The 112,547-nt window shown below is 42.8% G+C and overlaps 2 protein-coding genes across 2 annotated transcripts; both read right to left on the bottom strand.

Annotated features, from left to right (window-relative positions):
* Window positions 1–34,716: 34,716 nt before the first annotated feature.
* On the bottom strand, window positions 34,717–83,589 carry LOC311118704 (gamma-aminobutyric acid receptor subunit gamma-3-like; the record flags this gene model as incomplete). The annotated part of the gene is made up of 9 exons (XM_084193492.1): window positions 34,717–35,028; window positions 35,851–36,059; window positions 41,202–41,354; window positions 43,710–43,847; window positions 59,868–59,950; window positions 61,898–62,118; window positions 72,519–72,586; window positions 82,802–82,953; window positions 83,537–83,589. 9 exons carry the CDS (start codon window positions 83,587–83,589, stop codon window positions 34,717–34,719), a joined length of 1,389 nt encoding a protein of 462 aa, XP_084049618.1.
* A 4,627-nt stretch (window positions 83,590–88,216) lies between these two features.
* Window positions 88,217–106,262, bottom strand: LOC311118705 (gamma-aminobutyric acid receptor subunit alpha-5-like; the record flags this gene model as incomplete). The annotated part of the gene is made up of 6 exons (XM_084193493.1): window positions 88,217–88,522; window positions 88,816–89,027; window positions 91,158–91,305; window positions 94,394–94,542; window positions 102,925–103,007; window positions 106,108–106,262. The coding sequence occupies 6 exons, from the start codon at window positions 106,260–106,262 to the stop codon at window positions 88,217–88,219; spliced, it is 1,053 nt and encodes a 350-aa protein (XP_084049619.1).
* Window positions 106,263–112,547: the final 6,285 nt, after the last annotated feature.

Raw genomic sequence — 112,547 nt, forward strand, 5'->3', positions numbered from 1 at the left:
GTCTTCATGGTGTCGCTTGCTTGGTGGTGCCCCTTGCTTAGTGGTGTTGCAGACTCTGGGGCCTTTCAGAACAGGTGTATATATACTGAGATCATGTGACAATTAGATTGCACACAGGTGGACTTTATTTAACTAATTATGTGACTTCTGAAGGTAATTGGTTGCACCAGATCTTATTTAGGGGCTTCATAGCAAAGGGGGTGAATACATATGCACGCACCACTTTTCCGTAATTTATTTTTTTGAATCTTTTGAAACAAGTTATTTTTTCATTTCACTTCACCAATTTGGACTATTTTGTGTATGTCCATTACATTAAATCAAATAAAATTCCATAAAAATTACAGGTTGTAATGCAACACAATAGGATAAACGGCATAAATGTACATACTGTATTACCTCAATTACCTACAACTACCTCGTACCCCTGCACATTGACTCAGTACTAGTACTTCTTGTATATAGCCTCGTTATTGTTATTTTATTGTGTTACTATATCCTTTTTTTGTTATTTGCCAATTTATTTATTTTGTCTTACTTTTTAACTCTGCATTGTTGGGAAAAGGCACATAAGTAAGCATTTCATGGTAAAGTCTACACCTGTTGTATATTCGGCGGTGGAAAGTGGCCGAGCTACAGCGGTGTTTGTCAGACCATGAGACATCCCGAAAATCAGTCTTCTCACAAAAACATCTGTAGCGTCTGAACCGTTTGAGCTTCAAAGTAATATGATGGTGTTCTCCGTTGTGCTCTACGACCCCCACAAGTGTCACGGGACTCGTCTGAAGGTAACCCATACAAACAAATGGAAGTATGGAGGTAGTTTTGTGGCTACAAAAATAAGGGGTCAAATATGTGTCCAAAAAAACAAAAATATCTCCTAGATATAGTCAATCTATCAATTAAATGTATTTATAAAGCCCTTTTTACATCAGCAGATGTCACGAAGTGCTTATACAGAAACCCAGCCTAAAACCCAAAACAGCAAGCAATGGAGATGTAGAAGCACAGAGGCCAGGAAAGACTTCCTAGAAAGGCAGGAACCTAGGAAGAAACCTTGAGAGGAACCAGGCTCTGAGAGGTGGCCAGTCCTCTTCTGGCTGTGCACGGTGGAGATTATAAGAGTACATGGTCATTTAGCCCAGATCGTTCTTCAAGATGTAGACCATTTAGGGTTTCCAATCTCTCCAAATAATGTAGTGATTGATGGTGTCAAAAGCGGCGCTAAGGTTTAGGAGCACGAGGACAGATGCAGAGCCTTGGTCTGACGCCATTAAAAGGTAATTTACCACCTTCACGAGTGCAGTCTCAGTACTATGATTGGGTCTGAAACCAGACTGGAGCATTTCGTATACATTATTAGTCTTCAGGAAGGCAGTGAGTAGTTTTTTTTGTTTTTTTATAGGAATGGGAGATTCGATACAGGCCGGTTTTGTTTTCAGGAGAGGCTTTATTACTACCACTTTTAGTGAGTTTGGTACACATCCAGAGGATAAGGAGCCTTTTATTATGTTCCACATAGGAGGGCCAAGCACAGTAAGTAGCTCTTTTAATAGTTTAGTTGGAATAGGCTCCAGTAGGCAGCTAGAAGGTTTATGTCTTGTTTTGTACGCTTTGTACAAAATAATAAAATGCAGGACGACAGGATATTTATAAACGTAGCTCTTTATTAACTAGCTATAACTTGCATGTCCATGTGTCTCTGGCCATGATCATCTTAGAATGACCTCACCACCTGGGTGGTCTTAACCAATCATTGCACAGTATGATGCATCCAATTACAATTCAGTATGGTGACACATATGAATATTACATCCCCCTTCTTTTAAAAAAAAGAAAAAATATGTGGAACAATAAAGCGTTTCTTTTGAATATATGCTCTGTAGTTTGAACTCGAGGTAAGTAACCATTTAAACTGCACCAACTGCATCAACATAACAGACAAACAATGATTCAGCATATTGTTATTTTTAGAACAAATATTTCTCAGCAACTCAGCTTTTCACTGTAGCAATGACATCTCAACATATCAAACAAATACAATACCAAAGCATTTCAAGTTAACTTTCAATAACAAGTTTACAGTCTGGAAACTCTTTTAGGGCAGCGATCCGCCTACACCCTTTGACATTTCACAGGTCTAGGACAGCTCTAGGCTTGACCTCTCTTCCTGACCTTGTGTGATATGAAGCTGAGCATGCTTCTGTGTCAGTCAACAGTTCTTGTGGTGTTGCAGGTAAGTATGGTGTATGTTGTGTTGTGTCTGTGTTTAGTCCATCCCGTTCTCTTTCAGGGGAACAGTTCATCTCGTCAGTGTGTTGTTCTTTTGTGTTCAGTAGGTGACGACGATTGCGGCGGTACACCGCTCCTTCTGCGGTGCGAACGTGATATGAACGTTCAGTGTCAGCTGGTTGGATGACGACTGCTGGCTTCCAGTAGCCATGCTCCTGGATTCTAACTGACTCTCCGTCGTTCAGTGGTGGCAGTGGTCTGGCTGACCTGTCGTAGTATCGCTTTTGCTGTTGCTGTCTCTGTGCACGTTTTGCATGCACTTCCTTGTAGCTGACGACCTCAGGTTGCAGCTGCTGGTTGGTGCTGGGGAGGATTGAGCGAAGTCTGCGGCTCATCAACAGCTGGGCTGGTGATTTGAAGTTGTCAACTGGAGTGTTGCGGTATTCAAGGAGACTGAGGTAGGGGTCTCTCTTGTCTGCTTTTGCTTTGTCCATGAGTGATTTAGCGATCTGCACAGATTTTTCAGCAAGGCCATTACTTTGAGGGTAATGTGGGCTTGTGGTGACGTGTGTGAACTCCCATGCTTTTGTGAAGGATTCAAACTCATTTGATTTGTAACAGGGCCCATTGTCAGATATTAAAGTCTCTACAATGCCATGCCTGGCAAAGGCTGCTTTCAGCTTGTGTATCACAGCTGCAGATGTGGTGCTGTGAAGCTTGTCGAGTTCGAAGTATCTGCTGTAGTAGTCCACTGTTATAATGTAGTCCTCGTTGTTCCACGTGAACAGATCGGTTGCCACGACCTGCCAGGGTCGGTCTGGGATACGGTGAGGTAACATTGGCTCTTTGGTGTTCGAGGGGCGTCGTTCAAGACAGGTGGGGCATTTACCAACCATGTCCTCTATTTGTTTGCACATTCCGGGCCAAAACAAAATGTCCCGTGCTCTCTGTTTGCACTTTTCCATGCCCATGTGTCCAGCATGGATCTTTGTCAAAATCTCTTCTCTGAGACTGGTAGGAATGATGATTTTCTCTCCTTTGAAAATGATTCCGTTGATCTGTGATAGTTCGTCACGATGGTTCCAGAACTCTGAGACGCTCTGAGGGCATTTTCTCCTCTCCTCAGGCCATCCTGACTGTATGACTTTCCTCAGCTGTGTGAGTTGTGTGTCTTTTTCTGTTTCTGCTCGGATCTCCTTCAGTTTTGTGTCACTAACTGGTAAGTTGCTGTACACAGTGTGCACCTGCATGTCCATGCCTTCACTGAGGCTGCTGTCCTTGTAGGTAAGAAACTTCCTGGAGAGTGTGTCTGCGACAGGGATGTCTTTGCCTGGACGGTGAGTGATTGTGAAGTCGTATTTTTGTAGTTGAAGGATCATTCTCTGTAGCCTTGGCGGGGCTGCGGCTAACGGTTTCCTCATGATTGACTCGAGGGGCTTGTGGTCTGATTCCACAATGACTTGTCGTCCATAGACATACTGATGGAAACGCTTACATCCGAACAGAATGGCGTACAGCTCCTTTTCGATTTGAGCGTAGTTGATTTCACAGTCTGTGAGAGATTTGGAAGCGTAGCCGATGGGTTTTCCTTCTTGCAGTAGCACTGCCCCTAGTCCATACTTTGACGCGTCCACCTGGAGTCTGAGCTCTTTGTTGGGGTCGTAGTAGGCAAGGATTGGTCCTGGTTCTCTCGTGATCAAGTCTTTCACTTTCTGGAAAGCGATGTCGTGTTGGTTGTCCCAGAGGAACTCACTGGACTGCTTTAGCAGCTGACGCAGGGGTGCATTAGCATTGGAGAGGCTGGGTGCGAACTTGGCTAAGTAGTTGACCATGCCAAGCACTGTTTCCAGCTCTGCGCGGTTCTTTGGTGGCTCCATTTCCTTTATGGCTGAGATCTTCTGCGGATCTGGCTTGATTCCATTCGCTGTGAGAAGATGTCCGAAGTAGCTGACCTCTGTAGCGCCGACTGTGCTCTTCTCGGGGTTGAGCCGGACTCCTCTCTCGCGGGACCTTTGCAGCATCGCGTTGAGGTTTCTGTCGTGTTCCTCTTTGGTTCGACCATAGACAAGGATGTCGTCCACAATTGCCACGACTCCGTCGAGGCCTTCGTACACCTCGTCGATCTTTCGCTGAAACTCGTCTTGGGCTGAGATAATCCCAAAAGGCAGGCGACGGAACCTGTAGCGTCCAAACGGTGTGTTGAACGTTGTGAGCTTAGATGACTCTTCTGTGAGCTTGATAGCCCAGTAGCCTGATCTGGCGTCCATGACACTGAAGTAGCGTGCACCCGCTAGCTTGTGTGTGATGCCATCTAGCGTCGGTAAGGGGTAATGGGGGCGTTTGATAGCCTTGTTCAAGTCTCTTGGGTCGAGACATACTCTGAGCTTGCCTGTGCGTGGTTTCTCCACCACCACTAACGCGTTGACCCAATCCGTCGGTTCTGTAACCTTGGTGACGATGTCAGATTGCTCCATGCTCTCCAACTCTTTCTTCAGACGGGCGCGGAGAGCAAGTGGAATCTTTCTCGGTGGGTAGACCACAGGGGTTGCGTCTGGGTCAAGGTGAATGGTACATTCTCCTGGGAATAGTCCTATTCCTGTAAAAACATCAGCAAACTCCTCCATGACATTCTCTATCTCTACTGGTGCTGTCACTGATAAAACTAGCTTGATAAGGTCCATGTCTAAACATGCTTTAAGACCTAGCACTGCAGGTGCTCGAGTGTCAACAACGTAAAAGTCCAACATCATGTCCCTTTCCTTGTATTTGCATTTGAGAGTGCATGTGCCTTTTACTGGGAGCTGTTCACCACCATAACTAGTCAGTCTGCGCGTGGTGGGCTGTAGCTCACACTCAGATGTCAAGCTTCTGTACTTACTCAGAGGAATAATGTTTACTTGTGCACCAGTGTCTAGTTTGAATTTTAGCTCTGTGCCTTGTCTTCCTATCTCAATGTCAGCAAAGGCTTGCTCTGTCTCTGATATCTGACTTTTCTGTGTCACTGAATCAATAAACAGTTCATCAGCATTTGACTCTTTGATTGACATTTCATCTTCACTCACTGTATGTACTGTTTTTCCACGGTAAACTCTGCACACTTTTGCAAAGTGATTCCATTTTCCACATTTAGTACACTGTTTGCCTTTAGCTGGGCAATTCCCCTGTTCGCCATGCACTTTGTATCCACAATATCCACATGTTTTGGGGCGTCTGGAGTCTGTGTCGCTCTGTTTTGGAGTTCTGTCTGTCTCCGTTCTGAAACATGCTCTCTGGGCACTGGAGGTGTGCTTTGATGTCTGCCTGACTGCGTGCACTGCTTGTTCACGTGATGCGCTCGTGCTGCCGCCTGAAATGGTTTTCATCTGAACCTGTGCTAGCTCGTGAGATCTGGCTATGTCGATAGCTTTGTCCAGCGTTAACTCTGATCCAACATTCAAAAGTTTCTCTCTCACTCGCGGTGATTGTATTCCAAATACAATACGGTCCCTGACCATCTCATCCTTGTTTGCATAATCACAGTCTTTCACAAGCAGACGCAGCTCAGTGACAAACTGTTCAAACGATTCACTAGCGCCTTGTACTTTCTCATGGAATTTGTACCTAGCGAAAATTGTATTGGTCTTTGGCAAAACATATGCTTCAAAACGATCGTAGTATGTTTTCAGTACCTTTGATTCAGCCTCGGTAAGTGTCCATGTGTTGTAAATGTCTCTCCCTTTTTCACCGATCCAGAGGAGCAGGTAGCTGCACTTTTCCTCTTCTCCTCTTTCCTTCAGAGGACCCGTGAACATCAGCTCCACATGCTGTTTGAACTTACGCCATGCATCGGGTAGATTTGTAGACCCCCAATCCATTCGAGGTGAAGGAACTCCAGCAAAATCCATCTTTTAGTCCTTTTACTCTGACACCATGTCTTGTTTTGTACGCTTTGTACAAAATAATAAAATGCAGGACGACAGGATATTTATAAACGTAGCTCTTTATTAACTAGCTATAACTTGCATGTCCATGTGTCTCTGGCCATGATCATCTTAGAATGACCTCACCACCTGGGTGGTCTTAACCAATCATTGCACAGTATGATGCATCCAATTACAATTCAGTATGGTGACACATATGAATATTACAGTTTAGAGGCCATGATTTTTGTGAATGTGTCGAGTGATACACGATTTAAAAACTTGAGTGTCTCCATTGATCCTAGGTCCTTGCAGTTCTGTGCAGACTCAGAAAACGGACTTTTGGAAAAATACGCAGATTCAAAGAGGAGACCGTAATTTGCTTTCTAATGATCAGGATCTTTTTGTCGAAGAAATTCATGAATTCCACATTGCTGAAGTGAAGGCCATCCTCACATGGGGAATGCTGCTTTTTAGTTAGCTTTGCGACAGTATAAAAAATATTATCCTCAATCAGGTTGGAAAAGTAGGCTGATTGAGCAGCAGTGAGGGGCTCTTTGATATTGCATGGTACTGTCTTTTCAAGCTAGTTGGAAGACTTCCAGTCTGTGGACTTATCCACATGAATATTGAAGTCACCATAAAATGTAATATTATCTGCTATGAGTACGAGGTCCGATAAGAATTCAGGGAACTCAGTGAGGAACGCTGCATACGGCCCAGGAGGCCTGTAAATAGTAGCTTTAAAAAGTGATTGAGTTGGCTGCATAGATTTCATGACTAGAAGCTCAAAAGACGAAAACATGTTAGCAACACCTCCGCCTTTGCGGGATGCGCTTGGGATATGGTCGCTAGTGTAACCAGGAGGAGAGGCCTCATTTAACACAGTAAATTCATCAGGCTTGAGCAATGTTTTGGTCAGGCCAATCACATCAAGGTTATGATCAGTGATTAGTTCATTGACTATGACTGCCTTGGAAGTGAGGGATCTAACATTAAGTAGTCCTGTTTTGAGATGTGAGATATTATCACAATCTCTTTCAATAATGACAGGAATGTAGGAGGTCTATATTCCAATGAGATTGCTAAGGCGAACACTGCCATGTTTAGTTTTTCCCAACCTAGATCGAGGCACAGACATGGTCTCAATGGGGAAAGCTGTGCTGACTACACTCACTGTGCTAGAGGCAGACTCCACCAAGCTGGCAGGCTGGCTAACATCCTGCTTCCTGGCCTGCACCCTGTCTCATTGTGGAGCTAGAGGAGTTAGAGCCCTGTCTATGTTGAGAGATGAGAGCACCCCTCCAGCTTGGATGGAGTCCGTCACTCCTCAGCAGGCCAGGCTTGGCCCTGTTTGTGGGGAAGTTCCAGAAAGAGGGCCAGTTATCTACAAATTCTATCTTTTGGCAGGGCAGTAAACAGTTTTCAACAAGCGATTGAGTTGTGCGAGTGCTGTAGAGCTCATCACTCCCCCTAACTGGGAGGTGGCCAGAGACAATTACTCGATGCCAACACATCTTTCTAGCTAAGTTACATGCTGAAGTTATGTTGCACTTGGTGACCTCTGACTCTTTGATGTGGATAACAATATCCCTATACTATCTACACTCGCCAGTTTTAGCCTCAGCCAGCACCAGTTATAGGACAGACACTTCAAAACCTTATTCCTTATGATGTATTTTTTGACTGTCTTTTTTGCCATTTATGATTGTGTTAGTCAATGTGTTTCTATAGGCTATAGTAGTAAAGGCAAAATTCAATATTTTTTGTGTTTTTGGGGATACCTAAAGGGGTCTTAAAATTCAAAATCAAATAGCTCAATGATCCATGATCCATGGTTTAACCATCTTAAAACAATTCCATATGTTAGCTTAGTACAACCCCCCCTCCCATTTGCAGGCTGTTTTAGGTTAAGGATCTATATATTTATCTGCACTGCCAAAATAATAGTTATTGGCTTACAGAATGTTTCATCTATTGTGCATTTATCTGTGCAGTGATACACCACTGTTGTCCGCTTTAAAACGAGTTTCCATCTCATTGCTGATTTTGTCCTTCTCTACACACATCTTTCTTGTAGCTGTCCTCCATCACTTTAATTTTCTCCTCCCTCTCTTTGATAGACTCCCTCATACTCTCCATTGTTCTTAGGTTGTCCTCACATAACAGTTTTAGCTCCTGGTTGCTTTCCTCTGCCTGCTGGTACATTGTGAGAAGGAGCTCGCTTTCGTACCCTACAACCATCTCCTCAATCTTCTCCAGCAGCTCAGCCACCTGTTGGCTGTTCACTGGGTTTTCATTCTCCATGACGTGGTATCTGTTCCCACTTTTCTCCACCAGCCACCGGAGGGCACCCTAGTTCTCGATGTGCTCCTCAGGGGTGACCTCTGAAGCAGTCCCACATGGTGAACAGTACCAGGGTGCGGGTTCACGTCCCTAGGCCCAGTACCAGGTGTTGCTCCAATTCTCGCCTGTCACTCTCTGTGAAGGTCACGTCACCCGGGACCACGGGGAGGAGGGTGTGAGGTTCTGAACGCTGCGTACCACCTCCTGCTTCATCCACTCAGACGTGTCCTGCACGGAGCGCCAGTCCCAGCCCAGAGTATCGACCACGGTCACCCGCCGCCCACCCACTTGGCACGCCTTGGTCAAACGTACAAATTCCACCCTGCCAAGAATGGTGTTGCCTGTCAAACTTTTCCCAGTATATTTTCCCCCTAGGAGCAAAATCCTTAGCTCTGTCAGTCTGTGGGATGCTTAAATGAGTGAGACAGAGAGACAAAATATCTCACCCAAAACTAACCAAAATACAGTGGTTTGTTATGGATCAAATATAAATATGTACTGTATTTTTGGTTGAAATGACAGTTTCTCACCTGAGTGAAGAAGAGCTCTAAGTGTCTCTGTCCTTTGAACCATCTTTAGTCTACCCTCTGCCCTTTTTTCAATCTCCCTCCTCTTGTGTTAAAATTTTTCAGAGGCATTCTCATTGATTTCAAAGCAGCTGCCGTCATTTCCCGACACTACCTCTTCTGTCCTTTCAAGCAGCCATCTGACCTGTGTGCCATCTTCGTCCCTGCTCACATTGTCAAACACATGGTACCTGTTATTGGATTTCTCCACCAGCTGCTTCCAGCTGACTTCTCTCTCCAAGAGCTGTTCTATCCTCGAGTCCTACTCCCTCAGAGCGTCACCCCCAGTGAACAGTACAATGGTGTATCGCCAGATACATTCGATGGGAAACTCCAGCTGCTCTTCCACCATCCACTCCTTCCCCCTGAACCTGTCCAGTGGCATGACTAGGAGGAAAACGTGTGGTCCTGGAGGACACATGGACACATTGTACGCCAACCTCTGCTTAGCGCACTCCAGGGAGTCCAGAGGGAAATAGCGTGCCACAGTGACCCTTCTCCCAAATACTTCCGCTTCTCGCCTCACACACTCCTCAGTTTGAGCTCCGATGGTGAACTCCTCTCTGCCTAGGATGGTGTTTCCTGTTGAACTCTTCCCAGAGTAGCGGCTTCCCAGGAGGACAATCCTCAGCTCTGAGAGACAAACTTGGTTCCTGACTGTAGAACAGATCTAGGATAAGTTCCTCCCCTGTCCATGTGATATTATTCATTATGATCTTAAAGGCAAAACTGATCCTAGATTAGCACTCTGAGAGGCTTTATGAATACGGGCCCAGGCATACTTTACCTTCAGCTAACATGCAGTGCATACAGTGGCTTGCGAAAGTATTCACCCCCTTGGCATTTTTCCTATTTTGTTGCCTTACAACCTGGAATTAAAATAGATTTTTGGGGGGTTTGTATCATTTGATTTACACAACATGCCTACCACTTTGAAGATGCAAAATATTTTTTCTTGTGAAACAAACAAGAAATAAGACAAAAAAACAGAAGACTTGAGTGTGCATAACTATTCAAGAATTTCCCTGTATTTAGCGCCATCCATCATTCCTTCAATTCTGACCAGTTTCCCAGTCCCTGCCGATGGAAAAACATCCCCACAGCATGATGCTGCCACCACCATGCATCACTGTGGGGATGGTGTTCTCGGGGTGATGAGAGGTGTTGGGTTTGCGCCAGACATAGCGTTTTCCTTGATGGCAAAAAAGCTCAATTTTAGTCTCATCTGACAAGAGTACCTTTTTCCATATGTTTGGGGAGTCTCCCACATGCCTTTTGGCAAACACCAAACGTGTTTGCTTATTATTTGTTTTTAAGCAATGGCTTTTTTCTGCCACTCTTCCGTAAAGTCCAGCTCTGTGGAGTGTACGGCTTAAAGTGGTCCTATGGACAGATACTCCAATCTCCGCTGTGGAGCTTTGCAGCTCCTTCAGGGTCTCTTTGTTGCCTCTCTGATTAATGCCCTCCTTGCTTGTTCTGTGAGTTTTGGTGGGCGGCCCTCTCTTGGCAGGTTTGTTGTGGTGCCATATTCTTTCAATTTTTTTATAATGGATTTAAATGGTGCTCCGTGGGATGTTCAAAGTTTCTGATTATTTTTTTATAACCCAACTCTGATCTGTACTTCTCCACAACTTTGTCCCTGACCTGTTTGTAGAGCTCCTTGGTCTTCATGGTGCCGCTTGCTTGATGGTGCCCCTTGCTTAGTGGTGTTGCAGACTCTGGGGTCTTTCAGAACAGGTGTATATATATACTGAGATCATGTGACAGATCATGTGACACTTAGATTGCACACAGGTGGACTTTATTTAACTAATTATATGACTTCTGAAGGTAATTGGTTGCACCAGATCTTATTTAGGGGCTTCATAGCAAAGGGGGTGAATACATATGCACGCACCACTTTTCCGTTATTTATTTAGTAGAATTCTTTGAAACAAGTTATTTTTTTCATTTTACTTCACCAATTTGGACAATTTTGTGTATGTCCATTACATGAAATCCAAATAAAAATAAATTTAAATTACAGGTTGTAATGCAACAAAATAGGAAAAACGCCAAGGGGGATGAATAATTTTGCAAGGCACTGTACATCTGAAAAATCACATTTTCTTACTGGCAAGAAAAAGCCATATACTGTACTGTAACTACCCTGCCAAATAGGACTATTAACACTGTTAATGTGACATTAGGTCTACTTGGAATTTCATTGTTGAAATGTTGTAGGCACATTATACAACCCAAACAAACTTTGCTTAGAATGCCCAATCCTCCCCGCCCTCCTGACCAACACGTTCAATGCTTCCTTCAGTACTTCCCACTTGGTAAACAGTTCGACCACATCATAAAAAAACACTGGTACATCTTGAGCACTGATCCACAACTAGAAAATACATCGAACATGTTAAGATTCCCAGGAGGGGCAGACATACTGATAATCTATTATTGAGAAGAGATTTGTATTGGATTCACCATTTGTGTACCATGTCTCCTAGAGGTCTGAACAAAGAGTTTGATATCAGACCATTTCTTACATGAATATGTCACTTTACTTTGTTTTGTCTTGCCTTCCAGGTTACCCACTTGGTCATTTTGTAAATATATATTATTTTCTGGAACCACTACATGTACCCATCTCATTGTTATGAAATTATTATTAGACACAATCCTTACGTTGCAAGAGCCATGCTCTACTAACTGAGCCAAACAGGAGCACTGATGATGATGCTGATGATGATGATCTACTCGCTTAAATCACAATTTCTTTGTCAGCTGTTTGTCCATTACAGCATTTACAACATGTAAAATCTGTACACAATTGTAGAGGATTCATTTACTGTTACCTTAATCTCAATCTAATAAATGTTCTGTGTGAAAAGTGATGTAATTCCAGGCATTTGATTTCCCTTGAATCTCATTATGATTTTTATCTCTGTTGGAGAGGCAAAGAACTCTTAATTTCTCTGTTACTTGTGCCTGAAAATAATTACAGACAGTCTCTACAGTCTGTTTCTATGTCTCTAAATGTTATGGTTGTTCTAAATTATTCCCCTTTGTCTTTTATACAATAGACCAGATGTGCAATATGATGACACTCTTTTTTGTAAAAAGAAATTGTAATATAAAATGCTCCAAATTTAATTGACGTCAGTTGGCTAGTTGAACTATTCAGGATATTCACTCCCCCCCCAAAATGTCAGGAGATTAGTTTGATATAATCCCTCAACTTCACGTTTTAAGCCCTTTATCATTTGATATCTCATTTTTTAGTGACGGCGTATTTGGACCTGTGCCTAAAAGCATTAACAATACAATACAACAATCCTTCACTCTCCTGGGGTCCGTAGGCTGCTGTTGTCTATGATCTCTAAATCACATATTCCACACAGCTCATACCCTTATGCATCACCGATCATGAATATTTATGAGTTGTACTTTTTCTTTTGAGTACCTCCGTTTAAAGAGGAGTAATGGGTACATCAACACAAAAGTGTTTTCTGTTAAATCCTTCTGCCATTTGACTGTACCACATAAGTATGATTTGACTCAATTTAAAATGCACTGGCTATAAGAGTGGAACAGTAGTGATGGAATATAATTCATATCTGGCAGTCACACAGATTTGGTGTAGATTTTGTATAGAATTGTGAACTGATGGTTGTTGTGTTGAAAGCCTCAAACAAGTGCCTATGCCACCATTATCCTTAGAGGAAGTACACAAAAATAGCCCTTTATTTTTGGACTTTGTTTACACTGATGTGAAAGGCTTGGGAGGCATGGGGGCCTGGCTGGGGTTGAGGTCATTTCCGATCTTTCTTTTTAATCACGTCAAATGAGAACAGAGAACAGATGATTCCTCTGCTGGTGTGGCACAGAGTGACCCAAGCCAGACTGTGAACTTGGGTTGGCAGATGGGGCACTGCATGCTTCTGTCTCGCTCAGATCACTCCATCCATCTGCACAGGCAGAATATATCTGATTTTAAAAAGGGAACCCACATTCACAGCTGTGTCGTGTTCAGTTGGGAGCTACTAGCTGAACTTGACCAATAAGAACATCATTTTCTTTTTCGGTTGCAAAAGGTTTTACTGTGGTGTGCCCAATTGAACACAACCCTGACTTACAACTTCAGAGCTGTAGAAGGACTACAGTATCTGGCCACCTAGTGGAGCCAAAGCCCTCAGTTGAGAATCCCCTACTAAACTGATGGGTCCTTGTATGAGACAGCCAGGCCTCGTACCCCACATAGGGAACAGTGGTCAGGTGCTTTGTCTGCAAGCTGGCAGAACACTTTGTTATTTTGCAGAATAATAGGACAGCTGTTGGTGTATTAGTTGGATGACACTTTCATTCATTAGGGTTAAATTGAAACAATAGGAATCACAAATGTGCCCAATCATTGCTTTTCACAAGGGAACTGAAGACAAAGAACATTCTGTAATAAAAAACAACCCAAAGGTATGCCTATCCTGATGATAGTTGGGATTAAATATAATTTTCCCTTTCTTAGATTACGCCATTCTTTTTTATTTTTTTGGATCAGCTTAATATTGCAGATAGATTGTATCTTCTATCAATGTAATTGTCTGCATCACTTCCAATCCCCCATGTTTTTTTTTTATATATATACTCCCCTTTATTACTTTTCAACCCCACCATCCTTTCCCTACTTGGAGTAAATTAGTGAACAACAATGCCCAGGCCTCTACTTCCGGTCTATACTTACTATCTACACCTTATGGACAGAGTTAATTTTACAATAATTCTATTATACGCCATTCTTAAAGTTGTAGCATCTATATTAGTGCTGGTTCCAGCTGTTGCATTGCAGCAGCAAACAAATCATTTTAAAGCATTTGTTCATAGAGCCCCACAGTGGAGGTGTCATAATACCCATACAACCTAGCAGTCAAACAGGGAATTGGTTATAATCGTTTTTCCACCATTCATTTTTCCAATAGGGGATTTAGAAACACTTAAAATAAGGACGTTTTGAAAACCATGTAAATATCTCTCGGACAAGGTGACTTTTATCAATATATTTTGCTCTAATTACTCTCAGATTCGAAAATTCGAATTAGCATCAAAGTAGACATCATGCAAAACTGACCCTGAGCCTGCCTGCCGTCCTGTACCTGCCTGATTCTGACCTGATTACGAACCTCTGCCTGTCCTGACCCCGAGCCTGCCTGCCGTCCTGTACCTGCCTGACTCTGACCTGATTACAAACCTCTGCCTGCCCTGACCCCGAGCCTGCCTGCCTTCCTGTACCTGCCTGACTCTGACCTGATTACGAACCTCTGCCTGCCCTGACCCCAAGCCTGCCTGCCGTCCTGTACCTGCCTGACTCTGACCTGATTACCAACCTCTGCCTGTCCTCGACCTGCCCTTTGCCTGCCCTTTGCCTGCCCTGTGTTCTAATAAATTATTATTGAGAACTGTACTATCTGCCTCCTGTGTCTGCATCTGGGTCATATCCTGAGTCGTGATAGTCTCATCCAGATCATCATGGTATATGTAGTTCTTTATGGTAGGCACGCAGCTAATTAGCAAAACAGTTTTGGGGGGTAAATACAGGCAAATATATTGATAAAAGTCACCTTGTCCTAGAGAGATTTACACGGTTTTCAAACGTCACGCCAGGGTAAGCCTACACGAAACACAGTCCTTATTTTAAGTGTTTCTAAAAATCCCCTATGGGAAAAATGAATGGTGGAAAAATGATTGGAACCATTTCCCTGTTTGACCTCTAGGTTTTATGGGTATTATGACTCATACTGTGGTACTCTATAGCCTTTTCTAATGTTATGCTCATGTTCTCCCTGTGTCTATCAGCCTCAAGCCGCTGATACTGTAGTTTAGTAGTAACAGGCGCTAAAGAATCCTTTCAATTAAAACATGCATCATTGGGATGTGGGATTATTTGGCCCTGATTTAGCCTGCTGGGGTTTCATCAGAGTGTGCTCTGCTCAGGGATTAAGCACATAGAACCTGCTTAATCTTGGCCACAGATTACAGTGTTCTCCTAAGGCCTGCCCTGCCTGCCGAGGCTACCCACAAACCCACCCACATGGATGACTGACAGATGATAATGCTCCAATGGGAAATTTGTGCTTAGAGTCCCCTGTAGCTCAGTTGGTAGAGCATGGCGCTTGCAACGCCAGGGTTGTGGGTTCGTTTCCCATGGGGGGCCAGTATGAAAATGTATGGACTCACTAACTGTAAGTTGCTCTGGACAAGAGCGTCTGCTAAATGACTAAAATGTAAATATAATTTACCTCACTTCAGACATGTCCACTCGCCTCATCCCTTGACTGGAATGCACTTACAATACATGCATAGGGTGAAGTGTGCATGGATGGATGGATGTTCATAAGGTTTAAATCAGAAAAGTATTCAAAGGATGCTGTGGTAGTAATACAGTGTACTGTACATAGCCTGCGTTCCATTAACTCACTACTTAGAGATGTTATGGGTTGAGTGGATTGGTTTAAACGGTGACCTGCTAGTTCCATTGCATGAATCTACTGCTTATCTAACAATGTTTGGCTACCGCGCGGTTCACACGTGGTGTGTGGTGATTTCTGATTTCCTACCTCAACAGCCCTGTGTCGCACGGCTCGAGTGCCATGGATAACATGAATTGAGTCACGTTTTTCCCAAACAATCTTATCAAGACAAGGGTTTTACCCACCATCCTGGTCGTTTATTAATCAGGAGTGCTGTGCAGACGTGCACTCCCACCGTGCACGCTAGTGTGTGTACACGCCCCCTGGACATAATCTGGCCAAATATCAGTGACAACAGCACAGCTGTTGGAGAATCCTCTCAGGATCATCGTCGGACTGGAGCGATAGAGCAGAACCGCCCGGGATTAGGAAGAGAGTATCACCCGTAGCATTGTGCGCACAGTAAATAAAGTGTGTGTGTATGCGCGTGTGTGATGGGGGATGAGTGTGTGTGCAGAGCCATATATACACTAGAAATATATGGCTCTGTCTGTGTAGCTATGTATGTGTTTGTGCATATGTGAGTGTGTCCAGAAGAGATTCCCTCAAGCCATCCCCACTTGGTTCACCATATATACATTATGGACACAGCCACTGCTGCCACATGCAATAAACAGACCATTACCTGCTACAGCAGATATTACATTTGATATATTCCTCATATTATTGATACATGTCTTGCTAATGGGGTAAAGACAGTACAGTATGATGCCGTATGTAAGTGCTTAGAGTAACATCATTCCATAATGCACACACCGATCTTCATAAACTCAGCAAAAACAGTCTTTCAAAGATAATTCGTAAAAATTCAAATAACTTCACAGATCTTCATTGTAAAGGGTTTAAACACTGTTTCCCATGCTTGTTCAATGAACCATAAACAATTAATGAACATGCACCTGTGGAACGGTCGCTAAGACACTAATAGCTTACAGACGGTAGGCAATTAAGGTCACAGTTATGAAAACTTAGGACACTAAAGAGGCCTTTCTACTGACTCTGAAAAACACCAAAGGAAAGATGCCCAGGGTCCCTGCTCATCTGCATGAATGTGCCTTAGGCATGCTGCAAGGAGGCATGAGGACTGCAGATGTGGCCAGGGCAATAAATTGCAATGTCCGTACTGTGAGACGCCTAAGACAGCGCTACAGGGAGACAGGACGGACAGCTGATCGTCCTCGGAGTGGCAGACCACGTGTAACAACACCTGCACAGGATCGGTACATCTGAACATCACACCTGCGGGACAGGTACAGGATGGCAACAACAACTGCCCGAGTTACACCAGGAACGCACAATCCCTCCATCAGTGCTCAGACTGTCCACAATAGGCTGAGAGAGGCTGGACTGAGGGCTTGTATGCCTGTTGTAAGGCAGGTCCTCACCAGACATCACCGGCAACAAAGTTGCCTATGGGCACAAACCCACCGTCGCTGGACCAGACAGGACTGGCAAAAAATGCTCTTCACTGACGAATCACGGTTTTGTCTCACCAGGGGTGTTGGTCGGATTCGCGTTTATCATCGAAGGAATGAGCGTTACACCGAGGCCTGTACTCTGGAGCGGGATCGATTAGGAGGTGGAGGGTCCGCCATGGTCTGGGGCGGTGTGTCACAGCATCATCGGGCTGAGCTTGTTGTCATTGCAGGCAATCTCAACGCTGTGCTTTACGGGGAAGACATCCCCCTCCCTCATGTTGTACCCTTCCTGCAGGCTCATCCTGACATGACCCTCCAGCATGACAATGCCACCAGCCATACTGCTCGTTCTGTGCGTGATTTCCTACAAGACAGGAATGTCAGTGTTCTGCCATGGCCAGCGAAGAGCCCAGATCTCAATTCCATTGAGCACGTCTGGGACCTGTTGGATCGGAGGGTGAGGGCTAGGGAAATTCCCCCCAGAAATGTCTTGGAACTTGCAAGTGCCTTGGTGGAAGAGTGGGGTAACATCTCACAGCAAGAACTGGCAAATCTGGTGCAGTCCATGAGAATGAGATGCACTTCAGTACTTAAAGCAGCTGGTGGCCACACCAGATACTGACTGTTACTTTTGATTTTGACCTCTCCTTTGTTCAGGGACACATTATTAAATCTCTGTTAGTCACATGTCTGTGGAACTTGTTCAGTTTATGTCTCAGTTGTTGAATCTTGTTATGTTCATACAAATATTTACACAAGTCATGTTTGCTGAAAATAAACACAGTTGACAGTGAGAGGACATTTCTTTTTTTGCTGAGTTTATTATCATTTGATAGATGGTATGACCGACAGGGGACTTCAATAGCGACGTGTTCTATAAATCCTCGCTACTGTAAGATTGGCCAACAAACCTTGACCTGTAGACCTGCAGGTAGCCCTTACTGATTTAAACCAGGCCTCTACCTCTATACGTTTTTTAACTGCTCACATCATAGAGATGAATAGATGGTGCTTCTACATCTGCATTGCTTGCTGTTTGGGGTTTTAGGCTGGGTTTCTGTATAGCACTTTATGACATCTGCTGGTGTAAAATGGGCTTTATAAATACATTTGATTGATTGATTGATTGATGGTGCACCTCCTACCTTTGCCATTGATTGCTCGGTGGCAGCATGGGCAGTACCATGGATGGCTATCTCCATATTAAATTAGTCAATTGTCTTATTTTGTGTTTCAAACAAGCATAAAGCCATCGTTGGCAATATACTGACATCATGTCATGCTAGAATGTTTTCTCTGGAGAATACATCATTGGCTGATTCCTCCTACTGACCTGGATTCAATTCTTACAAAGTATAGACAAACCCATTTGTGGATTGTTGGCCGATCACTCAGAAACCATAGCAAATCCCACCCAATTAACTCTTTGAAAATGCTGAAAGCCCTCCATGGTGTTGCCTATGCCATCACACCATCACAATCTTTTGTGGCAAGTGTGCCCTCTATCCATCTCTATGGCTCACATCTACTACAGTTGAGTGGACTAAATTTCGATAAACTACCGATCAGATTAATTATTGATTTCTCCGACGCTTCTCTGTGACCTGAGCCTAAATAAACTCAACAATGATGGTTCCTGTCATTGCCTTTATGCACTATGTGGTCAATCGTGATTTATCATCACGTTGACAGGACATAGCCAGCTTATATTGATATTTCCTCAGCGTTAGCTGTCAGGTATGTGGGGAGGGAGTGTTGTTTATTGGGGTGGTAGAGGGGAAGGCATTGTGGTGGTGTGACAACCTGGATCCTCCCTCAGACGTAAGCCAGACAAACCTTTCAAAATTAAAGCCCAATATTTAGTGAATTGAGCAGGGAAAGTTGTTGTGTTGTTAGTTGTGTCTGTTTCAGGGAGAGGTAACATATTATCTTAAGTGTATTCCTCATTTCTATTCCTCCTTTTTGGTAGAGACAGATATTCATTATGTGTTCAATTGTTTGTGCTAAGCTAGATTGTTAGAGGAGCAATGTGTTGCCTCTGTTTTAGGATGGGGGTGTGATGAAGGTACAGTGGATGGGGGTGGTGGGTAGCCACCACAGGGATATGGAGATTCTGACGGCTGGATCAAACACAAGCCTGTGTGGTTGTGATGCAATCATAGCCGAAACTGAGCAACCGTGACAACATTCAACACTGTGACTAGTATTTATCCTACTCCATCAAAATACAGTACGTGCACTCTCATTGGGTATTTATGTTACTAAACCACTAGCTGTATGCAGCATGGGAGGAACCTTCCGTAACAATTACAACAAACAGTCAGTCATTGAGAACACATGATCTTTTACAATAATGACCTAACCAAGATGGAGGAATGAACTGTGCAGCAAGCAGACAAGTGACAATGTTACAGGCAAAGCAGACAGTTCAACAACAAAAAAACTATACATATTTCAGGAAAAAGAAAAATACATATTTACAACACATCGGTGGGGTGCAACACATATCATTAAAAACATAAAGGACACAACTACAGTTAAGGCAGCGTTTCCCGAACTCGGTCCTGGGGACCCCAAGGGGTGCACGTTTTGTTTTTTGCCCTAGCACTACACAGCTGATTCAAACAATCAAAGCTTGATGATGAGTTCATTATTTGAATCAGCTGTGTCAAAACGAATCAGCAAAATCAAAACGTGCACTCAGGGGGGGCCCCAGGACCGAGTTTGGGAAACGCTGAGTTAAGGGCTAAAAGCGGTAACAGGGGATGGATAACCAGGTTGTTTAGACTGTCGACGAAACTGGAGAGATTAAGGGATCATTAAGTGATCATTGATTATGTATATATCTTACCTTATGGGTAAGATTATATTGTTTATTATAAACTGGGTGGTTCAAACCCTGAATGCTGATTGGCTGACAGCCGTAGTATATCAGACCGTATACCACGGGTATGACAAAACATGTATTTGTATTGCTCTAATTGCGTTGGTAACCAGTTTATAATAGTAATACGGCACCATGGGGGTTTGTGGTATATGGCCAATATACCACGGCTAAGGGCTGTATCCGCGTTGTGTCGTGCTTAAGAACAGCCCTTAGCCGTGGTATATTGGCCATATACCACACCCCCTCGGGCCTTATTGGTTAAATATAAACCATGTGTGAGAAGAAACACACCCTATAATGAGCCTTGTGTTAAGCTCCTCTCTCTCACTTAACCCTTAGTAGCAAATTGATCATTAGTGAGTGAAATGCCCATATCCATCGTAGTTGCAAAGATAATAGCAGTAATGTATTCACTCAATAACTTCACTCCCCCTCCCCCCAAAAACGTACTGTATTTATTTCACCCAAAAAGGTCACCCTATAACAGGGACGGCCAAGTCTCCTCCTGGAGAGCTGGTTGTGCAGGTTTTTGCCCCATCTTTACTATAATACACATGATTCACCTAATCAATGTGCTGAGGAGCTGCCGATAAGTAGAATCAGGTGTGTTATAGTAGGGCTGGAACTAGCTCCAACAGGAGTGTACTGCTCCCTAGGAGGAAGATTAGCCACCCATTCCCTTTAATACGTTTCCATGCTGTCCTCTTTTCACTCTTCACCTAAGTCTGTGTATTACTTATTCACATTTCAGCAGCACTGTGGTGGCAAAGCCTGCAATTCTCACCGGGTGGGTTCCTTCACAACAGAAGAATTGAAATGCCTCCATCATACCGAACTGTGTGTATATCCCGGTGTTCTTGTGTCAGTGAAAGGATTTGCTCATTTATCTGCCGTACAGGAACCAGCGAATAAGGTTTTCTGGGGACAGAAAACCAGGGTTGTATTCATAAGGCACCAAACGAGAAGAAGAAAAATAAAAGAAACAGGGAGGGACTACCTGAACTCGTCCAATAAGAAACAGTTATTTTTGTTTTCCATTGCAAAACGTTTTGCTACGGTGTGCACTGTTGAACACGACACAAACCTGGTTGGCTGCCAAACACACCAAGCTTTTCGGCAACACAGCTGTGTCACCCACAAAGCAGGCAATTAACACCAGCTTCTCACCCCTTAATTATTTCTAAACCTTCTTCCATTTCCCAAAGATAGAAATGTAGAGTTGTGCACCACACACCCACTTGTTATCACAATGGCAAATGTCCAGCCTCTACTTCGAGATATTTAGCTGTAAAGAGTCATCATTAGGATTATAGTGGGTACAGTATTATACAGTACCAGTCAAAAGTTTGGACACACCTAGTTTATCTGAATTTTTACTATTTTCTACATTGTAGAATAATAGTGAAGACATCAAAACCATGAAATAACACATAGAATCATGTAGTAACCAAAAAAGGGTTAAAAAAAGCTAAATATATTTTATATTTGAGATTCTTCAAAGTAGCCACCATTTGCCTTGATACAGCTTTGCACACTCTTGGCATTCTCTCAACCAGCTTCATGAGGTAGTCACCTGGAATGCATTTCAATTAACAAGTGTGCCTTGTTATAAGTTAATTTGTCGAATTTTTTCCTTCGTGAGCCAGTCAGTGTTGTGACAAGGTAGGGGTGGTATACAGAAGATAGCCCTATTTGGTAAAATACCAAGTCCATATTATGGCAAGAACTGCTCAAATAAGCAAAGAGAAATGATAGTCCATCATTACCTGAAGACATGAAGGTCAGTCAACCCAGAGAATTTCAAGAACTTTGAAAGTTTCTTCAAGTGCAGTCGCAAAAACCATCAAGCGCTATGATGAAACTGGCTTTCATGAGGACCGCCACAGGAATGGAAGACCCAGAGTTACCTCTGCTGCAGAGGATAAGTTCATTAGAGTTACCAGCATCAGAAATTGCAGCCCAAATAAATGCTTCACAGAGTTCAAGTAACAGACACGTCTCAACATCAACTGTTCAGAGGGGGCTGTATGAATCAGGCCTTCATGGTTGAATTGCTGCAAAGAAACCACTACTAAAGGACACCAATCGGAAGAAGAGACTTGCTTGGGCCAAGAAACACAAGCAATGGACATTAGACCGGTGGAAATCTGTCCTTTGGTCTGAGTCCAAATTTGAGATTTTTGGTTCCAACCGCCGTGTCTTTGTGAGACGCATAGTAGGTGAACGGATGATCTCCGCATGTGTAGTTCCCCCATGAAGAATGTGGGAGGAGGTGTGATGGTGTGGGGGTGCTTTGCTGGTGACACTGTCTGTGATTTATTTAGAAATCAAGGCACATTTAACCAGCATGGCTACCACAGCTTTCTGCAGCGACACGTTATCCCATCTGGTTTGCGCTTAGTGGGACTATAATTTGTTTTTCAACAGGACAATGACCCAACACACCTCCAGGCTGTGTAAGGGCTATTTGAAAAAGAAGGAGAGTGATGGAGTGCTGCATCAGATGACCTGGCCTCCACAACCACCTGCCCTCAACCCAACTGAGATGGTTTGGGATGAGTTGGACCACAGAGTAAAGGAGAAGCAGCCAACAAGTGCTCAGCACATGTGGGAACTCCTTCAAGACTGTTGGAAAAGCATTCCAGGTGAAGCTGGTTGAGAGAATGCCAAGAGTGTGCAAAGTTGTCATCAAGGCAAAGGGTGGCTACTTTGAAGAATCTCAAATATAAAATACATTTTGATTTGTTTAACACTTTTTTGGTACTGTAGGTGCTTTCCTTATAGGTACGTATCATATGTAAATATGATCCCTTTGCATTAGTGTCTCTACTTTTGTGTGTGTATTTTGTGTAACTCATGAAACCACTTTTCACTTACCCCAACTACCAGGATACGTAAGTGGCTCAAGGTGATTTTGTTATGGAATTTCAAACCTTTGTGACTGATTTGGTGATTGCATATCAACCATCCAATCAAAGGAGAAAGGAAAGTGGTGACTTCTGATTAGAGTTCACACTTAACTTTATTTGTTCTACTGCTCCTGATAGCAGAAGTAGAGAACATTTCCTACTAGAAATGTACACAGAAAATCTATTGAAAATGCATTCATTGTATTTAACCCCCTATAGTCTATTGACCCCCCCCCCCCCCCCCCCCCCCCACACACAGACAGACAGACAGAGACATTAGGAACTGGTTTAGTGTGTATTAACTACAACAGTAGTAATCTGATACAATTCTGCAGTCTGCACACACACAGATAAAGTCTCATATACTGTATATAGAGATAGCTCTGTGGTTTAGAGTGGGTGAAAAGGAGGTTACAGTAACAGGCTTGGATGCTTGTGTCTTTACGGGAGATTTCCCTGCATGTGCCTCTCCAGTGGAAAATAACTATTGGATCTTGGAGTGAGAGTCCTGCACATTAAGTTTCCCTGTTGGGACAGAACTGCAGGAAAGTTACTACTAAGGCAGAGGGAACAGCCCGCCCTTGGAGCGCCAAACCTTTCAAAAGGATCATCACTTATTTAGACCGCTGAGCGTGTAGTTCACGGGGGACTACTGTCAAGTTTGGCACTGTGAATAATTGTTTCTTGCCGTCGTGAATGCAATACAGTAGTACCTCATCTGAAATGTCTCTCTCTCTACACTGACGTTTTAACCTTCTATTTTGCTTCAAATCTTAATAGTGAACTCCCTGATGACGGACATTTGGCGTTGAGGTTAGGGATGGGGGTCAATTCTTTATAAACAAGGAAGTGCTTTTCAATTAGGAAAGTTGCAATTTTGTGATTGGAATTACAGTTTACTTCCTGAATTGATCAAACTGAAATGGAATTAGCCCCAACCCTGAATGTCATTCAGAGTGTGAATGGGCAAGACAAAATATTTAAGTGCCTTTGAACGGGGTATGGTAGTAGGTGCCACGCACACCGGTTTGAGTGTGTCAAGAACTGCAACGCTGCTGGGTTTTTCATGCTCAACAGTTTCCAGTGTGTATCAAGAATGGTCCACCACCCAAAAGACATCCAGACAACTTGGCACAACTGTGGGAAGCATTGGAGTCAACATGGGCCAGCATCCCTGTGGAACGCTTCGACACCTTGTAGAGTCCATGCCTCGACGAATTGAGACTGTTCTGAAGGCAAAAGGGGGTGCACTAATGTTTTGTACACTCAGTGTATATCTGACCATAGAAACTCTTCAAACCACTCTGAATGCTAATAAACAAACATACAGTACCCAACTGGGAGTTGAATTTGATTCAATCAGTTTGGATTCAATTTTCTCACATCAAGTATGATGCACTTATTCAAACCAATTATAAACTAAGGAGGGAGTATTTTCGTCCTTGATTTGGTATTCATGAAGAAGAACACACCCAGTTCTCAGTCAAACACTTCACTGTAGGGGCTCAGAGTCTATCATACGAGTTAATTCAAAGTAAATCAAGTTTAGTGGCCTTTGTTTTCCATTTGTTTCTAAGGGGAGTTCTACCAGTCTCTATAGCCTTCTGTTCTCCGTGCCGCCCCCCATCTCTCCAAATCCGCAGGTGGTGTCTGTAATTGTCAGTGCCGCTTGGCGATTGGCTAGTCTTCGCTCCACTCGCCACGGGTGTTGGATGATTCAATTTTCACCTTCCGAAGTCTAGCTCGTGGCATTTTAGATCAAAAACACTTGGTTTGAAGAAAGTACATTGCATTGGTTGTGGCTTTGTTTATATGATAAATAAGTCACTTAGTCAGTGGGTGTATCAATTTAATCATCTGATTCCGCTAATTGGCTCTTTTAAGTCCATGAGTTTTTCAGTTTTCAAAGATCACTAATGATCTATGCTCTTTGCTAAATAATCACTTCACACAAGCATGCATGAATTACTACTATAGGTAAACAATACTGCTATGTAAGCTATGTAGATGTTTAACTGGAGTTTCAAATCTGCAGCACCACACTGCTGATCGTTTCAAATAAGTTGTTTTTTTGTCCTTAAAAAAATGTTGCTTTTATCTCAGTGAGACAAACTGGTAAAATTATAAAGAAAAAAAAGAATAATCCTGAAATATTCTGATAGTGTTGTGTTAGATAATAATGTAGAAACAGTCACAATAACCTGAAACCTTGTCCTGCTGTTCACTCTGGTGGCTGTGTGACTAGCAGACTAGCCACACAGTGGTGGAGACAAGACAACCCTTGGTTTATGTCCTATTTCTCTGCCCTATCACCACAGGGCATCTTTGGCTCCTCTCAGCTCCCATGGAAAAACATTACATAGCAGACCCAACATCTCCCAGACTAATGCATTTTTCATTTGTCATTAATATTCATTATTGTCAGCTGTACAGGAACAGGAAGCTCATCATATATCCTTCCCCTTTAATGCCCGGAGCCTGCTACCAACTGGTGTCATAGGTTATAACCTCATGTCTCAGTGTTCCGAATGAAATCTATCAAGGTTTTGGGGATATGTCAAGGATCATTTTCCTTATACAATATTCATTACTTAAAAACAGTTTTTAGGAGTTGGAGATAAACAGACATAAATGAAAATGTATATTATTGACTTTGCAATGACAAAAATCTGGTATCTCTCCACTAAGCAAGCTTTACCATCTATTTTTCCTATCTCCTATCTTCCCATCTTCCTATGTGCCCACGTTGATTCTTTACCTTATGGACTCATAGTGTAAATAGGCCGTTGGTGAGAGAAACTCATCTTTCTGAGTGTCCTGTCTTGGTCAATGTTGATAATGCTGTATACATTTACAGGGAGAGTGTAAACATTTGGAGCAATTTCCCCCCGTGTCATCCTTTCATTTCAATGTAATTTCCCATCGGCTGATTTATGCTGTTTGTCTGTAACTGAAACCGTCCCAGAGTCTCTGCTTTACGACTTTCTCACCACTGCCTCCACCACACCGACTTGAATTATTATGGACTTTATGAACAGGAGGTCATATTTTCATTCCAGATATCACTCGCAATATAATTCAAGAGTTTTATCTGTAGGAGTGAAGTAGAAAGTATTGTACTGTTTATGGGGATGTCTTTGAAAGTATAGTGACCATAAGAGCATTCTGTGACTTTTCTTTATGATCGATCCATCACTCATAGTTTTGATCTCCCAAGACAACCCTCCAAGGCAGGACCTTCAGATGGTCCTTCAAGCTACAATATAAAACACTGTCTAGGAACTGCTCTCCCATCCAATCTACCAAGTTCATTCCACACATATTTTCATAACTGCCAATTCTGTAACAGTTTTTCTCTTAATCTCTTTATTTACTCGTCCCAATCACAGATGAAGATGCAGCTGTCAGTTTGTGCATAAATTGTCATCACCATCAGTAATATAGAGCATCGCTCAGTAGAATGCAATGAATGGCAATTTTGCTGTCGCTTTTCCATGTGTGACTCTTTTCCTGAGATATTTAGAACGGTGTCCATTTTAGGACACCCTCAGCCTCAAGCCGAGTGAGGCAGAGGGTGTCCTAAAATGGACCGTAAAGGAGCTCTACTGAGAAGAAATGCGGGGCTGTATGCATTTATCTTCTCTCAAACCAATCAATATGCCACTGTAACCCAAGGCCATGCTATCGGAAAATTGCCACCGCAAATCACAATACCAGGTAGCAGGAAACTCAACAGAAACTCACTTTATCGTATAGGCGGCAAAACAACACATTACTTCTGTCTGTGCATGGTTTAATCAACATGCCATCAATACCCTCAGGCTACAGACTGAGGATTGAGGTATCTGAAATCCATCCCACTTTAGGCCGGGAATCCGTAGCAATCTACCCTTTGTGTGACCGCACCATCTTGCCTTGCTCTCTGCGACTGGTCTGGGTTCCCATCCTATTTTAGTCTTATTATAGTGTCGCTCTGGAATCTCACCAACCGAACATTTACACAGGTATATCTAAAGGACATGTCACATTTCTACCCTGGAGGGATATTGCGGAAGGTGCAATGTCAGTATTTGTACCATAAAGTGGGGAACAAATAGCCCGGTCCCAGATTTGTTTGTACTGTACTCCTATGACAATTGCTTAACAAATGTTTGGCATGACAATGACCAGGAGTTGGCAATACAGCACACACAGATCTGGGACCAGGCTAGGGAACAGATATGATGTGAAATAACTGCACTCTTATTAATGCAGTAAAAACCTGCTGTGTAGCTCTTTTTACATAATATTGGCGCTGTAAACTACAGTATAAATCAGTGTTGTAGTGACTCTGACTCAAGTTACGATTTTCATGACTCGACTCGGACTCGACCAGTGGTGACTCGGACTTGACCAGTTATCACTTTGTTGTCAGAAAATCTCTCTCTTTTGCATAATTCAACATACTAGCTACAGCAGCAAATGTTGCATAGCTGTATTATCTATTTAGCCTTATAAATATGTCATACTGTAATGAAATGTAAATCTAAAAAAATTGTTGGACAACAACTTTCAGCACTACCAAGGGACTTGTGACTCGACTCGTGACTCGAGTATAAAGGACTCGGACTTGGACTCGAACACTGGGGACTTGGGACTCGACTCGGACTCAAGGTTTAGTGACTTGACTACATCACTGGTATAAATTACTTTCAGCCGAAAACAAATCCAGTCCATTCAACATACTGTAGAGCCAGCCAAGCTTGTCTTTTGATATGTGTCGAATGAGATTTTACACAGGTGACACTCAAGGCAGCTTGATTTGAAAAACGTTGATGATTGCCACGAGACACCAAATTTTACAGGGCAGTGACAAGCAAACAAGTTGATCCTTTATGTATATAGCTAAATATCTATTTTCGGTGCTGATTCTCCTTTGAGCCCCACCACCTGGTGCTGTTGTTTTCATCCAGGCGTCAGAGGCAGATCTCTTGTGGTTTCACAGCTTTGGTAGCATCAGCAGTGCCACTAGAAAAAGGGGAAAAGGAACGAATACATGGCTGATTGGGTTATAAATAGTCTTGACGGGGGTCTCTGCCTCATAAAGGGCCTTTGAAGCACAGAGAAAAGCAGAGTAAAAGCAGTATTCAAAGTCACACAGACATGTCTTATTCTACCTACCAGATATGCTGTAACATTTTTTAAATTAAGAATACAGTAGAGTAGAGATAGACCAAAAATTATAATGTTGTTGTTCTTCCAAGTGAGATCAAGCATGAGAAGCAACAATCCATGAATGCATTTGTTTTATTTTGTTCCTTCAGTTTGAGTATGAATGTGTTCTGGGGTAAGGCTAGCACAGTGTGTCTATTGACTTGCCCATTTTAGATATCTCATTTGCAAACTGAGAGACGTGACCATATTATGAACCTGTGATGTGACACACATAAGCTGTGTGTGTTTAGCTATTTTGTCTGGTTTTATAGGTATCGCCTGTTCTTCTCCCCCTGTCCCCTCTAGGAACCAGCATGCACACAACACACACACACGCACGCACGCACGCACGCACGCACGCACGCACGCACGCACGCACACACACACACACACACATTTGTTTTACTATCAAGCAATTGAATCCCATTCCAAATGTTTTTTTCCCTAAACCTTACCCTAACCTTAACCCCAAATCCCTAATCCTAAACCTAACCCCTAAGCCTAAAATAGCCTTTTTCCTTGTGGGGACCGGAGACATGTCCCTACATTTCCTTGTTTTACTATACTTGTGAGGACTTCTGGTCCCCACAAGGATAGTAAAACTTTTTAAAAAACACACACACACACACTTGGAATGCCCAAATCCAGGAAAGGCCTTTGAGGAAACAGCTGGTCCAAGTGATGATATAGCCTCGGGTCTCCCAACAGATTCCAGAAAACTAACAGGGTGATAGATGCAAGGCTAATGGTTCATTCTTCATCAACACTCTCCCCATTATTGGCATATACAATTTAGAGATGATAATCCTTGTGGGCAGCTAATGTCCTTGGCGATATCAACATACTCCATTTGGCGTGGTTCTCACTAGTTTGGTGTTGGGAGAGGGGCATCTGAATGTTTGCACTGATGCATAGTTTATGTAGTAGGACAGACTATGGCTTGACCCATTGATACCACATACTTTTGTAGTAGATATCAGGCAGATACCACTGAAAACAGTACTGTAAATTGAAGTGCTACCCACAATATTGCCTTTATTGTCAGATCCACACATTGGAGCAAGGTACAATTTTTTGTCACATTTTTCAGATTTGTTTTCATAGAACCTTAGTGTCGACAGTTCAGTCTGGTCAGTCGGTGAATGTCAATGAATGTAGCTAAGCCCAAGGTCAAGATTTCACATACATTCAGTAACTAGTTGACCCACATTGGAGATTGGGGAAAAAAGGAGTCTTCCCATCGAAGCATTAACAATGAATAGTTTTTCCATGTGTGCAGCTCTGTAGTAAGCCTGGGTCAGCTATGGTCCTACATTTCAGACCTGTTGGTGAATTGCAGTGAATGGAGGCCCTAGGTCAAGAATTGGACCTAAAGTCACGTTTGTCAAGAAACAATTGGTCACAATGTTCATCAAGAAGAAGACACATTTTAGAGAAGCCAGAAGGGCCAATGAGAGCCTTTGGAAAGGTTGACCCACACACTAAGGTCAATGACACATTGACAAATGATGAGCCTCAGCCTGCACATTTTTGTGCCGTGTACACAATGTCGTGACGTGACTTGCATTAATGTGATGACTGTTATTTATAGAATCAACTAACTATGTTTAATTGTCACTTGATTAAATTAATCATGTAACAATTAACTCATTAGGAATTTAGGGCACCACGAGATAAGTTGTTTATAGAGTTACCATCTCCCGAATTAAACTCTAAAAGGTCTTTACCTATCACTATGTATAAAACAGTCAACGTATCAATCATTACCTCTTATCAGTCTCATTCTGAACGTCGCAAAAATCCATGAACCTGGTTCCACTTCGGTGAGACTCGGCTTGTCTTCGAATGGAGTGTTCGTTAGAATAGATCCTTCAGATGTACCAACGGTTGTCTGAGAGGGATTGTCCTTCCCACCTCGTGTCTTTAGTAAATGTTCTAGACTGCTTTACATGCCAACTGCAGACTGGTAATGCTACGGTCTAGAGAGTTTCTTCTTCTTGTGTAGAGATTGAGAGTTTCAGAGTTTCTCACCATTTCGAACGCATGGACTAACGTCTCACGTTTTCTGGTCTTCTGGTCTAACCATTTTAAGCAGTGTATCTTCCTGGTCTAACCATTTTAAACATGCAGTCGCCACTCTCACGTTTTCTGGTCTGTAGTGTGTCAGCCATTTTAAGCCGTGTAGCCACAGCTTCACGCTTCCTGGTCTAGTGTGAATTTCGTCACGAGGGGTTTTATACTTGAGTAGAAAAGGGGGCGTTTCATAATGTTTGTGCTCATCTGGGCATGGCCACTAACTGAGAACAAGTCAATATGGAAAACAATCATCTCATCTAGAATGCTAAAATCACATTGTTATCTTCACAAAAGTATTATTATACTTAATCATTCGTTTTATACAACAATTAGATGCAAACCTCATAACTGGGAAGTGTACACCCCCAGAGATACAGTTATGTTGTTTCACCATCTTTAATGACATCACAACATAGTAACAAATTCGACATGGTTGTTCTTTAAGTCCCCACCAACCATTTCCCACATGCTTTGTGTTAGAAATATTATGCACTTTTGGATGTTGGAGTTTTGGCGGGAAAAATCTCTGTGTTATCAAAGGGGTCCTTTCTCCCAATACTTCATGGCAAGGAAGAGAAAGTCTGTACGTAATTTATGACCAGTTGTTAAGTAATAAAACTGGCCAACTTTATTTCTGTTTTGGGGCAGTTATGCTTTAAACATTTGTGTTTTCATTATGCCATGTCAAAGTTGGAGTAAACCCAGCCTCTTTTTTTCCAACAGGCAAAGGGCCACTCAAACCACAGCTATAGTGGCCATTTGGGTATCCAGGTACACTCAGGAAACAGAAGGTTGTAAAGAGGAACCTATTTAGACCTACTGTATCTAGACAACCTAGCTACACGACTGCTTCTGAATGTCACCTATTCCATCATTTCCACAAAGTCCTGTAGGACAGTGGTTCCCAAACTGTGGGGCGCGCGAGGGGTCATCAGGGGGGGGGCGTGGAACTCAGTCCGGCTTTAAACTTACTCTTGAAAGTTGTAATAGTAGAATGCACAAGGTGCAATGTCGAAATTGGGTAGTGCATCATCAGTTCCTCTTGTCATGCTAGTCATTGCACACCTTAGAGAGCTATTTATAACTTGTCAGAAATGTCCAGATCAACTAGCCCATGTCAACTAAATTTAATTTATTTACGTTTTGTAGCCCATAGATATTGTTGTAATTTTTTTGTCATTCAAATATCACATGAATACACATTAGACATGGCAAAATGTATAGAATTGCAAGAAAATTAGCTATAAAAGTGCAAAATGTTCTTTGCACCCCATGACAAACATTTTTGAATTGGAGGAAATAAGCTTTAAACCTGCAAAATTCTCTCCACCAGCAAGAGGGGTGTGAACAGTTTGTGTCATGAACAGTGCTTGTGCCCATAGAAATAGACGTGGCGTGTGTGCACGCTGTAGGAGACACAGTAAAGATATGGAGGTGGGATTGGCTCTATACTCCAGCATTTTGGATTTGAGCTCAAATGTTTCATATGAGGCAACAGTACAGAATGTCACCTTTTATTTTCATACATATCTGTTTAACCATTTATAAAGCAGGAAAGCACTTAACACAGGGTAGACAACCCTGGTCCTGGAGTGCCGCAGGCACTTCATGTTTTTGACTTAACCGACCTGGAAGACCAGGTGTGTTGAATTTAGGCAGTCATTGAACTGATCAATTAGCTCAGTTGGTCATGTGTGGTGCCTAGTTGGAATAAAATCCTGGAGTACCTGCGGCACTCTAGGAACAGGGTTGGCTACCACTGACTTAATGTATCTAGTCCCCCCCCATGTGAAGAAGTCATAAGTATTTGGACAAATTCACTTATGGTGTAATTAAGTATGACTCAGGGCCACTTATTCCCATCTAACATGATCATGGATTGTCATAATCCTTTTGGGAGAACAGCCAGGCATATGCACAGTTTTTGTTGTGCCCTTCATTTACTGCTAATTATAATTACAAATCGGTTATATGAGCAAAAAACGATAGACCAATGTATTTATTTTTTATTGAGTGTGCCTTCAGCCCTGTTTCTGGTTTTTAAGTATGTAAATTCCTCATGTTTTTCTTGCTTTTCATGGGTTATGATTCATTGCTTGGGAACAATAAATATTTGTGATCCATATGGGTAGTCAGATTTTCTACTGAATGTATTAAAGTCACAATGGACTGGAACAAAATCTGTATGCAATGATGTATAAACTATTATTAATATGTATGTATATGGCTGTATGTCACAACGCAGGGCAGCAGAAGCATCTGTCAGAGCCTGCTGTTCCAGTAGAATCTCCCTATGTGGACTAGGAAGTCCCCAGTTAGTCTCCAGATCCAGCTTTAAAGGTCCATCGCAGCCATTTTGATCTTAATATCAAATCATTTCTGGGTGACAATTAAGTACCTTACTGTTTTCAATTAAAATGGTCAAAAAGAAACAAAAATATCTTCTTAGCAAAGGGCCATTTCTCAAGCAATAATTTTGCTAGGACTGTCTGGGAGTGGTTTGAGTAGGGAGGGGAAAACTGAAATAAACTGTTATTGGCAGAGAGGTTTCAAAATCTCTTTCTTAGTGGTCTTTTAACTAATTTACCGCATGGTGATGTCACCATTGAAGGCCAAAACTCCATCCCACTAAAGCAGGCAGAAATATCAGGCAGTCTTTTCAAACAGCTTTTACACTAAAAGGGAATTATCATTACTTTTTTTTTTACAATTTACCAGTATTATTCCAACCTCATATTGTGGAAATATATATAAAACACAGGAAAATCACATTTGTGACTGCACTGGACCTTTAACACCCTCACAACCTCCATCATCTCATACCCCTACTCACACAAACACCCCAGGATTTCCTGTCCAGGTGTCCTATGTCTCAGAAAATTGTATGCATGACTGAGTTAATTTGTTAAGTACTGTATGTGAGCATGTTTATACACAGCACAGGTTTGAAGTGGGCTATCAAATCCACGTCAGAGACAAAACCATTCCTACATTTTGAAATATATTTATATCTAAATAACTCTTCAGTGTGTATGTAAGTAAGATCATAGTTTGCAAATGATTCAAATGACCTACATATGAATGCAAGCACCTACACACACGCACCTACACACACGCACACACACACACACACACTCCAGACCTTGAGCAAAGACAGTTTTATTAATTTAAGCAATACCACAGACTGAATTCTCTAAAAAGCATTGCTGTACCTAGACAGTGGTTCTCTCAGATCTGCTGTAACAAAAGGGTGCGTTCCATAAGACTTATAAAATAGTGTTTGATTTATTGTAAATACATTATATCAAACTAAGACACTTATAAAGTGCAATTATTTGTACTGTTATACAGAGTTGAAAACCACTATTTGTTGTTGGTCTAAAGTATGATATACATTCAACTATGAAAATAGCATGAAAACATCTCTCACATACACTTTCTCTTAAAACATAGAATATAGGATACTACCATACTTCTAAGAAACACCAGTGTTACTTACAGTACAGTAAATACAACTATTTTTAACTCCAAAAACACACCTTTCACAATTCTTTGTGATGTTGTTGTCTGTTTTGGTACAACAGCTACTGTATGATATAAAATGAATTATACATGTTCTTGCTCAAGAAAATAGCAATAGTGTTGCTGGAGAGAAACCATACATTTTTTATTAGTACTGTACTGAATACTAGCACAATATATACAGTACTGTATTGGCCCAAATGCTACCCTGGCCCTCAGCCTATGGTGTATTGTAGGCCTGCTGTATGGAGATAGATTTATGTTCACATTTTGTAAATTAATTTTTTTTTTTTTAGCAGAAATCCATCTCCATACTACTTTAGTTTGAAACCTTACCATGCCTTGTCCCGTCATATGAGATCCATTTGACACGTGGATTGTCCTCAGACAATTGATTTAATTATCAAATAATCTATTAATACCCTCTGGAAAACTCTATATGTTACAAAAGAAAACTTTATTAGATACATTATTTTACAAAAGTAGTATTTTCATCTATAAATTATTATGTTATGGTGTGTTGTAAGGTATACTATGCATTTTCTTGTTGTATATCACCCTTGGTAGAAAACGTTATTCAAATGTTTATGATATAAATGTCTATTAATCTAAACTAAATCAATGTTATCAATGACCTAATACTTAAGATCCTGTTGATGGCTAAGATAAAGAATATTGAGTTTCTATATATTTCAAATGGCTTGCAATGACAATGCAACTAACTAAGAAATACAAAGCAACAATATAATAATTTCATAGTGTAGTCCACCCTAGCTTTTCATTGTTTTTTAATAAACAGTATAGCATGCGTTGAAATGATAACCTATGTAGGGAAAACTCCAAAGCTTCTAGTTGAATGTGGAACAACCTAAGTGGGAAAAACTCCAAAGCTTGTAGTCCCCTTATTGCACCTCTGTATAGGTGATAACCCCTTCCTGAAGAAGGCACTGTGGATGCTTCATTATCTCTTATCTGGCTAGCATCCTGGTGTTAGGGTCTGACAGCTGTCTATCGGTTGGCTATACTAACCCACCAACCAATTAAGTGTCAACGTGCACAAAGCTGCCACTGAGTGACTTCTTTTATCTTGTGATGTCTCCTCTTCCCATATGAGTCTTTCCATATTTGTCCAAGCGAATTCTATCAACTCCAACTGAAACTGCTAAAGGTAGAGATAAGAGACCCAGTAGACGATGTTGAACAGGAGGAACGACGTAGGGAAGAAGACTCTCGAGTAGGCGTCCAGCTCCTTAATGTCGACATGGATGCGTCCTTTCCTCCACCCTCCCCCCTTGCACTCCTCGTAACAGCAGAAGAAGCTCTGGCAGTCCTTCCCGTCCAGACACTCGTACACGTCCTCGTAGTCCTGCCAGTACGAGTAGTTGTTGTTCAACGGAACCACGGTCGTGGGGGACCCGGGCCCCATGTCTAGCATCGAGTAGGTCTGTGGGAGGGGACAGAGGAAGGCCATCTCCTTAAATGTGTAAGCGATAGAGGGAGAGAGAGAGAGAGAGTGAGGGGGGGTTAGGGCAAGAAATGTGGGGAGGGGACAGAGGAAGGAAGGCCTCATAATTAGATACTGAGATGAAGAGAGGGAGAGAGAGGCAACAGGGAGGGAGGGAGGGAGGGGGGGGGACAACAAAAGCCAGACAGGAGACAAGAAATACATGCAAGACAGATGGAAAGATGAAAAGAGACAGAGAGAAAGAGAGCTGATACGTTGTGAGTGGAGCTGTGCTGTCATGCATTAAAGCTCCGCAGCGGGCCGTGTCCTCCCACACCCAGCAGGACACTGTCACAGCCCAGGCAGGCAATGAGATAGAACCCCTCGGCTTAGTGCTCTACCTAAGCTGGGACTCACTCACTCGCTTGACAGCATTACAAGACATGACATGATGACATGACACGCTATGACACGGCATTTACCAAATACACTGTGTGACCGGTCAGCAGTGCAAGAGGATGGATATATGAAGGATGGTGGATGGACCAGACCTCAACCCTCATCGGGGGGCAACCGCCCAATTTGTTACCATGCAGGCCAGAGCCACTGACTGTACTACTATCGCAGCCCCATGCACAGAGTGACTGATGCAAGAGGGTGGAGATATGAAGGATGGACTAGACCTCCACCCACTGAGACCATAATCACTACCATGGCTAGAACTATTGACTGTGATAACACAAACAACCTCGGTCCATTTCTGTAACAGCATTACACTGCATCGAGAAAGGTTACACCATTACATCGTATGGAGGAAAGGTACACCATTACATCGTATGGAGGAAAGCTCACCAGTCTCTTCGTCTTGTTTGTCTTGTTGTAGTGGGGCTTCTGTGTCCTGTAGGCGTAGTAGTTTTGGATGGCGTACTCCATCATGGCCGCAAAGACGAACAAGAAGCACACGGTGACGAAGAGATCCATGGCCGTCACATAGGAGACTCTGGGTAGGGAGGTCCTGGCCACTGTACTAAGGGTGGTCATTGTCAACACAGTGGTGATACCTGAAAGGACAAAGTCAGTGTCATAACACAGATTTTTCACCTAGTTGGCTCAGGGATTCGAATTAGCAACCATTCGGTTACTGGCCCAATGCTCTTAACCGCTAGGCTACCTGCCACCCCTTACTAACTGTTTGATATCTCGCTTGGCAAAACTGCAGCAATAGTTTTCTGTGGCAATAGTATGAATATATTTTGCAAAGATGCTTTTAAGATATTTGATCAATTACCGACGGTAGTTTGTGTTTCTATGTAGTTCTAACTTTAGAAATAAATGGACGTTTACATCAATACATTGTCAGTGCTTAAATATACTGAACAAAAAATATAAACGCAACATGCAACAATTTCAAAGATTTTACTGAGTTACATTTCATATAATGAAATCAGTCAATTTAAATACATTAAATTGGCCCTAATCTATGGATTTCACATGACTCGGCAGAGGTGCAGCCATAGGTGGGCCTGGGAGGGCATAGGCCCACCCATTTGGCAGCCAGGCCCACCCAATGGAGAGCCACAAAAGGACTTTATTACAGACAGAAATACTCATCAGCAGTCCCCCTCAGACAATCCCGCAGGTGAAGAAGCCGGATGTGGAGGTCCTGGACTGGCGTGGTTACAAATGGTCTGCGGTTGTGAGGCCGGTTGGACGTACTGCCAAATTCTCTAAAATGACGTTGGAGGCAGCTTATGGTAGAGAAATTAACATTCAATTATATGGTGGACATTTCTGCAGTCAGCATGCTATTTGCACGCTCCCTCAAAACTTGAGACATAAATTATGTGCACATTTAAAAGTGGCCTTTTATTCTCCCCAGCACAAGGTGCACCTGTGTAATGACCATGCTGTTTAATCAGCTTCTTGATATGCCACACCTGTCAGGTGGATGGATTATCTTGGCAAAGGAGAAATGCTCACTAACATTTTGTGCACAACATTTGAGAGAAATAAGCTTTTTGTGCGTATGGAACATTTCTGGGATATTTCAGCTCATGAAACATGGGATCAACACTTTACATGTTGCATTTATATTTTTGTTCAGTGTGTATATTGAAAAGTGAGCTGAATGTACCCACTGAGATTTTGCATGTATAGACACTTTGATATAAAGTGCTGGGTGTCACGTCTCCTCCCGTTGCTCCCCTCCGGCGCTCTGATTCGCCGATCTACTGAGCCACCGGTCTGAGCGCACCACCTCGGCAACACCGGAATGGAAACCCAACGCACCCTAATCAACTCCAGCGCACCTGCACCTCATCTCATCACCACCCCTATATATCCCTGGACTGTTCAGTGTTGTGATGATTGTTAGTGTCTTGTCGCGTACTCGCTCTTTGTTGTTCTCTTGCTCAGTGTTAAGTAAACCTTTACGTTGTTGATTCCTGCGTCTGCGTCCTGCCTCTTCGTATCCTCAGTACTCGTCACAGCTGGGTGTGATACGCACACACACTCATATCCACACACACACACACACCCCCCCTATATACACACACGCAGGCAGGCATGCACGTACAGTGGGGGGAAAAAAATAATTGTCAGCCACCAATTGTGCAAGTTCTCCCACTTAAAAAGATGAGAGAGGCCTGTAATTTTCATCATAGGTACACGTCAACTATGACAGACAAAATGAGAGAAAAAATCCAGAAAATCACATTGTAGTATTTTTAATGAATTTATTTGAAAATTATGGTGGAAAATAAGTATTTGGTCAATAACAAAAGTTTCTCAATACTTTGTTATATACCCTTTGTTGGCAATGACACAGGTCAAACGTTTTCTGTAAGTCTTCACAAGGTTTTCACACACTGTTGCTGGTATTTTGGCCCATTCCTCCATGCAGATCTCCTCTAGAGCAGTGCTGTTTTGGGGCTGTCGCTGGGCAACACAGACTTTCAACTCCCTCCAAAGATTTTCTATGGGGTTGAGATCTGGAGACTGGCTAGGCCACTCCAGGACCTTGAAATGCTTCTTACGAAGCCACTCCTTCGTTGCCCGGGCGGTGTGTTTGGGATCATTGTCATGCTGAAAGACCCAGCCACGTTTCATCTTCAATGCCCTTGCTGATGGAAGGAGGTTTTCACTCAAAATCTCACGATACATGGCCCCATTCATTCTTTCCTTTACACGGATCAGTCGTCCTGGTCCCTTTGCAGAAAAACAGCCCCAAAGCATGATGTTTCCACCCCCATGCTTCACAGTAGGTATGGTGTTCTTTGGATGCAACTCAGCATTCTTTGTCCTCCAAACACGACGAGTTGAGTTTTTACCAAAAAGTTCTATTTTGGTTTCATCTGACCATATGACATTCTCCCAATCCTCTTCTGGATCATCCAAATGCACTCTAGCAAACTTCAGACGGGCCTGGACATGTACTGGCTTAAGCAGGGGGACACGTCTGGCACTGCAGGATTTGAGTCCCTGGCGGCGTAGTGTGTTACTGATGGTAGGCTTTGTTACTTTGGTCCCAGCTCTCTGCAGGTCATTCACTAGGTCCCCCCGTGTGGTTCTGGGATTTTTGCTCACCGTTCTTGTGATCATTTTGACCCCACGGGGTGAGATCTTGCGTGGAGCCCCAGATCAAGGGAGATTATCAGTGGTCTTGTATGTCTTCCATTTCCTAATAATTGCACCCACAGTTGATTTCTTCAAACCAAGCTGCTTACCTATTGCAGATTCAGTCTTCCCAGCCTGGTGCAGGTCTACAATTTTGTTTCTGGTGTCCTTTGACAGCTCTTTGGTCTTGGCCATAGTGGAGTTTGGAGTGTGACTGTTTGAGGTTGTGGACAGGTGTCTTTTATACTGATAACAAGTTCAAACAGGTGCCATTAATACAGGTAACGAGTGGAGGACAGAGGAGCCTCTTAAAGAAGAAGTTACAGGTCTGTGAGAGCCAGAAATCTTGCTTGTTTGTAGGTGACCAAATACTTATTTTCCACCATAATTTGCAAATAAATTCATTAAAAATCCTACAATGTGATTTTCAGGATTTTTTTTCCTCAATTTGTCTGTCATAGTTGACGTGTACCTATGATGAAAATTATAGGCCTCTCTCATCTTATTAAGTGGGAGAACTTGCACAATTGGTGGCTGACTAAATACTTTTTTCCCCCACTGTACGCACCCGCACAAACACACACACACACACACACACACACACACTGTCTCTCTCGCTCTTTTATGCACATCACCAGGAACCTCTCATTTGATGACTGAATGTGGTGCTGTTTTCTAGCAGTTACCATGGAGACAAGAAGGCCCATCTATTTCGAGCTGATATTTCATACTCAATCCCCCCTTCCTTCCTTCAGACTCTGCTGGCCACGGTGATTACCTTCACCTATTTCCCTTTCCTTCTATACATACCTCGGCACTTAGTCAGCAGAGTTCCTTCATAACCTTCAAACAGGCAAGGTGTAAGAGCAACTTTAACTGGTTCCTCCAAATAAAATGGCAAAAATTAAATACATGTGAAACGGTATGCGATGTAAAAACACAAAATACAACAGAAAATAATACAGACACAAATAATGCATGTAGAAAGATGTCAATACACCTACACTACATTAGGGACACAAAGACCGATAGATGTAATATGAACAGACACAACACACAGAAAATAATACAGGCACAAAGAACATTGTACAAAGATATCAGTCTACAGTGCTGTCGTGACAGAGAGAGAGAGAGAGAGAGAGAGAGAGAGAGAGAGAGAGAGAGAGAGAGAGAGAGAGAAAGAGAAAAAAGAAAGAGAAAAATAGAGAGAAAATAAAGGAAGAAAGAAAGAGAGAGAGAGCGAGAGAGAGAGAGAGAAAGAAAATAAAGAAAGAAAGACAAAGAAAGTGAGAAAGGGGAGAGCGGTCACACTGTATGAGTCACTGAACTGAGCATCCCCATCCCTTCCTGTCATTACTCCCTGTCAGGTATAGCCTGATAGTCATTACCATCTCTGGTGGCCCTTGGGAACCTGACTCTTTGGGAATGTCACCCAGTACACCCCCCCCCCCCCCCCCCCCCCCCCCCCCCCCCACACTACACCCTCAGGGGCACCTGCATGTCAGCACCTGCCTCCTCCTTAGCCCCCTACCACCATCACCCCCCACTCTGACATCTCTCCTGCTCTTTGCAGTCAAAGCCCATTTTCCTTATCACTCCTCTTTCTTTTCAACCCGCTATTGATCAGCGGGGAGGCCGGAAAAGCAACGCTGCGCTTTTGTGCCCCAGAATAGACACTGAATGACTTCTTTTGTCAACGGGAATGGGATATTTATCTTTACTCTTACATTTAGCATCCTTACCTGTTAGCTAGGAGAAAGACAAACATGTTTCCGGGCTTATCTTTGTTTTGTGTCGTAACAGGTGTCAAGACTGTCGAGCGAGACTATTCAATGTGATCGTGGTGGTTCGAGGATGGTTTGGTGATGAAACGGACTCGTTAATACACTTTAGGCTTTGACTTGTTTATCCACCATTGTAAATGCCATTTGTTGTCACTTAGTTAAAGGCCATGTATAACGCTAATACTGTAATTTGGACTAAATGTTATACATTTGATCTTGAAGACAAAAACTTCCTGGTCAAGGTCCACTACAAGAGCTGCCTGGAGGAATTGAATCGTACTTACCGCAAAGTTCAACTCAAACTCCAAATCACCTTCAACAACATAATCCAGACGAATGCACATGCACTAATGGAAAGCATGCATTGGGGAAAAATCCTAAATGAATTACAAACGTAAAACAAAAGGTGATTGTTAAGCCTTGATCAATTACAAGCACATCGCATAAACAAAATAAAACGGTACAAGAATCTTAAAGGCAGAACATAACATTGCATAAACACATGCAGATTGTTCTCTAGTCTAAACAATAAAATATAGATTTTTCAAGCAATCTTCCATTGTGGTACCAAGAGTTGGTGGCCATCTTTTCATATTCTGTGTACTTTCAACAAACCAGCTAGACTCAGACCTATTTTTTTCCTTTCAGAATAAGACATGCAGAGGTAGTCATTTCTTTCTGTACACATACAGTACACTACATAAACACTGGTGGAGCAGGTTTGATTGAACCCTTGGGGTTCTTCATCTACTTATTATCATATCAGTGTGTATCCTGTCAAATGGTATTCTTCAGATCAGGTACCTAGTGCTGTTCTGGCGGGGGCGGCATCACTATTGATCCAGAAGGAAACCCAGGAGAGCACCACGGTGAGAATACAGGGGATGTAGGTCTGGATGGTGAAATAACCCATTCTCCTGCTCAGGTCAAAGTACACCGTCATGACCACATAATCACCTGGGAGAGGGGGATAAAGAGGGGGGATGTATATGGAGAGAGGGGCGAGGAGGAAGAGGGAGCGATTAGAGAGGGAGGGAGGGGGAGAGGGAGGGGGAAAGAGAGGGGGAGTGAGGGAGAAAGAGAGAGATTGAGGGAAAATCAGAGTGTCAGGTGGAACAAGAACAAGCCAGCATAGGGAGGGAGAGAGGGGTGGAGGGAGGGAAAGAAAAAGAGAGAGAGAGAATCATGAGAGATAGCATCAGGTGGAACCACAGAACAAGGCTTCAGGCATTCTACTTTGGTGGGTTTTGAAGAGGGATGCTGTAACAATAAAAAAGATGGAGGCAGTTATAACAGCGGTAGAAGTCCCTGATGGCATGGGGACTGTCCACTCGCCGCTGTCCTCATTACCACGCTTCAGCACAATACCTATCCATTTCATGCTGGATGAAAAACAACAAGAAGAAATGTAACGCTTTATGTTTTTCCGAGTTTGTTGAGATGTATATTAATTACATGCTATTTTTAGCTGCAGGAGCTAGCTAGCTAATCATCATGCAGCATGATGCAAGCTGGGAGTCAAGAAAAAGTGAAAACAAGATGAGAAACTGTGGCTTTCATGAGTTCTCCACTCAGAACTTGTACTTGTATCACAGTTCACCATACGTAGAATACATCATTTATTGGATCACCTGACTTTTCAAGACAAGACCTCAAGACTTTCTTTTCAATATGGAGATGAAATCATTGTTCTCCAAAACTAATATAGTACAGCATGAACAATGTCACCTATGACATTTGAGAATAGGGTCAATATGGGTTAATTACAGCTTGAGAATTCATACATTAGATCAATTTATCGGCCCCTTAAAACGCTGCTACATTAATCTTCAATGCTGTCATGAATGCATTAAAAATGTATTGCGAAGTAATTCCAGCGAGCACCACTCATTAGTATAATTAGATACCTGTTTGTAAAACACAACCTTAGTCGCAAGGAATGATTGTTGGAAATAAATCGACGTAGAATTCAGTATTAAAACCAAACCACATCCTAGGCCTCTGAAAATCATTTAAGTGAATAATTAAATCTTTTGAATCTTTAATCCAGATGGTTTATATAAAAATATGTTTGCCTTTATACCGGAGGGGACTACTGATGAGCTTCAAGCAGTCTACAGAGAAACAATATGTTAAATGTCACATTGAATTAGAAAGTCAGGTGCATGTACTTTCATTGTGCCCTTTGCACTGTTTTATTACACAGTGAATGATAAAGGCAACATCTACTCCCTGAGTACTACTCTTAAGTCTACTACAAAAGTACTACTCTTAAGTCTACTACCAAAGTACTGCTCCTATGTCTACTACCAAAGTAATACTCCTAAGTCTACTACCAAAGTACTACTCTTAAGTCTACTACCAAAGTACTGCTCCTAAGTCTACTACCAAAGTAATACTCCTAAGTCTACTACCTAAGTATTACTCCTACGTCTACTACCTAAGTACTACTCCTGAGTCTACTACCAAAGTACTACTCCTAAGTCTACTGTGGTCCTCTGTAGCTCAGCTGGTAGAGCACGGCGCTTGTAATGCCAGGGTAGTGGGTTCGATCCCCGGGACCACCCATACATAAAAATGTATGCACGCATGACTGTAAGTCGCTTTGGATAAAAGCGTCTGCCAAATGGCTTATTATTATGACCAAAGTACTACTCCTAAGTCTACTACCTAAGTACTACTCCTAAGTCTACTACCAAAGTACTACTCCTAAGTCTACTACCAGAGTACTACTCCTAAGTCTACTACCAAAGTACTACTCCTAAGTCTACTACCAAAGTACTACTCCTAAGTCTACTACCAGAGTACTATTCCTAAGTGCAATTTCAACCTGTTTTCTGTCCTGCCAAATGCTGTCTTTGTCATTTCCATGGTACAATAATACTACATAACTTGACTATCTTCCAAGAGAAGCTATTGTCTTTACTCTCTGGCAATATCTTGCAAAACTGGCAAAGCAATTGTCTTTGCAATGCAATAGCTTACAATGACTGGAAAAGCAATTCACTTAAGCTGGAGTGGTGGCACCACACCTCAAGACACCAGCTGGTAATGCCTGCTGTCTCCCACTGCTAACAGACACGAGAATATGACAGATCATTTACAGTTTTATTTATTTTTAAACAGCCAAAAATACAACTTTGTCCTTTTTCCTTGGAATTTTTATGAGTCAATATCTAATAATTCAGAGAGAACTTGGATGGAGAACACAGGAGCCAGCGAAGGGCTGTGATGAGGATTTACTTTATTGGTTGTGAAGAACACAAGGTCAGCTGTTTGGGTATTAAATGTATGATAATTAATTTACTGTACCTGCTGTTGTTTTGAGGACGTCTGTGGTATTCCGCAGGCCCATGAAGTCAAACTGGTAGAGGCGCCAGTACTTCTGGTCTGAGGTTTCGATGGAGTTCCTTTTCCATTTGTAAATCATTTCATCCTTGGGGTAACCATCTGTAAGTAAAGTAAATACACAGTGACCCTGTGATCCTATGGTAGCATTTCATTCTAATGAAATATGATTTATGCTCCAATCTGACAAATACATGTTTTATTGTTTGAGGGGTCTTATTGGACATATTCCTATGTATGTATTATAAAACCTTATGTATTATAAAACCTACTAATTGCATACTGTTAAATAAACTTAAATACAGGAACAGCACACAGACGCACATGCGCACGGGTGCGCACACACACACACACACACATAGTATAGAGTAGAGCACCACTAGACTGTTAAAAAGTAAACAACAGAGCCATAGTAAAGTGCTGTAAAAGGGGAAGCAAAGGTACACAACAGAGTGTAATAGGAGGCGTTGAGTTACTGTGAGAGAGCGTTGTGTTGATGCTAGAGTTGACCTTCACGTTTCACAGAAGTGCGTGTGAGCCTGTGAAATCTAATTTGAAAGCCATGCAATGGAAATGAATCACTTCATTGTGCTCTGATGATTTCAAGCAGGTGAACTGTATCCCATTAACATGTTATCATAAGGTGTGTATCATACACACACAAAGCGACAATGTTATTCACATCAGCGAAAGCTACAACAAAGGGAAGCTGGTGAGATGATGTGGAGTGTATGTCAATATTTTAGAAACTATTATGCCATGACATAGTGAAAGAACAATCCAATAACGAGGAGGCAGAAAGGTACGTTTAGGCTAGGGCTCAGCTGCAAGTTTGGGCTGAGTATCAGGGTTTGGCTCTGGAGTTGGCACTTCCTCCTAAAGGCATAGTGTCCAGGGCATCCAGGCCAGTGAGGGAGGTTGCAGCAAAGGGGGCTGCTGCTTCATGGCCCCGCAGCTGATCCACATGGCCGCGGTGCACTTGACCGTCAGGCGTCCAAGTCCTGTAAGAGACAGGTCCAGTGGCTTCTTCCACGACTGCAAGGACCTACCTAGGGCGTCCAGAGTAGCTCCTCATGTACACAGACTCGACGGGTAGAAAATGCCTTAAATGATCATGGCCCCTGTCTGCATCATCCTCCACATGTCACTTACCAAGTCCGGGTGCAGCCAATCTAAAGCAGTTGTCAATCGCCTGCTCGGCTGGACTCTTCCCAGTAGAGGCCGTCGTAACATGCTGAGACAGCAGGAACCTTGACAGTCAGGTCTGCCAGTCACCCACTGAGATCATAGACAAAGCCTCCTTGGTTGTCTGAGCCATGCGTACAGCTTGGCCATTGGAGGATGGATGATATGGGGCTGTGGTGATGTGTCTGATTCAGTTTCGCCCAGCAAACTCCTTAAACTCAGCAGAAGTGAAGGCAGCTCCATTGTCTGACACCAGGACGTCACACAACCCATGAGTGGCAAACAGCAAATGGAGGGTGCTTATTACAGCAGCAAAGGGCATCAAGATAACCATGGCTACTTCCAGGCATTTTGAATGGGAATCCACTATAATGAGAAAAGTATTTCCTTTGAATGGCCCAGCAAAGTCTATATGAAGTCGAGAACATTTCTTTGTTGTCCACTTCCATGGGTGCAAGGTGGCCTTGGGTGGAGCATGTTCTGATTTGCCTTTTGTTTACAATTATGAAAATTACATCTCTGCACAATTTTTGACGGAGCAGGGCTGAAATACCGCTTCAAACATGCCACTATATGTTCAGAACTCTTTGCAGTGGGAAGGGCCAGATCGAGTAGAGAACACTGAACAAAAATATAAACGGAACGTGCAACAATTTCAAAGATTTTACTGAGTTACAGCTCATATAAGGAAATTAGTCAATTGAAATAAATAAATTAGGCCCTAATCTATGGATTTCAAATGACTGGGAATACAGATATGCATCTGTTGTTCACAGATACCTTTAAAAAAAGGTAGGGGTGTCACAATCGTCGTAATGAGTGGACCAAGGCGCAGCGTGAAATGCGTACATCTTTTATTGAGTACTATTAACAATAACAAAACAACAAAACGAAACGTGAAGTCCTCGGTCATAAACACAAACCTACACGGAACAAGATCCCACAAAAGACTGTCACGCCCTGGCTCTGGGGACTCTTATATGTTGAGCCAGGGTGTTAGTTTATATGTGTAGTGTCTATGTTTTGTTTTCTATGTGTTCTTTTCTAGATCGTGTGTTTCTGTGTTGGCCGGGGTGGTTCCCAATCGGAGGCAGCTGTGTCTTGTTGTCTCTGATTGGGAACCATACTTAGGCAGCCTGTTGTGCACTTGTCATTTGTGGGATCTTGTTCCGTGTAGGTTTGTGTTTATGACCGAGGACTTCACGTTTCGTTTTGTTGTTTTGTTGTATTGTGCAAAGTACGCATTTCACGCTGCGCCTTGGTCCAATCATTACGACGATCGTGACAGAAGATCCCACCATACAAGGACCAAGCAGCGTGTGCAGGAGCAAACGCCGGGTAAGGAGCTGGAGAGGTTGGCGATGGCCCAGGTGGGCCAATGGTGGTCCTGGGAGGACATGTTCGCGGGCAAAGGGCCATGGGCTAAAGTTAAAGCCCTGGCGAGAGAGGAGGTACGGCGCCAACAGTGTCGTCGTCGGACAGGCGAGAGGCAACCCCAATAATTTTTTTTGGGGGGGGCACACAGCATGGACGACGGGGCTGCAGGAGGCAGCTACAGGGCGAGTTTGTGGACTAGGAGAGGAGGCCACCAGGTTACGGGGGCCATTGGTCAGGAGGGAGAAGGAGAGTGTGGAGGCACGGCGAGAGGAACTGAGTAGGCAGCAGAGGGAGCGGAGGTTTATGAGGAAACCCAGTCCCGCTCCTCGCACCAAGCAAGTGGTGTGTGTCACCAGTCCGGTCCGGCCCGTTCCTGATTCTCGCACAAGGCCAGTGGTGTGTGTTCCCAGTACGATCAGGCCCGTTCCTGTTCCCCGCACCAAGCCTGTGGTGCGCGTCGCCAGCCCGGCCCGGCCTGTTCCTGCTCCCCGCACCAAGCCTGTGGTGCGCGTCGCCAGCCCGGCCCGGCCTGTTCCTGCCCCTCGCACCAAGCCTGTGGTGCGCGTCGCCAGCCCGGCCCGGCCTGTTCCTGCCCCTCGCACCAAGCCTGTGGTGCGCGTCGCCAGCCCGGCCCGATCCTGCTCCCCGCACCAAGCCAGTGGTGCGCGTCTTCAGCCCGGTCCGGCCCGTTCCTGCTCCCCGCACCAAGCCAGTGGTGCGCGTCGCCAGCCCGGTCCGGCCCGTCCCTGCTCCCCGCACCAAGCCTGTGGTGCGCGTCGTCAGTCCGGCACAGCCCGTGCCTGTTTCACCGGTGCCTGGTCAGGTACCGGTCAGCTGCTCCACACCGGATCCTAAGCAATCCGCTCCACCTATGTCCAGCTCCAGCCAGCGGGACCAGACCAGGGGCGCTAGGGGGGGGTAGTTAGAGGGTTGTGGTCACGCCCGGTCGCAGTCCGCGCCTTTGGGGGAACTGTCACGCCCTGGCTCTGGGGACTCTTATATGTTGAGCCAGGGTGTTAGTTTATATGTGTAGTGTCTATGTTTTCTTTTCTATGTTTTCTTTTCTAGATCGTGTGGAGGCAGCTGTGTCTTGTTGTCTCTGATTGGGAACCATACTTAGGCAGCCTGTTGTGCACTTCTCATTTGTGGGATCTTGTTCCGTGTAGGTTTGTGTTTATGACCGAGGACTTCACGTTTCGTTTTGTTGTTTTGTTGTATTGTGCAAAGTACGCATTAAAAGATGTATGCATTTCACGCTGCGCCTTGGTCCAATCATTACGACGATCGTGACAAAGACAAGTGCACAACAGGCTGCCTAAGTATGGTTCCCAATCAGAGACAACGAGCCACAGCTGTCTCTAATTGGGAACCACCCCGGCCAACATAGAAACACATAAACTAGAACAAGAACATATAACCTAACACCCAGAAACTAACACATAGAAACTAACACCCTGGCTCAACATATAAAAGTCCCCAGAGCCAGGGCGTGACAAGGGGCGTGGGTCAGAAAACCAGTCAGTATCTGGTGTGACCACCATTTGCCTCATGCAGCGCAACACATCTCCTTCGCATAGAGCTGATCAGGCTGTAGATTGTGGCCTGTGGAATGGTGTCCCACACTTCTTCAATGGCTGTGCGAAGTTGCTGGATATTGGCGGAAACTGGAACACGCTGTCATACACTTCGATCCAGAGCATCCCAAACATGCTCAATGAGTGAAATGTCTGGAGAGTATGCAGGCCATGGAAGAACTGGGACATTTTCAGCTTCCAGTAATTGTGTACATATCATACCAACATGGGGCCATCCATTATCATGCTGAAACATTAGGTAATGGTGGCGGATGAATGGCATGACAATTGGCCTCAGGATCTCATCACGGTACCTCTGTGCATTCAAATTGCCATCGATAAAATGCAATTGTGTTCATTGTTCGTAGCTTATGCCCATACCATAACCCCACTGCCACCATGGGGCACTCTGTTCACAACGTTAACATCAGCACACTGCTCGCCCACACGACGCCCTACACGATGTCTGCCATCTGCTCGGTACAGTTGAAACCGGGATTCATCCATGAAGAGCACACTTCTCCAGCATGCCAGTGGCCATCGAAGGTGAGCATTTGCCCACTGAAGTCATTTATGACGCCAAACTGCAGTCAGGTCAAGACCCTGGTGAGGTTGACGAGCACGCAGATGAGCTTCCCTGAGACGGTGCAGAAATTCTTCGGTTGTGCAAACCCACACTTTCATCAGCTGTCCGGGTGGCTGGTCTCAGATGATCCCACAGGTGAAGAAGCCGGATGTGGAGGTCCTGGGCTGGCATGGTTACACATGGTCTGTTGTTGTGAGGCAGGATGGACGTACTGCCAAAACGACATTGTAGAGAAATTAATATTATGGTAGAGAAATGAACATTAAATTCTCTAGCAACAGCTCTGGTGGACATTCCTGCAGTCAGCATGCCAATTGCACACTCCCTCAAAACTTGAGACATCTGTGGCATTGTGTTGTGCGACAAAACTGCACATTTTAGAGTGGCCTTTTATTGTCTCCAGTACAGGGTGCACCTTTGTAATAATCATGCTGTTTAATCAGCTTCTTGATATGCCACACCTGTCAGGTGGATGGATTATCTTGGCAAAGGGGAAATGCTCACTAACAGAGATGTAAAGAAATGTGTGCACAAAATCTGAGAGAAATAAGCTGTTTGTGCACATGGAACATTTCTGGGATCTTTTATTTCAGCTCATGAAACATGGAACCAACACTTTACATGTTGCGTTTATACAATACATGACCAAAAGTATGTGGACACCTGCTTGTCAAACCTCTCATTCCAAAATCATGGGCATTAATATGAAGTTGGTGCCACCTTTGCTGCTATAACAGCCTACACTCTTCTGGGAAGGCTTTCCAATAGATTTTGGAACATTGCTGCGGGGACTTGCTTCCATTCAGCCACAAGAGCATTAGTGAGGTCGAGCACTGATGTTGGGCGATTAGGCCTGTCTCGCAGTCGGCGTTCCAACTCATCCCAAAGGTGCTCGATGGTGTTGAGGTCAGGGCTCTGTGCAGGCCAGTCAAGTTCTTCCACAACGATTTCGACAAACCATTTCTGTATGGATCTCGCTTTGTGCTCAGGGGCATTGTCATGCTGAAACAGGAAAGGGCCTTCTCCAAACTGTTCTCCTGGCATTCGCCAAACCCAGATTAATCCGTCGGACTTATAGATGGTGAAGCGTGATTCATCACTCCAGAGAACGCGTTTCCATCGCATCCAGAGTCCAATGGTGGCGAGCTTTACACCACTCCAGCTGCTCGGCCATGGAATCCCATTTCATGAAGCTCCTGACAAACAGTTCTGGTGCTGACGTTGCTTCCAGAGGCAGTTATCAACTTAGTAGTGAGTGTTGCAACCGAGGACAGACATTTTTTACACGCTACGCGCTTCAGCATTCGCCGGTCCCATTCTGTGAGCTTGTGTGGCCTACCATTTCACGGCTGAGCTGTTGTTGATCCTAGACGTTTCCACTTCACAATAACAGCCCTTATAGTTGACCTGCTCTAGCAGGGCAGAATTTTGACGAACTGCCTTGTTGGAAAGGTGGCATCCTATGACGGTGCCACATTGAAAGTCACTCTCTTCAGTACGGGCTATTCTACTGCCATTGTTTGTCTATGGAGATTGCATGGCGGTGTGCTCGATTTTATACACCTGTCAGCAATGGGTGTGGCATCATATATACTTTTGTGTATACAGTGGGGAGAACAAGTATTTGATACACTGCTGATTTTGCAGGTTTTCCAACTTACATGTCACGATCGCTGAGTGTGGATGTGGTGTAGGGAATCAAGCGCAGGCACACAAGAGTTCGTCAACAGTCTTTAGTGGTGCAAAACAACTCCAAACAGGAGAAAATAGCCAACCCAACCGGGAGGCGATAACGACAAAAACGCACACAACACAGTGCGTAAAAACAAGGAAAAGCGCACGCAGTGCGGACTCTCAAAATACACAGAAAAGAGAGTCAAAAATCCCATGAACACGTACAGCAGACAAGAACAATCACACATAACACCTGACCCAAAATAACGAAACTAAATAGGGAACCCAATTAAACACTAACAAGGGACAGGTGTTACAAACAGACAAAACCAAACAAACATGAAACATTGAACGGTGGCAGCTAGTACTCCGGAGACGACGACCGCCGAAGCCTGCCCGAACAAGGAGGAGGAGCAGCCTCGGCCGAAACCGTGACATTACAAAGCATGTTGAGGTCAGTAATTATATTTATCATAGGTACACTTCAACTGTGAGAGACGGAATCTAAAACAAAAATCCAGAAAATCACATTGTATGATTTTTAAGTAATTAATTTGCATTTTATTGCATGACATAAGTATTTGATCACCTACCAACCAGTAAGAATTCCGGCTCTCACAGACCTGTTAGTTTTAATTTAAGAAGCCCTCCTGTTCTCCACTCATTACCTGTATTTACATGCACCTGTTTGAACTCGTTACCTGTATAAAAGACACCTGCCCACACACTCAATCAAACAGACTCCAACCTCTCCACAATGGCCAAGACCAGAGAGTTGTGTAAGGACATCAGGGATAAAATTTTAGACCTGCACAAGGCTGGGATGGGCTACAGGACAATAGGTAAGCAGCTTGGTGAGAAGGCAACAACTGTTGGTGCAAATATTAGAAAATGGAAGAAGTTCAAGATGACGGTCAATCATCCTCGGTCTGGGGCTCCATGCAAGATCTCACCTCGTGGGGAATCAATGATCATGAGGAAGGTGAGGGATCAGCCCAGAACTACACGGCAGGACCTGGTCAATGACTTGAAGAGAGCTGGGACCACAGTCTCAAAAAAAAACATTAGTAACACACTACGCCGTCATGGATTAAAATCCTGCAGCGCACGCAAGGTCCCCCTGCTCAAGCCAGCGCATGTCCAGGCCCGTCTGAAGTTTGCCAATGACCATCTGGATGATCCAGAGGAGGAATGGGAGAAGGTCATGTGGTCTGATGAGACAAAAATATAGCTTTTTGGTCTAAACTCCACTTGCCGTGTTTGGAGGAAGAAGAAGGATGAGTACAACCCCAAGAACACCATCCCAACCGTGAAGCATGGAGGTGGAAACATCATTCTTTGGGGAAGCTTTTCTGCAAAGGGGACAGGACGACTGCACCATATTGATGGGAGGATGGATGGGGCCATGTATCGCGAGATCTTGGCCAATAACCTCCTTCCCTCAGTAAGAGCATTGAAGATGGGTTGTGGCTGGGTCTTCCAGCATGACAACGACCCGAAACACACAGCCAGGGCAACTAAGGAGTGGCTCCGTAAGAAGCATCTCAAGGTCCTGGAGTGGCCTAGCCAGCAGGGGCGGCCTGTTCAATAGGGCGATATGGGCGACGCACTGCCAAACGGGAAAAGGAAGGGATTTTTTTTCTAATCAATTATATCACGGCAACAGTAGTTATCAGTGTTGTAATCTAGACGTCTGATCTGCCACAGTGCCACACTGCCACTAAATGTCGAATCAGGCTAAAGTCGTGCTTCAAATGGCCACCCCCCCTTTTGGGGCGATTTCAGTCAGGTTGAAAATCGCCCAGAATTCTGTCATAGACTCCCATGTAAAATCTATTTTTTTCAAATTTCAGAGCTTTCAATACAATCTCTATGGGTGTCTGAGGGCTTGCACTTACGCGCTTTCGTCATACGTAACGTAACCATGAACGTAACTAAGAAAATAGCGGGTAGCAGCGTCTCTGTTGCAACCTGCAGTGTGTGTGACGTTATCTTATGTTTTTAATCTTATGTTTTTAATTTGTACACTTAGTGGCGTTATTTTATGTTTTTAATTTGTACACTTAGTTTACAAACATTCTGCCAACCATGGATTTCCAGTGGTGGGGTCACGGTGTTGGACTGATCTTGTTGATCGTGTACATACCCGCTACGAACGGACTATATAATGAAAACGCTGCTGGCAGCGGAATCCAATACAGCAGGGAGTTTTTACTACAATGCAACTCAAATACGAACGCGATGGATATCCCAATGGCCCATCTAATACCTGATTGTCTGCGAGTGGATTACAAACCCAAATGCAAACGTGGAAAACGCGGGGGAATCAGACAACGACTTAAAAAAAATTAAGAACAAACTTCCCTTACCCACCACCTTGCTGATTAATGCCCAGTCACTGAGGGGGAAAGCGGATGAGTTGTCAGCGAATCTGCGCTTCCAACACGAATATCGGGAGGCCTGTTTGCTGGCATTTACTGAGACTTGGCTGGATGACAGAGTCCCGGACAGAGAAGTGGAGCCGGCCGGCTTCACCCTGGTCAGAGCGGACCGCAATCTGACAGTCACAGGGAAACTTCACGGCGGGGGCGTCTGTCAGGGACCAGTGGTGTAAATCGATCCTGGTAAGAGAGCGACTCTGTACCCCCGACATTGAACTGCTTTCTGTGTCACTGCGACCTTACTATCTGCCCCGTGAGTTCCCCCAATTGTTTGTTACCGTTGTGTACATTCAACCAAAAGCTAATATAACAAAGGCATCAGAGATTATTTATAATCTGTCACAGAAACTGGAATCCATCTCCCCCGACGCACCCAAATTTATTTTAGGGGATTTTAACAACTGTACCTTGCACAAAGTCTTGCGCACATACCATCAGTATGTGAAATGTCACACTAGGAAAAATAGGACTCTTGATTTGTATGCTGCCCCTGTCTTCATGTTGTTGCTGGACATATCTTTTTTAAAATGTGTGTAGGTCACCTAAATCATCAGAAAAATTGCCCCCCCTGAGAATTTTTTCAGGAGCCGCCACTGCTAGCCAGTCTCCAGACCTGAACTGAACCCAATAGAACATCTTTGGAGGGAGCTGAAAGTCCGTATTGCACAGCGACAGCCCCGAAACCTGAAGGATCTGGAGACGGTCTGTATGGAGGAGTGGGCCAAAATCCCTGCTGCAGTGTGTGCAAACCTGGTCAAGACCTACAGGAAACGTATGATCTCTGTAATTGCAAACAAAGGTTTCTGTACCAAATATTAAGTTCTGCTTTTCTGATGTATCAAATACTTATGTCATGCAATAAAACGCAAATTAATTACTTAAAAATCATACAATGTGATTTTCAGGATTTTTGTTTTAGATTCCGTCTTTCACAGTTGAAGTGTACCTATGATAAAAATTACAGACCTCTACATGCTTTGTAAGTAGGAAAACCTGCAAAATCGGCAGTGTATCAAATACATGTTCTCCCCACTGTATGATGTATTTTTGTTCAGTGTAGAATATGTCACTGCCCCGCACGCAGAGCAGCACAGCGCGATTCTTTAGCCACAAAAAAACATTCTAGCCTTTCAACATACTTCTCCCAAGACCTATGATTTTCCTCAACAAACTCCTCAATCTTCCCATACAAAGCCATGATCAGAAAAGGGAAATCCAGGTTTCCTCACGAATCCTCTTCAAACATTCCAGTCCGGATCCGCCTCGTCGCCAGTACTATGTCCGTGACATAGTGAAAGTCCAATCCAATAACGAGGAGCAAGAAAGGTACGTTTAGGCTATTTACTCCATGGTGCAGGCAATAAACATGAATGCCATGTCGGCAGGTGACTGAACTTTTACACCAATGGGGCGCGCACGCTATATATGGGAACTTTTGTGCACGCTCATACACAAGAAAAACCACATACTCTCCATTAAGATGGTAGGAGTACAATAAGGGCACTGTGGGATTGACTCTTCACTGGTAAAGGTCAGTTATTGACATATCCCACTTTGTACTGTAGGCGACATAGCAACGAGCCATGGTCGACAGCCTTGCCAACCTCCTCTCTCCTCCTCTGCACAGATAATAGCTCGGGTCGAAGCGAAGAGAATGTATAAGGGTCAGATGTCCATGAATCCTTGTATTGCAGCCTATATCCACTGTGCTCTATGTTTGGTTGTCTATAAACACTTCAATGGACAGAAATGACTCATCCCTTATCTGGGATTCTCTTTTTCACATTAGATTGAGCCACGATGCACTTCCTAATTAAAGGGATAGTTCACCTAAATTACAAAATGTCATTGGTTTCCTTACCCTGTAAGCAGTATATAGACAAGGTATGACATCAATCCATGCTTTGGTTTAGTTTCCCTGGCACTGTTCCCAAATGCTAATGTTTTAGCATTTGTGGCACAAATCCCATTCAAGTCATGGGACCGATATTAGCATTTTTCGCACCTCATGTTCAAATCAAGTGACTTTGCTGAGCTTCACAATACATTTGAGATACTTTGGGATGTTTTGGACGATGTGCGAAAACTGTTTATATCGGTATGACTTGAATGGGAATTGTGCCACAAATGCTAAGATATGAGGTAAACCAAAGCATGTATTGCTGTCATACCTAGACTGCTTACAGGGTAAGAAAACCAATATGTCATTTTGTAATTTGGATGAACTATCCCTTTAAAGATCTGAAAGGTGAGAAAATCCACATTGATTAACTAATAAAACTCATTTAATTAAAAAATATCTGTTTTATTATCACATACACCGGATAGGTGCAGCGAAATTAGTGGAGGCTGCTGAAGGGAGGACGGCTCATAATAATGGCTGGAACAGCGCGAAACCATGTGTTTGATACCATTCCACTCCAGACATTACCACAAAACTGTCCTCCCCAATTAAGGTGCCACCAACCTCCTGTGAGTGAAATGTGTTGTTTTACAGGGTCAGCCATAGCAGTACGGCGCCCCTGGAGCAAATTAAGTGCCTTGCTCAAGGACACATCGGCAGATCTTTCACTTTGTCGGCTCAGGTATTCAAACCAGCAATTTTTTGATTACTGGCCCAACGCTCTAACCGCTAGGCTACCTGCTGCCATTATCGCCATGGGAACGCAGCACGCCACATGTCCAATGTTTTTTCCCTGGGGTAAGTGAAAATATCAAACAGCGAGAATCTATCTGTCGGCTCTGTCACGCCAGTGGGTGGGTGGTGTGGAGGAATGGATAGAGTTTTCCCGTTTTACTTAAGTTAACTCTTCAGACCCCTGTTTCAAGGACAGAGAGTAAGCCTATTCTCTATTAAGCATGCTTTTTAAACGAGGACTACGCTTACTCTGTGTCTGGGCAATCAGACCAAGACGTTTATTTACAAAAACAACGACATTCAAAGACATGATAATATGATAGGACTATTTTCTATCTGAAGGTGACAATTGAGGATTACTTACTGTAGGGATGTACATAGGCTGTGGATGGAGAAGCAATGGTGGTGCCTTGGAAGGGTGGGGGAAATGGAGGCGGAATACGTACACTGTGGGGGGGGGGGATTTATTGTAGACTGAATAGAAGTAAGATCAAGGTCTTTATCTGGGAAACAGCTGGAAATCCATTAGCTTCAGCGCGCATGGCTTTCACATCCTGTTCCCACCAATCCTTACTAAGGGTATAATTTCAATGTACTACTCCACTTATTAATAATGCTCTATATTCACTTCCCATTCTGCCTGAGCTGAAATTTGTCCCATTTTATTGCAGGTGATATACTGTTGTTGTGTAGTTAATGCACTGCCCAGAAATCCTGGTCCTTTTGAATGTGGCTTTAAAGAAAGGTAGAGAGGTACAGAGTAGCTTTGCATCTAGCTTTCCCATTGGTGACTCACACATTCTCATGAAAAGCTGTAGACAATCATTCTCTTTCAGGCTACAAACCTACAGTGAGGGAAAAAAGTATTTGATCCCCTGCTGATTTTGTACGTTTGCCCACTGACAAAGAAATGATCAGTCTATAATTTTAATGGTAGGTTTATTTGAACAGTGAGAGACAGAATAACAACAAAAAAATCCAGAAAAACGCATGTCAAAAATGTTATAAATAGATTTTCATTTTAATGAGGGAAATAAGTATTTGACCCCCTCTCAATCAGAAAGATTTCTGGCTCCCAGGTGTCTTTTATACAGGTAGCAAGCTGAGATTAGGAGCACACTCTTAAAGGGAGTGCTCCTAATCTCAGTTTGTTACCTGTATAAAAGACACCTGTCCACAGAAGCAATCAATCAATCAGATTTCAAACTCTCCACCATGGCCAAGACCAAAGAGCTCTCCAAGGATGTCAGGGACAAGATTGTAGACCTACACAAGGCTGGAATGGGCTACAAGACCATCGCCAAGCAGCTTGGTGAGAAGGTGACAACAGTTGGTGTGATTATTCGCAAATGGAAGAAACACAAAAGAACTGTCAATCTCCCTCGGCCTGGGGCTCCACGCAAGATCTCACCTCGTGGAGTTGCAATGATCATGAGAACGGTGAGGAATCATCCCAGAACTACACGGGATGATCTTGTCAATGATCTCAAGGCAGCTGGGACCATAGTCACCAAGAAAACAATTGGTAACACACTACGCCGTGAAGGACTGAAATCCTGCAGCGCCCGCAAGGTCCCCCTGCTCAAGAAAGCACATTTACAGGCCCGTCTGAAGTTTGCCAATGAACATCTGAATAATTCAGGGGAGAACTGGGTGAAAGTGCTGTGGTCAGATGAGACCAAAATGGAGCTCTTTGGCATCAACTCAACTCGCCGTGTTTGGAGGAGGAGGAATGCTGCCTATGACCCCAAGAACACCATCCCCACCGTCAAACATGGAGGTGGAAACATTATGCTTTGGGGGTGTTTTTCTGCTAAGGGGACAGGACAACTTCACCGCATCAAAGGGACGATGGACGGGGCCATGTACCGTCAAATCTTGGGTGAGAACCTCTTTCCCTCAGCCAGGGCATTGAAAATGGGTCGTGGATGGGTATTCAAGCATGACAATGACTCAAAACACACGGCCAAGGCAAAAAAGGAGTGGCTCAAAAAGCAGCACATTAAGGTCCTGGAGTGGCCTAGCCAGTCTCCAGACCTTAATCCCATAGAAAATCTGTGGAGGGAGCTGAAGGTTCGAGTTGCCAAACGTCAGCATCGAAACCTTAATGACTTGGAGAAGATCTGCAAAGAGGAGTGGGACAAAATCCCTCCTGAGATGTGTGCAAACCTGGTGGCCAACTACAAGAAACGTCTGACCTCTGTGATGTACTAAGTCATGTTTTGCAGAGGGGTCAAACACTTATTTCCCTCATTAAAATGCAAATCAATGTATAAAAATTTTGACATGCGTTTTTCTGCATTTTTTTGTTGTTATTCTGTCTCTCACTGTTCAAATAAACCTACCATTAAAATTATAGACTGATCATGTCTTTGTCAGTGGGCAAATGTACAAAATCAGCAGGGGATCAAATACTTTTTTCCCTCACTGTATAATGTACCATTCAGAGTATCTGCCCATCAAGCCTCCTACTCAAAACAGTTGTATATGCATCGACCTCATACTGTGATAGAATACAAACGGTATAATTTGGATCTAGTACATTGGACCTGTAGTGACCGATGGCGTTCATTGCAGGTACCTCTATAATTTATACAAAAGTGAGTTGTAAGACTACAATACGTGGGTCAGAAGAAAATGCCTGGGATAGCATTTGGTCTGGCTTTTGGTGTCTATTGTGTATCATACTGTGATTGTCTTGTGTATATATAAGACATTGACTGTTGTATATATTAGGGGTATTTGAGTCAAGGGAGATGTACAGTGCCTTCGGAAAGTATTCAGACCCCTTGACTTTTTCCACATTTTGTTACGTTACAAGCCTTATTCTAAAATGGATTAAATAAATAAAAATCCTCAGCAATCTACACACAATAACCCATAATGACAAAGCAAAAACAAATTTTAGCAAATTTATAAAATAAACAAAACGGAAATACCTTATTTACATAAGTATTCAGACCCTTTGCTATGAGACTTGAAATTGAGCTCAAGTGGATCCTGTTTCCATTGATCATCCTTGAGATGTTTCTACAACTTAATTGGAGTCCACCTGTGGTAAACTCAATTGATTGGACATGATTTGGAAAGGCACACACCTGTCTATATAAGGTCCCACAGTTGACAGTGCATGTCAGAGCAAAACCCAAGCTATGAGGTCGAAGGAATTGTCCGTAGAGCTCCGAGACAGGATTGTGTTGAGGCACAGATCTGGGGAAGGGTACCAAAAAATGTCTGCAGCATTGAAGGTCCCCAAGAACACAGTGGCCTCCATCATTCTTAAATGGAAAACGTTTGGAACCACCAAGACTCTTCCTAGAGCTGGCCGCCTGGCCAAATTGAGCAATCGGGGGAGAAGGGCCTTGGTTAGGGAGGTGACCAAGAACCCATTGGTCACTCTGACAGAGCTCTAGAGTTCCTATGTGGAGATGGGAGAACCTTCCAGAAGGACAACCGTCTCTGCAGCACTCCACCAATCAGGCCTTCATGTTAGAGTGGCCAGACGGAAGCCACTCCTCAGTGACAGGCACATGACAGCCCGCTTGGAGTTTGCCAAAAGGCACCTAAAGACTCTCAGACCATCAGACCATTAGAAACAAGCTTGTCTGGTCTGATGAAACCAAGATTTAACTCTTTGGCCTGAATGGCAAGCGTCACGTCTGGAGGAAACCTGGCACCATCCCTATGGTGAAGCATGGTGGTGGCAGCATCATGCTGTGGGGGTGTTTATCAGCGGCAGGGCCTGGGAGACTAGTCAGGATCGAGGCAAAGATGAACAGAGCAAAGTACAGCGAGATCCTTGATGAAAACCTGCTCCAGAGTGCTCAGGACCTCAGACTGGGGCAAAGGTTCACCTTCCAACAGGACAACGACCCTAAGCACACAGCCAAGACTATGCAGGAGTGGCTTTGGGACAAGTCTCTGAATGTCCTTGAGTGGCCCAGCCAGGGCCCAAACTTGGAACCGAGCTAACATCTCTGAAAATAGCTGTGCAGTGACGCTCCCCATCCAACCTGACAGAGCTTGAGAGGATATGCAGAGAAGAATGGGAGAAACTCCCCAAATACAGGTGTGCCAAGCTTGTAGCGTCATACCCAAGAAGACTCAATGCTGTAATTGCTGCCAAAGGTGCTTCAACAAAGTACTGAGTAAAGGGTCTGAATAGTTATGTAAATGTGATATTTCTGTTATTCATTTTTAATAAATTAGCTAAAATTCTAAAACCCTGATTTTGCTTTGTCATTATGGGGTAATTGTGTGTAGATTGATGAGGGAAAAAACTATTTAATCAATTTTAGAATAAGGCTGTAACCTAACAAAATGTGGAAAAAGTTAAGGGGTTAAAAAGTTAAGGGGTCTGAATACTTTCCGAAGGCACTGTACCTGTCCAGAGTTGTTTATTAGGAAATGGAACTGATCTAATTTGCTCATTTTATGAAACAAACAACAATTGTGTCTGTCATTGTTTGTTGGCACTGCCATTGCTGCCTTACCCCCCCCCACCAATTTTCTTAAATTGTATGTGGAGGCGTCATTTTTCATAAATGCATATGGAATATATGATTTCCCCAGATATTTTGTATATGTTTATACAACATATAGGACATATGAATGGGTGACATTATTGCCTGGCTGTACAATACTCACAGCTAGAGAAGACCAGGGGACAGGAGTGCTCATCCATAGGGAAGTTGTGGAGCTGCAGCTGGCACTCTGCATTGATGGTCAACCTACAGCACGAGTCAGAGAGAGGCCGTGAGTGAGCATTGCCGTCGTTCCTCACATAGAGTTCAGCTTTGCTCTGAGAGAGCAGTGCTACAACAACAACCACCGCCGCGCTAACCACATACACCACTGGTGATGTGAATGTGTCATTTATTGATGAAGACAGCATAGGGTGTGAAATAAGGGAAGGCTGGCTCTTGATGTTGTTCTCACATACTGCACATGCTGAGAATGAGACAGATAGCAATAATGCTGCATTTCGCTGCTTCCTTTTTTGTGTGTGTGTGAAAAGACTGAGCGATTGCAGTGTTAACAAACTGGAACCTTGTTGCATGCCTGTGAGAGACCAAATGGGCCACCTATTACCCTGACATGACTGCCAGTGCCAGGGGGCTAGAGATTGCGGGTCTCTCGGTCGGCCGGCCGGCTGGTCACCTCCGAGTCTGGTGAGCCCTGCAAATTGGTATTTTCCTTGAGTAACAAACTCCGACAGACTAGTTAAGAAAAATGAACGGATGAAGAAATGCTCTTGTCCCGGAGTTATGTAGGTCATCGGACCGAATTCCACCCTATTCGTCTCCTCTTTTCCTTCTCTCCTCCTCCTCCTCCTCCTCCTCCTCCTCCTCCTCCTCCTCCTCCTCCTCTCGCTCCCTGATAAAATGTCACTCTTGTTTACGTTGGCTTGACTGAAGTTCACAGTGAAGAGGAATTAAAGGGAGCTTAGACGGGAGCTTAGATTGACTCCATTGTTTTAATCAGACCAGGATGCCACTCACAAATATTTCTAGATCTGCTCAATGATAATGCTGATGAATAATGCTTACTGAAAATGCTCATTAATAATGCAAACTGATATTGTTCACTGATAATGCTCAATTATAATGCTCAACAATAGTCATCACCAATAAATTGAACCACATTTTATTGGTTGTGTACACATATTTAGCAGATGTTATCACGGGTGTAGCGAAATGCTTATGTTCCTAGCTCCAACAGTGAAGTAATACCTGACAATACAAAACAATACACACAAATCAAAAAACTCTAAAGAAAGGAATTAAGAAATATAGAAATATTAGAATGAGCAATGTCAGAGTCCGGAATATAAATATATATATATGTATATGATGGTGTGTATAGACATTATGGGCAGTATATGATGCTAACTAATAATGCTCAGTGATAATGCTCAATAATAATGTTCAGTGATAATCCTCATATACTGCATAAAGCTAAACAATAATGCTCAAAGATAATACTAACCGATAACCTCACTGAGAATGGCTGATAATGGCGGATCTTGTATGATTCCGCCTTGTGGAGCCAGCCAGGTCAGTGCTGGCAATAATTAACTTGCCCACACATTCTTATCCTTTCTCCTGTGCTTTGCCTGTTGCCAAGGGAATGCCTCACTCAGTGATGCAAACAGCAGGGTGATGTCTCTCTTTTCTCAGCGGAGGTGAGTCCACGGTTGAAAACGTTACAAAAAAGGACTGAAAGGATGACATTTATACCCTAAAAAGCATGATCTCCCTAAGACAGTATACTACAGTGTAAAGTGAATGTACCAAGTGTGCTAACCCACATAGCAGAGCAGTGAAAAAAGAGACAAAACAACATTCGTCTTATCGTAGAGTAGACAGATGTTTATTTTTGTGTATTGGTGTAGCATCAGTATGTGGCAGAGACGTCAGTTGTGTTTGTGCCACTTTCTTACACTGTGTTGAACTCTACCTGAATTCTGAGGAAGTTGGAATATTCTAGATGTAATCTTCAGTGCAAAGACAGGTAGTAATGACACTATTTTCATTTATATTGACTACTTTCCTTTCCTTGAAAAGGAAAACCCAATGTTTGCTACGCTGTAATCTCTGAACTAAGACGGAACGATAATCGGCTGTTCAAAACAACAATGTCTGTGATATCAGATAAAGAAAAGCCATTTATTTTACCTCAGCGTGTATAATATCTTCCCATCGTTCCAAATACGCAGAAGCTGATTGGGCATCGTAATCCAATGAGAGTCTGCGTTCTTGGAGTTTCTGAAGATGGTGTCAGGGACCCAGATCATTCCCACCATGTTGCTGTTGAGCGTCAGGATCTTCATGGTGCTGTTGTATTGCAGACGGCTGTCAATCCACGTCTGTGCAAAAATGATGTCAATTTGGTATTCCTGTAACATAACAGAAAAAACGTACCTTTAATTTACATATATTATACATATTTCATGTATTATTACATTTTTTATGATACATTTTGGTCCCAACTCTGTATCACAGTCATGCTATATATTTAACTTATTATTAAAATGTTTTCCTTAAGAGAGAAGCTGCACATCTCCGGTGTTGATTGTCTACCCGAACATAGAGACAGGACGAGACAAGACCTTTATCCTCTTAGACAAAGCATACCATAAATGATTCTATGATAAGAGAAGCATCAATTATAAATTGCCTTAACATTTAAAAGTGGGAAAAAAATTTGAAGTATTTTTTATGTTGACGTCCCCCAGAGACCGCATCTTGATTCTGACGGGTGACCTTTTGGAAACTTTTACAGGCACAGGGGACCTGACTTTAATACAGCACTAATTAGAGTGTGATGGGCGCAGCACCGACTGTAGCTGTTACCGTGACCTTAAGGAGTAAAAGGACAGTCAATCACACAATACGTCAGTCTATAGAGTCTATTACTCAAGGCTTCCATGCAATAGGCACTGTAATATATAAGGACCTGTTTGGCTCAGTTGGTAGAGCATAGTGCATAGCGCAGGTTTATGGGTTTGATTCCCGCTGGGGTAACCCTAAGAAAAATGCATGCATGACTGCAAGTTGCTTTGGAAAACAGCATCTGCTAAACGGCATACATTAATGTATGAGAAATAAAGTGAAACGGCTTGATCAGACAAACTAGTATCACAGATAAGATACATAATTTACCTACTGATGACTACATTTGAATTAATAATGCTGATATAAAATTTGACTATGTTATTTCACCCATGGGTTTTTCACTAGCTAAGTTATCAAGATGAATGTGATACGAAATCAGTGATAATCTCTAAGGCAATCTAAAAACCCTAAATACCCAGTATGCATTTATTCCGCTCTCTCCCCCTCTAACAGTCTCTGTGTGGTCCTGTAATACCCTTTAAATGTATGATGAAGGTGTGTTTATATAAATATTAATAGATATTTTCCTCATAATTAGTTTCACTTCAGTAAATTAATTACAACCTTAAGACTGCAATGACATTTCATAGTCTTGACAAAATGGTAAAACAAGAAAATGACTTGATTCCTAAACTATTTGTTAGACCTGGCTTCCTTACATCATGAGGGTGTGTACAGTAGACTGCTATGTCATCAGACAGTAATTCAGGGTATCTTTTATTTATGTAACATTTACGTACACAGCGAAGTCACACAGATCCATATCTCTTTTACAAGGGTTAGTGCTATCTGGAATCCTTCGGACGTCCCTACCTTAAACCCTAACCTTTTTTTTTTTTCACCTTTATTTAACCAGGTAAGCCAGTTGAGAACAAGTTCTCATTTACAACTGCGACCTGGCCAAGATAAAGCAAAGCAGTGCGATAAAAACAACAACACAGAGTTACATATGGGGTAAAACAAAACATAAAGTCAAAAATACAACAGAAAAATATATATACAGTGTGTGCAAATGTAGCAAGTTATGTAGGTAAGGCAATAAATAGGCTATAGTGCAAAATAATTACAATTAGTATTAACACTGGAATGATAGATGTGCAAGAGATGATGTGCAAAATAGAGATACTGGGGTACAAATGAGCAAAATAAATAACAATATAGGGATGAGGTAGTTGGGCGGGCTAATTTCAGATGGGCTGTGTACAGGTGCAGTGATCGGTAAGGTGCTCTGACAACTGATGCTTAAAGTTAGTGAGGGAGATAAGTGTCTCCAGCTTCAGAGATTTTTGCAATTTGTTCCAGTCATTGGCAGCAGAGAACTGGAAGGAATGGCGGCCAAAGGAGGTGTTGGCTTTGGGGATGACCAGTGAGATATACCTGCTGGAGCGCATACTACGGGTGGGTGTTGCTATGGTGACCAATGAGCTAAGATAAGGCGGGGATTTGCCTAGCAGTGATTTATAGATGGCCTGGAGCCAGTGGGTTTGGCGACGAATATGTAGTGAGGACCAGCCAACAAGAGCGTACAGGTCACAGTGGTGGGTAGTATATGGGGCTTTGGAGACAAAACGGATGGCACTGTGATAGACTACATCCAATTTGCTGAGTAGAGTGTTGGAGGCTATTTTGTAAATAACATCGCCGAAGTCAAGTATCGGTAGGATAGTCAGTTTTACGAGGGCATGTTTGGCAGCATGAGTGAAGGAGGCTTTGTTGCGAAATAGGAAACCGATTCTAGATTTAACTTTGGATTGGAGATTCTTAATGTGAGTCTGGAAGGAGAGTTTACAGTCTAACCAGACACCTAGGTATTTGTAGTTGTCCACATACTCTAGGTCAGACCCGTCGAGAGTAGTGATTCTAGTCGGGTGGGCGGGTGCAAGCAGCGTTCGGTTGAAGAGCATGCATTTAGTTTTACTAATGTTTAAGAGCAGTTGGAGGCTACTGAAGGAGTGTTGTATGGCATTGAAGCTTGTTTGGAGGTTTGTTAACAGTGTCCAATGAAGGGCCAGATGTATACAAAATGGTGTCGTCTGCGTAGAGGTGGATCTGAGAGTCACCAGCAGCAAGAGCGACATCATTGATATACACAGAGAAAAGAGTCGGCCCAAGAATTGAACCCTGTGGCACCCCCATAGAGACTGCCATAGGTCCAGACAGCAGGCCCTCCGATTTGACACATTGAACTCTATCTGAGAAGTAGTTGGTGAACCAGGCGAGGCAGTCATTTGAGAAACCAAGGCTATTTAGTCTGCCAATAAGAATGCGGTGGTTGACAGAGTCGAAAGCCTTGGCCAGGTCGATGAAGACGGCTGCACAGTACTGTCTATTATCGATCGCGGTTATAATATCGTTTAGGACCTTGAGCGTGGCTGAAGTGCACCCATGACCAGCTCGGAAACCGGATTGCATAGCGGAGAAGGTACGGTGGGATTCGAAATGGTCGGTGATCTGTTTGTTAACTTGGCTTTCAAAAACTTTAGAAAGGCAGGGCAGGATGGATATGGGTCTGTAACAGTTTGGATCTAGAGTGTCACCCCCTTTGAAGAGGGGGATGACCGCGGCAGCTTTCCAATCTCTGGGGATCTCAGACGTTATGAAAGAGAGGTTGAACAGGCTAGTAATAGGGGTTGCGACAATTTCGGCTGCTAGTTTTAGAAAGAAAGGGTCCAGATTGTCTAGCCCAGATGATTTGTAGGGGTCCAGATTTTGCAGCTCTTTCAGAACATCAGCTGTCTGGATTTGTGTGAAGGAGAAGCGGGGGGGGCATGGGCAAGTTGCAGCGGAGGGTGCAGAGCTGGTGGCCGGGGTAGTGGTAGCCAGGTGGAAAGCATGGCCAGCCGTAGCAAAATGCTTGTTGAAATTCTCGATTATTGTAGATTTATCGGTGGTGATAGTCTTTCCTAGCCTCAGTGCAGTGGGCATCTGGGAGGAAGTGCTCTTATTCTCCATGGACTTTACAGTGTCCCAAAACTTTTTGGAGTTAGTGCTACAGGATGCAAATTTCTGTTTGAAAAAGTTAGCCTTTGCTTTCCTAACTGCTTGTGTATATTGGTTCCTAACTTCCCTGAAAAGTTGCATATCACGGGGGCTATTTGATGCTAATGCAGTACGCCACAGGATGTTTTTGTGCTGGTCAAGGGCAGTCAAGTCTGAGGAGAACCAGGGGCTATATCTGTTCTTAGTTCTGTATTTTTTGAATGGGGCATGTTTATTTAAGATTGAGAGGAAATTACTTTTAAAGAACAACCAGGCATCCTCTACTGACGGAATGAGATCTATATCCATTCAGGATACCTGGGCCAGGTCAATTAGGAAGGCCTGCTCGCTGAAGTGTTTTTGGGAGCGTTTGACAGTGATGAGGGGTGGTCGTTTGACCGCGGACCCGTTACGGACGCAGGCAATAAGGCAGTGATCGCTGAGATCCTGGTTGAAGACAGCGGAGGTGTATTTAGAGGGTAAGTTAGTCAGGATGATATCTATGAGGGTACCCATGTTTACGGATTTAGGGTTGTACCTGGTAGGTTCGTTGATAATTTGAGGGCATCTAGTTTAGATTGTAGGATGGCCGGGGTGTTAAGCATATCCCAATTTAGGTCACCAAGCAGTACGAACTCTGAGGATAGATGGGGGCCAATCAATTCACATATGGTGTCCAGGGCACAGCTGGGGGCTGAGGGGGGTCTGTAGCAAGCGGCAACAGTGAGAGATTTATTTCTGGAAAGGTGGATTTTTAGAAGTAGAAGCTCAAACTGTTTGGGCACAGACCTGGATAGTATGATAGAGCTCTGCAGGCTAACTCCACCCCCTTTGGCAGTTCTATCTAGACGGAAAATGTTATAGTTGGGGATGGATATTTCAGAATTTTTGGTGGCCTTCCTAAGCCAGGATTCAGACACTGCTAGAACATCAGGGTTGGCGGAGTGCGCTAACGCAGTGAATAACTCAAACTTAGGAAGGAGGCTTCTGATATTTACATGCAGAAAACCAAGGCTTTTACGGTTACAGAAGTCAACAAATGATAGCTCCTGGGGAGTAGGAGTGATACTGGGGGCTGCAGGGTTAGCCTCTACATCACCAGAGGAACAGAGGAGTTCTAGAATAAGGATACGACTAAAGGCTTTAAGAACTGGTCTTCTAGTGCGTTGGGTACATAGAATAAAGGGGGCAGTTCTCCGGGCGTTGTAGAAAAGATTCAGGGCATTATGTACAGAAAATGATATGAGTTGAGGTAAACCTAAGCGTTGGGTAACAATGAAAGAGATAGCATCACTGGAGGCACCGATTGAGCCGGTCTCGGCGTGTATGGGGGGTGGAACAAAGGAACTATTTGAGGCAGTTTGAGAGGGACTTGGGGTTCTACAGTGAAATTGTATAATAAGAACTAACCCAAACAGCAATAGGCAAGGCATATTGACATGGGAGAGAGGCATAAAGCAATCATAGGCGTTATTAGAGAGAGCTAAGACAACAACTGGTAATAGCGATAAAGTTTGGGCTGAGGCTAAACAGAATAAACAGGACAGGGTACCGTGTAAAGGAACAGTCCAGCAGGCATCAGCTGTGCAGCTGAGTGATCATAAGGTCCAGTGAACAGCAATATGTGAGTCCGAGAGCAGTTCAAATTGGTGCTTCAGCACAGCTAGCAGGGAGCACAGTTGTAGTTTGCGTGTGCTAGCGGGCCAGGGCTAGCAGATGGATCTTTGTGGTCGTCGCAACGGGAAGCCTGTTGAAACCACATCAGACGATTTCGTCGGCAAACGAGTCGTGTTGGATCGCGGGGCTCAGTGTCAACACTAGGAGGTCCTGTCCGGTTGACAGAGATGTAGATAGCCGGGAGATGGGCCTGAGGCTAGCTCAAGGCTAACTGGTGCTTGCTATGGGGCAATGGTAATTAGCCAACAACAGGTTGCAGCTAGCTGGTTGCGATGATCCGGCGCTAGGGTCCAGTGATTCCGGCAGAAAGTCTGATATGCTCTGGGTCGATAGCACGCTGTGCAGACTGGCCGACGAATTGTCCAGGCTAGAGCTAGAGCTGGCTGGTGGATAGTGTAGGCCACGTACAATGGTGAAGATGCTAACGGTGACTAATAGCAAGTAGCCATTCAGTTGCAGCTACATTAGTTTCAGCTTAAGGTTCTTGATGAAAGTTATAAAGAAATAATAGAATCCTTTCCACGTTGGTTGAGGCGGGTTGCAGGAAAGTATATTTAGTTAAAGAATGAAAAGTAAAATTGAGAAATATATACAAAATAGACACAAAAAACAAGAAACTGGATTTTTACACTAGGACACAGAATAAAACCACGACCGCACTGCTACGCCACCTTAACCCCTAGCATTACCCTAACCCTAACCCTTACCTTAACCATTTAAAATGTAAACTTCAAAGTGGTGATGTCAGAGTTGGATGTCCCAAGGATCCTGGATAGCAAGGACCCTTTTACAAGTGAACCCAGAACAATACAAAATGCACACATTAGGGAAGAGGTAATCAATCCAGGCATGTGCACTCATCATGAGTCACTCAGCACTCATCATGAGTAGCCAAGGTCTCTAATTAAGGTCTTAACATGCCCATAGGGGACTACGTTTTCCAAATTCAGTCTACCCTGGAGTCCATTCCATCTCTACACTAAATGTAAAGACTTTAGAAAAAACCTTATTATCTACCTCAGATGAGGGCCATAAGCAGCGGGATATGAATAGGATATGATTACTACTGTTAAAACCAGCACTCTGGCGATAATATTTGGTTATAAAATACACGCTGTGCTCAAACAGCTTATCAATGTAGGGATGGAAAAACCACATCCTCTTTACTCGTTCTGTGTCATTAACTATTATGGAAATCGTTACGAAAGTATGAAAAATGTATGCACTCACTAACTGTAAGTCGCTCTGGATAAGAGCGTCTGCTAAATGACTAAAATGTCAATGTCTAAATGAAAGCTCATACCCACGCTTTTAATTGCTGACTCTACAAGACGAGAAAAGGGCGAAGCAAAAGTCTTACCGCGATGAATGTGAGTTCAAATTAAACATGTAAAAAATAGGTAACTTATGAATGTATCTTGGCTTCTCTGTCGGTCGTTACAAGGCTAAGAATTACTCCCACAGCGCAACTTCCAGGTAAACATTTAGCACCCCTCATGAATTTAAAGTCCAACAGCAGGCACTAAAATGAGCATGTCAAATGCCACATTATGAAAGGTCAAGTGAGAAAAAACTATGCTCCAAGGAATTACAGCATTACAGTACAATGCTACGATCTGGAAATCCACAATATCAACCCATTAGAAGTACTCACAGCCTTGTGTATGATTCATTACACTTGCTTCAACACATTGTTCTGTTCTACATTGTTTATTTAGCCTTGTCCCGGATCTGTTTGTGATCTTGCCAACTCCATTGCTGTCATTGTCAAGCCAAACCTTAATTTTTTTTAGAAAGGCCTACAGTGAGAGACCAAAAGGTCAGTCTTGTGTAAAATGTTGGCCAACAATGGGCAGCTTGCTTGTAGAGAGCTTTGAACTTTTGCATGTTGTGTATGCCTGGCCGTGGATTCTGCTACGGGTAGCCCCGTTGCCTTGGACACAGAGTGAGCCTCCCTGATATAGCCTAAAAATAGCAATTCCTTTCGCAGAAAATTGTGAAGATGTCCCTTCAAACAAAATGAGTCAATAATTCAGTGAGTACATCAAGTAACCAGTGTCATTAAACCAGTGTCATTGTGGCTGAAATCTACAATCCAGAAACTCAGAATGTGTGGATACCTGGAGAATCTGTGAAAACAATTGTTGAAAACAAGACAATGAAAACATTTAGAAATGTCTCACGTTTTTTCTTCTTCTGATATATACTGTACTATAGTAATGGTATTGGATTAGTCCAAGGGAGCCATTGCGTTCCAGTGTTAGCTAACTATTAATACATTTTTTACACTAATTGTAACTGTAAATCCTAGCTGACAGCTGTCAAAAACTGTATGTGTATGGATATTAGATACCAAAGCTAATGGAATCCAACACACAAAATATTTCCTATGCTCATTGCTCTCTCTCCTTCCAATTATTAGGAAGGAGAGATACGATCTGGGCCTGTAGCCTTCATATAATCCTGTAGTCCCATATAATCCTGTAGCGATCTATTGGAATCTGGAGGAGGGTAGACAAAGTCTAAAGTTCTAAAGTTCATACTAGCACACCACATAGAATACACACCACATTATGGATATTAGCGGTTAAAAGTGTTGGGCCAGTAACTGAAAGGTCGCAGGTTCGAATCCCGGAGCTGACTAGGTGAACAATGTGCCATTGAGCAAGGCACTTCACCCTTATGCTACTGTAAGTCACTCTGGATAAGAGAGTCTGCTAAATGACTAAAATGTCAATGTAAGTGGTATAGTATGGATATTGAGACTGGAGGTTAGACAGAGTGCTTAATAGGATGAGTTCTCTGTTGGTAAAGTAAACACTACCCACTGATCCACTGTTGTTCCCCTGAGACCTGGTGTCACATCTTAGACGTACTCCCTTTTAAACACGGCGTCATCAAACATCTCTCGTCCTCTCTGTGGGGCGGCTCCTCACTAGCTAGCATTATGTAACCCATTGTTATCTAGGCTAGACGTTTTGGCAGACTCTATCTATTTTCATTCTGAGGAGACCAAACAACCAGACAGGTTCTGAATAACTTATTTTTGTGTTTATTGACGCTAATCCTGTGGAACATAAAAAGAACAATGTCCTGTAGAAGTGATTTTGTCTTTCTGGGTTGATGATATTAGCTCGAATTGATCTTGATTCCTCATATTAACACAATCTGTTTTCACTCTGCGAAAATGCACCAAATAACATCATAGATCCATCATTTTTCAATGGCACCACATGAAGCACTGTAGCATGGAGAGATCTCATGGAGAGAGTCATTATCTTTAACTGATGGACTGTTGGCCGAGATTACTGTGGCATAGTGTCCTCTTTTGGTCGGCTAATTCGACTTGCTATCTTTTCTGCATAGCACCAGCAACGATGACCATCACACTCTGAGTTAATGGTGCTTAATCAGACATGCTCCCGTCACATTCTGTCCTAGATTAATATCCGCTTCAGTGACGTTGACTCATCCGAGCACTCAGTACCGTTGGTGTAAATAAACCCTAACCATTCCCCGATTGCAAAAATACTCTCCTTCTCTTTAGATCACTAACAATGCCCATGGAACATCATGTCTGGGTGACTACATACTAGGTTTATATATATGGCTTAAACAGAAACAATTATAGTAGAGTACATGAACATAGAACATCATGTCTGAGTGAGTAGCCTTCATTGACTATATAAACCCAATATATAGTATTGTACATTATCAATATGGATGGGTATTACACAAAGTTCCCATTTATTAAAAAAATAAGATCATTAGCTATCACTAGCTATGTTCATAAAACATCATGCCTGGGTGAGTCCATTGACTACTAACCCTACTGTATATGAACATGTAACAATTATAGTACATGATCAATATGGATGCCCTGTTCCATACAACCCATCGACTTGACCTGCCGCTTCGTCTTCCAGAAACAGAGTTCTGATGATCTAAATGCGTTAAATGGACATTCAAGACATGGGAGATTACTCCACAGTTCACAGAGTGATGCTCAGTGTGCACTGAAGTGTGACGGGGGTTTGCAGCCAAGCCGAGCTGAAGAAATCTGTTGTTTTCTTTTCCTCCTGGCTTTGTAATGTTGCCAGGACAAACAGTTACAGGGGCGGGGCTAAGGGAGGGTGTTGGATGCTCCTATAGGCTATCGTAGTCTAGCCAAAGTCACATCGTGGTGGAGATCTATGTTACTCATCAATCACTGTGTATCTGAAATAATCTGGTAAAAATCCAAGATGGGGTGAACATCATTCAGTAATGTGATGGTCTGGTGACTCACTAGTAGGTGTAGCTGTTGATTCTAAACAGAAATGGCTGTTGCCCGGACTGAAGGGTACAACAATGAAACACAACAGCACACTACACTACCTATGAAGTTGATTACTAAACATAGGGACATTACATATAAGATTGACTAAGTAAGTAAGCAATAAGGCTTAAGAACCCTGATGTATATCATGAATAACACACTAAGGGTTGTTCTTACCACAATGGGAGCCAGAGTTGTATTACACCATCATACGTATTCAATATTCATTATGCTCTCACTAGTCCCATATAATCCTGTAGCAATCTATTGGAATCTGGAGGAGGGTAGACAAAGTCTAAAGTTCTAAAGTTCATACTAGCACACCACATAGAATACACACCAAATTATGGATATTAGCGGTTAAAAGCGTTGGGCCAGTAACTGAAAGGTCGCAGGTTCGAATCCCGGAGCAGACTAGGTGAACAATCTGTTGATGTGCCCTTGAGCAAGGCACTTCACCCTTATGCTACTATAAGTATTATAATGCAAGGCCCGACTGAGAAAACACTTAAAGTTTAGTCATGTACCTTTGAGTCATTGACATTTGAGTCATTTACATTTGAGTCATTTACATTTGAGTCATTTACATGCAGAGCATACTGATACAGTTACTGCAGTATAACCAGTTGTCTGAGCACTGTGACCACAGGCTCTATTTCTCATTCCATCACCCACACATCCCACTTCACCACCAGATACAACTGCTTTCCTGTCTGTGCAGCCCAGCTCACAGGGGATATGAAGGATGATGGAATGTGTATCTTGCCTTAACTCTCTTGGCCCACAGTTGACCTTTTTTCAAGCAGCACAGAAAAACGAAGTAATCAAATTATGTTCATGATAATTAGGAGAGAGAGAGAGAGAGAGAGAGAGAGAGAGAGAGTGAGAGAGGCAGAGAGAGAGCGAGAGAGAGAAATATTCACTTACCATGTCTATTGATGATACAGGTCCGATGCTATTGACATATATGTCAACGTCGATAAGAGTTGGTTTAACTGTAAAATACAGAAAGAGAAATCACTGTAAACACTATTTTTAACACCAACCAAGCGTAGTAGCACTGCCAAGCCTAGGGTACCATGTCAAAAGTGTTTAAATGGACATGCCTACAAATCTGTTGTTGACTGTGGTCGACTTTCAACCATTTCTGAGGGATGAAAGCACCTGACACATATTGATTTTGGGAGTGAACTATCACTTGAAGTGATGCCTATACTAGAAGAAGTTGTTCCGCACGGCTCAAATCTATTGAATAACATGCCATACACGATTCCAACCCTACATTTCATAATTTAAAGCCTGTTCTCTATACCTAATCTTACAAGGCGTTGCTGTAATGAGCAGTTCACGCTTGTGTGGCTAAGTGCACCTCTGTCATTGCACATTAGCCTTTTTCATAGGCTTTGGCAACTTCGGCAATTAACTGTTGAGGTGGTGCAGTACACTCACATCAGACTGTCTCTCTGACTATGACAGAAAGATCCGCACAAAGATGTACTTTAATTGCAACAGGGTGTAATGGAGGAATAGATATTTGACTGTTTTGTAGAATTCAGACGCAAGAAAATAGCAGAGTACATCTTGTCACAGCATGAAGATAGATAGGCTATTATTAAGTGCCACTTTAACCACTATCATCAAATAACGCAATTTACATTTATTGCAGCAACTTTTTTGAAGTCATTGGTAAAGTACTTTAATTCAGGGTTTCCCAAACTCAGTCGTGGGGTCCCCCCTGGGTGCACGTTTTGGTTTTTGCCCTAGCACTACACAGCTGATTCAAATAACCAACTCATCATCAAGCTTTGATTATTTGAATCAGCTGTGTAGTGCTAGGGCAAAAACCAAAACGTGCACCCGGGGGGGTATTTTTCAAAGTAGTAGTCATGTACAGTAGTTGTATTGTTAAATTCAATATAATCATGACACATGAGAAGGTGAATGCACTGCTCATAAGAATCCTCTGTAGAGTTTCCCCATATGTTTATTCTATGCTGCTAGGACTTGAGTTTGTTCACTTACTGTTATCAGTGATTTATTCACAGCAAGGCTGGCCCACACACACACACACACACACACACACACACACACAGACAACACACACACAGACAACACACACACACACACTCCGCCCTCCCTCCCTCCCCTTCCTGATTAAGCAAGCATGATTACAACTCCCCATCTGCAGAGTAAAATGCCCCCATGAGGGTTTTAATGGAGGACCAGCTTTTACACCCAGTTAGCCTGTCAATGTGATGAGAAATACATTTGCCCTAGTCAGTCCCGCCGGTCTCATTCACCATGACCGCTCAATTCCACTAGTTTAATTCCCCTAGTTTAATTCCCCTTACATTGTATTAAAACATATTCAGTTGCCTTTGCATTGCTGTTGTCTGGTCTGATCTGATCTTTTCTGACCTGGGGCCATATGTATCAAGTGTCTCAGGGCAGGAGTGCTGATCTAGGATCAGCTTGACTGTTAGATTACAATGAATACGATCACATGGACAGCGGGATCCTGATCCTAGATCAGTACTCCTATTTTGAGAGGGTAAGAAGCTATATGACAGGCTCTCCAGTGTCTTTGTAGCACATGGGGATGTGTGAAACATACTCCTCAGCCTGAAGTGTCGCCACTTGCAGCGCTGAATCGTTAACTGTTCGGTGGCGCCGACTGGTAAGACGCTTCGGGTGGGTGGTCACGTGTGCTAGCAAAGCAGAGGTCCTGGGTTCGAGCCTCGGTGAGCAGCGTGATGGAAGTTATACCCTGTCCAAGGTTTGCGTCTCTAGCAAATGTGCACAATGCCACTCTCGTCACCCTCCAGTCACTTTCTTCCTTTCTATCTCCTCTCTGCTGGAATCGTGACAAGCTCATTTCATCTTTCACAACAACAATCCAAACACAAACATCTTCAGATGAGATCAATGGGCGCCGGGTGATATCTGTCATCCATCTTAGGAGTAGTGTTAACAGTGTCTGCATCCCAAATAGAACCCTATTCCCTATATAGGGCTCTGGTTAAATGTAGTGCACTATAAAGGGAACAGGGTGCCATATGGGACGCAGTCAGGGTTAGATCGAGCCTCGCTGCACTCTGTCTAACTGTCTTCTACTTCTCTCTGCCAGACAGACGGAGGTCATTAAAAGTGAGGTGGTAGACAGACATGACCTAGTGTGTTCTGGGAGTTTGGGGACAGACTATATTATAACAGGAAGTGAGACATCGCAGGTGGCTGTGTCCCTGGCCTCCGCTGCACCCTGAAACTAATATCCTCTACTTGTCCTTATCAAAAGAGAGACTAGGGGCGAGAGCTGTAGTTGATAACTACAAAGCATTTATAGGTGACAGTATTGCTGTACAATGAATAAAGTACATTTGAAAATGGTAATGAGACCCAATTCAATCAATCACACATAGTGGAAAATAAATTATATGTGGGTGAACTTAGAATGTAAACACTGTAAGGACAGGTGTGATTTTTGTGTCAATTTGCATAGAAATCCATTAGAATCTATCTAGGCTCTCCAAGACCTGATGTTTGTGGGATGCAGACACTGTTAACACTACACACTGCACTAATTGGTTTTGTCACAATTACACAGGCAGCCCAATTCTGATAGTTTTTCCACTAATTGGTATTTTGACCAATCACATCAGATCTTTTCACATCAGATCTTTTTCAGATCAAAAGACCAACTACTGAACAAAAGACCAAATTTGGGCTGCCTGTCTAAACGCAGCCTCTGACTAACATTCTGAGTGAACCTGCAATGTCCACATCATCACAACATAATTTCCTGTTGCCTCTAACCGGGATAACCATTGAATAGATTTTCATCTGCTTCCCCATGTCTTGTTAGGCTCCCTAACAAGACTTGTTAGGCCATTTTCTTGAAAAGTAGACAGATAGACTGGGGACGCCATGTTTTGGGACATTGCGATCTAATTTCGCCAAATTACACACCAAATGGCATGAGGATATGGGGCTGCTTCGTAAGAAAACAACAGCAAATGAATCTGTAGCTGGGTTCCAATGTTTGTGAATGCCCTGGCTAAATTGCTGAGCGTCCCTTTAACAATAGCACAGGGAATGGGCTAATAGCCTATTAATCCACAAGACCCTGCTTTACTGGAGTTGAGACCTGTGAGATCCACACTAACAGTATTAAGTTCAGCAGAATGGGAGGGGGCATATGGATAGAGCTCATTATATGAGAGAGACTTTGAAGATGTATAGTGCACCTCTGGCGATCCTATCTTCATTAGGATGTGTGGTTCTGTTTCAGGTCCTGCCATTGTGGCTCCCGCTAACCTGATCACTGTAGAGCCGGAGGCGATGGCTTAACTTTCTCTGATGGGAAACAGGTGACATTAGGTCAAGTGATCTCTGTTACTTTCTGATGGATGGGAATCCAAGATGGATGCTCAGTCGCTTGATATGACCAGTGAGGAGTTTCTTCTATGTATCTGTGGGTAATTTGTAGCATCAATCTTGTACGTTGCAGAAGTGGGACAAGTTGGTTGATATATTATAGATGTTTTGTCTTACACATTCTAAAAGGGCAGATGAGGAATGTAAACAGTAAGCACACACACACACACACACACACACACACATGCACGTGCACACGCACACACACACACACACAAACACACAGATATCCCCCCACACACCCCACCACCCTGAAGCATATTCAGTTCCATATTAAATCCCCTCTTTCATTAAAAAAAAAACAGAATAAAGATGAGTTGTGTATTAAAATTGTCAGACAGCTTCCATTAGTATTATACTGAATATGTCACAGCAGATTCTGACAGAAAGTCTGGGGATTATACTGAGCTGGTTCCAAAGCCCTTTACATTACAACTGTGGAAATAATCATTTGTATTCCCTCCTTAAACACCCTAGTAATCCCTAACAATGGGAGGGTGGAAGATACTCTAAAGAAGTTTAACATCCATAAGGATAACCTCCATTCACACCCTTGCACCTCAGCAGCGCCCGTATCAAACCAATCAAAGTCTTGCATGATTCTCTGGGCACCTGCTAGATTCAGGAAGTGGGGATGACCATGGTGGAACTAAATGAGGAGTCAGAGATGAGTGCTTCCCTGATCAGATGTGGATTCCATTTAATTGAGTCTGTCTGTCTGGGAATCTCGGCTCTCCTCTCCGGTGGGTGATCTAATCTAATGAAATTTCAGGGGGCTTAAAATAGAGAAAGGGTATATCAGGCATTCCCTGTCTGCGGGAAGTTTGCGTCAATGTGTCACTGTGGAGAATCTTGAGAGGACTGAGTCTGCCCAGTGTAGCCAAGCTAAGCCTATAGCGTTCTAAAAGTCTACTACTCCACGACCATTATCCATCTACTACACCTGAAGTAGATCAAATGACTAGACCAATTTTCTGGGCCCCTGTTCTGAAATCAATTCATTCGCAAACTGGATTTTGCGAGAGGACTGAGACTATCTAGCGCAGCCAAGCGAAGCCTTTAAGATTCTAAAAGTCTACTACTCTCCGACCGTTATCCATCTACTAAACCTGAGTAGATGAAATGTCCAGACCAATTTTGTGGCCCTCTGTTCAGAAAGCATTTTGATAGAAAACTGGATTCTGTGTCTCTGATGACATCACGTAAAACAGGGGATAACGGCTCTGGAATAATAAATAGCTATCATGAAGGATATTGATGCCTAATAGCCCTGCAAACAGCACAAGAAAATCAATGGCAATACCATCCAACATCATACAGTCAATAACAGTCTATCCAATCCAGGTAAAGTTACACCACTTCTGCAGCCGACCTTGCCAAAATATCCAAAACAGATTCCATCTGATTGGGATCCAGCCAATGCAGTTTTATCACTGGAATCTCCATTCTGAAGAGAAGATAAATACATTTGCTGAGGGCAAATGTGGAGGCTGTGCAGTCACATCTGACCCAGTGGAAATGTGTAGTGGGTGTGCTGTTCTGTGCTGTACAGCCAGTCTAGCACTGTGTCTGGGTGAGCAAGGTTCATCTCCCTGAATAAGAGCCATCCAAAGTCAGAAAGAAAAATGAGTGTCGGCCTTGGATTGCCTTCATTGTGAATCTGGATGGTGTGATTTTTAGAAAATAGTTCAAACTCGACGTGGGGTCAAACTTTGCATTGTGCAGAACCACAGTAGTGCTACCACCTCCAGAGGTATTGTCATCAGTGCAAATGTATAACGAATGTTTAAAATGCATCTTTGGGTGGGGATAAGCATTTCCGTTGAACAAATAGGCCGCCAGGAACAGGGATGTTCAGAGAAGAGCAGCTGCACTCGTTCTAAACCCATTGGTGTCTGAAGGCAATTTATATTTAACGGTGACGCACCTGCGTTTTTGTCAGAAATCAAAGTCCCTCTTCAATCATTTCCAACAGCAGCCTGACTAATGCCAGGGTTGTTAATTCACACTTCAAAAAGATAGACTGGAGTGAGGATCTCCTCTTACCCATCCACACACTCTATGCAAACACACTCACACACACCTGCACAAACCATGCTCAAACACACACACACACGCACGCACACACACACGGCACACACACACACACACATGCATGATCTCTCTCTCGCTCTCTTTCTTTCTCTCGCTCACACACACACCCCCCCCCCCCCCACACACTCACACACACACACACTCACACTCACACTCACACTCACACTCACACTCACACATATACAGCCATGTTTCAGTTACTTGTCAGGACTTTTTGGGGAGTTAAAATGTATTCCCATCAAAAAACCACAACCCTAAGCCTAACCCTAACCTTAACCTCAAACCCTAAACTTAACCCTTAAAAATAGCATTATTACTTTTCAGGACATGCAAAATGTGTGACTTTTCAGAATTGTTCTTGTTTTCCTGTCTTGTCAGGACATTCTGGTCACTTGTCAGGACATTCTGGTCCGGACAAATGGGAAAACAAGTCCAGACACACACACACAAACACAGACTGGTGTAGGTACGTGTCTGACTAACGCGACACTTTCCCATGTGCTACAACAGCTGGCAGCGGGTGGCCATGCCACTCAGATAATTAGCAACATCAAGTGTTACTCACACTCTCACACCCTTCAACCTGGAAATAAACCCGTGACTTACATCTTTCAAGCAGACATGCCCTGTCAGTCATCCAACATAGCCCAACACATCCAGCCTAGCCCCATCGAGGTCTAGAGGAGCAGCCAAGCTAGAGGAGCAGCCAAGGTTCAACTCTGTTCTCTGTGAATGAATCCCTCTGAATCCCCCACTGTTCCCGTGCCTACCCTGGAGGAGTGCCACGTGAGGAATGCTACTTCCTGAGTTTGATGCTGATGTACCGTGGTGTGATTCCCAAACTGGGTGGTGCATCATCTTGGCATGCTGAGGAATAATCTTCTGACCCACTTTGTCTAGGATCCCCTGACAACCCAAAAGGAAGCTGACATAATAAGGACACAGAAGCAGCCACTTCCCTCATGTGAGCTGAACCGAGAGATGCATCAATATCCATAATCTGTCAGGTGATGTTGGAGTTCTGAACTCTGGGAATACAATGTCCCAAGGCGCAAAGCATTGTAGTATACAGCTTGTATTACAGGCATGCAATATATTCATACATGTTTATGAATATACAATGCATATTATGGCATTGTACAGCATTCAAAAAGAGCATAGGTCTACAGTAAATATGTGGTTTACATAGTTTACATGAATAAGAGACAAAAATACATAATAAAACTAGAATAAAGAGTACATTTGGCCCTATTTGTAATACATTACATCTGACCTTCAGTCATTACTGTAAAACCCCTACATGCAACGGGGCGGACTGGGACAAAAATCTGGCCCTGGCATTTTCTCCACACCAGCCCACATCACTGAGTGCGCCACCAACTCAAAGCAAATTGTCACTTGCCACATCATCATGATGATGCGTTTTGCATCATATGATGCATTTTGGATCATCATGATGGTGGCAAGTTACAATTTGCTTTTTGAAAGTTCTATATCGTGAAAATGTGATTGCTGACATGCAAAACATTTTGGGACTGTATCAACAGTGGACTAATAAAAAAATTAATAAAATATCATTTTTGAGTGGATTATTCCTTAAGATTTGTATGTTATAAAAGCCAAGCTAATGACTTCGGATACATTGTAAATTAGTGCCTGTCTTGTGTGTTCCCCTGAATCAACACATACCCTAAGTGTTCATTACTAATTACTAATTACTAACATTATCCCATGGCGTCACTGGTGCAACTAACTTTTACAGTTGGTGGCACCAGCCCATGATTTGGTCGGACCCAAATCATGAGTAATCATCTTATGAAGTCATTCATAGTGATTATAAATAGACTACTGAGTTATTCAAATAAATATGTTGTTTCATCTAACACATCCAAGCAGGAATACATGACTCAATATATTTTGATGTGCAACCTAATCCAGCAATTGCCATGCATTTTGGTATGACAATTAGAGTATAGCTTCTATATTTTACGGTCAAAATAGGACTTCAGAATTTCAGGATTTTTATGCGCACCAATATCATAGGCTAATTACTTTGGGGTTCAACACCTGAGGAAGTAGAGACTCAAAGCATATTAGCTAGATAGCTAACTATAAATATAATGCCCACTGCTAGCAGCAATGTATTCATCCAACAGTAAATTGAATGTCACCAAAAAACGTTGCAGTTGTAGGCCCTCGCAATGGCCGGTGTGCATTTCACACACGCCGCTCCATATGTCAAAGCCATTTCAGATATATTGCTTGTAAAATTGTTGCTATTGAGGTGAATATTGAGAGTTGTTAAATATCAATTACACCTACAGAAAGCTGAAACCCCCCTCTCTTCGACAGGGACAAAGGGGCGAAGCTTCCAAAGCGGTGTTTTTCCCGCAATTGCATTTTGAAATGTTATACAATCAGAACATATTTTTCTCTTGAGTGCATGGGGGGAGAGGAGAGTGGCTTTCTCATCACAGCAGCAGGCCCTAGCGAAACAGGCACGGTGGCAGGGCAGACACTTTCATTACAGGAATCATGAGGATAATGCACTTTACTGTTTGACCAAATCATGGTTTTAGTCACCCCCAAAAAAGTATGTTTTTAGTGAGGTGACAATGTAGAAGTTTATCGGCACCAACTTTCCGTTTTTTACTATCCATAATATTGGCTGTCTAACTGATGACAGAGTTGGAGCAGTTATCTTTGCTTATACCGCGTTTGACTTCGAATGTGTTTGTATGACCTCAGCTCAGCCTATCAGAAAACCAGGCCGGACAATCTTGGTAGGGGGGTCGGCCATTGCCCACTGATCAGCCAAAGGCTCATTACAGATTAGTATAACAGATACATTTTAAAGTCTTAACAGGCCCATGGGCCGCCGGCCATGTCACTTTTTTCATATATTTATTTTTATAAAAATAAAAAGATGGTGTGTGTCAATGTTGACCAGCACACCCATCTAAAAAATGGTCCAGCCCATCTGGCATCTGCCAGAATTGCCAGATGACCAATCCGCCCCTGACATCATCATGCAATGTATATTAGTCTCTCATGGACAGCGCAAGATTTGGTTCTTAGTTGCCACGATTATATGTACACCTACTACATGTGAAACTTTTAGAATACTGAATACAAATGAAACAGTGGTGTCTGTGGTCGTGCTCATTATCATATTTATCAAACGATTGTATTGAATTATGCTCACTGAACAAAATTATAAACGTAACATGTAAAGTCTTGGTCCCATGTTTTATGAGCTGGAATAAAAACCCAATACATTTTCCATACGCACAAAAAGCTTATTTCTCAAAAATGTTGTACACAAATTTGTTTACATCCCTGTTAGTGAGCATTTCTCCTTTGCCAAGATAATCCATCCACCTAACAGGTGTGGCATATCAAGAAGCTGATTGAACAGCATGATCATTACACAGGTGCACCTTGTGCTGGGGAGCATAAAAGGCCACTCTAAAATGTGCAGTTTTGTCACACAACACAATGCCACAGATGTCTCAAGTTTTGAGGTAGCATGCAATTTGCATGCTTACTGCAGGAATGTCCACCAGAGCTGTTGCCGGAGATTGAATGTTCATTTCTCTACCATAAGCTGCCTCCTACATTATTTTCAAGAATTTAACAGTATGTCCAACCAGCCTCACAACCGCAGACCATGTGCATGGCGTCGTGTGGACGAGCAGTTTGCTGATGTCAACGTTGTGAACAGAGGGCCCCATGGTGGTGGTGGGGTTATGGTATGGGCAGGCATAAGGGACAACGAACATAATTGCATTTTATCGATGGCAATTTGAATGCACAAAAATACTGTGACGAGTTCCTGAGGCCCATTGTGAGTCTCATTTTGTGACCAACAGATGCATATCTGTATTCCCAGTCATGTGAAATCCATAGATTAGGGCCTACTGAATTTAATACAATTGACTGATTTCCTCATATGAACTGTAACTCAGTAAAATTAATGAAATTGTTGCATTTATATTTTTGTTCAGTATAGTTCTATCACTTAGTTGTCAGACTCAGGAAGCTAAGAGAAACAGCATGTGTCTACTGTATGAAGACAGCCCTGTGGGAAGAACTCGGCTTACTACTGAGATAATCAACAATACCTACTCTGTTACCATTAACATAAATATCCTGAATCTGTCTTTGGCTGCATGTTATCCTCAAGTGCAAATGTTAATATTTTATGACCAGCATTGAGTTTCTGACAACTGCCTTTCATCTAGATTCCATTTGTAATCAACAAGGGACAGATGGGGAGATGGTTGTCTCACGGAAACTAACCTATGCCTACTGTACAATACAATGCCCCACTCATCGTTACCACTCATCGTTAATGGGCTACTATTATTACTGTAATCTGGGTTGGCCATGTACCGGTAAACAAATAGGCTGGCCAAATGTGTATCTGTTTATCTGGAATGATTTCCTCCTCCTGCTTGGTTGATTAGGTTGTCAAGTGAAGCTCTGAGCGCGTTGGTGGAAAAAACACGCACAAAAGCACCAGTGAGCGAGCACCGCGCCCGAGGAGGACCTTTCAGCACCATGGACAGCGCGCTTCCGCCATAGCCATTGAAGGTGCGCGTATCACCAAACCAACTTAGACACTCCATTGAAAGTTTTTTTTATCATATCCGCAGTAAAAATACAGAAATGTAACTCACCTCCAATATCAGGGCGTAGTGTCTTGTCGTAGTCCTTAAGTAAGTTATTTAATATGAGCGTGGCCTCGGCCTGATGGTTTTTGGGAGCCAGCATCTGATTGACAGTAGTGTCCTCATAGTCCCCATCGTAGTCCCTTGGGTCTGGGTCGGAACTAAACATCATAGAGAAAAATAAGTCCGTTGTAATATTTTATTTTTTAAATCCTCAAAATCACAGACATTAGATTATAATTCATGCATTAAAAATCGATCAGTCATAATAGTCTTACTCGGCCTAGGTTTTTGAATTCAGTGCATAACAAGTGCAAATGAAACCAAACTTTAAACTGACATCGTACAATAAGTAATTTATTGAACAGAAAAATATATAATCCAAAATCAAACACATCTCTACACAAAACCAATGACTACGGACGCTCCCGGTCATACATACTGTAATTAAACTAGGCTACCTACAGTATTTACCTACTTAGGCTACCTATTGATTATGTGATAGAATAGGCCATGCAAACACGTTCGACAATTAATAATGCAAATGGTCACTACAAATAGCTATTTGGCCAAACAATGACTCTGAAGTTCAATTAATACTCCGCAAGAAGGTCGGTGTTTTTGCGCCAAAGACCCGCGCACCATACATAGCACATAATAGGCTCTAATTTATTTAATTCATTTTACCACAATTCACAAATATGTAAAAACAACGCCTATTATCGTAACAGTCACGAGACTTACCGCACCCGTTGGACTGACAGAAGTAAGAAAGACACCAGCAACTTGGTTGTCATTGTTCATGAAAATGACTTATGATGAAGACCGTGGAGACTTCTGCGTTGTTAGAGCGGTGAGTAGAGGGAGCCAGGGAGGAGAAGGAGAGGTATATATAAACTGGAACTATTCACCCAGAGTATAGTTTCTTATAGGAAATCCATAAAATCTCCTGATAATCGACCATGGATTAGGTTTCATTCATCAGCGTTCAGAATGTCGCCAGGATTGTTTGAGCCGCTCCGTTCATTCTTTGCAACGTCAATGATCAATGTCTTAAACAGCAGCACCCCACCTCCTTCCGTTCCATACAATTACAGTAACCAGTTTATGCACCGACATGATGACGTTATCGTTCACAGGGTACAGTAGGGCGTCTTCCTAGAGAACGAGACTCGTAAAAAGCATTGAAAAAACATTAAAGTATGCAATCAACATCTTAACTTTGACTAGCATATTCACTTTTAAATGTTTTTCATTGCGAATCGTAGCTCCTTATATCACATATCATTATCAATATTGCTATAAAACGCTTTTACTTTAAGATAAATAATCACTTAATAATTTTCAAGCATTTAGCCATGGAAAATGGCACCATATCCTCTCAAAGTTGCTCCCTTTCTGAGAAAAGGCAGGTTGCCCGCAATGCTTTCCCAATCAAAGTCGTGCTCTCCCTGTTTTTAGGACACCTGAAAATGTAAGCAGAACTGAAACTGTCCAGTAAACTATCGCAGGCTAAACCCTGACACATAATTAGACAGTCATGCTATTGGCCGCATGTGTTTTAGTAGCCTCTTTCGATTAAACCTGAAAAAATATTTAAAAAACGTGAGGAAGTTTGCACTAAGAAGCCAGACCACCTCCCTGCGGCTGGCGGCAGTATTGCAATTTATAGCTACTATATCTGTCTGTCCAACCTGGTCTCAGAGCATTTCGTATTATTCTGTACGTAAATCCATAATCCTCGTTTTTATATGATATGTTATATTTCCCTGGTATGTATTAATTTGTGAATTTCAATACCCATTTCGTATGATATGTTACCAATTACAATTCGTATTGTAGAATTTGCTAAACGTACAATATGTTACACATTTTCTAAATGTACAATATGTTACGGATTTGCGATATGTATGATATGTTACGAATTTTCTTGCTAGGTAGCTAGGTGGCTAATGTTAGCTAGCTGGCTAATGTTAGCTAGGCTAGGAGTTAGGGTTAGGGGTTAGGGTTAAGGTTATGGTTAAGTTTAGGAGTTAGGTTAAAGGGTTAAGGTTAGGGTTAGGGGAAAGATTAGTTAAAAGGGTTACGTTTAAGGTTAGGGTTGGGGAAGGGTTAGCTAACATGCTAAGTAGCTGCAAAGTAGCTAAAAAGTAGAAAGTAGTTGAAAAGTTGCTAATTAGCTAAAATGCTAAAGTTGTTCGTGATTCAAACTCACAACCTTTGGGTTGCTAGACGTTCACATTATACGCCTACCCATCCACCCCAACTAACCACCCTACTTTGCCTCAAATAACCATCTGTCTTATACCAAATGCAACATATAATTCTAATTAGATTCCCGGATTTACTTTTACTATGTTACGTCTAGTCTATGAGACCAGGCTGGTCTGTATGCCAGTGGAATAATACTGTACAGAGGATTTACCTTTTGATGTCTCAGACCCCAGATATAATCTACCCTAGTAGGAAATGGCAGCTTCCCATGTGTGGAGCAGGAAAGCAGCCACAGGAGAAGGAGAGAGACTTATTTTACCCTGGATGCATATTATAATCCCACACCAATTAGAAAGCAAGCACCCATCTCTCCCATTATGTCAAGCTAATGCATTTTGAAAGATGTTCATGACATATAAATACATCTGAATCAGGATGTATTCATCCAAATCCTCCAACAAGTAGACCAATACTCCTGCTTTCTCACCAGTTTGATTCAAATAGATGGATTATGTGGCTTTACTGTGTAATACAATTTGCATGATACAGCCTATCTACATGCAACTTGCATACACAGAGGATATAGACTACTGTGACTGAAATCCATCCATTCTATTTGATCATTTCTTCCCTGAAAAAATAATATAATAATAGGGTAAAAAGTGATTTCTGTGTACTAATTTAATCAAATAATGTACGTACATTTATTGACACACTGATGGGTGGTAGAGTATGCACTATGCTAAGCTACATCCTCATAGCGATGAGCTATCATGTGTCTTTGTCTCAGCATAGCATTGCAATTCTACATTTCTCCCTGCCTGCTAACACGCACCCCAGCTGTCCACTGCATAGGAGCGCCACCATTTGTCATCAGTTAGGGCTTAAATTGGAGGGAAGCACACAGGGCTCCTGAATGGAAAAGCAACTTAAGCGGAACTAAATCCTTGACAAACAGATGTATGGCAGATGTGGCTGCCACAGTGACTGATGGGATGGAATCAGTCCTCTCTCTCCCCACACAACAGGACCTCACAGGCCAATATTTCTATAATCCAGCGAGTCATCAGTGCAGTCCCCTCCTCTCCTATCCTGTGCTAGTTGCTATTAGTAACAAGGGATAGCTCATACATGACACCTCCATGGGGTCATGTCACATTTGTTCCATTAATATGTACTTTAAGTCTGATTGTTGGATTTCTTTTCAGAGGGACGCTTCATTGTCAAGTGCAAAAAAAAATAAAAAAATGACTGCAACCTCAAATTATGTACACATTTACACCAGTACAGGGAGAATAGTACACATAACTAATTAATATACAGTATCTGACAATCATTTCAATAGGTTTGATTTGCAATGGGATGACAGCATTTAATGATGTGACAATTTACTTTGTAAAAGTCCTTTATCTTGAAAACTTGATTGCTGACATGCAAAACAATTTTGGGGCTGTATCAGTGGACTAATGAAAAAAATAGGTTTTTTGTGTGGATTAATCCTTTAATACAAGATGTCACATAGAGACATACAAATAAAGAGGTATTTTAGTCACTGTCTCTATATTCATGAAGAATGTCTTTGTTGGATTTGAATATAAAATAATAATAATAATACATGTACAGTTATTGCGTTATCTACAACATGACACTTTAATGAGAACTGTACAGTCAGTGACATTTAAAGTATCCATCCGTCACCAATATTATCCATCATCATATCCATAATTATTAATCTATTCTCTCTCTGTACATGCTGTGTCAACGAGTTTATATGATTCTCAGGAACAGCTTCTTTCATATAGGCTGTATCTCCATCTTTTACTGAAGTAGGGATTCTTTTTTCTCCCCAGTACGGTGGCCTTGAAGCTCAAATTTATTATTTCTTGTTTCATCCATTATTCTTCTTTCTGTGTTACCACAGAGGCACCATGCCCCAGAGCCCTACCCACATGCTCTCCTTCCCGTACCCTGAACAAAGCGTTCTGGGCCTGGGGTGAGGGTGGGTGGTCTGTCCACTGTGGTTGGTTCTCTCTCCAGAGGCCATATCAGATATAGTGTTTAACAGGTACAAGCTCATTATCCCAGGCTAATTAGATCCTAGCCGACTTCAGGGACTGGAGCCAATCTGGTCATGACACAATGAGGATAGGACAGCAGTGTTGTAGGGCTGTGTTCAGTAGGGCACATCGTAGCAAAATGTTTTGAAACAGAAAACGATAATAAGTGTTTCTTATTGGACAAATCCAGGAAGTCCCTCCCTGTTTCAGTCAGTTTTTCCCCATTTGATGCCTAATGAACACGACCCTGAAAACGTATCCTGTTACAGTACATGAGTTCAACCTTTCACACCAAAAGGGCAGCTCAATACTTCAAAGTAGACATCTACTCCCTCTAGTTTAGGAAAACACTTACATTGCAATTGAAAAAGTCAGACCTTATCTATCAACCATTTTATAACTTGGTAATAATTAGAATGTTCGGACTGTGCGCTTTCACCCAGGTTGATTTGACTGTATCATCAATTACATCACAGAATTGTATCTTGCTGTCTTATTTTGCTTCTGTCTCCACAGTTAGACCCAAGTTTGTCAAAAATTATTAATCTGTACATTATATAGATAGAGGTAAGAAATAGTAACATTTTAAATTGTACAAACAGTACATGTGTGATGGGCAAAAATGACAAAAGTATAACAACATATGTATCCAATAGAGATTAGAGAGATTTGGCTGCAGTATTATACAAATTGACTGGAAATGACATTATTCTCCACTTTCCTTAACATCCTAGCTTCCGATATCTTATTTCATACTACTAACACAGCAGGTATTCCTCAGTCTCTTACTCTTCAAGATGACAAGGTTATAAACAACAACATAAATGCCATGACAGTTTTCAATTAATTTGAGGCCAGGACAAATGTCCACACTGCAGCATTTCAAAAGGTCCTTGTCAAATTTCACTTTCAAAATGTCATTGATTTTCACTTTCAAAATGTCATTGTTGAATTAAAGCAATGTACAGTAGGTATAAAGAAGGAATACCAAGGCAAACATGGTTAGAGTATCTCTCTAAAAGCTTCATGCAAATGACAGTATGAGAAAGACAGAACCCATGACATCTCCCATCCTTTGTGATACAGTAGCATTTCCTTTAGCAGTTTGTAGGCCAATATGGTTGAAGGTAGGGTCGTGTGTTTGAAAAAGACACTATGTTGGAGCCAATATGTTGACTCCTTTGATGACAGGTTCTCTGTTGAGGTAAGTAGCCCAGTACACTAGGTTAAAGGTTCCAAAGAGGACAGGGAAAACTATCCGGGACATTTTGTCGATTTTACTCACGCTGTTGTAGGTTTTCTTGGGGTCCAGGACTTTGGTTTCGGATGACCTTAGTTGTATGGAGGTGCTGTTGGAGATGGTGGAGATAGAGATATCCTTAGTGATGTTGGGGGTGTAGTTAACTCCTGCTGTACAGACGTTGTTGGGCTTCTTAGAAAGCACCATAGGGTCCCTTTTCTGTTGAGATAAAACATAAAAAATGTATCATTTAATATTTAATACGGTACTATTTGTGTTGGATGGATACAAATAGACCGTGTTACATGTAAGCCCACACAAACCTGGCCTAAACGTTTTTTATTTTAACTTAACGATTTCTGTCAGTAATTATTATGCATGTACAGCATCAATGTTTCCATCATGTCATCCCAAAAACACGACCATAGCTCTCTATCACTTTTCAATAGTGTTTCATAGATTGTTTTCCAAAGGGAGCGTGGGATACATGCTGGGTCCCTCCATGGACTCACCTTTGGGTGCTGAGCCTCCATGGCCTTCTTGCCATCCCACGCCCAGCTCCTCTTGGTGAAATAGTTGACGGTGGCAAACTCGATAAGCGCGGAGAACACGAACGCATAGCACACAGCGATGAACCAATCCATGGCTGTGGCGTAGGCCACCTTAGGCAGCGAGTTGCGAGCGCTGATACTGAGAGTAGTCATAGTCAGCACTGTAGTGACACCTGGTAGAAAAACATACAAGTCATGTTCATTAGGACACACAGTGGAAAAGGTTTTCAAACGTTTTGCAACAGAAAAAATTTAACATAGTTCCTTCCTGTTTCAGTCCGTTTTCTTCCATTATCTGCCTAATGGACAGTACCCATGTATGATGAGTGAGCAACAGGTTGTAATGTATTATTTAGTATATGGGAATAGAGTGGTGGACATAATCTGTAGTGACGTGTGGAAGCTGTAGACATTTAGGGATCATCAACTAGATTCAGCCCTTGGGCCAATTTGTTCTTGAGCGGATGGTCAGGGGGCAGGAACATAATTACAAATAATTTGTAGACTGCAAATTGACCGCAAGAAGACCAAACAGGTATAATATTAGACTAATACATAATCATTTCAAACCTTGCTTACATTTGCATTCGATAACATACAGTATACACTATATATACAAAAGTATGTTGACACCCCTTCAAATTAGTGGATTTGGCTATTTCAGCCACACCCGTTGCTGACAGGTGTATACAATCGAGAACACAGCCATGCAATCTCCATAGACAAACATTGCCAGTAGAATGGCCTTACTGAAGAGCTCAGTGACTTTCAATGTGGCACCGTCATAGGATGCCACCTTTCCAAAAAGTCAGTTCGTCAAATTTCTGCCCTGCTAGAGCTGCCCGGTCAACTGTAAGCCCTGTTATTGTGAAGTAGAAATGTCTAGGAGCATCAACAGCTCAGCCGCGAAGTGGTAGGCCGCACAACCTCACAGAGCGGGACCGCCGAGTGCCGAAGCGCATAAAAACCATCTGTCCTCAGTTGCAACACTCACTACAGGGTTCCAAACTGCCTCTAGAAACAACATCAGCACAAGAACTGTTCATCGGGAGCTTCATGAAATGGGTTTCGATGGCCGAGCAGTTGCACACAAGCCTCAGATCACCATGTGCAATGCCAAGCGTCAGCTGGAGTGGTGTAAAGCTTGCCGCCATTGGACTCTGGAGCAGTAGAAACGTGTTCTCTGGAGTGATGAATCCCACTTCACCATCTGGTAGTCCGACGGACGAATCTGGGTTTAGCGGATGCCAGGAGAACACTACCTGCCCGAATGCATAGTGCCAACTGTAAAGTTTGGTGGAGGAGGAATAATGGTCTGGGGCTGTTTTTCATGGTTGGGGCTAGGCCCCTTAGTTCCAGTGAAGGGAAATCTTAACGCTACAGCATACAATGACATTCTAGACGATTCTGCGCTTCCAACTTTGTGGCAACAGTCCTGTTTCAGCATGACAATGCCCCCGTGCATAAAGCGAGGTCCATACAGAAATGGTTTGTCGAGATTGGTGTGGAAGAACTTGAGTGGCCTGCACAGTGCCCTGAGCTCAACCCCATCGAACACCTTTGGGATGAATTGGAACGCAGACTGCGAGCCAGGCCTAATCGCCCAACATCAGTGACCGACCTCACTAATGCTCTTGTGGCTGAATGGAAGTAAGTCCCCGCAGCAATGTTCGCAGAAGAGTGTAGGCTGTTATAGCAGCAAAGGGGGGACCATATTAATGCCCATGATTTTGGAATCAGATGTTCGATGAGCAGGTGTCCACATACTTTTTATGGTCATGTAGTGTATCTCTCTATTATCCGTGGGAATACTTTGGAATAGATTTCCAAAATGAATGTCACTTAGAGTTGTTTTGCCTGTGTTTTTACAGTCTTTTATGTCCAACAATAAATATATTTAAAAAACGACGTATTTATTTTTGCTCAGAAAACTTGGGGGGCCAAATAAAATCACCCCGCCAGTTGGGGAACTCTGCTGTAGACGTTCAGAGGTTTTCTAGGGACAAGAGAAAGGTGGTCATCACCTGTGATGTCTATAATTGCCTGAAAATCTATTTCATATTGGCATCATCATAGATGATACAGATAATGGTAGTTTAACCAGGTCGTTACTGTTAAAGATAATGTGTTCTCAATTACTTATCTGGCTAACTAAAGGTTTATATAAAAAATCTAACAGGATTCATAAAAATTGTGATGATTGTATGTGTTGGGTGACGGGGCAACACATACTGTCAATTTTGAGTTGAAAGTACACTTTTAGTTAGAGTTGATCCAAGTGGTTGTGTTGCGGTCATACTAACCAAAGACGGTCCTGGCAGGTACAGATTCACGGTTGAGCCAGAAGGACACCTGGGACAGGATCACGGTCATGAAGCAGGGCATGTAGGTCTGAATGACAAAGTAACCAATCTTCCTCTTCAGGTAGAAGTGACACATCATGACTGTGTACTGTCCTGTTGGTTTAGAGGACAGTGAGAGAAAGATACGTTCATTATTGCAGTTGTAACAATGATAGAGATATGCAGTAGACAGAGATAGTGAATGGCAAAGTCATCCTGCATTTTTATATCATTGTATTATATTTGATAATTTTATCGAATTTCATAATAATATGCATTTTTGTAAAAATGCATTTTCAAGCATTATATAAAAAAGACATGACAATGATGCAACAATCGCCAACAAATATAATTATCAAAGAAAATAACTATGCAGTTAAATAAAATATTATATAAAATGGCGTCGCTAAAAACATGTATGTTTCACACTCAGTAATGTGACAGTTGCTGTATGAGGTAAATGTGTAGTGGTAAAAAAGCGGAGAGAAAAAAAAACATAATATCCTGTTAACCAACTGAAGATTGCATTTGAAGCTTTTAAAAAATCCTTTCTAGCTTTCCACAGCCGGCGCCTGATAAACTATAGAAAATCCACTGATGACTGCTGCTTTCTCCAGGCAAAATCGGATTTTTGTATCTCACTAATCCCCTGTCACAATCTGCATCCTGCCATCAGGGAAAACGCTAGCTCAGTCCTGCCCACTCACTCAGCTCGGCTCTGCTCTGCTGTGCTCTGGCCTCGCATACTCGACAAGGACACGACGCTACCAAATATCCAGCGACTGACGGACAGATATCTACACACCTTAGCTCCTAGTTAATCACTATTCTTCAAATGGGTGTGATGGAGGGGGGCTGACCATCTGCCCCATGGGAAGTTTGTGATTCTGTGAGCCAAACGGATGCAGGGCCAACCAAGGCACCATCATGTCTCCAGCCCCAGAAGCCCCAGCTAGCCGGTGTCTCCTCGGCCCACCGGGGAGACACCCATGACTCCTAGCCTCTCCCTGCCCCGAGCGAGCGACCAACCAACCGACCGACCGGGGACCGATCCTCCATCCGGACTGTTTGCCGTTGATGCATGGAGCCCGATGAGACTCATAGAGGAATGAACATGTACCTTTGGTGGATTTTACTGCAAGGATTTTGGAGCGTCTATGGGGAACTTCCATTCATTGCAGACAATAACGCAGCCATGTTGGTCAACTGGTGAGTACTAAGGCAACGGTGGTCCCAGAAAGTACTTGAAATACTTAAGAAAATTGAACTTACATGTAAATATGCAAATATAATAAAAATAAAACTGGACTAGGCTGAGTTTGGGGATTGTGTCCAAAGGAGATATTGCATAAAGGCATACTGTTCTAAACCCAACTAAGGAACTCCATTTTGCAGGATAAACTCTATTTCCCTCTTTTACCAAACAGTGTACTATATCATTTTAGGGGAGTACGGTATTTATTTTCAGTGTGGTTTGCTGTAAATTTACTGTGAGGGGGTATAGGATGTCATGTCCCTAAACCGAGCTGTTGCTAATCTCATCTTGATTTAGCCATAGAGGGATTGTACCTAAGATTAGGCACATGCTAATTCAAGACCGGCAACAGAACTGACCCACTGGAGTCCCACAGGGACAGTGAACTGTACAGACTTGGCCCTGGGCCAGACAGACAGCCTACGGCCACCACCTGACCTCCTCAGCTCCCATTTGTCACTGCTGCCAAGCAGAGCGGAGCAAGTGGAGGAAAGGAGAGCCACGGGAACACACTTTTAGCTAGCGGGCCTACTGAAGTCCGGGGTCAGTCAACAAATGGACTATAGCTTACACTTTACAGCGGCCCTGCAGGGAAGCTTATAGGATCCCACTGCTGACTTAACAGGCAGGGGGAGTTGTAGTTCTTAACCATGATCAAGGGAGATTGCCATGGAGGGACTGTCCTGATTCTCCTCTCCTTTCATGGCCAAAGAGTTAAACGGATATGATGATGACTCTGACTGGGCTGGATGGTTTCAGCCATTCTACGCACAATACCAGGGGAAATCCACACTTTTAATAGCCATTCTGCAGACAGCAGCTGAAGTGTATTACAGTTCCGCTTTACATAAGGGAATTAAGCCATTCAGTCCCACGTGTCCCAACCCGGGAGCCTGGGATGTCCAATCCCTGCGGGCGATGTGATGTCATCCTCTTATGCAAAGCCTGATGGTCCATTCGATATTAACCCTCGACTCCCAGGGAGCTCAGGACATGAATAAGTGTGTTCCTGTTTAGCCTAAGGGACAGCTGGCTACTTCCCTTCCTTTCCTGCTCTTGCTCCTTCTCCAAAATATTCATTTCCCCCCCTCTAGCCTACAGTGAAGTACAGTGGAGTTTGGAGAAGTCAGACTAAAAATGACATTGTAAGGAACAGGATACTTTCCCCAAAATATGAATTTCCCCAACTTAATCCTTAAGAGTCTACTGACGCACCCGTGCGTCAATCTAAGTAACGTAATATCAAAATCCCCAGCGAAATCCGTCAGTTTAAGCTGGAGACATTTGCATGGGCTGCGTCTCAATCCACCACATCCGTCTATGTTAGCCGTATGCACCTGTGGTGGAAGGTGGCCGAGCTACAGCTGTGTTTTTCGGACCATGAGGCATCCCGGTCTTCGGTCTTCTCACCAAAACATATGTAGCGTCCGAACGGTTTGGCCTACCAACTAATATGACCACTCTATGGAAAGATGAGACTCTCTGTTTTGCTCTACTACCGCCACAAGTGTCAAGGGACTCGTCTGAAGGTAACCCATACAAATGAATGGAAATATGGAGGTCGTTTTGTGGCAACAAAAATAAGGCTTTAAATATGTGTCCAAAAAAACACAAATATTTCCTGAGCTTATGTCTCCTAAATACAGGACAGACACTTCAAAACCTTTTTTTTGGACTGTCTTTTTTGCCATTTATGAATGTGTTATTCAATGTGTTTCTATAGGCTATAGCAGTTAAGGCCAAATTCAATATTTTATCAAATATTTTTGATAGATATTTTTTGATACCTAAAGGTATCAGGCTCAGGCTACATTCCATTCCATTCCAACATCCATATGTGCATACCAATCAGAATGCATGCACCTAACACATTGCTTCATTCTAGGGTAGTATGCTACTGTGGATATTGGAAGAGAGCCGGGACAGGTTTGTGAGTATACACCTCACCTCGACTGGTGTAGATGTCCTCAGAGCCTGCGGTCTGGCCAATCAGGTGGTACTGGTTGAGACGGGATCCGTCTTCTGCCACCACTACAGACTTGGCAGCACCAGTTTGCCAGAGGTACACCACCTCAGAGACCGGATAGGCATCTGAAAGAGAGAAACAGGACACTTTGAGGATGCTAATGAGATATTATACAGGCCAGGGCACATATCAGGAACTAGTAGGTCTCAGACCAAAATCATAGTTGAAGCTCAGATGTTGAGTGAAGCGATCGTAGGACGAAGCTATTACTAGGACTAAACGTGCTTCTGGCAACACAATCGGAGGCCGTTGTTGTGTACGCATGAAATGCATGCTGGGAAAGGAACAGAACAGTTTGTTACGTATCTCCAGGACACCAGGTTCCTCATATTTTACTCTACTAGTGGTTTGGTGTTCTAGTTGATTTATTTAGCAAATGCAAAGGCCCAGAGACAAAAAGTTGCTTCTGATCCTGCTGTGTTGAGTACAGCTAGGCACCCATTGAGTTTGTGGATTCGTCAGTTATGTGGTGAATGGTTTTCTCTCTAACAACAGAGTTTAAGAGACAACACAGCTATACCCAATCTCTTTTCCTTTACCATAGTAGGAACATCCACCGGAAGCTGTACAGTATAGTGTAAGGGACTGCCAGCTTTGCCCCTTTGGAGGCATCAGGCTTAGATTGAGCTGTGGTTGAGCACATGTTTCCAACGCAACACAGCTTGTTAATCACACAGCCACAGTGGCTGATTGGAGCTGACAGTGTCGGCTAACGCTGACCCCGAGGTCTGGTCCAAATGACGCCTCTGCCAGAGCAGAGAGGGTCATCAGGCATCGCGACATATAGAAAGACACGGACGCATTCGCAGACAGACGGACAGACAGATGGGCAGGCAGACAGGCAGACACACACACACACACACACACACACACACCAACACCCGCTTCAGATTGTAGCCTACTAGTTTTTCGCTCAAATCTGTGATCTGTAATCAAATTATTTCACAATTAATCTAAAAGCGAATGATTTCTCTTGTCAGCTCTCTGTGTCGATTTTCCACCCTTAGGACCTCATCCCTCTTACCTAGAGGATTACAGGAGGGTCCAGTGTGGAGCTCCCTCTAAAGCTGGGGCTAAGCTCTAAAGACTCATTACATCCACAAGGAGTTGCATTGGCTCCTCTCCTGAAACACTGACTCAAGATAGAATACAAAGGCTTGTCAACCGTTAGGATCTCTTAATAGGCTGGATCACTAGAAGAGTCTGGATGGATCAGTAATACAAAGTTCAGGTCAGGTCAGCTATAGTTTACTGTAGCCTGGTAGGGCATGTCAAATATGAACTATGAACCAAAATATGAAGATTAATTTTGGAGATCTGTTACAATCAGAAACACACTTTTTACACTACTCATGACAGACAGTTATCATTTGAAGTACAAACATACCTATTTTTCCTTTTATATTAATTAACAAAAGTATTGTTACTATCGAATTTCCAATAATCTACCCAGAAATATAATATGCACATACTACACTGAACAAAAATATATATGCAACATGTAAAGTGTAGGTCCCATGTTTCATGTGGTGAAATGAAAGATTCCAGAATTTTTCCAAACACACAAAAACCTTATTTCTCTCAAATTTTGTGCACACATTTCTTTACATCCCTGTTAGTGAGCATTTCTCATTTGCCAAGATAATCCATCCACCTGACAGGTGTGGCATATCAAGAAGCTGATTAAACAGCATGATCATTACACAGGTGCACCTTCCGCTGGGGACAATAAATGGCCACTCTAAAATTAGCCATTTTGTCACACAACACAATGCCACAGATGTCTCAAGTTTTGAGGGAGCATGCAATTGGCATGCTGACTGCAGGAATGTTAACCAGAGCTTTTGCCAGTTAATTTACTGTTAATTTCTCTACCATAAACCGCCTCCAATGTCATATTAGAGAATTCGGCAGTACGTCCAATCGGCCTCAGAACCGCAGACCAAGTGTATGGCGTCGTGTGGGCGGGCAAATTGCTGATGTCAACGTTGTGAACAGAGTACCCCATGGTGGCGATGGGGTTATAGTATGGGCAGGCATTAGCTATGGACAATGAACACAATTGCATTTTATCGATGGCAATTTGAATGCACAGAGATACCGTGAAGAGATCCTGAGGCCCATTGTCATGCCATTAATCTGCCGCCATCACCTCATGTTTCAGCATGGTAATGTACAGATTAGGGCCTAATGAATTTATTGCGTTTGACTGATTTCCTTATATGAACTGTAACTCAGTATATTTCTGTTCAGTATACATTCAGTACAGTGATCTTACTCCACCTTGCATCATATGTAAAGTAAAAGGGTGCACCTTTAGGGTAGTCAGTAACTTACTCTCGGGATTCAGGAAAGCACTGGCTAGGACAGTACCTGCAGTCCAACAAAGAGAACTCAATCAAGTGCAGATGAAGGATTTACGCTTTATCAGAGGTGTTAACCTCATTTAAACTGACACAACTCGCAAGCTGTTCCTCTCCTGAACACTGTCACTGCTGGAACACTGTTGGATATTGATGTGAAACCACACCTGTCCTAAAAATACAGTGCCAACATTCTGAGTGAAACCATAGAAACAGCACCTTTCCTATCTGCTATCAATTTGAGGCCTAGGTCTCTTTAAGTATGCAGGGAGATGCATAGGGAAGTGGATAGAGAGGAATAGAGGACCAGTCAGAACCATGGGGAATGAGTGGAGGTACAGATATAGGATCTTCATTTGAGCCAGTTTGCTACAGCAGGAACATAATCCTACAGCAACAGGACATTTGAATTGTTATTTAGATTATAATTAATGGACATTTTTGTAGGGGTTGACACTATTTTTCGTAAGGTAAAATCAAGTCTGAAATTTCAAAGTGGAAATTACAAACTTCAGAAGCCTTTAAAAAAAAAACTCAAATAGACTACGTTTGACATTTTCTGCATTGCAGGAAAGTTCTCCTGCAACAGGGTGATCAAATTAATATCCTACATCTGTATAGAGTCCTCAGCTGTATATAAAATAAAAAAACACAAAGGCCTAGACAAGCAGGGAAGAAAGGGATGAACCACAGGAGCCTGGAAGAAAGAAAGGGAACACTGAGAGAGAGAGAAAGAAAATGTGAGGGTGATTCATGTTCTTCAAGGCTATACACTGTACAAGTCTACTTAATTTCTACCTCATTTCCATGTTCCATGTATTTTTATTTATTATCTTTCATTTTTTAAATAATTATGGATGAAAAGAATAACTGTAGTTTAATCCCCCGGATGACAAAGTGTCTTTCTGGATTAAAGAAAATAATCAAAATGAGGTACACTGTGAATGTTTCCAGGGACTAAACAAGCGTTTCTCTCCCTAGTTGAAGGAGGAAAATGAAAGGCATTTGTCATGTAAGGACTGTGTGTGTGTGTGTGTGTGTGTGTGTGTGTGTGTGTGTGTGTGCGCGCGCGTGTGTGTGTGCGTGTGTGTGTGTGTTGGGTGGGAAGAACAAAGAAAAAGAAAGTGATGGATCAATGTAAAGTGCAGTAACTAAGCAACCAAGCTCAATAGCACATCATAGCACTTTGCTGTAGTACTGGTACTACTGGCCATGCCTAGTGGATGGCTGTTTACAGTCAGACTTCTTGGATGGCTTTAGCCAAAAGCCGGGGCCAAAATGTAAAGTTGGGTGGGTTTAGAAGCATGAAGGATTATGACGCGGGGGGATACCATGATTTAGTAGTAGAGCTAAAGGATTTGGTAGGCGGGGCCTGTCACTATGCCAACTTTGCACCAGTGTGCAACGCTTTACGCCAACCTCTTCCTGACTTTGAGATTGCACGGTACACACCCATCTATTACATAACATGAACATTAGGAGTTGCTGTAGATGAATGAGTGAATGGATGAATGGATGAATGAATAAACAAATGAATAAAATAATGAATGATGAACAAATGAACAAATGAAATAAAGGATGGATAGATTTGATACCATCTTTGTTTGCATACTGTCCACGCACCCATACATCTTAATCTGAAAACTTTAGCCATCTACTGTACCTGTGAGGAGAGTGTGCTAGTACCTAATAGTAACAGGATGGTTTTACAGCAGCTAAAACCATCCTGTGATTTTACTTGACCATGGGAATAGAAAAGAGCTACATCGTGTATAGAGCAATGTACTGATTGAGCCTTGCCTGAAGTGTGCAACCCATTTAAATCAGCCTCGTATTTCAAGAGGCTGTGTGTGTAGGTCCCAAATGGCACCCTATTCCCTATATAGTGCACTACTTTTGACCTGGGCCCATAGGGTTCTGGTCAAAAGTAGTGCACAAAATAGGGAATAGGGTGCCATTGGGGACGCAAATCCATGCAGTTAAGTGCCATTGAGTTAAGGCAAATCCATGCAGTCCTCTATACTCTCCATCTCTCCACCTCTCCACTCCATGCAGATAACCTTGGGTTAGTAATGCATGGATAACAATAGAGAATCCAGCTCCTAAAAGCACTTCAGTTCGCCACAGCTTCGATTGGTTGAAGACTGAGAGAGACTTGAATGTCATCATTCCACAGACTTCAAATACTTTTATTTATTCTTTATTTTTTTATTAGTCATTTAGCAGACGCTCTTAATAATAATAATAATAATAATAATATGCCATTTAGCAGACGCTTTTATCCAAAGCGACTTACAGTCATGTGTGCATACATTTTTAGGTATGGGTGGTCCCGGGGATCGAACCCACTACCCTGGCGTTACAAGCACCATGCTCTACCAATTGAGCTACAGAGTGCATACATTGTTTTGGGGTTTTTTCATACTGGCCCCCCGTTATTTCTGTATCATGATATAGTTTTTACATCAATTTAACCATTTTATGAATTTAGATGTGGTATGGTGTCAAAGGGGCAAATTATTGATCTGTAATGTTTTTTTGCTGGTGATTTCAATATTTTACTGTTCCTAGTTACGAGTCAATCTTAAAAAGAGTGTCTGCTAAAATGACATATACAGGTATATCTTTTTAAAAAAAATCTATGGTGTATCAATACAATATACAGTAGTAAGTCAAACAAAGCATAAGCAGGAGATCCCATGTCTCAAATATGACGTTGCATTAACCCCTGAATGACGTCTTAGCAGCAGCAGCCTGGTCAGGACAGACATTTCCCATGCGACTCCACAGACCTATACAAATGTAGGATCTTAATTTGTGCCAGTTTGCTACAGCAGGACATTTTTGGAGGGCTTGATACATTTTTCATTAGGGCAAATCAAGTCTGACATTTCTAAGTGGAAATGACAAGCTTCAGAAGCCTTTTTAACTCTCAAATACACTACAAGTTTGAAATGTCCTGCAACAGTTCTCCTGCAACAGGGTGCTCAAATTACAATCCTCCCCACACACACTACCACATCCATCCTGCTTATCATGAACATTATTTGATAAGACTTCGTTTTTATGTGCCGCTTGAAAAAAGGTAAACTGTGGGCCAAGAGAGTTAAGGCAAGATACACATTCCATCATCCTTCATATCCCCTGTGAGCTGGGCTGCAAAGGAAAGCAGTTTTATCTGGTGGTGAAGTGGGATGTGTGGGAGATGGAATGAGAAATAGAGCCTGTGGTCACAGTGCTCAGACAACTGGTTATACTGTAGTAACTGTATCGGTATGCTCTGCATGTAAATGACTCAAATGCAAATATTTTTTGAGTGTCTGACCTTTTTCGTTAGGGCAAATCGAGTCTGAAATTTCAAAGTGGAAATTCTAAACTTTAGAAGCCTTTTTAAAACTAAAATACACTACAAGTTTGCGTTTACTGCTTAGCAGGAAAATTATCAGCAACAAAAGAGTGATCAAATGAAGATCCTACAACTGTAGGGGCAGTCGAATCAGCTAGGTAATCTGGCTATATACGTCCTATGGTGTGACAAAGGGTTTTCTATAGTGTGACACGGCGTGACCCTGCTCAGGGCATTCTTATTAGCTTCCCTGGGACTATCCATCTGTGGTGTCCCCGTCTAAAAGGTCAAAGTACAGCTGAGCTATTTCAGGCCAGCACTTAAACCAGACAGGCAACACCCACACCAACCCCCCTTGCCCCAACCCACAACACTTCAGGAGAATCTTAACATAACAGGATGAGATGCTTAGCCGCAGATGCTGGTGTGACTGCTGGATACCACAGTACAAGCGTTTTCCAGTTCTGGAAATCCTCTGGGTTTAGGAACTTAGGGTTCTCAACTTGAGAGGGGGTTGAGGGGTCTCAACTAACTGTTGAGAATTAGAATAGTAGCTGTTGGCTGGGCTCGCTGCCTGTGCCATTAAACCCCTACAACTTATCCAGAACGCTGCAGCCCGTCTGGTGTTCAACCTTCCCAAGTTCTCTCACGTCACCCCACTCCTCCGCACACTCCACTGGCTTCCAGTTGAGGCTCGCATCTACTACAAGACCATGGTGCTTGCCTACGGAGCTGTGAGGGGAATGGCACCTCCTTACCTTCAGGCTCTGATCAGACCCTACACCCAAACGAGGGCACTACGTTCATCCACCTCTGGCCTGCTAGCCCCCCTACCTCTATGGAAGCACAGTTCCCGCTCAGCCCAGTCAAAGCTATTCTCTGCTCTGGCACCCCAATGGTGGAACAAGCTCCCCCATGATGCCAGGACAGCGGAGTCACTGACCACCTTCCAGAGACACTTGAAACCCTACCTCTTTAAGGAATACCTGGAATAGTATAAAGTAATCCTTCTACCCCCCCCTCCCCCACCCCCCATTAAAAAGAAAAGGGAAAAAAAGTGGTTGTCCACTGGCTATCATAAGTTGAATGCCCCAATTTGTAAGTCGCTCTGGATAAGAGCGTCTGCTAAATGACGTAAATGTAAATGTAGAATACACCGGGTGCAATTTCGAAACTTGGTTGTGCATAAGCAGTTTTTTTCTTGTTGTGCCAGTCACTGACAGTCACTCAATTAGTAAAAAAAAAAAAATGTAATTGGTAAATAGGTCTAGCCAGCTAGTTAAACTTGTAGTAGTGGCGGCAGGTAGCCTAGCGGTTAAGAGTGTTGGGCCAGTAACCGGACGGTTGCGGTTTGAATCCCTGAGCCGACTTGGAGAAAAATCTGTCGATGTGCCCTTGAGCAAGGCACTTAACCATAATTGCTGCTATAAGTCACTCTGGATAAGAGCGTCTGCAAAATGTAAATGTTGTAATCATGGCTGAATTACCGACCAGGCACGAAGGGCCATTGATTTTGTTAGTCAGTCTCACTCAAATATCATATTAACATTGCATAAGTCATTGCAAAATGTGTCAAATGTCCATGGCAAAATGAGTAGAATTGCATAGAATTAGTTATACAATTGCTAAATGTTCTCTCTGCCCCATGGCAAAATGTGTAGAATTGCAGAAAACATGCTTTAAAATTGCAAAAAATTATCTATGCCCCATGGCAAAATGTGTAGAATTGCAGGAAATGTACTTTAACTCTTTAACTTTTTCTCTCCGCCGTCAAGGGGGGGGGGGGGCACTAAAATGTTTTTGCCAGCGAGGTATGGGGGCCCCCAACCAAATCTCGCTGAGGGCCCCAAAAGGCTAGGGCCGGCCCTGCCTGACCATAGTCTGCTTTTAGGTCTAATTGGTAAATGATAATACAACCTTGGGAGCCCTGGCGAGGTGGTGCAGTAGGATATCCCAGGTGCTGAGGCCACAGGCCGCGGGCCAGGTTACCAAAGGTAATTAAGGGCCAGGTTACCAAAGCTAATTACGGACAAGCAATTTGATTAAAGGATTGATAAACCTTTTGACCCTCCACCTAAGTTTAACTGAACCAGGTTTAGCTCCTCCGGTTTCGTGATTCAGGTCATTCCTTATTGCGATTGTGGCTGGATTCTGTGTTCTTTCCTTGTTCCATATGTACATTTTAGTCATTTAGCAGACGCTCTTATCCAGAGCGACTTACAGTTAGTGAGTGCATTCATTATATTTTTCATACTGGCCCCACGTGGGAATTGAACCCACAACCCTGGCGTTGCAAACGCCATGCTCTACCAACTGAGCTACATCCCTGCCGGCCATTCCCTCCCCTACCCTGGACGACGCTGGGCCAATTGTGCACCGCCCCATGGGTCTCCCGGTCACGGCCGGCTACGACAGAGGCTGGATTCGAACCAGGATCTCTAGTGGCACAGCTAACACTGCGATGCAGTGCCTTAGACCACTGCGCCACTCAGGAGACTAGCTAGATGTACCATCCTACAGAATACTGAGCAAGCTCAATTGTCTCTTTAGAGCAATTGATTTGGTAGTTTACTGAGTTGGAGGTTTGAACGAGGTATAAATCGTGCTGTCATTGACTCATACTCAGATCATAAGAAGTCTGGGCCTAGTAATGTTTATATGTATGGGATCTGTGCTGTTGTATTATTAGTGTGGCAAAGTGTAATACACTAAATATCAACACATGGAATTTTACTCACAGCTTCCAAACTTCAAAGGGCAAGCATGAGCATCCATTGGGAAGTCCTCCAACTGCATGGGACACTCCGCTGATATGGTTAACCTAGAGAAAGGTACAAAAGATCAAGACAATAAACACAAATCCCCTACAGATATACTACATATAATAATCCTGTTTATTTCAAATCCAGTGCCGCCGTCATCATCAACATCATCATCTCCTGTGCTTAGGGTTAGTTGCATAGATCTCACAATGCCTGTACGATTACATCACAGGCAGATTTGTCCTTGTAGTCCTCATCATTTCTTGACAGAATCACCAAGAATTCATCCTGAGCCAAGCACATGGCATTACATAGATTATACTGCCATCTTGTGGTGATTGTATTATTTGTGATTTCCCAGCTGTGGTTCACGTCAAATCCCCCATGTATGTCAAGATTGTATTCACAGAGAACATCTCCACAAAGTAACCACATATACTGATACAAGTAAATACAATGATATAACAATGAAATGAGGCCACCTCTAGTGCCTGAGGACAATATGGACTCAGGTTGTGTTCACATCATTACATCATTATTCAATGTTATTACTTTGCTTATATTGTGTCAAAAACAGCTGACGTGTTTTAAGATCTTTTCGGATCATATGAAGACCAACTCTAATTCTCATTGGTCTGTATTGTGAACAGGGAAGGCTGCCATCATGTGGTTACTAGAGAAACTGCGGGAATGGAAATAGAACGACCTGATTAGCTGTCTAACAATGGAAGTGAACTGGTATACAGGTATGATTAGCTATATCCTAATGTAGGTCCATGCATAGAGAGCTGCCTTTCTCCTTTACAAAATTAGGGCTACATATTCCCCCTCAAGTTACATGTAACAGGTGTCATCTATTCTAAATCATCCCCTTTAGTCCATTTCTTGCATTCACAATACTGCATTTGTCATATTGCACCTGCATTTGTTGCGTGATTAACATTATAACATTTACGTGTAATGTGTTGATGTCACCAGTGCACCTCAAAGGAATGAACATGTCAAAAAGACTGCAATAGTTTCTTAATATGCATATGTCATGCATCAGAGCATTACATTACTAGAGGTACAGTTTGCTATGGAAATAAGAATACTATTTGATTTTCTCCTGCTTCAACCTATTCTGCAACATCATATAATGGGGTGCAGCCTGTTCTTGTTAAACTCATACAGTATGATGGAAATGGAGCAGAACACTGTATGAATTATTTGTGGCGACAAATGTATGACTTGCTCTGAAAACGCTGTTGCTCTCGGGCTAATGTTTCAGAATCGGGGGGTGAGAATGCAATCACATTTAGTCATTATCTCCACTGGAGAGAAGGAGCTTTCCCCTGATGTCGGTGGATTCTGAAAGGCTGGGCCATGCAATAAATCTAGGTAGCGCGCTAATCTCTTTCCTGGTAATGGAAATACATTAGGAGACAGTAGTAAAACTGGACCGACCGATTAAAAGCAGAAACGTCCTGATGTTTCATTTCCAGAGTCGTTGGGAAATCTATTACCTTTTAAAATTATGGGCCTGTTATCTGCTTCTTCTTCTTTCACTCATCAGACTTTGATTACAGTGACGCCGATGCCTGATCGCGCCGAATAGGGCCAGGTCACGTGGCTATAAGGGGTTAATATGGTTAATCTATTTCTCTTGCATCTATTATTTGGCATTAGGATGATCTTAGTGGGTGGTATTGATCTGGGATAAATTATACCTCCTGAGATGATACCAGGAAGTCCTGATCTATTCGTATGATTGCTATTGGTTGTCATCACTTCCTGTTCCTGTCTATTATGAATTCAAGGGGGAATATTTAATCTAACGTGCCACATATTGGTCAGTGTTCCATAACATACAAAGTACAGCATCACAAAGAACAAAATAACAGAAAATCATCTGAGTCTACGTTACCCAGAGCTGGGCTGAGTAAAATAGCTGTGCAGAGGCTTTTGTTACCTCCTACACACACAACAATAACCAAACCAGTTCAGGGCCATTTGTGAATCGTGGCTGGCTGTATTTCAGTGAGCATAATGTTTGTTTCTCAGACACAAAGCTCAGATATTATCCTCTATAAGTCTAAGCCTTTGGGTGGGGTGGGGGTGGTGGAGGTTCATCTAAGCTAACATATGGAATTGTTTTAAGATGGTCATACCATGGATCATTTAGCTATTTGATTTGGAATTGTAGGACCCCTGTAGGTATTCCCAAGTAATATATAGAAAATATTTGATAAGATATTTAATTTGGCCTTCACTACTATAGCCCATAGAAACGCAATGAATAACACATTCATAAATGGTCAAACAGACAGTCAAAATAAAAGGGGAATACGATTTTGAGTGTCTTTCCTATATCTAAGAAATATTTTTGTTTTTTGGATACATATTTAACCCCCCTTTTTTTTGTTGGCACAAAACTACCTCAATACTTCCATTCATTAGTTTTTTACCAGCTACCTTTAGACGAGTGACCTTTAGACAAGATGTTTTACATCCAAAACGGAGAACATCACCGTGTTCGTGAGAATCTCTCCTTTCCATAGTGGGGTCATATTAGTTTGTAACCCAAACGGTTCTGACGCTACAGACGTTTTAGTGAGACGACCGATTTTCGGGATGTCCCATGGTCTGACAAACACTGCTGTAGCTTGCCACCTTCCACTGCAGATGCGGAATGCTGATATAGGAGGATGTGGTAGATTGAGATGCAGCCCATTCAAAAAAACAGATATCTCTAGCATAAACTGACAGATTTTGATAGAGATATTTTCATTATGTTACTTAGCTTGATGCACGGGTGCGTCAATAGACTCTTAAGGATTATGGTTCAGGGCCAGAGTTTTTCCTTTAAGGATTATGGTTCAGGGCCAGAGTTTATCCTGGTTACACCACATGGTCAGAGCCCAAATTCTAGGATGTTTTCAGGTGAAACATTCAGAACGTTGCAGATAGAAATGTGATGAATGATTCCTGATTTAGAATGGCAGACAATCCTATCTCTGTTCTACACAATACCTTTCTATCAGATAGAAATGTGATGAATAGACCTGACACTATTCCCCGTACTACATTACAGATACTCCTATATGTTCTATGTGATACATTTCTATCTGAAATAGTTGTGTAACATTGCACCATACTGAACAGGCCCGTGGTTGGTACCTCATTGTGTAGAGCAGCGTCCCGTCATCTTTCAGTCTCAGTAGCTTGTTGGGTGTGGTCATGTTGTGGGCGATAGACTTTTTCCCGTTGAGGAAGAAGGTGTCTGGGGTCCAGATGTTACTGGCCAGGAGGTTGTTCAGAGGCAGCATCTCCATGGGTCCTTTGAAACAAAGGCGCTCATCTTTCCAGCTTTGTCGGAAAAACACGTCGATGGTATATTCCTAAGGAAAACATGGTATTGATACATGGTGATAACACTCAGAGTCAAAACCCATGGGGCCAATTACGTGGACACATACAGATCTGCTATTTTAATGTCATCACTCTGTTGACTCAGAGAATGTTCCTGTGCAGGAGGAAATGCAATGTCTAGTGTACCTGAGGTTAAAAAGGTTTCAAAGTATTTTTATTTGTTATTTTATTTTTCTTGATTATTTTCCCCTAACCCTACCACACCTCCCCTAATTGGAGTAAACTAATGAACAACAACACTTAGGCTTCTACTTCCAGCTTATACATGCCTTTGGAAAGTGTTCAGACCCCTTGACTTTTTCCACATTTTGTTACATTACAGCCTTATTCTAAAATGGATTAAATAAATAGGAATCCTTTGCAATCTACACACAATACCCCATAATGACGAAGCATAAACAGGTTTTTAGAAATTTTAGCTAAATACAAATAAATAATATCTTATTTACGTAAGTATTCAGACCCTTTGCTATGAGACTCAAAATTGAGCTCAGGTGTATCCTGTTTCCATTGATCATCCTTGAGATGTTTCTACAACTTTATTGGATTCCACCTGTGGTAAATTCAATTAATTGGACTTGATTTGGAAAGGCACACAACTGTCTATATAATGTCCCACAGTTGACAATGCATGGCAGAGCAAAAACCAAGCCATGAGGTCGAAGGAATTGTCTGTAGAGCTCTGAGACAGGATTGTGTCGCGGCACAGATCTGGGGAAGGGTACCAAAAAATGTCTGCAGCATTGAAGGTCCCCAAGAACACAGTGGCCTCCATCATTCTTAAATGGAAGATGTTTGGAACCACCAATACTCTTCCTAGAGCTGGCCGCCCAGCCAAACTGAGCAATCAGGGGAGAAGGGCCTTGGTCAGAGAGGTGACCAGCAATCAGGGGAGAAGGGCCTTGGTCAGGGAGGTGACCAAGAACCCGATGGTCACTCTGACAGAGCTCTATAATTCCTCTGTGGAGATACGAGAACCTTCCAGAAGGACAACCATATCTGCAGCACTCCACCAATCAAGCCTTTACGGTAGAGTGAAGCCACTCCTCAGTAAAAGGCACATGACAGCCCACTTGGAGTTTGCCAAAAGGCACCTAAAGACTCTCAAACCATGAGAAACAAGATTATCTGGTCTGATAAAACCAAGATTGAACTCTTTGGCGTGAATGCCAAGCGTCACGTCTGGAGGAAACCTGGCACCATCCCTACGGTGAAGCATGGTGGTGGCAGCATCATGCCGTGGGGATATTTTTCAGTGGCAGGGACTGGGTGATTAGTCAGGATCGAGGCAAAGATGAACGGAGAAAAGTACAGAGAGATCCTTGATGAAAACCTGCTCCAGAGCGCTCAGAACCTCAGACTGGGGCAAAGGTTCACCTTCCAACAGTACAACGACCCTAAGCACACAGCCAAGACAACGCAGGAGTGGCTTCGGGACAAGTCTCTGAATGTCCTTGAGTGGCTCAGCCAGAGCCCGGACTTGAACCCGATCGAACATCTCTGGAGAGACCTGAAAATAGCTGTGCAGCAACACTCGCCATCCAACCTGACAGAGTTTGAGAGGATCTGCAGAGAAGAATGGGAGAAACTTCCAAATACAGGTGTGCCAAGTTTGTAGCGTCATACCCAAGAAGACTCAAGGCTGTAATCACTGCCAAAGGTGCTTCAACAAAGTACTGAGTAAAGTGTCTGAATACTTATGTAAATGTAATATTTCCCAAAAAAAAAAAATTTTTAATTAGCAAAACATTCTGAAAACCTGTTTTTGCTTTGTCATTATGGGGTATTGTGTGTAGATTGATGAGGGAAAAAAAACAATTTAATCAATTTTAGAATAAGACTGTAACCTGACAAAATGTGGAAAAAGTCAAGGGGTCTGAATACCTTCCGAAGGCACTGTACATTTTACGGACACAATCTATTTTATAATAGTTCTCTTTTGTTTGTTTTTACTCCTATCCTTCCTCTTCCCTCAACCCCTCCCATCTATTTCTGAAGACCATCCATATTGGATTTCTATTTGCCATGCATTTTTGTGCTGTGATGTTCCACAAAAGTTCTGAACCTTTCTATTCTCATAGTTTCTACAGATTGGGTGATTTGAAAAGTCATAGTCAATCGATCAATAATATAATAATACTTTTAGCAAAAAAATGTATCTTTAATTTACAATCTGTAGAAACTGTGAGAATAAAAAGGTTTTAAAGTTTGTAATTTCCACTTTAAAATGTCAGACTTGATTTGCCCTAATGCAAAATGTATCAATGCCTACAAAAATGTCCATTAATTATAATCCACATAATAATTCAAATTTCCTGTTGCTGCAGGATTATTTTCCTGCTGTGAGAAACTGGTCAAATTAAGATGTCAAACTGTAAACCTAGTCCTGGACTAAAAAATAATGTTTCAGTCCAGGACTAGGTTTAATCTGGATCTTGGAAACTGGCCCATGATGCATTTCTTTATAAAATATTGATTAATGATTTAACAAAAAACGATGAATACATGTCATTATATGCATCTAGGATAATTGTCTTGTGTTCGTAACATTTACAGGAGGGTGTGATGTTGCTCCTATCGCAAGATATTACGTTAATGGACGTCATTGAAACAATGCATAATGAAATGGGCTGTAAATTGACTCACCATTTCAGTATCTGAAACTGGGCCAAAGCTTGTGACAAATATATTGGTTTTGATCTCCGTGACCTTTTCTGTGGATAGAATGGGATTTGGAATATGACCGTGAACATGAAGAGACAGGGTACAGGAACAAATTCAATTTATGAATAATCATCATAGAGATATCCGTTAGAAATCTTTACTGCCTTCAATGACAGAAACCATTCTAAGGAAGTGAGTGCAGCTCTATTCTCCAACCACATTTGGCAAATCCATGTTGGATGTATCCATGTGTTACATTAGCGACATTATAAAAGAAGATTTAGAAGGGTAAAAAATGGATAAAACATCATTGTAAGACCAAATCGGTGGTAGAACATTTTATTTTCTCTAAGAGATGCAGGATATTTCTATCTTTGACTCCCTCTCTCTCTCGTCTGAATAGAGGTCTGGATCTCAAGGTTACTTTTTGCAGATGGAGGTGGTGGTCGTGAGGAGGGATGTGTGATATATGGCGTGTTGGCAGTGCAGTTCCTTCTCACTTAGGATTGATCTATTACTGTGATTGCTTTGCTCTTGGAATATATTCCAGTCAATGCAATGCTGTATATTAGAACAGTCTCTTTATTTTTCTCACTGAATCCAAGAAGTCTAGCGAGTGTGATTTTACAGAGGGGGAAAATGCTATGCTGGATCACAAATTATGTATGAGGCTAAGCATTGGCATACCGCAGATTCGCGAGGCCCCCCCCCCCCCACAAGGTCCGAGCAAGTTTAATAGCTAATCTCATGCTATTCTACACATTTTGCCATGAGACTGAGAGGAAATGTTGCAGTTTTAAAGCTAATTTACTAAACATTTTGCCATGGCTTATGACATGTTCATATGCTATCTGGGGGGGGGGGGGGGGGGGGTGTTCCCAAAGCATATAGTTGGTCCCACATGGGGTCACACAGCGCATCTCGGAATGGAGCGCAGTTCACTATGCATTTATCATCTCATCAGCTGGTAATTTGTGTCTTGTGACAGGTCAATTTGTTGCAGCATAACCTGCATAGCCTTTAGGCTACAGTAATAGCTTTGCTTTAAATCAGTGCGCATGCATGCACACTCTCTCAGTCTTTCTATTTCTCCATCAATGCCATTCAAATTGCAAAAAAAAACAAAAATACATTCAGTATGAATTCAAACAAAGACAAACTGTACGTTCAAACAGAAACATCCACATTTCACACTGTATTTAGTTATATGAATTAATCTACTGCATCAACATGCTACAATGGTTCTGCTGCACCTGGCTTGAGTGCACTCTAGAGAAATCTAATGTCAAATAAGGGATTTTCCAGAACACAAAAGTATTAATGAATGACATTTGCCCCAAGAAAATGAATACTTACGCATTGTATTGTATTGTACTGTATTGTATTGTACTGTAACCTCTAGTGATATGAGTTTGGATCAGAGTGGTCTGTAAGTCGGTATACATTACCTCCAAGTCCTGGTCTGAGTCTGTTGTCATAGCCGTCCAGGAGTCCGTCCAGTATCCGTGTGAAGATGGTGATGTTGTCATTAGCCTCTGCCTCTTTCAATGCCTCTGCTGTGGTCTGGCCAAGACTGAGAAAGACAGAACATCAATCAGGCTGGTTAGGACTGCTTGACAAGGCTAGTGTTGATGTAAATAAGCCACATCATAGTTGGATATGTACAGTATATCTACTGTTCAAATTAGGATTCATGCAGTGAATAGTCAGATTGGATTGTAAACGTTTCACTTACCTCACTTGCCAAGTTATGCACACCAGCAAGACAGAGATCCACACATGTTTCATTGTTGAAAAGCGGTGCATTTTGTCCTCTATGTCTGGAATAACAACATTTAATCCACGATCAGTACTTTCAGTAGTATGTATTGTCATCATACTTCCACTCCTACTTCTCCTTCTCCTCCTCCTCCTACACTATACTCCTACCAGACTAGTATTACTAGAGTACAACTAATACTATAGCCACTAATGATAAGTACTTTGGTGTTGTACTGTATCCCACCCTCCCCCAATACACACACCTGACCACACAGTTTCAACTAGCAGTCCTATAATGGACCTACAAGAGTAATCAGTAGGCTAACCTTGATACAATAACAGTTTGAAACTGTGAATATACCAATCATCTCTTTATACATTCCTGGCCCATGTCCTTGTGTGCATTAATTTTGCCCAATGCTAAACACTTTGTTGCAGCAGTATTATAACATCTCTCCTTTTTGCTGCAACTGTTCGTGTTCGCAGTAGCATTGTATTGGTGATCCTCACTGCGTATGCATTCGCAAGCAGTGCAATAGGTTTTCAATGTAGGCTAATGATGTACCCTCGCAGATCCCCCCCCCCCAACCCACACCCTACTCATACCCCCCTAAAAAAAACGAGGGAGGGAGGGTGGGGGTGCTTCTGATGCCATCCTCATGCATAAAAGAGGGTTGAAAATCAATTACCTGTAGGGAGAGCCATCATCTTGATTTAAATCCAGGTTAGAAAAGGGATAGAAAACACGCAGCAATGAAAGTCAGGGTATGTTGCTGCTCCTTCAGAGGGATATAGATGTACTCCGTTTAGATTTGCCACCGCAGGCAGTCTCGATCGTGTATTGTTCTCTCCTGATTTGCTTGACTGACTTCCTACTCATATCAAGCCGATGTTTGCGTCTTGCCCTACCACCTCCTTCGCGCCTTTTGGAGATGAGAGGTTTTAATGCCGAGCCCTCATCTTTGGTTGTGACAACAACGTTTTTCGTGTTACATACCCTTGGTCTCAATTAATTTGTCCATTCAGAGCGGACTAGCGGCCAGGCGCCCCATCTAAATCAGAAATCACACTCACCTCCAGTTGCCGCACACATGCACACACCGCAACGATTTGCTAACCCGTGCCTTATCATAGGTGCGACAGTGAAAACGATCCTCCAGGAACTCCAAGCGTCACTTAACTTTCCCCTGTTATCTTACTTGCCACTGTAGGCTACTCTAGCCTATGCATATTGCTGTGGTTAGTTAAAACGCCATCCTCTCTCGCAAGCTAATTAGCTGTCTAGTCGAAATCAATTTAATGAATGAGGGGCAGTGGGTTGATCCATCCAGATAAAATGAAGGCTATATCCCAAGGACCCAATAAAACAGTATACCTATTCGCCTACATGTTCACGTCTGGTCCTCTCTGCTTACCTAGCCTTTCCTCTCATACAGTGGGAAATGCGTCAGCTTTGTTGAGAAGAAAATTACCGCTTATTATAGCTCTAATGCACATGCTACTGCTGCCTCCAGAATAATGCCTTTGATTTCGATCCGACCTATTATGCCATGATGACTCACCAGCCTAAGGTCCATCAATGAGAATAATAACTGTAATAACCAGAGGAAATCGAGAATGAACGCACTGAAATAGTTAAAGAAGGATCGCAGTAAATCAATGTCTATCAAAAAGTGTGATTACACAATCTTCCTGAAAAAAGCAACCTTTCTTTTTTTTCTTCTTTTTTTTTACAGTTAGCCTACATCAAACAAAGTCGATAT

This window comes from Coregonus lavaretus (genome assembly GCF_964263955.1).
Source record: "Coregonus lavaretus genome assembly, contig: HAP1_SCAFFOLD_684, whole genome shotgun sequence".
NCBI lineage: Eukaryota > Metazoa > Chordata > Actinopteri > Salmoniformes > Salmonidae > Coregonus > Coregonus lavaretus.